This window comes from Oncorhynchus tshawytscha, linkage group LG17 (genome assembly GCF_018296145.1).
Source record: "Oncorhynchus tshawytscha isolate Ot180627B linkage group LG17, Otsh_v2.0, whole genome shotgun sequence".
Lineage (NCBI taxonomy): Eukaryota > Metazoa > Chordata > Actinopteri > Salmoniformes > Salmonidae > Oncorhynchus > Oncorhynchus tshawytscha.
The window spans coordinates 3594041-3709908 of NC_056445.1; the positions used below are offsets into that span (position 1 = coordinate 3594041).

The following is a 115868-nucleotide window of genomic DNA, read 5'->3' on the forward strand; positions in this document are numbered from 1 at the left end:
GAACTGATGGGAAAGCAGTGCTTGGCAGGCTGGGGCAAAGGACAATGTATTCCGGTGTCCCCAAGCTAGCTAGCAGCCTCCTTCTTCGTTGGGGCTTTTTGGTAGTGGACATCCAATGTTGGTGCATTACCTCCACCTTCTGTACTGGTGTGGGCCAGAGACAGCGCTAGCAGCCTCATTGGCAGTGGGCGCGGAATGTAGTAACCGCAGTCTACACAAAGGTTTGGTTTGGTGGCAATGATGCCTTTTGGTTGTTTTTGAGTCTTTTATTTTGGGCATGCCTTTGATATTTTTCCTTTTTGTATATATTTATGTTTCATCCCTATCTGAACAAATTATAATGTGCTTGGGCTGGACGACCAAGAGGTCAATAGAGACAGAGCTGGCCCTAGACCAAGGTAAGGTTTCCTAGGACCAGTAGACAAGCAAGTGCAACAATATCTACAGGCTGGTTATTGGTTTCGTAACAGTAGGATAAGCATACATTAATTGAACATTCCAAATGGTACACACAATAAGCCGGTCACTTGTCTGTTCTTCTAATTCTGATTCGATGAGTTGTACACTTTTGTTCTAAACTTTGCTTTGAATGGAAATGTCACTTAATTCTAATCTTATAATTCTATTTGATGATGCAGGAGAAGGACCAAAGCCAAATCATATGTAACCAAAGCAGATAAGTGAAATAAACAAATGGCTTTGTTGTTTTCCATCTTTTTCTAGCTCCAACAGCTGGTTGTAATACTCTGCAAAGCAATGGTAGCCCATAAACAAGTCATAATCAGACATAATATTGACAAGCTTTGAGAGACACATACGTTACTCTAGTCTACTGAGTCATTCATTCAGCTTTCTTTGTGTACCCCTATCCACCTCTCACCTCCATCCGATATGGCCTCTGTCTCTCTCGCTCTCTCTCTCTCTTTCTAGTCTAGTCTAGTCTGGTGGATATTATAAATCTTTATAATCTCTCTCTCCCTATCCCAGCCCTGTCCAGCGCTCCAAGCGCCACCATGCTTGTTACATAACAGTCAGTGTCTCCATAGACAACAGTTCACATGTCCTCTTTCCTCTTTTGTACTAAAGCCTGTGTTTTAAAAAGAGGGCAGGACAAATAACATTCATTCATTGAAATGTGCTATATAAATCCCAGGTATTATTTATTATTATAATGTAAAACTTAAATCACATATACGATATCTGGCAGACACTAAAGTCCAGAGTTCATTTACATTCTACCAGACACTGGCCAGCTTATCCTATGATAACAAAACATAAAATTAACCAATGTCTAACGGACCTGGGTTCAAACACTATTTGAAATCATTTAAAATACTTCATCTGTGCTTGATTGAGTTTGGCAGGCAAATGGAACAAATAACATAGTCCCAAAACTGTAAACCCTGCCCATCGGCACTCTTAGATAAAAAGGTTGATCGGCTGTTCCCATAGGAGAACCCTTTGAAGAACCCTTTTGGTTCCAGGTAGAACCCTTCAAAGTTCCATTCGTAACCCTGTCCACAGAGGGTTCTACATGAATCCCAAAAGAGTTATACCTGTGATAGGCTGTACATTCTAGCTGCCTATTAAACCAGAGGTTGATCCCTCTGAGGATAGGCGTCACCATATAACAGCACTTAAACAGCATTTAATGCCCTAAAATGACATTCCTGGGGTGGCCGATGGCTGTAATTCAGCTATTGTCACTTTAAAGTGATAGAGATGTCTCCTCAATGATTCACTATGGCCTTGCTAATTGTCAATTTACAATGTTATGGAGATGAATGATTGATGATTGATGTCTTAATGTATTATGGTGTTGTGGTCACAGACTTCCGCAATGTCACTGTGCTGTTTGTTGCATTTTCTCCTCCAAAAAGTTAAGGTTAACAGGCTAGAGTGTATTTCGGACACGAATCCCAGACCTCACCGGACCTCGAGGATGTCTAACACACCGGGTCCTCCATCAGCCACATTTGGTTTTGCGGCTGGCTCCAGGCACAAAAACTAACATTTCTCCTCTGCCATCCCACTAGCCGTTATCATCGGCAGCTCTATGGTGAGAAACATCTTGGTTCCTGAGGCAAAAACCTTGTGCTATCCTGAGGCTCGGGTATAGAACATCAATAGGCTTCTTCCTACCGTTCTACTCCAGAACACAGGGGCTGTTGCTGTCGTAGTCCATGTAGGATCTAATGACATTAGGATTGTTAGCTCGGATCAGCTGAAATGGGATTTTATAGAACTAATTGGAACTCTGAATGACTCCAATAAACATCCAATTATTTCAGCCCCAGTGGCATCACTGAGTCATGGTAGCGGAAAAATCAGTAGGTTGCTGGCACTATAGCTCTGTTGGAGTTACTTTTGTGGATAACTTTGACCTTTTTGAAACAGAAGATATTCTACAGAGAGGATGGGGTCCATCGAATTCATTTTAGAGCCTGGACCCTGACCTTAATTTATCAACACCCCAAGTCCTGCTCAGGTAATCCCAACCAAAAAGTATCAGCATTATCATCATACTGCAGGCCCGCAACAGGTAACCATCATTGACGCTTGTTTTAACCCACATCCTTGCTCGAGGCATAGGCCCAATGGTAAAGTTTGAGAGAATATTGTATATACTAATTCAAGCTAGTCCTAGTATCATAACTTAGAATAAGACCCAGATGCAGACAGCTAGAGTCACAGATGTTTATTGACCCAAACAGGGAGCAGGCAAAAGACAGGTCAAAGGCAGGCAGAGGTCCGTAATCCAGGGCAGAGTCAAAAAAAGTACAGAACAGGCAGGCAGGCTCGGGGTCAGGACAGGCAAAATGGTCAGAACTGGGAAAACTAGGAAACTGAACTTGAGAACGCAGGGAGATGGGAAACACGGTGGTAAGACCTGACAAGACAAACAGACAACTGGCAACAGACAAACAGAGAACACAGATATAAATACACTGGGGATAATTACGAAGATGGGCGACACCTGGAGGGTGCACTAAGACATGTGAAATAGATCAGGGTGTGACACCTATGGTATTTTCAATAAAGGGGTTACCAACTGAGCATAGTATGCCTGTACTAGAGAGTCCATCTGAGGTGAAATCCCGCAGCTGCGACTTTGGGCTGATACATGTAAATGCCAGAAGCTTGACCTTGAAAATGTACTTTATTATAACTCTGGCCTCTCAAACTAACATTTAAAAACAATCTGTGTTCGACACAAATACCTAGACATACTGACCAGCTCCAATAGACAGACGTGCCATATCGCAGACCAATCCAAACTCATCTCTCAACATGTCCAGCCCACTCATTATCTCAGTATTATCTCAGTATTATCTCTTATCACGGCTAGCGCGAAGGTTGCTCACTTTTTCTGTGGCTAAACCAACTAGGCTCGTAATTTGGCAATTGTATTCGCCAAGCTACAAGCTTGGCACACCTGTATTTGGCGAGACTCTCCCATTATTCTCTGCAGATCCTCATCCTCTGTCAGGTTGGATGGGGTGCGTCAACTCCAGAGATGTTTGATCGGGTTCAAGTCCAGGCTCTGGCTGGGCCACTCAAGGACATTCAGAGACTTGTCCCGAAGCCACTCCTGCATTGTCTTGGCTGTGTGCTTAGTGTTGTTGTCCTGTTGGAAGATGAACCTTCGCCCCACGTTGCGGTCCTGAGCTCTCTGGAGGAAGTTTTCATCAAGGATCTCTCTGTACTTTGCCCCGTTCATCGTTCCTTCAATTCTGACTAGTCTACCAGTCCCTGCAGCTGAAAAAGATCCCAACAGCATGATGCTGCCACCATCATTTTAAAATTTTTAATTTTACCTTTATTTAACCAGGTAGCCTAGTTGAGAACAAGTTCTCATTTACAACTGCTACCTGGCCAAGGTAAAGCAAAGCAGTTCGAAACATACAACAACACAGAGATACACATGGAATAAACAAATATACAGTCAATAATACAGTAGAAAAAGTCTATATACAGTGTGTGCAAATGAGGTAAGATAAGGGAGATGAGGCAATAAATAGGCCATGGTAATTACAAGTAATTACAATATAGCAATTAAACACTGCAGTGATAGATGTGCAAAATATGAATGTGCAAGTAGAGATACTGAGGTGCAAAGGAGCAAGATAAATAAATAAATACAGTGTGGGGATGAGGTAGTTGGATGGGCTATTTAAAGATGGGCTATGTACAGGTGCAGTGATCTGCTCTGACAGCTGGTGCTTAAAGTTAGTGAGGGAGATATGAGTCTCCAGCTTCAGTGATTTTTGCAGTTCATTCCAGTCATTGGCAACAGAGAACTGGAAGCAAAGGCGGCCAAAGGAGGAATTGGGTTTGGGGGTGACCAGTGAAATATACCTGCTGGAGCGTGTGCTATGGGTGGGTGCTGCTATGGTGACCAGTGAGCTGAGATAAGGCGGGGATTTACCTAGCAAAGACTTGTAGATGACCTGGAGCCAGTGGATTTGGTGACAAGTATGAAGCGAGGGCTAGCCAAAGAGAGCATACAGGTCGCAGTGGTGGATAGTACATGGTGGGTAGTATGTGGCTTTGGTGACAAAACGGATGGCACTGTGATAGACTGCATCCAGAGTGTTGGAGGCTATTTTGTAAATTACATCGGCGAAATCGAGGATCGGTAGGATGGTTACCTGGGTATGTTTGGCAGCATGAGTGAAGGATGCATTGTTGCGACCGTCCAGAGTAGTGATGCTGGACTGGCGGGCAGGTGCGAGCAGCGATCGGTTGAAGAGCATGCATTTAGTTTTACTTGCATTTAAGAGCAGAGGCCATGGAAGGAGAGTTGTATGCCATTGAAGCTCGTCTGGAGGTTTGTTAACACATGCTTAACCGTAGGGATGGTGCCAGGTTTCCTCCAGGCATGACGCTTGACATTCAGGCCAAAGAGTTCAAACTTGGTTTCATCAGACCAGAGAATCTTGTTTCTCATGGGCTGAGAGTCTTTAGGTGCATTTTGGCAAACTCCAAGCGGGTTGTCATGTGCCTTTTTACAGAGTTTCTGGGGACCTTCAATGCTGAAGACATTTTTTGTCGTCCTTCCCCAGATCTGTGCCTAGACACAATGATGATCAATGGAAACAGGATGTACTTGAGCTCAATTTTGAGTCTCATAGCAAAGGGTTTGAATACCTATGTAAATAAGGTATTTATTTTTATACATTTGCAAATATTTCTAAAAAAAAATTTTGCTTTGTCATTATGGGGTATTGTGTATAGATTGAGGATGAAAAATATTTATTTTATCAATTTTAGTATAAGGCTGTAACGTAACACTATCAGAGAAACATCCATAGAAAAATGTAGCTTGGGCTAAGGCTAGACTGATTCTACGTCTGATTGGCTTGAGAAATGGATTTGCAGTTCATTCCAGTCATTGGCAACAGAGAACTGGAAGCAAAGGCGGCCAAAGGAGGAATTGGGTTTGGGGGTGACCAGTGAAATATACCTGCTCTGAAGAAATTTGACATAGTTCTTGAACTGTGTATCTCAGATTGGTGTGAATCCAGCTGCCTTCATGAAAGTAGTCAAATCCCTGAAACAGAACTCCAAAACTTATCTCAGCAAGTTATGACAGCTTCTGGTCCCATAACAGATTAGAAGGAAATCTTCTTCTTTCTAATAACTGCTTTGCCTCAGTGGGCCACCTATTTGATAGAATAGCATCTGAAAACTCTGATCCCAGTAGAGGGAGTTCTTTACTCACCCCGAGTCTGGTTGCAGAAAACGATACATTCCCAGATACACTTGATTGGAGTCCACCTGTGGTAAATTCTATTGATTGGACATGATTTGGATGGGCACACACCTGTCTAAATAAGGTCCCACAGTTGACAGTGCATGTCAGAGAAAAATCCAATCCATGAGGTTGGGACGAGTGTCTAAATGTCCTTGAGTGGCCCAGCAGGAGTTCGAATTTGAACCTGGTCGAACATCTCTGGAGAGACCTGAAAATAGCTGTGCATTGACGCTCCCCATCCAACCTGACAGAGCTTGAGAGGTTCTACAGAGAAGAATGGGAGAAACTACCTAAATACAGGTGTACCAAGCTTGTAATGCTTGTGCTCCTAGCTCCAACAATTTACATCAATACACACAAATCTAAAAGTAAAACAATGGAATTAAGAAATATATAAATTGTAGTTTGAGCAATGTTGGAGAGGCATTGACTAATATCATCCACAAGAAGACTCAATAAGCATGCCACATTCAAGAAATGTAAAACCAGGAACAGATATAGCCCTTGGTTCTCTCCAGACCTTACTGCCCTTAACCAACACAAAAACATCCTCTGGCGTTCTGCATTAGCATCGAACAGCCCCCGTGATATGCAACTTTTCAGGGTAGCTAGAAACCAATATACACAGGCAGTTAGAAAAGCCAAGGCTAGCTTTTTCAAGCAGAAATTTGCTTCCTGCTACACAAACTCAAAAAAGTTATGGGACACTGTAAAGTCCATGGAGAATAAGAACACCTCCTCCCAGCTGCCCACTGCACTGAAGATAGGAAACACTGTCACCACCGATAAATCCACTATAATTGAGAATTTCAATAAGCATTTCGCTACGGCTAGCCATGTTTTCCACCTGGCTACCCCTAGCCCGGTCAACAGCACTGCACTCCCCATAGCAACTCGCCCAAGTCTTCCCCATTTCTCCTTCTCCCAAATCCAGTCAGCTGATGTTCTGGAAGAGTTGCAAAATCTGGACACCTACAAATCAGCCGGGCTAGACAATCTGGACCCTTTCTTTCTAAAATTATCTGCCGAAATTGTTGCCATCCCTATTACTAGCCTGTTCAACCTCTCTTCCGTGTCGTCTGAGATTCCCAAAGATTGGAAAGCAGCTCCGATCATCCCCCGCTTCAAAGGGGTAACACTCTTGACCCAAACTGCTACAGACCTATATCTATCCTACCCTGCATTTCTAAGGTCTTCGAAAGCAAAGTCAACAAACAGATTACTGAGCATTTCAAATCCCACCATACCTTCTCCGCTATGCAATCTGGCTTCAGAGCTGGTCATGGGTGCACCTCAGCCACTGTCAAGGTCCTAAATGATATCTTAACTGCCATCGATAAGAAACAATACTGTGCAGCCGTATTCATTGACCTGGCCAAGGCTTTCGGCTCTGTCAATCACAACATCTTCATCGGCAGACTCGACAGCCTTGGTTTTCTCAAATGATTGCCTCGCCTGGTTCACCAACTACTTCTCTGATAGAGTTCAGTTTGTCAAATCGGAGGGCCTGTTGTCCCGTCCTCTGGCAGTCTCTATGGGGGTGCCACAGGGTTCAATTCTTGGCCCGACTTTCTTCTCTGTATACATCAATGATGTCGCTCTTGCTGCTGGTGAGTCTCTGATCCACCTCTACGCAGACGACACCATTCTGTATACTTCTGGCCCTTCTTTGGACACTGTATTAACAACCCTCCTGGCGAGCTTCAATGCCATACAACTCTCCTTCCATGGCCTCCAATTGCTCTTAAATACAAGTAAAACCGAATGCATGCTCTTCAACCGATCGCTGCATGCACCTGCCCGCCTGTCCAACATCACTACTCTGGACGGTTCTGACTTATAGAATATGTGGACAACTACAAATACCTAGGTGTCTGGTTAGACTGTAAACTCTCCTTCCAGACTCACAAAAAAACATCTCCAATCCAAAGTTAAATCTAGAAATGACTTCCTATTTCGCAATAAAGCATCCTTCACTCATGCTACCAAACATACCCTTGTAAAACTGACCATCCTACCGATCCTCGACTTCGGCGATGTATTTTACAAAATCGCCTCCAATACCCTACTCAATAAATTGGATGCAGTCTATCACAGTGCCATCCGTTTTATCACCAAAGCCCCATATACTACCCACCACTGCGACCTGTACGCTCTCGTTGGCTGGCCCTCGCTTCATACTCGTCGCCAAACCCACTGGCTCCAGGTCATCTACAAGACCCTGCAAGGTAAAGTCCCCCCTTATCTCAGCTCGCTGGTCACCATAGCAGCACCCACCTGTAGCACGCGCTCCAGCAGGTCTCTGGTCACCCCCAAAACCAATTCTTCCTTTGGCCGACTCTCCTTCCAGTTATCTGCTGCCAATGACTGGAACGAACTACAAAAATCTCTGAAACTGGAAACGCTTATCTCCCTCACTAGCTTTAAGCACCAGCTGTCAGAGCAGCTCACAGATTACTGCACCTGTACATAGCCCATCTATAATTTAGCCCAAACAACTACCTCTTTCCCTACTGTATTTATTTATTTTGCTCCTTTGCACCCCATTATTTCTATCTCTACTTTGCACATTCTTCCACTGCAAATCAACCATTCCAGTGTTTTACTTGCTATATTGTATTTACTTCGCCACCATGGCCTTTTTTTACCTTTACCTCCCTTATCTCACCTCACTTGCTCACATTGTATATAGACTTATTTTTCTACTGTATTATTGACTGTATGTTTGTTTTTCTCTATGTGTAACTCTGTATTGTTTTATGTGTCGAACTGCTTTGCTTTATCTTGGCCAGGTCGCAATTGTGAATGAGAACTTGTTCTCAACTTGCCTACCTGGTTAAATAAAGTTGAAAAAAAGAGTCTGTAATCGCTGCCAAAGTTGCTTCAACAAAGTACTGAATAAAGGTTTCTGAATACTTACGTGTAGGCCTTAAAAGCATCATTGGATATGAGTGGTAAAGTATGGTCATATTTAATTTGCTCTGTTAAAACATACATAGAAGACTCTTACCTCTCACTAGCTTTAAGCAACAGCTGTCAGAGCAGCTCACAGATCACTGCACCTGTACATAGCTCATCTGTAAATAGCCTAGCCAATCCAATCTCCCTCATCCCCATACTGTATTTATTTATTTATCTTGCTCCTTTGCACCCCAGTATCTCAACTTGCACATTCATCTTCTGCACATCCTACAATTCCAGTGTTTAATTGCTATATTGTAATTACTTTGCCACCATGGCCTATTTATTGCCTTACCTGTCTTATCCTACCTCATTTGTACATGCTGTATATAGATTTTTTCTACTGTATTATTGATTGTATGTGTAACTCTGTGTTGTTGTATGTGTCAAACTGCTTTGCTTTATCTTGGCCAGGTTGCAGTTGCAAATGAGAACTTGTTCTCAACTAGCCTATATGGTTAAATAAAAGTGGAAAAAATTATAATAATTAATTCCCTGTATCTATCGAAGTCATTCCAAAGGGTAGATTTAAGTGGGCTCTCAACAATCACTCTCACAATGGGACATTGTCAGTGACAAATATCATAGTTACGCAAGGCTTGGTTAAAAACCTGGTTGGGAGACCAAAGGATAGCTGTAGATAGATCAGTTCTCCAGTAGGAAGTGCTGCCCAACCTGGATAGGAGACCAAAGGACAGCTGTAGATAGATCAGTTCTCCAGTAGGAAGTGCTTCCCGGCCTATTGGACTGACCACCGCAATCTGGAGTACATCCGGGCAGCGAGGAGACTGAACCCTCGCCAGGCAAGGTGGGCCATGTTTTTCACTCGTTTTGTTTTCACCCTTTCTTACAGACCAGGTTCCCAGAACGTGAAGGCAGACGCACTGTCCCGGCTGTATGACACAGAGGAGCTGCCCATGGATCCCACCCCCATACTCCTGGCCTCCTGCCTGGTGGCACCGGTAGTGTGGGAGCTGAACGCGGACATTGAGCAGGCGCTATGTGCAGAACCCGCTCCCCTCCAGTGTCCCGCTTGGGATCTGTACGTTCCGTCTGCTGTCCGTGACCGGCTGATCTATTGGGCCCACACGTCACCTTCCTCTGGTCATCCAGGCATCGGGTGGAAGGTGCGCTGTCTGAGTGGGAAGTACTGGTGGCCTACTATGGCTAAGAACGTGAGGGTTTATGTTTCCTCCTGCTTGGTGTGCGCTCAGTGTAAGGCTCCTAGGCACCTGCCCAGATGTAAGCTACACCCCTTACCCGTTCCACAACGTCCATGGTCGCACCTGTCGATCGATTTCCTGACCGATCTCCCCCATCACAGGGAAACACCACGATCCTGGTTGTTGTGGATCGTTTCTCTAAGTCCTGCCATCTCCTTCCTCTGCCCGGTCTCCCTACGACCCTACAGACTGTTGAGGCCTTGTTTACGCACGTCTTCTGGCACTACGGGTGCTTGAGGATATAGTGTCTGATAGGGGTCCCCAGTTCACTTCGAGGGTCTGGAGGGCGTTCATGGAAAGTCTGTGGATCTCGATCAGCCTTACCTCGGGTTTTCACCCTGAGAGTAACGGGCAGGTGGAGAGAGTTAACCAGGATGTGGGTATGTTTCTGCGTTCTTATTGCCAGGACCGGCCTGGGGAGTGGGTGGCGTTCGTGCCCTGGGCTGAGATGGCCCAGAACTCGCTTCACCACTCCTCCACTAACCTTCCCCCTTCCAGTGCGTACTGGGGTACCAGCTGGTTATGGCTCCTTGGCATCCGAATCAGACCGATGCTCCTGCGGTGGATGACTGGTTCCGGCGTGCGGAGACATGGGTCGCCGCCCATGTTCACCTTCAGCGCGTCGTGCTGAAGGTGCCAGTGCAGACCGTCACCGCAGTGAGACCCCAGTGTTAGCACTAGGGGACCGGGTCTGGCTCTCGACCCGAAACCTGCCCCTCCACCTGCCCTCCTGGAAGCTGGGTCGTTCAAAGTCCTTTGGAGACTGAATGAGGTGTGTTACAGGTTACAGCTCCCCCCGATTACCGTATTAACCCCTCGTTCCATGTGTCTCTCCTCCGGCCAGTGATGGCTGGTCCGCTCCAGGAGTCTGAGGTGCGGGAGATTCCTCCGCCCCCTCTGGACATCGAGGCGGCCCCAGCATACGCCGATCGCTCCCTACTGGATTCGAGGCGGCGGGCGAGGGGCCTTCAGTACCTCATGGAGTGGGAGGGGTACGGTCCGGAGGAGAGATGCTGGCTTCCGGTGGAGGATGTGTTGGACCCTTCAATGCTGCATGAGTTCCACCTTCACCGTCCGGATCGCCCTGCGCCTCACCCTCCGGGTTGTCCCCGAGGCCGGTGTCGGCACGCTGCTGGAGCCGAGCGTCAATGGGGGTTGCTTCCGCCGAAGTTGGTTCCTCTCCTTGTTCGGGCGGCGTTCGGCTGTCGACGTCACCGGTCTTCTAACCATCGCCGATCCACCTTTCATTTTCCATTTGTTTCATCTTGTTTTCCTACACACCTGGTTTCAATCCCCATTATTTGTGTATACAACCCTCTGTTCCCCCCCCCCATCTCTGTGTGTGGAATTGTTTGTTGTTTCGTATGGGCACGTCTGACTGCTTTGCGCTGGGGTATGTCTACCCTTAGCTGTTTAGTGTTGTGTGTTTTGTTCACCGAAATAAACTGCTCCGTTTGCTACCCAATTCTGCTCTCCTGTTCTGACTTCCCTGCAGCCAGTTACGCACATGCTGCAGATTTGAAGATAGATTTCAAGCAAAATAATAAGCTCTTTTAAATTATTTTGATAAGGCTGGGAAGGCAGTAGCCATGTTTATGTGAACATTTTCTGACATAGCACAATGCTCTTGTCTGATTTTAATGTGAAGCTCTGACAAATTGACAAATTGCATAATGAGTGATTGGTTGTGTGAAGCAGTAAGGAGTAGTTTAATCCATCCAGTTCATTTTAATTGAGTGAACATTAGATTATGGCTGATGCATTTTAAAATTTGTGCGCTTTACATGTTAATCTCAAAATAATAGATGTTGAGTGTGAAGCAAATAATGAATACCCCACAGAGATTGGTAATAAATATATACAGTTAAAATGTAGGGTAAGACTTCCAATAAGGTTCACCTGGTAAATTAGTGTTAGAGGGAAAGAGAGAGGTAGAGATTTTAGAGGGGACAAGAAATGTTGTCGTTAATGGGGATTTAGAAGGCTTTTGTGTTGGAAAGGGTGGAAGAGTCTGAGTTGAAGGAAACAATGCAGACGAGTGAAAGTAACATAGAGAAAGTGAGTTCTGAGTAGAAAGAAAGGAAATTGAACAAATTAATGGTACTCATGGTCTATCAGTTGAAGTCAAGTGTAATGAGTTTTGACAGAATGGTGCATAATGATGTGTTATTAGTAGCTTTAAGCAAGCACTCTAATTAAGTGATAATGCACTCGCAACCTGTGTTTGGAGGATATATCGGCATGGGTGTTGTTAGGACCATTAGCACTGAGACAAAGTCTTTGAGGGCATTATCACTTTCATACAATGGGTTACCAACCAATTCAAATAATGATTGACATTTTTTCATGAACTTTATTTGGATTAATTTTTTCATACTATTTCATCCTTCCATGAGATATAGTCCCGACACACAGTACCAGTCAAAAGTTTGGACACACCTACTCATTCAAAGTGTTTTCTTTATTTTTTTAACTTATTTCTAATAAAAGTAAACACATCAAAGCTATGAAATAACACATATGGAATCATGTAGCAACAAAAAAAGTGATTGACACACAGTTTTATATTTGAGATTCTTCGAAGTAGCGATCCTTTGCCTTGATGACAGCTTTGCACACTCTTGGTATTCTCTCTTGGTATTCTCTCAACCAGCTTCATGAGGAATGCTTTTCCAACAGTCTTGAATGAGTTCCCACATATGCTGAGCACTTGTTGGCTGCTTTTCATTCACTCTGTGGTCCAACTCATCCCAAACCATCTCAATTGGGTTGAGGTTGGGTGATTGTGTAGGCCTGGTCATCTAATGCAGCACTCCATCATTCTCCTTTTGGTCAAATATCCTTTGATTTAACACTTCTTGGTTACTACATGATTCCATATGTGTTATTTCATAGTGTTGATATCTTCACTATTATTTATAATGTAGAAAATAGTCAAAATAAAGAAAAACCCTTCAATGAGTAGGTCTGTCCACACTTTTGACTGGTACTGTATATACTGTATACATATTTATTTTTTTGCAAAACAGATGGGGCTCAAAACAGGGGGCTCTGGGGGCTCTGCCCCCCCACCGCCCTGAATGACAGGTCGCCCTGGCTGTAGTGTTAAGATTTCCCTTCACTGGAACTAAGGGGGCTAGCCAGAACCATGAAAAACAGCCCCAGACCATTATTTCTCCTCCACCAAACTTTACAGTTGGCAGTATGCATTGGGGCAGGTAGCGTTCTCTAGGCATCCGCCAAACCCAGATTTGTCCGTTGGACTGCCAGATGGTCAAAACAAATCAAATCAAAGTTTATTTGTCACGTGCACTGAATACAACCTTACAGTGAAATGCTTACTTACAGGCTCTAACCAACAGTGCAAAAAAGGTATTAGGTGAACAATAGGTAAGTAAAGAAATAAAAACAACAGTAAAAAAGACAGTGAAAAATAACAGTAGTGAGGCTATAACAGTAGCGAGGCTATATACAGGCACAGGTTAGTAGGGCTGATTGAGGTAGTATGCACATGTAGAAATGGTTCAAATGACTATGCATATATGATAAACAAAGAGTAGCAGTAGGGTAAAATAGGGGTTGGCGGGTGGCGGGTGGCGGGACACAATTCAGATAGCCCGGGTAGCCAATGTGTGTGGACACTGGTTGGTTGGGCCAATTGAGGTAGTATGTACATGAATATATAGTTAAAGTGACTATGCATATATGATAAGCAGAGAGTATCATCAGCGTAAAAGGGGGGTTGGGGGGCACACAATGGAAATAGTCCGGGTAGCAATTTGATTACCTGTTCAGGAGTCTTATGTCTTGGGGGTAAAAACTGCTGAGAAGCCTTTTTAGTCCTAGACTTGGCACTCCGGTACCGCTTGCCATGCGGTAGTAGAGAGAACAGTCTATGACTGGGGTGGCTGGGGTCTTTGACAATTTTTAGGGCCTTCCTCTGACACCGCCTGGTGTAGAGGTCCTGGAGGGCAGGCAGCTTAGCCCCAGTGATGTACTGGGCCGTACGCACTACCCTCTGTAGTGCCTTGCGGTCGGAGGCCGAGCAATTGCCGTACCAGGCAGGGATGCAACCAGTGTTGTTGCTGTAGAACCTTTAGAGGATCTGAGAACCCATGACAAATCTTTTTAGTTTCCTGAGGGGGAATAGGCTTTGTCGTGCCCTCTTCACGATTGTCTTGGTGTGTTTGGACCATTCTAGTTTGTTGGTGATGTGGACACCAAGGAACTTGAAGCTCTCAACCTACTCCCCTACAGCCCGCAATGAGAATGGGGGCATGCTTGGTCCTCCTTTTCCTGTAGTCCACAATCATCTGCTTAGTCTTGGTTAAGTTGAGGGATAGGTTGTTGTCATGGCACCACATGGCCAGGTCTCTGACCTCCTCCCTATAGGCTGTCTGGTCATTGTCGGTGATCAGGCCTACCACTGTTGTGTCATCTGCAAACTTAATGATGGTGTTGGAGTCATGCATAGCCATGCAGTCATGGGTGAACAGGGAGTACAGGAGGGGACTGAGCACGCACCCCTGAGGGGCTCCAGTGTTGAGGATCAGCATTGCAGATGTGTTGCTACCTCCCCTCACCACCTGGGGGCGGCCCGTCAGGAAGTTCAGGATCCATTTGCAGAGGGAGGTGTTTAGTCCCAGGATCCTTAGTTTAGTGATGAGCTTTAAGGGCACTATGGTGTTGAGCACTGAGCTGTAGTCAATGAATAGTATTCTCACGTAGGTGTTCCTTTTGTCCAGGTTGGAAAGGGCAGTGTGGAGTGCAATAGAGATTGCATCATCTGTGGATCTGTTTGGGTGGTATGCAAATTGTAGTGGGTCTAGGGTTTCTGGGATAATGGTGTTGATGTGAGCCATTACCAGCCTTTCAAAGAACTTCATGGCCAAGGACGTGAGTGCTATGGGTCTGTAGTCATTTAGACAGATTGCCTTGTTATTGGGCACAGAGCTTATGGTGGACTACTTGAAACATGTTGGTATTACAGACTCAACCAGGGGCATGTTGAAAGTTTGCAAGCCCTGCCACATAAGACGAGCGTCGGAACAGTGTATTACGATTCAATCTTAGCCCTGTAATGACGCTTTGTCTGTTTGATGGTTTGTCGAAGGGCATAGCAGGATTTCTTATAAGCTTCTGGGGTACTCCCTGTTCACCCACGACTGCGTGGCCACGCACGCCTCCAACTCAATCATCAAGTTTGCGGACGACCTGGTAGGCTTGATTACCAACAACGACGAGACGGCCTACAGGGAGGAGGTGAGGGCCCTCGGAGTGTGGTGTCAGGAAAATAACCTCATACTCAACGTCAACAAAACTAAGGAGATGATTGTGGACTTCAGGAAACAGCAGAGGGAACACCCCCCTATCCACATCGATGGAACAGTAGTGGAGAGGGTAGCAAGTTTTAAGTTCCTCGGCATACACATCACAGACAAACTGAATTGGTCCACTCACACAGACAGCATCGTGAAGAAGGCGCAGCAGCGCCTCTTCAACCTCAGGAGGCTGAAGAAATTCGGCTTGTCACCAAAAGCACTCAAAAACTTCTACAGATGCACAATCGAGAGCATCCTGGCGGGCTGTATCACCGCCTGGTACGGCAACTGCTCCGCCCACAACCGTAAGGCTCTCCAGAGGGTAGTGAGGTCTGCACAACGCATCACCGGGGGCAAACTACCTGCCCTCCAGGACACCTACACCACCCGATGTTACAGGAAGGCCATAAAGATCATCAAGGACATCAACCACCCGAGCCACTGCCTGTTCACCCCGCTATCATCCAGAAGGCGAGGTCCGTACAGGTGCATCAAAGCTGGGACCGAGAGACTGAAAAACAGCTTCTATCTCAAGGCCATCAGACTGTTAAACAGCCACCACTAACATTGAGTGGCTGCTGCCAACACACTGACACTGACACTGACTCAACTCCAGCCACTTTAATAATGGGAATTGATGGGAAATGATGTAAATATATCACTAGCCACTTTAAACAATGCTACCTTATATAATGTTACTTACCCTACATTATTCATCTCATATGCATACGTATATACTGTACTCTATATCATCGACTGCATCCTTATGTAATACATGTATCACTAGCCACTTTAACTATGCCACTTTGTTTACATACTCATCTCAGATGTATATACTGTACTCGATACCATCTACTGTATCTTGCCTATGCTGCTCTGTACCATCACTCATTCATATATCCTTATGTACATATTCTTTATCCCCTTACACTGTGTATAAGACAGTAGTTTTGGAATTGTTAGTTAGATTACTTGTTGGTTATTACTGCATTGTCGGAACTAGAAGCACAAGCATTTCGCTACACTCGCATTAACATCTGCTAACCATGTGTATGTGACAAATCAAATTTGATTTGATTTGATTTGGTAGAGTCCCGCAACTTGAAAGCAGCAGCACTACCCTTTAGCTCAGTGCGAATGTTGCCTGAAATCCATGGCTTCCGGTTGGGGTATGTACTTACAGTCACTGTGGGGACGACGTCTTCGAGGCACTTATTGATAAAGCCAGTGACTAATGTGGTGTGCTCCTCAATGCCATCGGAAGAATCCCGGAACATGTTCCAGTCTGTGATAGTAAAACAGTCATATAGTTTAGCATATGCATACCTGACCAATTTTTTATAGACTGAGTCACTGGTGCTTCCTGATTTAATTTTTGCTTGTAAGCAGGAATCAGGAGGATAGAATTGTGGTTGGATTTACCAGATGGAGGGCGAGGGAGAGCTTTTTACGTGTCTCTGTGTGTGGAATACAGGTGATCTAGATTTTTTATCCCCTCAGGTTGCACATTTAACCTGTTGATAGAAATTAGCTAGAACTGATTTAAGTTTCCCTGCATTAAAGTCTCCAGCCACTAGGAACGCCGCACCTAGGTGAGCGGTTTTGTGATTGCTTATTTGCTTATATAGCTGACTGAGTGCGGTCTTAGTGCCAGCATCCGTCTGTGGTGGTAAATAAACAGCCATGAAAAGTATAGCTGAAAATTCTCTTGGTAAATAGTGTGGTCTGTATTTTAGCACAAGATACTATAGACTTCCTTAGATTTTGTGCACCAGCTGTTGTTTACAAATATGCACAGACCGCCCAGAGTGTGCTGTTCTATCTTTTATCTTCGCAACTGAGACGTTGTTCCTCATAGATGTTTCCATTTCACAATAACGGCAGAAATTTGACAAACTGACTTGTTGGAAAGGTGGCATCCTATGACGATACCACATTGAAAGTCACTGAGCTCTTCGTAAGGCCATTCTAGTGCCGGTGTTTGTCTATGGAGATTTCATGGCTGTGCGCTTGATTTTATATACCTGTCATCAAAGGTATATAAAATTCGGCTAAAATAGCCAAATCCACTAATTTGAAGGGTTGTCCACATACTTTTGTGTATATATAGTGTAATATTACACGATATGGTATTTAGTGCCAAAGGGGCTAGAATTCTTCCTCATTATGTTTTCACCATTGGTCAAGCGTTCTGTAATTGTGGGAGTGTAAGCATTTATTTGATCTTTTTACAGCTTTGGCGCTGTAGTTTACGACTTAATTAAAGTTGTTGAGAGAAGAAAGGGACACAGTGTTCTTACAGTATGTCAGGATTTATGATCTTAAAGCAGGAACATTAGTATTGATTTCTTAATAAGTGGATTAGCACGTACTGTTCTTACAGTTCTTACGAATTCACAGTGTCTGTGTGTTCTCAGACAAATAGATTTACACTGTTTACACTGTGTTTGCACTGCATCGTCCAAAGTCAAATCGTAAGGTTGTTCTTTTGGTCAAATTCAAATGGTAACATTTTAATTCTTTCCAAACCATAATGGTCAAATAAATGTCATAATATCTAATATGTCTGCCAATTTGTCTGCCTTTGTATTACAAAACAGTTATAACATATTAAAACAACTGATTATGTGAAAGCGACCAGTTTGGGGGACAGTCCACAGAATACTGATAAAATGGTTGGAATACCACTCTGTTGACATCATTGGATCGCATTCACACATACTATATCCTTTGTGTGTCAACAATACACTGATGCTGCTTTCCGACTGTAACATGAGTGTTACAATAGTGTGCTGTATATGTCAAAAGCAGAGTTCTAAGATCCCACAGCAAACACAACTACACAGACAGGAAATGTATAATTGGATCATTGTGTGTATTTGGATCATGACGGTAGGCCGCCATCGTAAATAAGAAAATAAAGGTTAAATAATTATATATATTTTTTATTATTATTATTAATTAACTGTAGCTGATGATAGCTTAAAAATCAATCATTTGTTTGTTCTCTTTTTTTTAAAGTACTACAATCGAAAACACGCGTTCGAGTAGAATAGGGAAAAAGGTATTCACCAAGGGCTTTAAATAAGGGTCAGCAATTGAGAGCTTGATATGTAGAGAAGATTGGGAGAAACTCCACAAATACAGGTGTACCAAGCTTGTAGCGTCACACCCAAGAAGACTCGAGGCTGTAATCGCTGCCAAAGGTGCTTTAACAAAGTACTGAGTAAAATATTTCTGTAAATGTGATATTTCCTTTTTTACTTTTAATAAATCAGCAAAAATGTCTAAAAACCTGTTTTTGCTTTGACATTATAGGTTATTGCGTGTAGATTGACGAAGATAAAAATGATTTAATCAATTTTAGAATAAGGCTGTAACCTAACAAATTGTGCAAAAAGTCAAGGGGTCTGAATACTTTCCAAAGGCACTGTGTGTGTGTGTGTGTGTGTGTGTGTGTGTGTGTGTGTGTGTGTGTGTGTGTGTGTGTGTGTGTGTGTGTGTGCCAGAGTAAACCCACTTGCTTATCACCACGGCAAGAGATGAAAAGGGGTTTCAAGTAACTTCCAATAATAGTGTGTGTGATAAATCATTGGAATTGGACATTTAGATAAAGTTGAAAGAACTTTATTGTCTGGTAAATCAATCCTCTATAGTTTGGTGATCACTCTCTCTTTCTCCCTCCCTCCCTCACTTCTCCTATCCTTTACCCTTCCTTCCCTCCCTCTTTCTCCTTTTCCTATCTCTCTCCCTCACTCTCTATGATCACCCTCCCATGTGGTTGAGTTAATGTTTAATACTTTCTCTGTGATATAAACATTTCCTGCTACGCTGTCAGCCTGGAGCACACCTTTCCCACTACCTTACCAGTAGCTAACCTGAGGCTTACCTGTATTTGACCTGTAGCTCAGCCAGGAGTGCAGATGTACCTTTCTGTTCACTGCTTTCCGGTTTACATTTTGGTACCCTGAAGGTTGAGCTATCTGGTGCCCAGGTGTATACCTGACCAAACAGTTTTTCGTATTACCTCAAGGTTAGTAGTAAGTTAACACTAGGTTACCTGTGGTCCAGGTGTGTTTCTGTCTCTGGGTTACCTGTCTGTTGGAGAGCCATGGTTGGGTGTAGCTGGATGTGGAGCCATAGGAACTACCTCATTATCCTCCTCACCCCACTTCTCCTCCTGCCTCTGCCTCTGCTCATCCCCACACCAGTAAGTGTGTTGTGTGTGTGTGTGTGTGTGTGTGTGTGTGTGTGTGTGTGTGTGTGTGTGTGTGTGTGTGTGTGTGTGTGTGTTGTGTGTGCATTTAGCATTTACATTCTTATTAAAAAGTATTTTCAAATCGAGTGTTATTTGTCACATGCCTCGTAATCAACAGGTGTGGACTAACAGTGAAATACTTACTTACGGGCCCTTCCCAACAATGCAGAGAGAAAAAAGAAAAACAATAGAAAATTCACAATGAGTAACAATAATTTGGCTATATACACAGTCTATCACTACTGAGTTGATGTGCAGGGGTACGAGGTAGATATGTACATATAGGTAGGGGAAAAGTGACTAGGCAACAGGATCGACAATAAGCGGTAGCAGTAGGGTATTTAATGAGTCAAAAGAGTGCAGAAGGGGTCAATGCAGATAGTCCAGGAAGCTATTTGGTTCAGTCTTATGGCTTGGGGGTAGAAGCTGTTCAGGGTCCTGTTGGTTCCAGACTTGGTGCATCAGTACCACTTGCCATGGGGTAGCAGAGAGAGCAGTATGACTTTGTGGCTTGAGACTTTGACAATTTTTAGGCATTCCTCTGACACCGCCTGGTATAGAGTTCCTGGATGGCAGGGGCCCTTCCCTCTGTAGCGGCTTGTGGTCAGAAGCCAAACAGTTGCTGTACCAAGCGGTGATGTGGCCAGTTAACTTCTTACGGATGTAATCCCGTTAACGGGATCGTGAAAGTGCAGGGCGCCAAATTCAAACAACAGAAATCTCATTATTACATTTCTCAAACATACAAGTATTATACACCATTTTAAAGATAAACTTGTTGTTAATCCCACCACAGTGTCTGATTTAAAAAAGGGTTTACGACGAAAGCATACCATGCGATTATGTTAGGTCAGCGCCTAGTCACAGATAAACACAGCCATTTTCCAGCCAAAGAGAGGAGTCACAAAAAGCAGAAATAGAGATAACATTAATCACTAACCTTTGATGATCACTCCTAGGACTTCATGTTACACAATACATGTATGTTTTGTTCGATAAAGTTCATATTTATATCCAAAAATCTCAGTTTACATTGGCGTGTTATGTTCAGTAATGTTTTGCCTCCAAAACATATGGTGATTTTGCAGAGAGCCACATCAATTTACAGAAATACTCATCATAAACATTGATGAAAGATACAAGTGTTATGCAGAGAATTAAATATATACTTCTCCTTAATGCAACTGCTGTCAGATTTCAAAAAAGCTTTATGGCAAAATCACACCATGTGATAATCTGAGTACAGCGCTCAGCCACCAAACAGATACTCGCCATGTTGTGGAGTCAACAAAAGTCAGAAACAGCATTATAAATATTCACTTACCTTTGAAGATCTTCATCGGAATGCACTCCCAGGAATCCCAGTTCCACAATAAATGTTTGTTTTGTTCGATAAACTCCATAATTTATGTCCAAATACCTCCTTTTAGTCCAGTAAATCAAATGCACAAGGCGCGAGCACTAAGTCCAGACGAAAAGTCAAAAAAGTTATATTACAGTTCGTAGAAACATGTCAAACGACGTATAGATTCAATCTTTAGGATGTTTTTATCATAAATCTTCAATAATGTTTCAACCGGACAATTCCTTTGTCTTTAGAAATGAGAAGGAACAGAGCTCGTGCTCAAGGCCGCGCACGTGACTAAACTAATGGCTTTCAGCCAGACCCCTGATACAAACAGCTCTTATTCGCTCCCCCTTCACAGTCGAAGCATGAAACAAAATTCTAAAGACTGTTGACATCTAGTGGAAGCCTTAAGAAGTGCAATCGGACCAAATTTTACACTGTATATTGGATAGGCAATGACTTGAAAAACTACAAGCCACAGATTTCCTACTTCCGGGTTGGATTTTTCTCAGGTTTTCACCTGCCATATGAGTTCTGTTATACTCACAGACATCATTCAAACAATGTTAGAAACTTCAGAGTGTTTTCCATCCAAATCTACTAATGATATGCATATCTTAGCTTCTGGGCCTGAGTAGCAAGCAGTTTACTCTGGGCACGCTTTTCATCCGAACGTGAAATAGCACCCCCAGCCATAAGAAGTTTTAAATGCTCTCAATGGTGCATTTGTGTGTGGACCATGTAAAATCCTTAGTGATGTGAACACAGAGGAGCTTGCCTGGTTAGAGGGATATTGATTGGTATCCATAATTAAGAGAAAGAGGTCCTAAATCAGAATGAGCCAGCAGTTCTGAGGAGGGAACATGTTGATGTCATCAAGTGCAAAACACTGTGAGGAGCGAGGCTCCAAAATACCAAGGTTCATTATTAGATAACAGCAGATACTAGTAGATATACATTAAATATAAAAATATATATCTTCCGTCACGATCGTCGAAATAACAAGAGGAATACCTATGTGAGAATGCTGTTCATCGACTACAGCTCAGCATTTAATCATGATTACCAACAACGACGAGACGGCCGACAGGGAGGAGGTGAGGGCCCTTGGAGTGTGGTGTCAGGAAAATAACCTCACACTCAACGTCAACAAAACTAAGGAGATGATTGTGGACTTCAGGAAACAGCAGAGGGAGCACCCCCCTATCCACATCGATGGGACCGTAGTGGAGAGGGTAGTAAGTTTTAAGTTCCTCGGCGTACACATCACAGACAAACTGAATTGGTCCACCCACACAGACAGCATCGTGAAGAAGGCGCAGCAGCGCCTCCTCAACCTCAGGAGGCTGAAGAAATTTGGCTTGTCACCAAAAGCACTCATAAACTTTTACAGATGCACAGCATCCTGTCGGGCTGTATCACCGCCTGGTACGGCAACTGCTCCGCCCCACAACCGTCCGGTAGCAAACTACCTGCCCTCCAGGACAACCACACCACCCGATGTCACAGGAAGGCCATTTATTAAAGTTATTAATTATTAAAGTGGCTGGAGTTGAGCCAGTATGTTGGCAGCAGCCACTCAATGTTAGTGGTGGCTGTTTAACAGTCTGATGGCCTTGAGATAGAAGCTGTTTTTCAGTCTCTCAGTCCCAGCTTTGATGCACCTGTACTGACCTCGCCTTCTGGATGATAGCGGGGTGAACAGGCAGTGGCTCAGGTGGTTGTTGTCCTTGATGATCTTTATGGCCTTTCTGTGACATCGGGTGGTGTAGGTGTCCTAGAGGGCAGGTAGTTTGCCCCCTTGATGCGTTGTGCAGACCTCACTACCTTCTGGAGAGCCTTACGGTTGTGGGCGGAGCAGGTGCCATACCAGGCTGTGATATAGCCCGACAGGGTGCTCTCGATTGTGCATCTGAAATGTTTGTGTGTGCTTTTGGTGACAAGCTGAATTTCTTCAGCCTCCTGAGGTTGAAGAGGTGCTGCTGCGCCTTCTTCACCACGCTGTCTGTGTGGGTGGGCCATTTCAGTTTGTCCGTGTTGTGTATGCCGAGGAACTTAAAACTTTCCACCTTCTGCGCTACTGCCCCGTCGATGTGGATATATATTGTCCTGCTAATAACAGGGTAAATAATATATCTGTGAGAATATCCAAGGGGCTTTTATATAATTCTAAAAGAATAATAATAATAATAAAACATATTTTGGAGATGATTTTGTTTTCAAATAATGTAAATTGAGCGAGGAAAAAGGCCATTCTTGAATATGGGGTGAGACATTGTTACTAATTCGTAAATAAAGCCTGTTTTTTATTTAGAATTAATTATTTATCTTTTTAGGGGGAGACAAACCAAAAACCTACAGTCATCTCATGGGTCTCCCAGTCGAGGCCAGCACGAGTATGGAACCAGCATCTGTAGCAACACACATCTGTAGCAACACACATCTGTAGCGACACAGCTGTCGCAACACAGTGTCTTAGACCATTGTGCCACTCAGGCGCTGTACAATGTGACTGGTCAAGAGTGGGCTACAGTACTACAGTAAAAGCTAAAATAATCCTAACAAAAGAAAATAATAAAAACCTTAGTGTAACAACAGTTTTAATAAGTAATACAGCAGTTGTGCACAATTATCAATTTCTATTTAGGTTTATGTCAACCATTCATTGTCAGTTAGAGACACAGTAGGACCTGAAAGCATAAACAGTGCTCTAACTCCCCCTTTGCCCTTGTCTGGAGCCAAGAAGTGGTGACACAAGGTAACGTACTAAACCACAATTCACCTCTACGTCCCGCAGCATAATCGCAAACCTTTTAGTGGACCAACCACTGTAGGTAGAGAACCAAGCTAAAAAACCCTCAGAAACACTAATACTCCTTAGCCGGCCCACAAGAATGGAATTGTCTACCGTATCAAAAGCTTTGGCCAAGTCAATAAAAATAGCAGCACAACATTGCACAGAATCAAGGGCAATGGTGACATCATTGAGGACCTTTAAGGTTGCAATGACACATCCATAACCTGAGCGGAAACCAGATTGCATACCAGAGAGAATACAATAGACATCAAGAAAGCCAGTCAGTAAAGAAGGCAAAATAGAAATAGGCCTATAACAGATAGGATCAGCTTGATCTCGCCCTTTAAATAAAGGACGCGCTGTGGCTGCCTTCCAAGCAATGGAGAGGAGAGTAAGGTTAAAAAAGGTCAGAGATAGGCTTGGCAATGATAGGGTCAGCAACCTTAAGGAAGAAAAGGTCTAAACCATCTGACTCAGGTGTTTTTTTGGGGTCAAGTTTAAGGAGCTCCTTTAGCATCTCGGACTCAGTGACCACCTGCAGGGAGAAACTTTGTAGTGGGGCAGGGGGTAAAGAGGGAGGAGCATCGGGGCTAGTCACATTAGAAGGGGCGGGAGATGAGGAAATGTTGGACGTGCAAGGAGCCATGGCTGAGTCAAATAGGAATCCTGGTTTAATGAAGTGGTGAAAAAAGAGCTCAGCCATGTGCTTCTTGTCAATAACAATTACATCATCAACATTAAGGGACATGGGGAGCAATGAGGAGGAGGGTTTCTTCTCCAGGTCTTTGACCATTTTCCAGAACTTCTTGGGGTTAGACCCACAGAGAGAGAACTGCTTCTTAAAGTAACTAACTTTGGCTTTCCGGATAGCCTGAGTGCACTTATTCCTCATCAGCCTGAGTGTGCATGTGCCGAGTCTTTCGCCAAATTAAATTATTGAGGTGGAGTAACTCTGCAAGATCACGGACGAACCAGGGGCTGAACCTGTTTCTATTTCTCATTTTATTTATGGGGGTGTGTTTGTTAACAGTACCACTGAAAATATAAAAAAAGAAGGTCCAAGTGTCTTCAACACAAGGGATCAAGCTGATTCTATACCAATTTACAGAGGCCAGGTCACGAAGGAACGCTTGCCCATTAAAGTTGTTTTGCAAGCATGTATGACAAATCAGGACAGGTCGTTTCACTGAGCAGCCATTACGAACACAGGCTGTAACACAGTGATCACTAAGGTCATTACAGAAAACACCAGACTGATACCTATCAGGTTTATTTGTGAGGATAATATTGAGGAGAGTAGCCTTTTCTGGGTGTTTGGAGTCATACCTTGTGGGATTGGTAGTAATCTGAGAAAGATTTAGGGAGTCCCATTGCTTTAGGACTTGGTCAGGTGTTTTAAGCATGTCCCAGTTTAGGTCACCTAGGAGGACAAATTCAGACTTAGTGTAAGGGGCCAGGAGATAGCTTAGGGCAGGTAGGGTACAGGCTGGTTGCTGATGGAGGACGAGCAACAGTCAACAAAGAGCTATTTGAATGGGTAATGCTTAAAACCAGCACATCAAATTATTTGGGGACAGAGTTGGTGGAGACAACCGAGCACTGAAGGTGATCCTTGATAAAGATTGCCACTCCACCACCTTTGAAAGATCTTGTCTTGCCGAAAAAGGTTACAACCAGAAAGGTTAACATCAGTATTCAAAACATTTCCTCAACCACGTCTCAGTAATGACCAACACATCTGGATTGTAACTGTGAACCCACGCTTTCAATTGATCAATTTTAGGTAATAAGCTTCTCGTGTTAACGTGCAGAAAACCCAGGCTTTTACGAGAGCAAAAATCAGTGAAGCAGATATCAGACCACAATTGGGGTCAGAATTGGGGCTAGCAACAGTAGATGGGCCAGGGTGTACATGTACATTTCTAGATATCATCAGCAGTAATACAATCAAGGACAGGGAGAGCTCTGCAGTGCTGATTTATGACATTTGAATGTGCACTAGATGGCAACAAGATCATATTGTACAGAAATTTCATCAGGTAACATGAATATCAAGCTGGCGAGAGGTGGTTAGAATAGGATGGGAGGCCAAAAGTCTGTGTAACCAATAGAGTCAGAGTCCCGAGTGTGGGAACAAACATAGTCTATCCCACGGTTGGGTAAACAAGCACGTTCATAGTCAACAAAGCATGCAGGAGTCATGAGGCAAATAGCAAAATAGGAAAATGCACAAGAAAAAAAATAACGACTTGGGGCTAGCCATTGTAAGCCATTGTAAGTCCAGAGTCAACAGAGAGAGAACAGATCACCAGGCGGAATCCAAGCAGCAGTGCAGCGGGTAATGGGAGTAGGTGTCACACCCACTTGGGAGAAGCTTTTATATCTGGAGGCAGATTTCTTGAAGAAAATGCCACTGAATGGTCTTTTAACAGTGGGAGGGTGCTTCAAAGGCCTTCGGATTTGGGTGTGGAAGGCTGTGAGAGACTCCTGCCATTTGTTGGGCTCAAAGGCTTCGACACTTCTCTCTTCACACCTCAGTGCTAATAGAAGTTGTATCTCGTCTGTCACAGGTTGGGTGGTGTCCTCAGGTTTCTGCTGTTTGTTAGCTTGGAAGAAAGAATCCTTGATAGTAGTAATCCTTAAAGTGTCACGTGCTGACCTTAGTTCCTTTTTTATGTCTCTATTTTAGTTTGGTCAGGGCGTGAGTTGCGGTGGGTATTCTATGTTTTGTATTTAGTGTTCAGTTTATTAAAGGCATCATGAACACGTACTACACTGCGCTTTGGTCTACTCCTTCTTCCATCAACGAGAATCGTTAGATAAAGGTATTTTTGTCCAAAAATGTGGTTTTAGGTTTGGGGTTTTGAAAGCGGACTAAAGGTTAAGATGTGGAGGGTAGCATCCTGTATATGTCCCTACCCGAAAAATGCAAGTTTACCTAACTCTAAATCTATCTTCTTATAAAAAAATGTGAGAGCTCACATGCAGCTGTGTCTCTCTCTCTCTCTCTCTCTCTCACACACTCTCCCTTCGTTGCCTTTATGACTCTAAAACCTAATTAAAATAAACAAAAAAGTATACATCCTATCTTAATCTATCAGGGAGATGGAGTTGACCATTTATGGTAATTTCAATATTGTTTGTTTAAATCAATCAAAAAAAAGATAACTTTACAGACCATGAGGTTGTGTTGCACTACATGTAATGAGGACATGAATAAGGGGTCCTGCTCATGAATAATGTAGCTCCCTGCTCATTCCTGATTAATTTAGGATTGTAGACAAATTTGACTGAGTTGACCAAATCTCTGGACACATTTTTCAGGAATCACAGTTTTTAAAACAGTAAAAACTTTTTGGGGGAGCGCTTGAAATTGGGATCCTTTACTCCGGACATGGGCATTTCTGGGCATGGAGCCGACATGGATATGAATAATATTGAAAATATGTAGAAAATATCAAAAGCAAATCTTTCACCCTAAAGGTAAGCTCAAATAACAAAATACTTTTTTCACCTATAAAAAATACATTTTCCAGACTGTCAAGAATCCCTGAACTACTTCTATTGGAAGTATTTTTAAGTATTTTAAAATGATTTACTATACTCTTTTGAACCATTTTCAAATACTTATTTCCAAATACAATATTTGAAATACCAAACAGACACAGGTTCAAATGCATGGGAGTATTTAAACATTAATATTTGCAAATACATGCCAATCATTTGCCAATCATTTGCTAGTGTATTTCTAAATACACAAAATTGTGTTTTTACTGTGTGCTTATTCTCAGATGCATAAACCCTTTGTTTTTCCAGTGATGGACTCTGCTGCTGGGGTATTGGGACCCAACATACGTACTAATTGTAACAATGTTCAAAACAGAGAAATCCTCTGCTTTCTTGTAAGGGTGCGAACTGACTCCAAACCTGGCCATCTGTGGAGATATGGGTTGGGAACCATGTGTGGTTAGGCAAAAAGGTGACATGGTATGTCTATGGCGCAGACGGATAAATATGCCAGAACACAGAATCACAAAAAAAGTGTTAGACTGGGACCTTACTCATAACAACAATCCGTGGACTAGAGAATTGTTATCTATTTTTTGTGAAACTGATTTTCAGTATAAATATTCAGGAACAAATTATCATGTGGTGTAACCCAAATCAAGGATAAACTTTTTCTAATCCACAAGGAAAAATGGGAAGCTGATATTAGGTTTAAACTTCAACTTAGAATGTACACTCCCAATGGGCACACAGACCACGGCATTTCAATGTGGGTAAAATTTGTCTGAGACATTGATCAATGAGATTTCGACCTTTATTCACTCACTCAAAAAGACAGCCAGAATTGTTGAATTCCCGATGTGTTATCACTATGCTTTCAACCATTTAAAACCCCAAGCAAATTACAATGGAATAACAATGTCTGATTTTTGGTTTAGTGGTCATCTAAATGTGTTATTACTGCACTTTCAACCGTTTAAAAGCAAAACAAAGTTCAAATGGGAATACAATGTCAGATATTTTTTATTCATACAAAAGCGTGATGTTTTATCACTGTGCTTCATCTAATAGCAAAAACCAAATGACATGGTATCCAGTTGAGATTACATTAAAAGTACATGGTGCAAGTGATCAATGCTGTTCGAGATCCTGCACAAATTATTACAGCAATTGTGAAGATCTCTACCGACCTGCGATCTTTGCATGTTATCTTGAACATGCAAACGCTCCATTATTACATAAGAAGATATTTATATTCATAGTTACTACAGGCTACCCTCAATGTGGCCGTTACTCATTTTAAGGTTGAATAAATACTGTTATATTAGTTTGTAAGATTAACTTTTGGCTATTTACTGTATTACAAAAGTAATATATAAAAATGATGAATTGTGTTTGATAGTCAACTCAACCAAATATCAACATTTGAAGGAGATGTATATTTTGTACAGGTGACTTAGTCTGGCTTCAATTTCAGTTTGTCTACAAATTAAGAATTGATATGTTGGATTTTCGACTCCATCTCAACCAATAATCACATCAAACTTCATGTAAAGTGCATTTAAGGTTTGATTTAATTTAGTCCTATTTACTTAGATTTTTGGTTGAGATGGAGACAAGAGTCCAACATATTAATGATGAACTTGAAGAATATATTTGAAATCAACCAAAACTTGAAACCCTAGGCCTATATGTAATCTAAAAAAAAGGAAACATCCTCTCAATGTCAACTGTGTTTATTTTCAGCAAACGAAACATGTGTAAATATTTGTATGAACATAACAAGATTCAACAACTGAGACAGAAACTGAACAGGTTCCACAGACATGTGACTAGCAGAAATTGAATAATGTGTCCCTGAACAAAGGGAAGTCAAAATCAAAAGTAACAGTCAGTATCTGGTGTGGTCACCAGCTGCACTAAGAACTGCAGTGCATCTCCTCCTCATGGACTGCACCAGATTTTCCAGTTCTTGCTGTGAGATGTTACCCCTCTTCCATCAAGGCACCTGCAAGTTCCCGGACATTTCTGGGGGGAATGGCCCTAGCCCTCACGTTCTGATCCAACAGGTCCCAGAGGTGCTCAATGGAATCCGAGCTCTTCGCTGGCCATGGCAGAACAATGACATACCTGTCTTGCAAGAAATCATGCACAGAATGAGCAGTATGGCTGGTGGCATTGTCATGCTGCAGGGTCATGTCAGGATGAGCCTACAGGAAGGGTACCACATGAGGGAGGAGGATGTCTTCCCTGTAACGCACAGTGTTGAGATTGCCTGCAATGAGAACAGCTCAGTCCGATGATGCTGTGACACACCGCACCAGACCATGACGGACCCTCCACCTCCAAATCGATCCCACTCCAGAGTACACGCCTCGGTGTAACGCTCATTCCTTCGACGATAAACACGAATCCGACCATCACCCCTGGTGAGACAAAACCGTGACTCGTCAGTGAACACTTTGCCAGTCATGTCTGGTCCAGCGACGGTGGGTTTGTGCCCATAGGAAACGTTGTTGCCGGTCATGTCTGGTGAGGATCTGCTTACAACAGGCCTACAAGCCCTCAGTCCAGCCTCTCTCAGCCTATTGCGGACAGTCTGAGCACTGATGGAGGGATTGTTCCTGGTGTAACTCGGGCAGTTATTGTTGCCATCCTGTGTCTGTCCTGCAGGTGTGATGTTCGGATGTAAACGATCCTGTGCAGGTGTTGTTATACATGGTCTGCCACTGCGAGGATGATCAGCTGTCTGTCCTGTCTCCATGTAGCGCTGCCTTAGGCATCTCACAGTACGGACATTGCAATTTATTGCCATGGCCACATCTGCTGTCCTCATGCCTCCTTGCAGCATGCCCAAGGCATGTTCACGCAGATGAGCAGGGATCCTGGGCATCTTTCTTTTGGTGTTTTTCAGAGTCAGTAGAAAGGCCTCGTTAGTGTCCTAAGTTTTCATAACTGTGACCTTAGTTGCCTACCGTCTGTAAGCTGTTAACAACCATTCCACAGGTGCATGTTCATTAATTGTTTATGTTTCATTGAACCAGCATGGGAAACAGTGTTAAAAACCCTTTACAATGAAGGTCTGTGAAGTTATTTGGATTTTTACTAATTATCTATGAAAGACAGTCCTGAAAAAGGTATTTTTCTTTTTCTGCTGAGTTGATTGTGCATTTTTTGTTTAACCCTGGGTTGAATTGAAGCAAAAGCTGTTGGTGACTTTTCAAAGGATATATAGGCTTAAATAATATCATTGATGATATGCAGTGCCTTCGGAAAGTATTCATACATAAGTATTCAGACCCTTTACTCAGACCCTTTAGCAGCGATTAGACCATCGAGTCTTCTTGGGTATGACGCTACAGGCTTGGCACACCTGTATCTGGAGAGATTCTTCAGAGACATTCCTCAGTGCAGATTCTCTCAAGCTCTATCTGGTTGGATGGGGAGCATTGCTGCACAGCTATTTTCAGGTATTTTCAGAGCTGTCCGATCGGATTCAAGTCCGAAGGAAGGTGAACCTTCGCCCCAGTCTCAATCCTGACTAGACTCTCAGTCCCACCGTAGGGATAGTGCCAGGTTTCATCCAGACGTGAAGGTTGGCATTCAGGCTAAAGAGTGCAATCTTGGTTTCATCTGAGAATCTTTAGGTGCCTTTTGGCAAACTCCAAGCGGGTTGCCATGTGCAGTTTTACTGAGGACTGGCTTCCGTCTGTCCACTCTACCATAAAGGCCTGATTGGTGGAGTGCTGCAGAGATGGTTGTCCTTCTGGAAGGTTCATCTCCTCAGAGGAACTCAGGAGCTCTTTCAGAGTGACCATCGGGTTCCTGATCACCTGCCTGACCAAGGCCCTTCTCCCCACGATTGCTCAGTTTGGCCAGGTGGCCAGCATCTAGAAAGAGTCTTGGTGGTTCCAAACGTTTTCCATTTAAGAATGTTGGAGGCCACTGTGTTCTTGGGGACCTTCAATGCTGCAGATATTTTTTGGTACCCTTCCCCAGATCCGTGCCTAGACACAATCCTGTCTCGGAACTCTACAGACAATTCCTTTGACCTCATGCGTTGATTTTTGCTCTGACATGCACTATCAACTGTGGGACATTATATGGACAGGAGTGTGCCTTTGCTAATCCTGTCCAATCAAGTGGACTCAAATCAAGTTGTATAAACATCTCAAGGATGATCAATGGAAACAGGATGCACCTGAGCTCAATTTCGAGTCTCACAGCAAAGGGTCTGAATACTTATGTAAATAAGGTATTTCTGTTTTAAAAAACACGTTTTCGCTTTGTCATTATGGGGTATTGTTTGTAGATTGCTGATGATTTTTTATTTATTTAATTCATTTTAGAATAAGACTGTAGCAAGTTGTGAAAAAGGTCAAGGGGTCTGAATACTTTCCGAAATCACTGTGTGACTAATGAAGTATTGTTACATTTAATTTGTTCTTTTAAACCAAAATGTTGGATTGACTTCGAAAACAACAGTGAATATATTTAGTTATTAAGACATCTCTCAATAATCATTCTCAGGATAGCACATTGGTAGTAGTCAGTGACAAATATCAGAGTTAAGCAGGGCAGGGCTTGATTAAAACCCTGGATTGCAAGACCAAATGAATAGCTGTAGATAGATCAACTCTTCAGTAGGAGGCTTGCATTATGTTTAGTTTGTTCACAATGCCTGGGGAAGGAGGAGGAGGAGGAGAAATGTACTATTTGTGTAATGAGGCTAGATGGTAGCTGTACATAATTATTGTATATATGTGTATAATTTGTCAAATGTTATTTGGCTTTCAGTACAAGGAAAATGGTATTGTGTTTCGTAGTGTCTTGTAAGCCCATGTGGCTGGGCACCGGTAGAGACTTAAATAAATCATATTAATCAATCATATTCAACTACTTGTATTTTCAAGAAAAATTATGTCAAAATGTATTTGAAAGTAATTGAAATACCCTAAATAGTATTTGAACCCAGATCTGCACTGTTCACACTCAACAAATACACAATACATACAGTGGACATTGCCCATGTCATACACATCTTGTACCACCACATACATAATACATACAGTATATTGCATTCTGCCCATACACATTTTGTCGGTGGCACACTGACACAACCTGAAACTGAATAGCACAGTCAATGGAATTGTACAAGAGTACAGCAATAACATGATGAAATTGTAATGGATGTGTTGGGTCATTGGACTCTCTGAGGTGACCATGGTAACGTGTGTGTGTGTGTGTGTGTGTGTGTGTGTGTGTGTGTGTGTGTGTGTGTGTGTGTGTGTGTGTGTGTGTGTGTGTGTGTGTGTGTGTGTGTGTGTGTGTGTGTGTGAGAGAGAGAGAGAGAACCCAAACCCAAGGCTACATGGTAGACCAAGGGATAAAGGAAAGCTCTGTTCAAAGCTGAATTCCTGACCTTAGGTCAACTAGCTAGCTACTACTATGATTACCTTTCACACTGTTTCCTTTCTACTGTAACTCTCTCCTGGTTTGTTGTAAAATATTATCTGTTCTAAACCAATGTGTTGGAATGGAAAGTTTTCAGCCAGGGAGGTTAAATAATGAGTTTGTATTTCTCCCTCCGACCCATAAAGTGTGTCATAAAAGACAATCGCATGGATGAATGTTCGTTTTTATGACCAAAGGTTACAGCTATGTACTATTTCTCTGTGTGTGTGTGTGTGTGTGTGTGTGTGTGTGTGTGTGTGTGTGTGTGTGTGTGTGTGTGTGTGTTTAAGATTATGTGCATGTATGTTTAAGAGAGAGACTTAATACAGAGAAACAGTAGTAGTGCTATACATTTTCTAATTCAGTCAGTTTAGCAATTCCAGAACCCACAAGTGAAAATCCATCCCTTTCTGGTCTAATGGAGAGCTAGGCAGTTGCTATTGTTGTTCAACGTGTAATGAAACTGGCCATATTCTGTTTCAAGTTTGTGTTCTAATACTCTAACCCCCCTATTCCTCTCACTCTCTCTCTCTTTTTCTCCATTTGTGTCTGTGTACAGGAGGCTAAGTGTGGCTATGCTATCATCCTGATGGCACTGTACTGGTGTACAGAGTGTATGCCCCTGGCTGTGACTGCCCTACTGCCTGTTGTCCTCTTCCCTATGATGGGCATCATGGAGTCTGGAGCAGTACGCAAACATTACACAAACAAATCAATACAAATGACTGAAACCTGATGTCTACGCTTTAGTCAGTGGGCTGACTAGGTCCTGACCTGTGTGTGTGTGTGTGTGTGTGTGTGTGTGTGTGTGTGTGTGTGTGTGTGTGTGTGTGTGTGTGTGTGTGTGTGTGTGTGTGTGTGTGTGTGTGTGTGTGTGTGTGTGTGTGTGTGTGTGTGTTTGCGTGCATGTTACCTTTTCCAGGTGTGTGTCCAGTACCTAAAGGACTCTAACATGCTGTTCATCGGTGGTCTGTTGGTGGCCATCGCTGTTGAGAACTGGAATCTTCACAAACGCATCGCCCTCCGAGTACTACTAGTGGTGGGGGTACGACCGGCACTGTAAGTACAATAAGTTAGCTAGTAGCCACTGTAATACAGTAGCCTTTACAGTCAGTATACTGTACAGTCAGAGTTAGCTACCGTTCTACAAAATATAGTCAGAGAAAGCAACATTAGCTACAAAATATAGTCAGAGTTAGCAACATTAGCTACTGTTCTACAAAATACAGTCAGAGTTAGCAATATAAGCTACCGTTCTACAAATCAAATCAAATTTATTTGTCACATACACATGGTTAGCAGATGTTAATGCGAGTGTAGCGAAATGCTTGTGCTTCTAGTTCCGACAATGCAGTAATAACCAACGAGTAATCTAACCTAACAATTCCAAAACTACGACCTTATACACACAAGTGTAAAGGGATAAAGAATATGTACATAAAGATATGAATGAGTGATGGTACAGAACGGCATAGGCAAGATGCAGTAGATGGTATCGAGTACAGTATATACATATGAGATGAGTAATGTAGGGTATGTAAACAAAGTGGCATAGTTTAAAGTGGCTAGTGATACATGTATTACATAAAGATGCAGTAGATGATATAGAGTACAGTATATACATATACATATGAGATGAATAATGTAGGGTATGTAAACATTATATTAAGTAGCATTGTTTAAAGTGGCTAGTGATATATTTTACATCAATTTCCATCAATTCCCATTATTGAAGTGGCTGGAGTTGAGTCAGTGTGTTGGCAGCACCCACTCAATGTTAGCACCCACTCAGTGGCTGTTTAACAGTCTGATGGCCTTGAGATAGAAGCTGTTTTTCAGTCTCTCGGTCCCTGCTTTGATGCACCTGTACTGACCTCGCCTTCTGAACGATAGCGGGGTGAACAGGCAGTGGCTCGGGTGGTTGTTGTCCTTGATGATCTTTATGGCCTTCCTGTGACATCGGGTGGTGTAGGTGTCCTGGAGGGCAGGTAGTTTGCCCCCGTGATGCGTTGTGCAGACCTCACTACCCTCTGGAGAGCCCTACGTTTGTGGGTGGAGCAAATGCCGTACCAGGCGATGATACAGCCCGACAGGATGCTCTCGATTGTGCATCTGTAGAAGTTTGTGAGTGCTTTTGGTGACAAGCCGAATTTCTTCAGCCTCCTGAGGTTGAAGAGGCGCTGCTGCGCCTTCTTCACGATGCTGTCTGTGTGGGTGTACCAATACAGTTTGTCTGTGATGTGTACGCCGAGGAACTGAAAACTTACTACCCTCTCCACTACTGTCCCATCGATGTAGATAGGGTGGTGCTCCCTCTGCTGTTTCCTGAAGTCCACAATCATCTCCTTAGTTTTGTTGACGTTGAGTGTGAGGTTATTTTCCTGACACCACACTCCGAGGGCCCTCACCTCCTCCCTGTAGGCCGTCTCGTCGTTGTTGGTAATCAAGCCTACCACTGTAGTGTCATCCGCAAACTTGATAATTGAGTTGGAGGCGTGCATGGCCACGCAGTCGTGGGTGAACAGGGAGTACAGGAGAGGGCTCAGAACGCACCCTTGTGGGGCCCCAGGGTCTCGAGCTTGATGACAAGTTTGGAGGGTACCATGGTGTTAAATGCTGAGCTGTAGTCGATGAACAGCATTCTCACATAGGTATTCCTCTTGTCCAGATGGGTTAGGGCAGTGTGCAGTGTGGTTGAGATTGCATCGTCTGTGGACCTATTTGGGCGGTAAGCAAATTTGAGTGGGTCTAGGGTGTCAGGTAGGGTGGAGGTGATATGGTCCTTGACTAGTCTCTCAAAGCACTTCATGATGACGGAAGTGAGTGCTACGGGGCGGTAGTTGTCTTGCTCAGTTACCTTAGCTTTCTTGGGAACAGGAACAATGGTGGCCCTCTTGAAGCATGTGGGAACAGCAGACTGGGATAAGGATTGATTGAATATGTCCGTAAACACACCAGCCAGCTGGTCTGCGCATGCTCTGAGGGCGCGGCTGGGGATGCCGTCTGGGCCTGCAGCCTTGCGAGGGTTAACACGTTTAAATGTTTTACTCACGTCGGCTGCAGTGAAGGAGAGTCCGCATGTTTTGGTTGCGGGCCGTGTCAGTGGCAGTGTTTTGTCCTCAAAGCGGGCAAAAAAGTTATTTAGTCTGCCTGGGAGCAAGACATCCTGGTCCGTGACCGGGCTGGTTTTCTTTTTGTAATCTGTGATTGACTGTAGACCCTGCCACATACCTCTTGTGTCTGAGCCGTTGAATTGCGACTCTACTTTGTTTCTATACTGACGCTTAGCTTGTTTGATTGCCTTGCGGAGGGAATAGCTACACTGTTTGTATTCGGTCATGTTTCCGGTCACCTTGCCCTGGTTAAAAGCAGTGGTTCGCGCTTTCAGTTTCACGCGAATGCTGCCATCAATCCACGGTTTCTGGTTTGGGAATGTTTTAATCGTTGCTATGGGAACAACATCTTCAATGCACGTTCTAATGAACTAAAATACAGTCAGATTTAGTAACGATAGCTACCGCTCTACAAAATACAGTCAGAGTTAGCAATATTAGCTACCATTCTACAAAATACAGTCAGAGAGCAATATTAGCTACCATTCTACAAAATACAGTAAGAGTTAGCAACAAAAGCTGCCATAATACAACAATAGTCAGAGTTAGCAACATTAGCTACGTACTACAAAATACAGCCATAGTTAGAAATATTAGCTACCTTCGTGAAAAATACAGTCAGAGTAAGCCACATTAGGTAACGTACAACAAAATATAAATCAGAATTTTTCATATTAGCTACAAAATACAGTCAGAGTTAGCAACATTAGCGACTGTTTTACAAAATACAGTCAAAGTTAACAATATTAGCTACCGTCTGGCAAAATACTGTCAGAGTTAGATACATTAGCTAACTTTCTACTGGTAGTGGGGATATGGCCGGCACTGTAAGTATACTAAGTTAGCTAGTAGCCACTGTAATACAGTAGCATTTACAGTCAGTATACTGTACAGTCAGAGTTAGCAACATTACCTATCGTTCTACAAAATACAGTCAGATTTAGCAATATTAGCTAAATTCTACAAAAAACAGTCGGATTTAGCAACAAGAGCTACCGTAATACAAAATGCAGTCAGAGTAAGCAACATTAGCGACTGTTCTACAAATTACAGTCAGTTAGCAATATTAGCTACAGTTCTACAAAATACAGTCAGATTTGGCAACATTAGCTACAGTAATGCAAAATACAGTCAGAGTTATCAAAATTAACTACCGTCCTACAAAATACAGTCTGATTTTGATATATTAGGTACTGTACTTTAAAATGCAGTGAGAGTTAGCAACATTAGCTATCGTCCTCCAAAATACAGTCAGAGTTAGCAACATTAGCTACTGTATCACATAAAACAATAAGAACAATGTTAGAAGTAGGCCTACCTTAGGTATAAAAAAACAATACAGATAGATATTACATGCAATGCAAAAGTAACGTTTGAATGCAATCACCATCCCCATCTCACTCTCTCCAGGCTGATGTCGGGGTTCATGGGTGTGACAGCCTTCCTTTCCATGTGGATCAGTAACACAGCCACCACAGCCATGATGGTGCCCATCGCCCAGGCTGTGCTAGGACAGCTGTGTGCCACAGAGGCCGGGCAGGATGAGCGGGAGCTGCAGGTTGAAGGGAAAGACAACCAGGCCTTTGAACTGGACACCAAAGCACCCCAAGAAGAAGACACCAAACAGGACCTCGTCAAGATTCAGCAGGATTATATGTGTAAGTGTAAAGATACATTACTTTCTTTCCTGAATGTAATCTTTTTAAGGGGAGTTTTATGGTTCTTTCTTAAAAACCTAAAAGTGATGTTATAAAGAACAACCCATTATTGCCTGATATGGTTCATAGAACCATTTTCAATATGTTTTCAATATGTTTTAATAAATTGAAAAGAGTACCCTGAATACAGTGTTAATGACTCTTCTGAGACAGGTGTATGTGAATGAATGGAGAACAGGGAATGACAGGAACATGTCTCGTTTAATGTGACCCTATTCCTGACTAACTCTCAAACCTAGCCCTTTCCCCCCTAGCCCGCTAACCACATTCCTCATTCTCTCTCCACCCCTCCTCTCCCTCTCTGTCCTTCCTCATCTTCCCTCCCCCCAGACAAGGATGAGGAGAGGGATGCAGACTCACCTCTGGAGAGGAGAAGAAAAGAGAGAGAGTTGAAGTACCAGCTCTTGACTAAAGGGATGAGTCTGAGTGTGTGCTACTCTGCCAGTATCGGAGGCACAGCCACCCTCACTGGCACCACACCCAACCTCATCCTCAAGGGACAGATGGATGAGTAAGTTACACACACACACAGGCACACACATACAGTGCATTCAGAAAGTATTCAGAACCCTTCCCAAATCAAATCAAATTTTATTTGTCACGTACACATGGCTAGAAGATGTTAATGCGAGTGTAGCGAAATGCTTGTGCTTCTAGTTAGACCATGCAGTAATATCTAACAAGTAATCTAACAATTTCACAACAATTACCTTTTACACACAACTGTAAAGAAATTAATAAGAATATATACCTAAAGATATATGAATGAGCGATGGCCAAATGGCATAGGCAAGATGCAGTAGATGGTATAGAGTACAGTATATAAATATGAGATGAGTAACGTAGGGTATGTAAACATTATATACACGTAAAGTGGCATTGTTTAAAGTGGCTAGTGATACATTTGTTACATACATTTTTCATTATTAAAGTGGCTAGAGATGAGTCAGTATGTTGGCAGCGGACACTCAATGTTAGTGATGGCTGTTTAACAGTCTGATGTCCTTGAGATAGTGGCTCGGGTGGCAGTGGCTTGGGTGGTTGTTGTCCTTGATGATTTTTTTGGCCTTCCTGTGACATCGGGTGGTGTAGTTGTCCTGGAGGGTAGGTAGTTTGCCCCCGGTGATGTGATGTGCAGACCTCACTACCCTCTGGAGAGCCTTACGGTTGTGGGCATAGCAATTGCCGTACTAGGCGGTGATACAGCCCGACAGGATGCTCTCGATTGTGCATCTGTAAACGTTTGTGAGTGTTTTTGGTGACAAGCCAAATTTCTTTAGCCTCTTGAGGTTGAAGAGGCGCTGCTGCGCCTTCTTCACGATGCTGTCTGTGTGGGTAGACCAGTGCCTCAGTTTTCCGTGATGTGTACGCCATTGAACTTAAAACTTTCCACCTTCTCCACTACTGTCCTGTCAATGTGGATAGGGGGTGCTCCCTCTGGTGTTTCCTGAAGTCCACGATCATCTCCTTAGTTTTGTTGACATTGAGTGTGAGGTTATGTTCCTAACACCACACTCTGAGGGCCCTCACCTCCTCCCTGTAGGCCGTCTCGTCGTTGTTGGTAATCAAGCCTACCACTGTAGTGTCATCTGCAAACTTGATGATTGAGTTGGAGGTATGCATGGCCACGCAGTCATGGGTGAACAGGGAGTACAGGAGAGGGCTGAGAACGCACCCTTGTGGGGCCCCAGTGTTGAGGATCAGCGGGGTGGAGATGTTGTTACCTACCCTCACCACCTGGGGGCGGCCCGTCAGGAAGTCCAGGACTCAGTTGCACACGGCGGGGTCGAGACCAAGGGTCTCGAGCCTAATGACGAGTTTGTTGGGTAGTATGGTGTTAATTATAATATCCTCTTAAGGATCATGCTCTTGTTTTCAATTTTTGCCAAAAATGACATTCCCAAATCGAACTGCCTGTAGCTCAGGATCTGAAGCAAGGATATGCATATTCTTGATACCATTTGGAAACACTGTAAAGTTTGTGGAAAAGTTAAATTAAATTAATGTAGGAGAATATAACACATTAGATATGGTAAAAGATAATACAAAGAAAAAACATGCATTTATTATTTTTTTTTGTCCCATCATCTTTGAAATGCAAGAGAAAGGCCATAATGTTCCATTCCAGGTTAGACACAGTTTTGATTTTGTCCACTAGATGGCAGCAGTGTATGTGCGAAGTTTTAGACTGTTCAATGAACCATTGCATTTCTGTTCAAAATGTTCTATCAAGAATGCCCAAATGTGCCTAATTGGTTAATCAATACATTTTCAAGTTCATAACTGTGCACTTTCCTCAAACAAAACCATGGTATTATTTCACTGTAATAGCTACTGTATACTGGACAGTGCAGTTAGATTAATGAGAATGCATATCAAGCTGCCAGTTGAGGACTTGTGAGGCATCTGTTTCTCAAACTAGACTCTAATGTACTTGTCCTCTTGCTCAGTTGTGCACCAGGGCCTCCCACACCTCTTTCTATTCTAGTTAGATCCATTTTGCGCTGTTCTGTGAAGGGAGTAGTACACAGAGTTGTACAAGATCTTCACTTTCTTGGCAATTTCTCGCATGGAATATCCTTCATTTCTCAGAACAAGAATAGACTGACAAGTTTCAGAAGAAAGTTCTTGTTTCTGGCCGCTTTGAGCTTGTAATCAAACACGCACATGCTGATGCCTCACATACTCAACTGGTCTAAGGAAGGCCAGTTTTATTGTTTCTTTAATCAGGACAACAGTTTTCAGCTGTGCTAACATCATTGCAAAAGGGTTTTCTAATGATCAATTAGCCTTTTAAAATTATAAACTTGGATTAGTTAACACAACGTGCCATTGGAACACGGGAGTGATGGTTGCTGATAATGGGCCTCTGTACGCCTATGTAGATATTCCATAATATTTCCAGCTACAATAGTGATTTACAACATTAACAATTTCTACACTGTATTTCTGATCAATTTGATGTTATTTTAATGGACAAAAAAAAATTGCTTTTCTTTAAAAAACAAGGACATTTCTAAGTGACCCCAAACTTCTAATGGTAGTGTATATGTAGCAGAATAGCTGTAAAAAACATACAAGGTATGTGTCCTCCGAAGAGGGGTGGGGGTGTAATGGGTACATTTTTTAAAGAAAATAATGGAGGCCAATGTGTTCTTGGGGACCTTCAATGCTACAGATATTTTTTGGTACCCTTCCCGAGATCAGTGCCTCGACACAGTCCTGTCTCAGCTCTACGGACAATTCCTTTGACCTCAAGACTTGGTTTTTGCTCTGAAATGCGCTGTCAGCTGTAGGGACCTTAAATATAGACAGGTTTGTGCCTTTCCAAATCCTGTCGAATCAATGGAATTTACCACAGTTTACCACAGGTCCACAGATGACGTAATCGCAATCACACTGCACACTGCCCTAACCCATCTGGACAAGAGGAATGCCTACGTAAGAATGGTGTTCATCAACTACAGCTCAGCATTTAATGAAATCCTGCTCCAGAGCGCTCAGTACCTCAGAATGGGGCTTCCAACAGGTCTACAACCCTAAGCACACAGCCAAGACAATGCAGGAGTGGCTTCAGGACAAGTCTCTGAATGTCCTTGAGAGGCTCAGTCAGAGCCCAGACTTGAACCCTATCGTACATCTCTCTAAAAATAGCTGTCCAGTGACACTCCCCATCCAACCTGACAGAGCTTGAGAGGATCTGCAGAGAAGAAACTCCCCAAATACAGTTGTATCAAGCTTGTAGTGTCATACCCAAGAAGACTCAAGGCTGTAATCGCTGCCAAATGGACTTCTGTTACGGTTTTCTTCCGTCGAAAGAGAGTCGGACCAAAATGCAGCGTGGTTAATACAATACATGTTTAATGACGAAATAAACACGACAATACAAAAACGAACCGTGAAAACCTATACAGCCTATCTGGTGACAATAACACAGAGACAGGAACAATCACCCACGAAACACTCAAAGAATATGGCTGCCTAAATATGGTTCCCAATCAGAGACAACGAGAATCACCTGCCTCTGATTGAGAACCGCCTCAGGCAACCATAGACTTTGCTAGAACACCCCACTAAGCCACAATCCCAAAACCTACGAAAAAACCCCATACATAAACACAACACAAAATAAACCCATGTCACACACTGGCCTGACCAAATAAATATAGAAAACACAAAATACTAAGACCAGGGCGTGACAACTTCAAAGTACTGAGTAAAGGTTCTGAATACTTTTGCAAATGTGTGATCATTGTGGTTATTGTGTGTAGATTGATGAGAAAAAAAGACTATTGAATCCATTTTAGAATAAGGGTGTAACATAGCAGACACAGATACCCACATGTGTTCATGCATGCATTCATGCTCGCACACTCCATTGATATGACATTGAGTACATGACCATAATTTTCATACAGTCTTGATGAAGATAAAATTGGGCCATATCTAAATCTCCTCCCTATCCTTCTCCCCTCTCTCCTCTCTCTCCTTTCTCCCCCTTCTCCCCTCTCCTCTCTCTCTCCTTTCTCCCCCTTCTCCCCTCTCCTCTCTCCTCTCTCTCTCCTTTCTCGCCCTTCTCCCCTCTCCTCTCTCTCCTTTCTCCCCCTTCTCCCCTCTCCTCTCTCTCCTTTCTCCCCCTTCTCCCTTCTCCCCTCTCTCTCCTTTCTCCCCCTTCTCCCCCTTCTCCCCTCTCCTTTCTCCTCCTTCTCCCCCTCTCCTCCTCCCTATAGGATCTTCCCAGGTAATGGCGATGTGATCAACTTTGCGTCATGGTTTGGTTTTGCCTTTCCCAACATGATCATCATGCTCATCCTGTCCTGGCTCTGGCTGCAGTTCATGTACATGGGCTTCAAGTAAGTAATGCTGCATTCAAAACAACTGGGAACAACTGAGAAATGGGAGGTCAAATCAGTGATCTTCAGCTCAGAACCGTTCAAATAGATTTTTCCCAGTCAGAACTCATTTTTTTTCCCAAGTTCCCAGTAGTTTAAACACGCCGAATTTATTATTTACTGACTTGCCTAGTTAAAAAAAAGGTTTAATAAAAATGTTAAAAAGTCAGAAGTTGGAGATTTCCATTTTCCCAGTTCCGAGTTCCCAGTTGTTTTGAACGCGTGACATTCACAATGCTCACATCATGTGTCCTCACTGGGCGTCATTCACAAGGCTCACTTCACATGTCATCCCTGTACAATATTCAAACCAGATTAATAATAAGTAAAAAATAACATGGTAATATACAGAGAGTACCAGTACCGATCGATGTGCAGGGGGTACGAGGTCATTTAGGTAGCTACATGTATGTACATACAGGTAGGGGGTAAAGTGACTAGGCAACTCGATGGAAATAGACAGTAGCAGCAGTGTATGCGGGGAGTGTAAAGGTGTGTGTGTGTGTGTGTGTGTGTGTGTGTTGGGGTGTCAGTGTAAGTATGTGTTAGTGTATGGGTAGAGTCCAGTGTGTGTGTACAGAGTCAGTGAAAGAGTTATTGCAAGAAATGGTCAATGCAGATAGTCCAGTTAGCCATTTTGATTAGCTATTTATCAGTCTTGTTTAGCAGTCTTATGGCTTGGGGGTAGAAGCTGTTCAGGGTCCTGTTGGTTACAGAGTTTGTGCAGTGGTACTGCTTACCATCTATGGCTGGAGTCTTTGAAAAAAGTCCCCCCCGCCCCAAAAAAAATATGGGCCTTCCTCTGACACCGCATGGTATGGAGGTCCTGGATGGCAGGGAGCTCGGCCCCAGTGATGTACTGGGCCGTACCCACTACCCTCTGTAGTGCCTTACGGTCGGATGCCATGCAGTTGCCGTACCAATCGGTTATGCAGCCAGTCAGGATGCTCTCAATGGTACAGCTGTGTAACTTTTTGAGGATCTGAGGGCCCATGGCAAATATTTAAGCCTCCTGAGGGGGAAGATGTGCTGTTGTGCCCTCTTCACAACTGTGTGGGTGTGTGTGGAAAATGTTAATTCCTTAGTGTTGTGGACTTCAAGAAAATTGAACATCTCGACATACTCTACTACAGCATCATTCACGTGGCCGTGCTCGCTCATACGGTTCCTGTCGTCCATGATCAGCTCCTTTTGTATTTGTATTTGAATGTATTATGGATCCCCATTAGTTGCTGCAAAGGCAGCAGCTACTCTTCCGGGGGTCCAGCAAAATTAAGAAAGTTATACATTTTAAAAACGTTACAATACATTCATAACCGATTTCACAACATATTAAGTGTGTGCCCTCAGTCCTCTACTCTACTACCACGTATCTATAAGACAAAATCCATGTGTAAATGTGTGTATAGTGCGTATGTTATAGTGTGCATGTGTCTATGCTTGTGTTGTTCCATAAGGCGTATCTTTATATTGTTTTTTTATCTAATTTTACTGCTGGCATGAGTTATTTGATGTGGAATGGAGTTCCATGTAGTCATGGCTATGTAGTACTGTGCGCCTCCCATAGTCTGTTCTGGACTAGGGGACTGTAAAGAGACCTCTGGTGGCATGTCTTGTGGGTATGCATGGTTATCTGAGCTGTGTGCCAGTAGGTCAAACAGACAGCTCGGTGCATTCAACATGGCAATACCTCTCACAAATACAAGTAGTGATGAAGTAAATTTTGAGCCAGGAGACATTGACAAGCATATGATTAATGTTAGCTCTCTGTGTACGTCCAAGGGCCAGCCGTGCTGCCCTGTTCTGAGCCAGTTGCAAAGTCCCTCTTTGTGGCACCTGACCACAAGACTGATCAGTAGTCCAGGTGCGACAAAACTAGGGCCTGTAAGGACCTGCCTTGCTGATAGTGCTCTTAAGAATGTAGAGAAGCGCTTTATTATAGACAGATTGTTTTGACCAAGACGGTTTACATTCCAGGGTTACTCCAAGCAGTTTAGTCTCCTCAACTTGCTCAATTTCAACATTATTAATTTCAAGATTTAGTTGAGGTATTTAGGATTAACTTATTCCTTTCCACCCATTCTGAAACTAACTGCAGCTCTTTGTTAAGAGTTGCTGTTATTTCAGTCACTGTGGTAGCTGACGTGTATAGTGTTGAGTCATGCGCATGCATGGACACACTGGCTTTACACAAAGCATGTTGTTAGTAAAGATTGAAAAAATCAAATGGCCTAGACAGCTGCCCTGGGGAATTCCTGATTCTACCTGGATTTTGTTGGAAAGGCTTCCATTAAAGAACACCTTCTGTGTTGTGTCAGACAGGTAACTCTTTATCCACAATATAGCAGGGGGTGTAAAGCCATAACACATACATTTTTATGGCAACGGACTATGATCTATAATGTCAAAAGCCGCACTGAAGTCAAACAAAACAGCCCCCACAATCTTATATCACCAATTTCTCTCAGCCAATCATCAGTCATTTGTGTAAGTGCTGTGCTTGTTGAATGTCCTTCCCTATAAGCTTGCTGAAAGTCTGTTGTCAATTTGATTACTGTAAAATAGTTTTGGATCCTGTTATAACACACATTTTTGTGTGTTATAACAGTTTACTAAAAGTTTACTAAGGGTTGGTAACAGGCTTATTGCGGGGCCAAAGGGGGCCACCTTGGTCCAGGCTGTGCCCAGGCTGTTGATTGACTAGGACAGGAAGAGGTAGCTGGAGGGGCATCAACAGCCATGGAGGGAACACCCAAGCCCCCGGCAGAAGACAGCTGGTACAAGGGCTCAAAGCGATTTGAAAGTTTTAAGTCCGGATACGGGGGAAGAAGGCAGGCATGCCGAGAACGATTATTCTCCTTCTTTCTGGTTTAGACACGCATTTATTTTTCACTCACCTGGAGTCAAATAATGAGCAACCATTTTCTGGTCCAACCTAGTAGAGGGCTGCAGTGGTGGAAATAGATCACAGTCCAGGAAGGTCCCATTATGATCCTCTTGGGTGTTTTGATAGGAATCATTTAAAAATACCGATAGTCTCAAAGCATCCTTATTCAGTTCAAGGCGCCTGGTCAAATTGTATTTTTCTTCATGAAGAGTAATAGTCCTCTCTTTAGCGTCATTAAGTTCTATACATTTTTCACAAATGAAGGTATCCATCGGACCTTTCCTTGTGACAACAACGAACAAGTTGCAGATTATACATTTGATAGAACGCGAGTACCCAGCATATTCAAATGAGTTTTCACTGCTGCACGCCAACAGTCCAAGGGAACAAACATTTCCTGGCTCCGCTGTGGACTTAGATGCTCCCTCTGTGGCCGCAGATGCCCACACCAGCCCCCGCACAACTGTGTTAATGTATGTCTCTCGTTGAATGTGAAGAGGGAGAGAGAAGCGCAGAGGGGTGGGTGATGTCATGCACCAGCCCATCTGAGTGTTAGTTTTTGGTGTAGCCTCTCAGAGCTCTGTTTCCAGTGTCTGATTTCCTGGGACTGCAGCTCCTGTTGTTTGAGGGTTCTTTAGATGGTGGATGGATGACTCTCTATGTAGAAAAACACTGGGTGGAGAACAATTACTCTTTTTCAGATTTTATAATGAACTCACCACAGTTGCCCCAGGACTCCCTGACATGATGACTCCTTGCTGTCCCCAGTCCACCTGGCCGTGCTGCTGCTCCAGTTTCAACTGTTCTGCCTTATTATTATTCGACCATGCTGGTCATTTATGAACATTTGAACATCTTGGCCATGTTCTGTTATAATCTCCACCCGGCACAGCCAGAAGAGGACTGGCCACCCCACATAGCCTGGTTCCTCTCTAGGTTTCTTCCTAGGTTTTGGCCTTTCTAGGGAGTTTTTCCTAGCCACCGCGCTTCTACACCTGAATTGCTTGCTGTTTGGGGTTTTAGGCTGGGTTTCTGTACAGCACTTTGAGATATCAGTTGATGTACGAAGGGCTATATAAATAAATTTGATTTGATTTGATTTGAGTTAGAGCAGCCACACTCTAACTTGCTTACCTTGAGGGAGAGGATGACCTCCTCCCTATAGGCTGCCTCATCATCATCGCTGGTCACTCCTACCACCAACATGTTGTCAGAAACTTGATTATGGGGATGGAGTCATGCGCGGCCATGCAGTTGTGGAGTACAGGAGGGGATTAAGGACACACCCTTGAGTGGCCCACATGTTGATGGTCAGTGTGGCAGATATGTTGTTGCCTATGTTCACCGCCTGGGGGCAGCCGTCAGGAAGTACAGGATCTAGTGGCAGAGAGAGGTTTACAGTCCCAGGGCCCTTTGCTTGGTGAAGGGCTTGGAGGGGACAAGGGTGTTGAATGCTGAGCTTTAGTCAATGAACAGCATTCTTACACAGGTATTCCTTTTGTCCAGTTGGGTGAGGGTAGTGTGAAGTGCGATAGAGATTGAATTATCTGTGGATCTGTTAGGGCGGTATGCGAATTGGAATGGGTCCAGCCTTTCAAAGCATTTCATGGCAATAGATGTGAGTGCTACAGGGCGATAGTAATTTAGGCAGGTTACCTTGGCGTTCTTGGGCATAGGTACTATGGTGGACTGCTTGAAACAAGTTACTATTATAGACCAGGTCAGGGATAGGTTGTAATGTCAGTAAAGACGCTCTGAGTATGAGTCCTGGTATTCCATCTGGCCCTGCGTCCTTGTAAATGTTTACCTGTTTAAATATACTCACATCGGATACAGAGAGCAAGATCACACAGTCGCCTCGAACAGTTATCATGCATGGTTCAGTGCTGCTTGCCTCAAAGTGAGCATAGAAAGCATTTAGCTGGTCTGGTAGGCTCGTGTCGCTGGGCAGCTCATGACTGTGTTTCCCTTTGTATTCCGTGATAGTTTGCAAGCCCTGCCACATCTGTCGAGCATCAGAGCCGTAGTATTCGATCTTTGTCCTGTATTGACGCTTTGCCTGTTTGATGGCTTGTCGGAGGTCGTAGCGAGATTTCTTATAAGCATCTGGATTGGTGTCCTGCTCCTTGAAAGCGGGTGGTAGCTCTAGCCTTTAGCTCAATGTGGATGTTGCCTGTAATTCATGGCTTCTGGTTAGGATAAGTATGGTCACTGTCGTCGATGAACTTAATAATGATACCGATGACTGATGTGGTAAACTCCTGAATGTTATCGGATTAATCCCGGAACATATTACATTCTGTGCTAGCGAAACAATTCTGTAGCTTAGCATCTGCTTCATCAGACCACGTCCATATTGTGCACATCACTAGTACTTCCTGTTTGAGTTTTTGCTTGTAAGCAGGAGGATAGATTTGTGGTCTGATTTGCCAAAGGGAGGGCCTTGCGTGTGTTTGTGTGTGTGTGTGGAGTAAAATGTATCTAGAGTTTTGTCATCTCGAGTTGCACAGGTGACATGCTGGTATAAAACGGATCTCAGTTTCCCTGCATTAAAATCACTGGCCATTACAAAACACTGCCTCTGAATGTACATTTTCTGGTTTGCTTATAGTCCTATACAGCTCGTTGAGTGTTGTCTTAGTGCAAGCATCGGTTTGTGGTGGTAAATATACAGCTACAAAAAAATATAGATGAAAAATCTCTTGGTAAATAGTATGGTCTGCAGCTTATCATGAGGTACTCTAACTCAGTATTCTAACTCAGGCCAGCAAAAACCAGCTGTTGTTAAAATAGAGAAACACCCTGCCTCACTTTGTCTTAACCAAGTCTGCCGTCCGGTCTTGACCATGCATAGAAAAATCAGAAAGATGTACAGTACATTATTGATGTCCTCATTCAACCACGACTCAGAAACATATAATTTTACAGTTTTCAGGACCTGTTGATAGGATAGTCTCGAACGGAGCTCACCCATCATTTGCTGCACATTCGGTAATAGAACAGAGGACAATGGTCTATTTGCTCACCGGCATAGTATCAGCAGGATACTGCCTCGCCTGCCTCTTTCGCCGACGCTTCCTCTTTCGATTCCCGGGAATTATGGCCTGATCCAGTGTAAGCAGAACATCCAGAGCTGTCAACTAGTTGGAGTAGAAATGTTAATCCACATTGAAGTTAGTGACTGCTGTTCTGATGTCATGAAGCTGTTTTCGGTCACAGGATATGATGGTGGTGATATTATGAACAAGAAAACTTCAGATCAGTAAGTAAGAAAAACATGTCTACTATCCACTGCAGTGGCGTCTTTTTCCTTCAAGGCTCACATGCGTAATCACTGTGCGAAACCAATGATGTATACTGGCAGGTCCATTAGTATTTGGACAGTGACACAATTTGCATAATTTCTGCTTTGTACGCCACTACAATGGATTTGAAAGGAAACAATCAAGATGCGCTTGAAGTGTAGACTTTCGTCTTTAATTTTAGTTTTGTCAAACTTATTATATGAACCGTGTAGGAATTAAAACTATTTTTAAAGACAGCCGCCCAATTTTAGGGGCTCAAAAGTAATTGGATAAACATAATCATAAATTAAATTGTGAGTTTGAATACTTGGTTGCAAATCCTTTGCAGTCAATGACTGCCTGAAGTCTGGAATCCATAGACATCACCAGATGCTTGGTTTCTCCCCTGGTGGATGCTATGCCTTCCGTTTTGCCTTCAGCAAGTGAAATGCATGCTCAATTGGATTCAGGTCAGGTGATTGACTTGGCCATTGTAGAACATTACACGTCTTTGTCTTAAAAAAGTATTGGGTTGCTTTTGCAGTATGCTTTGGGTAATTGTCCATCTGCACTCTGAAGCGCTATCCAATAGGTTTTGAAGCATTTGGCTGAATCTGAGCAGATAATATAGCCCTAAACACCTCAGAATAAATCCTGCTGCTTTTGTCAGCAGTCACATCATCAATAAATACAAGGGAACCAGTTCCATTGGCAGCCATACATGTCCACGCCATAACACTACCTCGACCATGCTTCACAGATGAGGTGGTATGCTTTGGATCATGAGCAGTTCCTTCCCTTCTCCATACTCTTCTCTTCCCATCATTCTGGTACAAGTTGATCTTTGGCTCATGATCCTATGGACAGATGATGGACAGATGATCTTTGGCTCATCTGTCCATAGGATGTTCCAGAACTGTACAGGCTTTTTTAGATGTTTTTTGGCAAATGATAATCTGGTCTTCCTTTTTTTGAGGCTTACCAATGGTTTGGTAAACCCTCTGCATCTTCTGGCAAACCCTCTGCATTTACTCTGGTGATGTCTTCTCTTGATTGTTGACTTTGACACAGATATACCTACCTCCTGGAGGGTGTTATTGATCTGGCCAACTGTTGTGAAGGTTTTTCTTCTTCTGGGAAATAATTCTCCTGTCATTCACCACAGCTGTTTTCTGTGGTCTTCCTGGCCTTTTGGTGTTCCTGAGCTCATCAGTGAGTTCTTTCATTTTAAGAATCGAGCAAATAGTTGATTTGGCCAAACCTAATGTTTTTGCTATCTCTCTGTTGGTTTGTTTAGATTTTTCAGCCTAATGATGGCTTGCTTCACTGGCAGTGACAGCTCTTCGGACTTCATGTTGAGGGTTAACAGCAACAGATTCCAAATGCAAATGTCACACTTGAAATCAACTCTAGACCTTTCATCTGCTTACTTGTAAATTACCTAATGAAGGAATAACACAAACCTGGCCATGGAACAGCTGAGCAGCCAATTGTCCAATTACTTTTGGTCTCTTAAATAGGGGGAGAGCACATATAAAAAGTGCTGTTATTCCTACAACGTTCACCCGATTTGGATGTAAATACCCTCAAATTAGGACGCTAGGACACAGGTTCCACTAACAGAACCCCCCCCAACATTCCGCTGAAAAGGCAGCGCGGGAAATTCAAAAATATTTTTTCCGAAATACTTAACTTTCACACATTAACAAGTCCAATACAGCAAATGAAAGACAAACATCTAGTTAATCTACCCATCGTGTCCGAATTTTAAAGTGTTTTACAACGAAAACACAACATATATTTATGTTAGATCACCACCAAATCCCAAAAAACACACAACCATTTTTCCCAGCCAAAGATAGTCACAAAAGCAGAATTAGAGATACAATTAATCACTAACCTTTGATAATCTTCATCAGATGACACTCATATGACATCATGTTACACAATACATTTATGTTTTGTTCGATAATATGCATATTTATATCCACAAATCTCGGTTTACATTGGCGCCATGTTCAGAAATGCCTCCAAAATATCCGGAGTAATTACAGAGAGCTACGTCAAATAACAGAAATACTCATCATAAACTTTGACGAAAGATACATGTTTTACATATAATTAAAGATACACTGGCTCTTAATGCAACCGCTGTGTCAGATCTTTTAAAAACGTTACGAAAAAAGCATACCATGCAATAATCTGAGACGGCGCTCAGACGTAAATATATTTCTCTGCCATGTTGGAGTCAACAGAAATACGAAATTACATCATAAATATTCCCTTACCTTTCTTTCATCAGAATGCAGTGCAAGGAATCCTAGTTCCGCAATAAATCGTTGTTTTGTTCCATAATGTCCATTACTTGTGTCCAATTAGCTACTTTTGCTGGCACGTTTAGTTCACATGTCCAAAAGCTGGACAAAACTCGGACGAAAACTTCAAAAAGTTATATTCCAGGTCGAATAAACTGGTATTACTAAGTAGAGAATCAATCTTCAGGATGTTATTATCATAAATATCCTATAACGTTCCAACCGCAGCATTCGTTTTTGTCTACATAGTAATGGAACGCAAGGCGATATAATAAGTACTGTGCGTAACCAGGAACTGGCATTCTGCCAGACCAGTGACTCAAATAGCTGCCATCCGGTCACACATCACACTAGAGGCTTCATTCCACGTTCTACTGACTGTTGACATCTAGTGAAAGGCGTAGGAAGTGCGAACAGATCCATATCTTATTTGGATGTGAATAGGCGATGAGTTGAAAATCAACCAGCCCCAGAATTTCCACTTCCTGTTTGGAAGTTTGCCTGCCCTATGAGTTCTGTTATACTCACAGACATAATTCAAACAGTTTTAGAAACTTCAGAGTATTTACTATCCAATAGTAATAATAATATGCATATATTAGCATCTGGGACAGAGTAGGAGGCAGTTCACTATGGGCATGCAATTCATCCAAAGTGAAAATGCTGCCCCCTATCCCTAAGCTGAAGTATGCACTTTCAGCTCATATTCATTATTCCAATGTGCTGTGGTAGACAGCTAAAATAATAATAACTTGGTCAATGTCCAAATATTTATAGACCTGACTGTATCAACCTTGGAATGCTGATGTTATGTATTGGCCAATAAGAGGCTTTGAAGCCATCGGTTGGCCATATTGGCACTCCCCAGAAAAACAAATGGAGTTCTACAGTTTTGTACTGTATTTAAGTGTTTTTCTTGTTGTAGTTGGGGCAGTAAACATTATAACTTTTTTTAAATACTTGAAGGAAAATGTTTTATAAATTGTATTCCTTTTTTTGTTATGTTTAGCTCACATAAAGTATGCATTAAGGCAGGGCTGCCCAACCCTCTTCCTGAAGATCTACTTTCCTGTGGGTTTTCAGTTCAACCCTAATTTAACACACCTGATTCTGCTAATTAGCTGCTCAACAAGACCTTAACTAGCTGAATCAGATATGCTAAATTAGGGTTGGACTGAAAACCAACAGGACAGTAGATCTCCAGGAAGAGGGTTGGGCAGCCCTGCATGAAGGTATCTGTAAGAGAATAAACATGTCAATAACAAATGTAGACATTAAAAGGCCAATCAGCAGTTGCTACATCAATGTGTGGACATAAATTAAGTCCACTGATTCTTGAAGAATCTAACGTACACTATACAATGCATTTGGAAAGTATTCAGAACCCTTTTTCCACATTTTGTTATGTTACAGAATTATTTTAAAATGGATGATTTTTTCCTCATCAATCTGCTCACCATACCCTACATCATAATGACAACGCAAACACTGATTTATTTGAACTTTTTGTGAATTTATAAAAAATCAACACTGAAATATGACATGTACATAAGTATTCAGACCCTTTACTCAGTACTTTGTTGAAGCACCGTTGGCAGTGATTACTGTCTCAAATTTAATTGGGTTGGCACATCTGTATAAGGGGAGTTTCACCCATTCTTCTCTGCAAATCCTCTCAAGCTCTGTTAGGTTGGATGGGGGGCGTTGCTGCCCAGCTACTTTCAGGTCACTCCAGAGATGTTCAATCAGGTTCAAGTCCGGGCTCTGGGTGGGCTACTCAAGGACTTGTCCCGAAGCCACTCCTGTGTTGTCTTGGCCGTGTGCTTAGGGCTGTTGTCCTGTTGGAAGGTGAACCTTTGCCCCCAGGCCTGAGGTCCTGAACGCTCTGGAGCTGGTTTTCATCAAGAATATCTCTGTACTTTGCTCTGTTCATCTTTGCCTCGATCTTGACTAGTGTCCCAGTCCATGCAGCGGAAAAACATCCCCACAGCATGATGCTGCCACCACATGCTGCCACTGTGTCTTTGAGGACCTTCAATGCTAAAGAAATGTTTTGGTACCCTCCCCAAGATCTGTGTCTCGACACAATCCTGTCTCGGAGCTCTATGGATAGTTTCTTTGATCTCATGGCTTGGTTTTTGCTCTGACATGCACTGTCAACTGTGGGACCTTATATAGACAGGAGTGTGCCTTTCCAAATCATTTCCAATCAATTTAATTTACCACAGTTGGACTCCAATCAAGTTGCAGAAACATCTCAAGGATGATTTTTTATTTCTCATTTATTTACCCAGGCAAGCCAGTCAAGATCAAATTTTATTTGCAATGACGGCCTACCCCGGCCAAACCCGACCGACGCTGGGCCAATTGTTCGCCGCCCTATGGGACTCCCAATCTGAGATGCAATGCCTTATACCGCTGCGCCACTGTAGACAGGATTCACCTGAGCTCAATTGTGAGTCTCATAGCAAAGGGTCTGAATACTTATGTAAATAAGGTATTTCTGTTTTTCTTTTAATAAATTTGCCAAAAATTCTAAAAGCCTGTTTTTGCTTTGTCGTTATGGAGTATTGTGTGTAGATTGATGAGGATTTTTTAAAATTTAATCCATTTTAGAATAAGTCTGTAGCGTAACAAAATATTGAAAAGGTCAAGGGTTCTGAAAACTTTCCAAAGCCACTGTATATACAAAAGTATGTGGACACCCCTTTAAATTTGTGGATTTGGCTATTTCAAACACACCCGTTGTTGACGAGCAACACAGCCATGCAATCGCCATAGACCAACATTGGCAGTAGAATTGCCTTACTGAAGAGCTCAGTGACTTTCAATGTGGAACCGTCATACTGTAGAATGCCTTCTTTCCAACAAGTTAGTTTGTAAAATGTCTGCCCTGCTAGAGCTGCCCCTGTCAACTGTAAGTACAGTTATTGTGAAGTGGAAATGTCTAGGAGCAACAACGGCTCAGCCGCGAAGTGGTGGGCCACACAAGTTCACGGAATGGGACCGGTGAGTGCTGAAACGTGTAATGTGTAAAAATCTCAACTGCCTCTGGAGTTCCAAACTGCCTCTGGAAGCAACGTCAGCACAAGACCTGTTCGTCGGGAATTCATGAAATGGGTTTCAAAGACCGAGCAGTCGCACAAGCCTAGGATCAAATCAAAATCAAATCAAATGTATTTATGTAGCCCTTCGTAATCAGCTGATATCTCAAAGTGCTGTACAGAAACCCAGCCTAAAACCCCAAACAGCAAGCAATGCAGGTGTAGAAGCACGGTGGCTAAGAAAAACTCCCTAGAAAGGCCAAAACCTAGGAAGAAACCTAGAGCGGAACCAGGCTATGTGGGGTGGCCAGTCCTCTTCTGGCTGTGCCAGGTGGAGATTATAACAGAACATGGCTCAAGATGTTCAAATGTTCATAAATGACCAGCATGGTCCAATAATAATAAGGCAGAACAGTTGAAACTGGAGCAGCAGCACGGCCAGGTGGACTGGGGACAGCAAGGAGTCATCATGTCAGGTAGTCCTGAGGCATGGTCCTAGGGCTCAGGTCCTCCGAGAGAGAGAAAGAATGAGAGAAAGAGAGAATTAGAGAGAACACACTTAAATTCACACAGGACACCAAATAGGACAGGAGAAGTACTCCAGATATAACAAACTGACCCCAGCCCCCCGACACAAACTACTAGAGCATAAATACTGGAGGCTGAGACAGGAGGGGTCAGGAGACACTGTGGCCCCATCCGAGGACACCCCCGGACAGGGCCAAACAGGAAGGATATAACCCAACCCACTTTGCCAAAGCACAGCCCCCACACCACTAGAGGGATATCTTCAACCACCAACTTACCATCCTGAGACAAGGCTGAGCATAGCCCACAAAGATCTCCACCACGGCACAACCCGGGGGGGGGCCAACCCAGACAGGATGATCACATCAGTGACTCAACCCACTCAGGTGACGCACCCCTCCCAGGGACGGTATGAGAGAGCCCCAGTAAGCCAGTGACTCAGCCCCTGTAGGGTTAGAGGCAGAGAATCCCAGTGGAAAGAGGGGAACCGGCCAGGCAGAGACAGCAAGGGCGGTTCGTTGCTCCAGAGCCTTTCCGTTCACCTTCCCACTCCTGGGCCAGACTACACTCAATCATATGACCCACTGAAGAGATGAGTCTTCAGTAAAGACTTAAAGGTTGAGAACGAGTCTGCGTCTCTGACATGGGTAGGCAGACCGTTCCATAAAAATGGAGCTCGAAAGGAGAAAGCCCTGCCTCCAGCTGTTTGCTTAGAAATTCTAGAGACAATTAGGAGGCCTGCGTCTTGTGACCGTAGCGTACATGTAGGTATGTATGGCAGGACCAAATCAGAGAGATAGGTAGGAGCAAGCCCATGTAATGCTTTGTAGGTTAGCAGTAAAACCTTGAAATCAGCCCTTGCTTTGACAGGAAGCCAGTGTAGGGAGGCTAGCACTGGAGTAATATGATCAAATGTTTTGGTTCTAGTCAGGATTCTAGCAGCCGTATTTAGCACTAACTGAAGTTTATTTAGTGCTTTATCCGGGTAGCCGGAAAGTAGAGCATAGCAGTAGTCTAACCTAGAAGTGAAAAAAAGCATGGATTAATTTTTCTGCATCATTTTTGGACAGAAAGTTTCTGATTTTGGCAATGTTACGTAGATGGAAAAAAGATGTCCTTGAAATGGTCTTGATATGTTCTTCAAAAGAGAGATCAGGGTCCAGAGTAACGCCGAGGTCCTTCACAGTTTTATTTCAGACGACTGTACAACCATTAAGATTAATTGTCAGATTCAACAGAAGATCTCTTTGTTTCTTGGGACCTAGAACAAGCATCTCTGTTTTGTCCAAGTTTAAAAGTAGAAAGTTTGCAGCCATCCACTTCCTTATGTCTGGATCACCATGCACAATTCCAAGCGTCAGCTGGAGTGGTGTAAAGGGGCGCTCCTTGACCTGCCGCCATTCCTCCAGTGCTCGCTCTCTCTCTCTCTCTCTCTCTCTCTCTCTCTCTGTGTCTCTGTCTCTGTCTCTGTCTCTGTGTGTGATTGCGTGGGTGGAGACAGGTGTGCTGGAGTCAGAGCAGATCCCCACCAGCTGCAACCTGTTCCATAATCAAGACCTCTACAAATACTCTGACTCTGGTTCCCGTCTCCAGTCCCACATCTCCTCATCCTGCTACTCTGCCCTGGATTCCCCACACTGCTGCCTTGGATTCCCTTACATACCTGCTTACCCTGTCCCAACCCCTCTCACTCTAGCCTCAGCCTGCACACCTGGTTTCCTGCAACCCACCAGAGCTTCCACTGGCCTACACTCCATCTTCCCACTGGGTTTCAATAAATACCTTGGTTACTTCATTCCAGTCTCTTCGTCTGAGTCTGCTCTTGGGTTGCCCTGTTCCACTCCGCTTAACAGAAACTTAATCAGTAGACACTATTTGGGCTGTTTCCAGTCTCCCTACATAATTATGAGTGATGATAGGTGTTTCAGACATAATTATGGACTATAGCTATATTTTAACATTTTCGAGAGTTCAACCAATGACGTATCAGTTGATTGAGCCTAATCTAAAAATTAGTCATGATTTGTAGCAATTATTGTGGCCTTTGTTCGCCGACTGCACAATAACGCTAGCAGCAGGTAGAGATGGTTTTCCTCTTTCAATATAGCCATTGCATCTCAACAATGTTCCAATCTGCCACGACATTGCAGGATATCTAGGTTGACTCATTTTCCCTGGCTTTGTAGAGACTACAGTGTGACGGGAGCCCTACTTCCTTGTCCAATTGTGTTTTACTTCCTTGTCCAATTGTGCTGGGGACGTTCTTCAGAACCTCCAAGATCAATTGGTGGCGGCAGCCTTGACCAGCTGGACCAGGAGGGCAAATTACAAACAAGTTGTTTTGCTGTCGGGAACCAGCTAGCAATATAAGCTATCTTTTTACACAAGGCAGTGTTGTTCAGTACAGTATAATTTTGTGATCAATTCAGCCATAACAGGGCTTGCTGGTACCACTAGCCAAGTTGAGCTGGCTAGCATTGTTTGCTATACCCAAAATGTACTGTAGGTTGACATTAGCTACCTAGCTTAGCTAGCCTCAGAGCATCTCATTAGGAGCAAAAAAGTAATGACTTTGGCTTTATGACTCATATTAGTCTGAGTAACTACATGTGTTTTGTAGCTAACAAACGTGTTTGTGAGATGTCATATTCTGCACTGTGCTGCTACAATAGGAATACAGACAGTACACAAGGATTGCTCGTGAAAAGCTAATAGTGTTTTTGTCAATCTCTTACAGACAATACCGCTTGTTGGCCTATAGGTTATTTTTGGAGTTGTTTCTATGTGAGGAGAATCTAGGCAGAGGAATCGAATCCCTTTCCCTGCGTGTCAATTACTCTCAAGAGGAGATGTGAAAAGTCCCATACCAACAATCTCCCCTTGTAACACCTCACTACACAGGCCAAACACGCCATATCCAGGTATTCCCTTTGTAGAACTGTAGTATTTATTATAGGTGTTAGTAGTATATATTCTCAACAACTGTATATACACTGAGTGTACAAAACATTAGGAATACTTTCCTAATATTTCGTTTCGCCCCCTTTTGCCCTCAGAACAGCCAAGATGTTGACAGCGTTCCTGTCACGCCCTGACCTTAGTATTCTTTATTTTCTTTATTATTTTGGTTAGGTCAGGGTGTGACATGGGTGATACGTGTGTTTTTGTCTCATCTAGGGTGTTTGTACTATTTTAGTTTTTTTTGTAGATTTATGGGGTTGTTTCCATCTAGGTGTTTATGTAGGTCTATGGTTGCCTAGATTGGTTCTCAATTAGAGGCAGGTGTTTATCGTTGTCTCTGATTGGGAACCACATTTAGGCAGCCATATTCTTTGGGTATTTTGTGGGTGATTGTTTCCTGTGTCAGTGTTTGTGCCACACGGGACTGTTTCATTTCCATTTCACTTTGTTATTTTGTATTTGTGTCATGTTCAGTCTTTTCTATTAGAACATGGACACTTACCACGCTGCGTATTGGTCCAATCCTTGCTACACCTCTTCAGACGAAGAGGAGGAAATCCGTTACAGTTCCACAAGGATTCTGGCCCATTGTTGACTCCAATGCTTCCCACAGTTGTGTCAAGTTGGCTGGATGTCCTTTGGGTGGTGGACCATTCTTGATACACACAGGAAACTGTTGAGCGTGAAAAACTCAGCAGCATTGGAGTTGACACAAACCAGTGCGCCAGGCACTTACCACCATACCCCGTTCAAAGTCACTTTAAATCTTTTGTCTTGCCCATTCATCTTCTGAATGGCACACATACACAAAACAGGTCTCAATTGTCTTAAGGCTAACAAATCCTTCTTTAACCTGTCATCTACACTGATTGAAGTGGATTTAACAAGTGACATCAATAAGGGATCATATCGTTTACCTGGATTCACCTGGTCAGTCTGTCATGGAAAGAGCAGGTGGTCCTAACTGTCCCTGCATACTGCTGTGTAAACTCACAAATAAATGTTGTCTTGCATACAAGCCATGTTTAAACTATTTCCTATATTGACCGACCAATCTAGTTTTATTGAAACATGTTTACTTGCAAATGAATAAATGTTGAATGTCCCTTCACCATTTTCTATAGCAGTAAGTGTAAGAATCAACGCTGCTAGATACGAAAAGAAGGTACAGGGAGTGAACATTTAATGGCAACACACATGAAACAGGACAGGACAGCGTCTAGACATGAACACATAACGACAATAATGCAGACACAGGGAACAAACGGGGGGAGCAGACAGTTATAGACGGGGTAATCAACAAAGGGTAGGAGTCCAGGTGAGTCCAATGGGCGCTGCTGTGCGTAATGATGGTGATAGGTATAATGAACACGGGGGGAGACAGAGAGCTGGTTTCAAGAGCAGGGCGCAGCAGGTGTTTATCGCAATGGACCACAGGAGGAGGCAGGTAGCTGGGTCCAGGAGAAGGCAGAAGGTTATACACAGGGGGTCCAAAAGGGCAACAGTACAGGCAGGGAAAAGGCTAGTAATGTAGTCCGGGTGATCAGTTAATAGGTAGATAACAGGAAATTCGACAGGCTAAAGTACAGGCAGGGAAAAGGCTAGTAACGTCGTCCGGGTGATCAGTTAATAGGTAGATAACAGGAAATCCGACAGGCTAAAGTACAGGCAGGGAAAAGGCTAGTAACGTAGTCCGGGAGATCAGGCAATAGGTAGATAACAGGAAATCCGATAGGCTAAAGACTGGGAATATGCCAAAGGCATCGTTAGTGAGGCAGGCAAAAACTATCATACATGGGAGGAATAAATCACAGGGAAAAACAGAGTTCCGAAAGACGTGTGTCACAAAACAAACAATATCTCACAGTGTTGGGGTGCAAATAACTGAACTAAATATTGTGTGATAATGACATACAGGTGTGTGAACCGGTGATTAGAATTCAGGTGATTGGGATCTGGAGAGTGAGCTGCGTTCAAGGGACCTAGGTGTTTAAGAGTGTGAGCTGGAAAGAGGGCTGGAAAGTGAGCTGCGTTTAATTAAGGGATCTACGTGTTTGAGGGTGTGAGTTGGAAGCAGACGTTACAACAGGTGTGCTTAATGAAGGGCACACTGTCGCCCTCGAGCGCCAGGGAGGGAGAATAGACCTGACAGTAAGATTGTAACTAGTTAATTCCAAATACATTTGCTGTCAGGATGGGTAATGTACTATTTAAGTACACACTAGTTACAAGTAAGTACCCCTGAAGATACACTTCATTTTATCTAGCTATATCCTGTGTAACACCTAGTAATTATATTGTCCTTATGAAGATATGTACTTTGTGATGTACAGTGCCTTGCGAAAGTATTCGGCCCCCTTGAACTTTGCGACCTTTTGCCACATTTCAGGCTTCAAACATAACGATATAAAACTGTAATTTTTTGTGAAGAATCAACAACAAGTGGGACACAATCATGAAGTGGAACGACATTTATTGGATATTTCAAACTTTTTTAACATTTCAAAAACTGAAAAATTGGGCGTGCAAAATTATTCAACCCCTTTACTTTCAGTGCAGCAAACTCTCTCCAGAAGTTCAGTGAGGATCTCTGAATGATCCAATGTTGACCTAAATGACTAATGATGATAAATACAATCCACCTGTGTGTAATCAAGTCTCCGTATAAATGCACCTGCACTGTGATAGTCTCAGAGGTCCGTTAAAAGCGCAGAGAGCATCATGAAGAACAAGGAACACACCAGGCAGGTCCGAGATACTGTTGTGAAGAAATTTAAAGCCGGATTTGGATACAAAAAGATTTCCCAATCTTTAAACATCCCAAGAAGCACTGTGCAAGCGATAATATTGAAATGGAAGGAGTATCAGACCACTGCAAATCTACCAAGACCTGGCCGTCCCTCTAAACTTTCAGCTCATACAAGGAGAAGACTGATCAGAGATGCAGCCAAGAGGCCCATGATCACTCTGGATGAACTGCAGAGATCTACACCTGAGGTGGGAGACTCTGTCCATAGGACAACAATCAGTCGTATATTGCACAAATCTGGCCTTTATGGAAGAGTGGCAAGAAGAAAGCCATTTCTTAAAGATATCCATAAAAAGTGTTGTTTAAAGTTTGCCACAAGCCACCTGGGAGACACACCAAACATGTGGAAGAAGGTGCTCTGGTCAGATGAAACCAAAATTGAACTTTTTGGCAACAATGCAAAACGTTATGTTTGGCGTAAAAGCAACACAGCTCATCACCCTGAACACACCATCCCCACTGTCAAACCTGGTGGTGGCAGCATCATGGTTTGGGCCTGCTTTTCTTCAGCAGGGACAGGGAAGATGGTTAAAATTGATGGGAAGATGGATGGAGCCAAATACAGGACCATTCTGGAAGAAAACCTGATGGAGTCTGCAAAAGACCTGAGACTGGGACGGAGATTTGTCTTCCAACAAGACAATGATCCAAAACATAAAGCAAAATCTACAATGGAATGGTTCAAAAATAAACATATCCAGGTGTTAGAATGGCCAAGTCAAAGTCCAGACCTGAATCCAATCGAGAATCTGTGGAAAGAACTGAAAACTGCTGTTCACAAATGCTCTCCATCCAACCTCACTGAGCTCGAGCTGTTTTGCAAGGAGGAATGGGAAAAAATGTCAGTCTCTCGATGTGCAAAACTGATAGAGACATACCCCAAGCGACTTACAGCTGTAATCACAGCAAAAGGTGGCGCTACAAAGTATTAACTTAAGGGGGCTGAATAATTTTGCACGGACAATTTTTCAGTTTTTGATTTGTTGAAAAAGTTTGAAATATCCAATAAATGTCGTTCCACTTCATGATTGTGTCCCACTTGTTGTTGATTCTTCACAAAAAAAAGACAGTTTTATATATCTTTATGTTTGAAGCCTGAAATGTGGCAAAAGGTCGCAAAGTACAAGGGGGCCGAATACTTTCGCAAGGCACTGTACTTGTGGGTTTATCCTCTCACTTGTACAGAAAGGAGGTTCAGGTTGTTGAAATGGGGAACAAACACATTCGTAATTTTGTACCATTTTTCTAAACATTACAAATAATTGATTATTATAATCTGGGATGACACCCGTATCGTTGACACCAGCCAGTGAGGATGATTTATGTCTGATCTGTTTTGGTAAACTCAAGAAAGTTGACCAAGATGGTACACGTTTTGGGGGCAAGAGCTAGCAACATTGAGTGGAGATTTTGAAGAGTGCGCATTCACGGGTAGGTAATCAGAGTCTATAGTGCATTCAACCCTTAGGATTTTTTGCACATCCAACGATCTGTGACACTTATTAATGAACTGGATGTTCCTGTGTGGCTTAGTTGGTTGAGCACGGTGCTTGCAATGCCAGGGTTGTGGGTTTGAGTCCCATGGGGGACCAGTATGAGAAAATGTATGACCTCACTACTATAAGTCACTCTGGATAAGAGAGTCTGCTAAATGACTCAAATGTACAAATGGATGCAGCTGAGAAGAAACTAAACACTAAATTGGTGAACTTAGTGTAAATTTGCCCATTTTAAAATGCTTGCATTTAACAAGCATTCATTGTTATGCCGCTGTAATTACAAACTGCAATTACCACCATGTCGTTATTACAGTGTAACTATGAGTTATTACAATTAACTACAATACTTACACTGTAATAAGGACCCCTTAAAATAAATTGTTACTGAACACTTTGATGAGAAAACAGAAATCACCTCCTTCTCCCACATCCTCATCTGGACCACTCTGGGAGGGAGAGAAGGAGATGATGACCGGTGTGGTGATGGAGTGGCAGCACCTGCAGCAATTCATCCATCACCACATACGACGTTGCTTCCCCTCCCTCCTTGCTGTTTCCGGTGGGAGAGCTTTCAACTCCTGAAAAATATGTAAAAGAATAGTATACTATAATATGGAAAATCATGTATATTGAGAGAAACTTGGACATCTATTCAAACAATTCATCTTTATTTAAGCTCGATTAATTATTGCAATAATGAATCTGGCCGACTGCACACTCTGAAGTGTGTGTTGCCGAGAGCTTAACCTTACAGACATTGCAGAGTTAAAACTTCTTATGGCTGGGGGGCAGTATTGAGTAGCTTGGATGAAATAGGTGCCCAGAGTAAACTGCCTGCTACTCAGGCCCAAAAGCTAGGATATGCATATTATTAGTAGATTTGGAAAGACACTCTGAAGTTTCTAAAACTGTTTGAATGATGTCTGTGAGTATAACAGAACTCATATGGCAGGCAAGAACCTGAGAAAATATCCAACCAGGAAGTGGGAAGTCTGAGGTTTGTAGTTTTGCAAGTCATTGCATATCGAATATACAGTCTCTATGGGGTAATATTGCACTTCCTAAGGCTTCCCCTAGATGTCACTCTTATGTTTCAGGCTTCTGCTGTGAAGGGGGAGAGAAAGAGAGCTCTTTCAATCAGGTGTCTGCCATGAGCTGATCACGCGGGCTCGCCTAAGAGGTTGCTGCGTTCCATTGCATTTCTAAAGACAAAGGAATTCTCCGGTTCGAACATTATTGAAGATTTATGTTAAAAACATCCTAAAGATTGATTCTATACATCGTTTGACATGTTTCTATGGACAGTAACGGAACTTTTTGACTTTTCGTCGGGACCTAGTGACTGCGTCTCATGAATTTGGATTTCTGAACTAAATGCGCCAACAACAAGGAGGTATTTGGACATAAACGATGGACTTTATCGAACGACACAAACATTTATTGTGGAACTGGGATTCCTGGGAGTGCATTCTGATGAAGATCATCAAAGGTAAGTGAATATTTATAATGCTATTTCTGACTTCTGTTGACTCCACAACATGGCGGGTATCTGTATGGCTTGTTTTTATGTCTGAGCGCTGTACTCAGAGCATTGCATGGTGTGCTTTTTCTGTAAAGTGTTTTTGAAATCTGACACAGCGGTTGCATTAAGGAGAAGTGGATCTAAAATGCCATGTATAACTCTTGTATCTTTTCTCAATGTTTATTATGAGTATTTCTGTAAATTGATGTGGCTCTCTGCAAAATCACTGGATGTTTTGGAACTACTGAACATAACGCACCAATATAAACTGAGATTTTTGGATATAAATATGATATAAATATGAACTTTATCAACCAAAAAAAACATGTAGTGTGTAACATGAAGTCCTATGAGTGTCACCTGATGAAGATCATCAAAGGTTAGTGATTCATTTTCTCTCTATTTGTGCTTTTTGTAACTCCTCTATTTGGCTGGAAAATGGCTGTGTTTTTTTGTAACTAGGCACTCACCTAACATAATCGTTTGGTGTGCTTTCGGTGTAAAGCCTTTTTGAAATCGGACACTGTCGTGGGTTTAACAACAAGTTTATCTTTAAAATGGTGTAAAATACTTGTATGTTTGAGGAATTTTAATTATGAGATTTCTGTTGTTTGAATTTGGCGCCCTGCACTTTCGCTGGCTGTTGTCATATCGATCCCGGTAGCGGGATTTCAGCCATAACAAGTTAAAAAATGTTTTAGTCATGGCTGGTTCCACCCCTCTAATGCAGATCGGAGGGCATCATAAGCCACCTCAGGTTCATCGGCTGGTTAACGGCACGTGGTGCTGTATCCCAGATGCCAGGAATAATAAGGGTTTTGTTTCACTCCTCCAGGCTATCTCTATCCTCCACCAAATGTTACAGTAGGTGCGAGACACTGTGGCTTGTAGGCCTCTCCAGGTCTCACACCCACTGTGAAATTTGGTGGTCTGGGGGTGCTTCAGCAAGGCTGGAATTGGGGCAAATTTGTCTTTGTGAAGGACGCATGAATCAAGCCATGCACAAGGATGTCCTGGAAGAAAACTTGCTTCCTTCTTCTCTGACAATGTTCCCCAACTCTGAGGATTGTTTTTTCCGGCAGGACAATGCTCCACACCACACAGCCAGGTCAATCAAGGTGTGGATGGAGGACCACCAGATCAAGACCCTGTCATGGCGAGCCCAATCTCTAGACCTGAACCCTATTGAAAACCTCTGGAATGTGATCAAGGGGAAGATGGATGGTCACAAGCCTTCAAACAAAGCAGAGTTGCTTGAACTTTTTAATTTCTGGACCAGGAGTGGCATAAAGTCACCCAACAACAATGTGAAAGACTGGTGGAGAGCATGCCAAGATGCATGAAAGCTGTGATTGTAAATCAGGGTTATTCCACCAAATATTGATTTCTGAACACTTCCTAAATTAAAATATTAGTATTGTGTTGTTTAAAAATGAATATTAAATGTTTTTCTTTGCATTATTCAAGGTCTGACAACACTGCATTGTTTTTGTTGTTTTGACCAGTTGTCTGCAAGTAAATGCTTTAAAACCTCTTTGGGCTAGGGGGCAGTATTTTGACGTCCAGATGAAAAGCGTGCCCAAAGTAAACTGTTACTCAGGCCCAGAGGCTAGGATATGCATATAATTGGTAGATTTGGATAGAACACACTGTAAAGTTTCTAAAACGGTTAAAAGGATGTCTGTGAGTATAACAGAACTGATATGGCAAGCGAAACCCCGAGGAAAAACCATCCCAAAAAATTACAATTGGCTGTCATCTTTATTATGAGGCAAGTCCTCCTAGATTGCAGTTCCTAGGGCTTCCACTAGCTGTCAGCAGTCTTTAGAAAGAGTTTCAGGCTTGTTTTTGGAAAAATGTGAATTTGTAGTTTTTCTAAGTGGCTCCCATTTTGGCTGTAGTGTTTTCATGCGCATGGATGAGAGTGCGTTCTTTGTTGTTTATCTCCAGTAAAGACAATAACGATTCTCTGTCTTAAATTGTATCGTTTATTTACGTATTATGGTACCTGAGGTTTGATTATTAACGTTGTTTGACTTGTTTGGAGAAGTTTATTGGTAACGTTTGGGATTCATTTTGTATGCATTTTGAAGGAGGGAAACCGGTGGATTATTGACTGAAGCACAAAAGGACCATTTTTGGACCAATATTCTCATTTGGAATTTGAGAGAAATGTTGTCAGTAGTTTATAGAATAAAACAAAAATGTTAATTTTACCCAAACACATACCGATAAATAGTAAAACCAGAGAAACTGATCATTTTGCAGTGGTCTCTTTTAGGTGAGCAAACAATGGTCTCTCTAAGGTGTGTAAACTTCAATCCAAAACCTTAAAGGACTGGTAATTCCCCCATTTTGACACACGACTCACAACGTGATTCATGGGTAAAAAACAACATTGAAAATCAAATTAGAATTACTACTCTTAAAACCTTTTGTGACTAGGGGGCAGTATTTTCATTTACAATTGCGACCTGGCCAAGATAAAGCAAAGCATTGACAGATACAACGACACAGAGTTACACATGGAGTAAAACAAACATACAGTCAATAATACAGTATAAACAAGTCTATATACAATGTGAGCAAATGAGGTGAGAAGGGAGGTAAAGGCAAAAAAGGCCATGGTGGCAAAGTAAATACAATATAGCAAGTAAAACACTGGAATGGTAGTTTTGCAATGGAAGAATGTGCAAAGTAGAAATAAAAATAATGGGGTGCAAAGGAGCAAAATAAATAAATTAAATACAGTTGGGAAAGAGGTAGTTGGGCTATATACAGGTGCAGTAATCTGTGAGCTGCTCTGACAGTTGGTGCTTAAAGCTAGTGAGGGAGATGTGTTTCCAGTTTCAGAGATTTTTGTAGTTCGTTCCAGTCATTGGCAGCAGAGAACTGGAAGGAGAGGCGGCCAAAGAAAGAATTGGTTTTGGGGGTGACTAGAGAGATATACCTGCTGGAGCGTGTGCTACAGGTGGGAGATGCTATGGTGACCAGCGAGCTGAGATAAGGGGGGACTTTACCTAGCAGGGTCTTGTAGATGACAAGGAGCCAGTGGGTTTGGCGACGAGTATGAAGCGAGGGCCACCCAACGAGAGCGTACAGGTCGCAATGGTGGGTAGTATATGGGGCTTTGGTGAAAAACGGATTGCACTGTGATAGACTGCATCCAATTTGTTGAGTAGGGTATTGGAGGCTATTTTGTAAATGACGTCGCCAAAGTCAAGGATTGGTAGGATGGTTAGTTTTACAAGGGTATGTTTGGCAGCATGAATGAAGGATGCTTTGTTGCGAAATAGGAAGCCAATTCTAGATTTAACTTTGGATTGGAGATGTTTGATATGGGTCTGGAAGGAGAGTTTATGCTTTTCTTAACTCCTGTTCTGATCATTTGAGATTTACTATGCAATCTGACACACGTCAAATCAGTTTTCTTGATCTTCTGATGCTGTGTGAAGATAATGTTCTATACACTGATCTTTACAGGAAGGCTACTGATCGTAACAGTTTGTTGAGGGCTGATAGTTGTCACCCACTTCCCTTGAAAAATAGTTTGCCCTACAGCCAATTCTGGTGAATCAAAAGAATTTGCAAAAAACAATCAGATTGACAGAAATATGGCTGAGACACAAAGAAAGTTCAAGGCGAGGGGCTATGAAACGGTTTTCTTCTGGTGAAAGAGAGGCGGACCAAAATGCAGCGTGGTGGTTATTCATGTTTAATTTATAAAGACACTATACATGAATAAACTAACAAAAACAATAAACGTGCGAAAACCTAAACAGCCCTATCTGGTGCAAACACAGAGACAGGAACAATCACCCACAAAACCCAACACAAAACAGGCTACCTAAATATGGTTCCCAATCAGAGACAATGACTAACACCTGCCTCTGATTGAGAACCATATCAGGCCAAACATAGAAATAGGCAAACTTGACCCACAACAGAATGCCCACCCAGCTCACGTCCTGACCAACACTAAAACAAGGAAAACACATACGAACGATGGTCAGAACGTGACAGGCTACAAGAATGATCAGATTAATATTGCCATTAAGAAAATTCTAAACAAAACGAGACATGACCTTTTTCAAGGTCAGTCTCTCAAAAAGACGCATTCTTGTGTTCTAACTACCCGCTATTCAAAGTGTTCTGAACAAATTAAGGGAATTGTTCACAAACATTGGCACATCCTAAAATCCGATGATAGTCTCGGTAATGTGTTTTCGGACCTTCCCTTGGTCGTATTCTCACGGGGCAGAAATCTCAGAGACCAATTGGTACACTCTGATTTACCACCCCAAGATATTCCTGAACAACGTCTACTTGCGCCCCTACTGGATGGAAATTACAAATGTAATGGCTGTGCTCAATGCAATGGCACTTATAAATGTAGATCCTTCAAACACCCACAAACAGGGAAATCGATCCCAATTGAAGGTGTTATTACGTTCTCCACTAAGGCAGTTATTTATCTTAAAACTTGTCCTTGTGGTAAAAATTATGTAGGTAAAACAACGCGTGAATTAAAAGTACGTATTCCAGAGCATTGTAGCACCCTTAGGTGTAAAAACTTTACTTCCCCAGTTGCAGACCACTTTTTGGAGGCAGGCCACTCGATTTCGTCTCTGCGTTATATTGGCATCGAACATGTCACCCTCCCCAGGAGAGAGGGTGACCTTGATAATTTATTGTTAAAACGAGAGGCTGCCTGGATCTTTAACTTAAAGACCCTTGCGCCCTTCGGTCTCAACGTAGACTTTGATTTGAAGCCATTCTTGTGATTATTTTGACTTTGCCATTGTAATTGTTTGTAAGCTTGTGTAGTCAAATTAATTTATGATCGTATGCTATCCATTTGTTGTTTATATGCTGTTCTTTGTATGACATTTTAATATTTGATAATAAACCAATGATATTAAGCCCCTCCTGGCCATGATTACAGACACCTGTGTCTTTTGACACTACATAAACGAGTCATCCCGCAGTGTTTGTGATTATACCCTAATGAAGACAGCTTGGCTGTTGAAACATTGGTAATACATTTTTTGCATCTGAGCTCCTAGAGTGTGCGGCTCTCTTTTATTTTCAAGCTTTCTACTCCGCTAGCCAGCACCTCGCCTAAATAGGTCTGTGTTTCTTTTTTTTCTAGAGGACCTGCCTTACAACAGGCCTACAAGCCCTCAGTCCAGCCTCTCTTAGCCTATTGCGGACAGTCTGAGCACTGATGGAGGGATTGTGCATTCCTGGTGTAACTCGGGTAGTTGTTGTTGCCATCCTGTACCTGTCCCGCAAGTGTGATGTTCGGATGTACCGATCCTCTGCAGGTGTTGTTACACGTGGTCTGCCACTGCGAGGACGATCAGCTGTCCATTCTGTCTCCCTGTAGCGCTGTCTTAGGCGTCTCACAGTACGGACATTGCAATTTATTGCTCTGGCCACATCTGTAGTCCTCATGCTTTCTTGCAGCATGCCTAAAGCATGTTCACGCAGATGAGAAGGGACCCTGGGCATCTTTCTTTAGGTGTTTTTCAGAGTCAGTAAAAAGACCTCTTTAGTGACCTAAGTTTTCAGAACTGTGACCTTAATTGCCTACTGTCTGTAAGCCGTTAGTGTATTAACGACCAATCCACAGGTGCATGTTCATTAATTGTTTATGTTTCATTGAACAAGCATGGGAAACAGTGTTTATACCCTTTACAATGAAGATCTGTGAAGTTATTTGGAATTTTAAAAATTATCTTTGAAAGACAGGGTCCTGAAAAAGGGATGTTTCTTTTTTTGCGGAGTTCATATATATTTTTTTGGGGGGTTGAGGTTTGGCTTTTTCAGGAGATGCTTTATTGCTGACCCTTTTAGTGAGTTTGGTACACATCTGGAGGATAGGGAACCCGCTTATTATGTTCAACATAGGATGACAAGCTCAGGAAGTAGCTCTTTCAGTAGTTTAGTTAGAATAGGTTCCAGTAGACACCTGGAAGGTTTAGAGTTCATTACTATTTTCGTGAATGTGTCGAGATACAGGATTAAAAAACTTGAGGGTCTCCATTGATCCTAGCTCCTGGCAGTTCTGTGCACTCAGGACAAGCGAGTTTTGGAGTAAAACGCAGAGTCCGTAATTTGCTTTCTAATAATCATAATCTTTTAATCTAAGAAATTCATGAATTCATCATTGCTGAAGTGAAGGCCATCCTCACTTGGGGATTGCTGCTTTTTAGTTAGCTTTGCAACAGTATCAACAATATGTTTTGGATTGTTTTTATTCTCCTTACTCAGGTCGGATAAGTAGACTGATCGAGCAGCAGTGAGGGCTCTTCAATCTTGCACTTTACTGTCTTTCCAAGCTAGTCGGAAGACTTCGTTTAGTGGAGCGTCATTTCCGTTCCAATTTTCTGGAAGCTTGCCTCAAGGGTCGGGTATTTTCTGTATTTCAGGGAGCTCATTTCTTTTGAAAAATGTTTTTTGAAGTGTGACTGCATCTAGGGTATTATGCAAGCCTAAATGTAGGTGGTTAACTGATTATTGTACTCCGGTGTCATTGGGTAGGTGGAGGTGGAGTCTTTGGGTTGTCCGATAATTTTTTAAATAACAGTTTGTTGGGGTTTTAGCAGATTTTTTTTAGAGATTTCAATTGTAATAAAATGGTAATAAGGTGGTAATAAGGTCCGATAGTCCAGGATTATCAGGAAAAACATTTAGATCCACAAATTGTATTCCACGAGACAAACCTAGATTCAGGGTATGACTGTGGCAATGCGTAGGTCCTTAGACATGCTGGACAAACCCCACTGAACCCCACTGAACCATGTTTCAGTCAGGCCAATCACACCAAGGTTATGATCAGTTATTAGTTAACTGACTGACTGCCTTGGAAGTGACTAGCTCTATTTTGAGTTGTGAGATATCACAATCTCTTACAATAATGACAGGAACGGAGGAGGTCTTTATTGCAGTGAAATTGCTAAGGCGAAGACCGCCACGTTTAGTTTTTTAAAGTTAAAATCAATTGAATGGATTCCTTCCTCTCCGGCAACTGAGTTAGGAAAGCCGCTTGTATCTTTGTAGTGACCGGGTGTATTGAGACAGCATCCAAAGTATAATTAATAACTGCACCATGCGCAAAGGGATATTCAATGTCTGATTTTTTTTCTTTGACCAATCTACCAATTGGTGCCCTTCTTTGAGAACCATTGGAATGCCTCCCTATTCTTTGTGGTTGAATCTGTGCTTGAAATTCACTGCTCGAATGTGGGACCTTACAGATAATTATATGTGTGGGGTACAGAGCTGGGGTAGTTATGTAAAAATCATGTTAAACACTATTATTAAAACAGAGTCCATGCAACTTATTAAGCACATTTTTAATCCTAAATTCATGCAGTGAATTTAGCTTGGCCATTACAAACCGGTTGGCCATTAAACCGGTTGACTCAAGACAGCTTTTAATTTTTTATTAATTTGTTAAACATTTCTTAAAACACAATCCCACTGACATTATGGGGTATTTTGTGTAAATCAGTGACACACAATCTCCATTTAAACTATTTTAAATTCAGGCCGTAAGACAACAAAATGTGGAAAAAGTAAAGGGGCGGAAAAAAATTCTGAAGGCACTGTACTATAAGCATCCATCTCCCTCCTATCAATAGATCATGCACACTGACCTTCCCTCACAATACCTACCCCCAACAGACACCTGTCAGTCACCCACACTAGATTTTGGTTTAGATAAACAAATGAGGTTTGCTAGCTACAGTGGCAATTTTAGCATGTAAACTTGGTAGGGCAAACAACATTGTTTTTTTTTGGGGGGGGGGGTGTATGCCAGCAAAGTCACAACACTAAGCAATACATTAATTGCACTATAACGGTGACAAACTGTGCTCACAAACTGTTAGGTCCTATACAAAGCTGTCCCAACAGCAGAGCTTTCCTTTCAGCACCATGGAGTGAATCCTTACCACCGCTACACCTGGCTTTCAGCGGAAACCTTTAATGGCAGCGGAACAGTTCTTCTGACTCCTTGTGGATTTGTGTAAGTCGATAAGAACTGCATTGTGCTTCAATAATAACGAACGCCATACACAAACATGAACATTTATGTTCAGTAAATTCCTAATGGCTGTTCTTATATCATTAACATTATACCATTAAATTCAGATAGATATTAGTTCATATAAATTCAGCAAGATGTTCACTTTGCACTTTTAGTCAACACACACATAACTGGGGGGCGGGGGGCTCAGTTAGTCTACCATTTGAAGTATTGTTTTAGCCCTATGTGTTCTAAAAAGGAAGGAAAATACAAATCATGAATATCTATTTTCTAGACAATACACAGACTCACAGACAGCGCATTGCGCAAACAAAACAACCCTCGCAATATCAACTGAATTGCATGGGTCTATTACTGAACTGTTTGTTGAAACAAATAATTGAACGGGAAGAGACTGTTGAGATGTACAAACTATGGTAAAAGTGAATGATTAGCAGATGAGGCAATCCGTAATTTTGATTAATGACCAAGCCAATATGGACTTAGTCAATGTAACTACATGCTCAGCACTTTTGAAATGTACAGAGACAGAATTCAGAACATGGGCCATTTTTACAGTGTTCTCCATGTACACCAAGTCAGAAACATAGGATAAATAAAAGGGGGCATATAAGCAGACAAAGAAAGCTCTTACAATGATTGATGACATTTCTCTAAAACAGGCTATAGGCTACATGTGCACCACCAAGTGCTGAGGGGGAAAAAGGGACAAAATTATTAGGGTGAAGCACATGGGCTACCAACAGCTTACTACACAACATACACTTAGTATTACTTTCTTATATACATACATTTTTGGACTCACCATTGTTGTGCTGTGCTCACTTGAACAGGAAGTTGGCGCAGCGGTCCATTATCATCAAACTTTGTCATAAAAATCTGAGATTCTCTGGATTTATGATGCTTTCAAGACAACTGGGAACTCGAATCATGACAAGGTCGAATCATGACTTCAGTGATCTTCAGGTCAGAGCTCTAGAAAGAGGCTGAGTTCTCGACTTGGAATTCTGAGTTGGATGACCATTCAAGATGTATTTTCACCAGTCAGAGCTCATTTTTTTCAGAGTTCCCAGCTGTCTTGAACTTACTGAAGTATGAGATTTCCCAGTTCTGAGTTTCCAGTTGTTTTGAAATTGGCAGAAGTCATGGTGGAGTCACAGCATGGCCAATGCATTCAAACTTATAGCAGGCAGGGTAAGCAACATAGTGAGTGCTTTGCAACTCTTGCAGTTAGCCACTTATTCCTTCCAAACCACTCATTGTTGAATTTGTACTTTTCTGATGTACTGATGACTGCTTGTTTAGTTAAGATTTTGAAAGTATGATGTTGACACGATCAGTCCAATCAAAACTACAGCACATATAACAGGATTTGAAGTCATTTTATCTGTGGCCTATGACCTTGAGCCTTCTTGGATGAGCACTTATAATGTAAATCTATGGCAGCACCCAAGGGGGCTTCAACTGCCTAGCTCTCCCTGTAGATTACGCGGTGACGTAGTATCCCCATGAATGACAGAACACTGAGACTATCACAGCGCAACTAGAGAAGATTAACAACACCTACGCCCTGTATATTCCACTGGCTGCCCATACACCATAGAAAGCACTGGTCTAGGCTGAAACACCTGCATTTTGGAGCTGCCTTACTCAAGAATGCAAGAAAAAGACCAAGTGGCTTTATTCACTCAATACATTTGTTTTTACATTGTTAGCAAATTGATATGACACAAATTACTGCAAAAAAAAGAACGTTTTACAGGTGGGGCTCAAAACAGGTGAAAATCTGCCTTGAATGACGGGTCGCCGCTGGCTAGCTAGATAACTACATTACTGCTGCTTGACTTATTTTCTGCTGCGGTGATGTTGGTTGATCGGAATGCTTCCTCTTTGAAGGTGCAAATCGAATGAATAGCTTCACATTTCAATGTTCTACGACCTGGCAACCCCATCAGTTAAGACTTCAGGTCTGTTTCGAAATCCTCTTGCTGGCAACCAACATACAGTGCTGGCAACCAACATACACATTTGGATATTTCTCCCCAGGAGGTCTCACATCAGGCAGCGCTCTCTATTGCCGCCAGACAGTGCTTAATTTGTAAATTGGGAGGTGATGGAGCAAAAAGTGAGCGTGAGAGGGGGGGTCCTGGGGACCGGAAAACACGAGAATTATTTTTTACCTTGGGAGTAAAGCATTGCATGCATATCATCACATTTGGGAAGTGGTATAGAGCAGTAGAGTAGAGGCACTTGAAGAAGTTGCACACATGGGATTTTTTTGTTGCCTTTTATAAAAGTATTTTATTCAATTCTATGTCATTTTACATGATTGGAGACATAGGCATAATCTTTTTAATGTCACGTTCAAAACTGGGAACTCAGAGCTGGGAAATCTCCGACTTCCAACTTCAGTGCGTTCAACAACTGGGAAATCGGGGAAAAAACGATCTCCGACAGGGAAAATATGTTTGAATGGTCAGCCAACTCAGAATTCCAAGTGGGGAACCCTGGCCTCTTTCTAAATGCCCAAAGTTCCAACCTGAAGATCACTGACGTCATGATTCGACCTCATTTTTTTCAGAGTTCCCAGTTGTCTTGAAAGCACCATATTACCTCGAAAATGATCAAAAAGTCAGCCTACTTTGACACTGACAAACTGATTATCTGAAATCAATGAAAACGACGTTGTCTTGAATCCATCAATAGCCTAGGTGTGTGGAGACACATTGTATGCTACAATATGAGGAGTAAATCATAGTCCTAATAATGAGGACAATTAACAGAGGCAACTCGAATGAACTTTCACCGCGTTTATTCACATTTTTTAAAATTATTTTTCATGCCATGAGAGGTACCAGCCGGCCAAATGGGTTCCCGGAACGAAACGATCCAAAACGGAGAAGTGCCGGATCCTGTTCCGACAGGCTTTAGCTTAAATTAAGCACTGCCGCCAGCCACTATCGGCTCAAAGGAATATTTCCGGCAGGTAACCAATGAAATGTTACCCCAGCAGCCTGCACTTGCTTGAAGTTTGCACATCCAGCTATTGAGCACTACAACATGACTAAACTTTACAGTTGTTGTTAACACAAAAATAAAAAGTTCTTCACAATCTCAAAATGTCAAATAGGGATTGCTTATATTTGTCCTGTAAGTGTGAGGTGCAAACACAAGTGTGAGGTGTGACATGGGAATGTGGTTTTTTTGCATATCCCGACTCCCCTGAGACACCCTCTGATGTTCTATGAACGAGTGGCTGGTCCGTAATTAACGTTAGCTATCTGTTGACACCAATTCTCAACTGGATCAACTTCGACAGGTGCGGCACTACATCCTGAAATCGCCATGAATTCCACATATTATGGTTTGCTTTACAACCAGGAAATGTAGATGGCCCTTCCCTTCCAGCGAGATGCAGAAACACTGGTATTTCTGTGTAGTGAGGCAATTCTCTACTTTTTAAAAATAACAAATTAATGGACATTTACATCGAAAGCGCAGCGGTGAAACATCACTTTAACAGAAGCCGCTGAACATGCTACATTACTTCTAACTAATAGCTCCTAATTCAATTAAGTTTGATATGAATTGATTCTTTGAGGTCTCACTCCTTGTCCGTGTGTGTGTCGCTGACAGCATGAAGAAGTCATTTGGCTGCGGGAAGAAGAACGAGGGAGACAAGGAGGCGTTCGCAGTGATGAAGGAGGAGTACAGGAAGCTGGGGAGCATGACCTTCGCCGAGGGGGCTGTGCTGACCATCTTTGTCCTGCTGGTGGTGATGTGGTTCACCAGAGAACCAGGCTTCATGCCAGGCTGGGCCACTGTACTGTTTAACAAGGATGGAGCGTGAGTAGCACACACACAGATACATTCATGCACACAGGCTGGCACAGGCAGGCATGCAGTCAGATGCATGCACGCACACACAAACACACACCAATAAAATGTGAATGTCTGCGCTTCTAACTGAATTCTAACCTCTTTCGCTGTGTGTGTCCTTCAGGTTTGTGACAGACGGGACTGTTGCCATCTTCATGTCCACGCTCTTCTTCATTATCCCCTCACGGCCGTTCTGCTGTGGGAGTGCTGAGGAAGAAGAGGGAGAGGCTGGGGAGGAAGGTGAGGGGGGGTTTCAATGAAAGACACAATATAACAAATACAGTTGAATTCTGAATATTACATACACTTAGGTTGGAGTCATTTAAACTCGTTTTTTAACCACACAAATTTCTTGTTAACAAACTATAGTTTTGGCAAGTCGGTGAGGACATCTACTTTGTGCATGACACAAGTAGTTTTTCCAACAATTGTTTACAGACAGATTATTTAAATTATAATTCACTGAAAACAATTCCAGTGGGTCAGAAGTTTACATACACCAAGTTGACTGCCGTTAAACAGCTTGGAAAATTCCAGAAGATGTCATGGCTTTAGAAGCTTCTGATAGACTAAAAATGTGGGCAGAACTGAAAAAGCATGTGCGAGCAAGGAGGCCTACAAACCTGACTCAGTTACACCAGCTCTGTCAGGAGGAATTGGCCAACTTATTGTGGGAGGCTTGTGGAAGGCTACCCGAAACGTTTGATCCAAGTTAAACAATTTAAAGGCAATGCTACCAAATAATTATTGAGTGTTTGTAAACTTCTGACCCACTGGGAATGTGATCAAAGAAATAAATCTACACTATTTTTCACCTTCTTAAAATAAAGTGGTGATCCTAACTGACGTAAGACATGGAATTTTTACTAGGATTAAATGTCAGGAATTGTGAAAAACTGAGCTTAAATGTAAATGTATTTGGCTAAGGTGTATGTAAACGACTTCAACTGTATCTTTGTCTGCAGATTCTGTTCAGTTAAGAAGACTCAATGAGACAAAGTTCAGTTTCACTCTCTAATGAAGAGATAGGCCTTTTATGTGCATTGTTAATGTTAACTTCACTTATTCCTTCTCTTACTCCCCTCCCACTCTCCAGGTAAGAAGAAGCAAAAGGCCCCAGCTGCTCTGTTGAACTGGCATGTGGTCCACGAACGCATGCCCTGGAATATCATCCTATTGCTGGGAGGAGGTTTTGCTTTGGCCAGCGGTAGCGAGGTGTGTGTGCAGGCATCTAGTTCATAATGCCCTGTATCTTGTCTCTCTCGCTCTCACCTCCACTCACCCCCCTCATCTCACCCACCCCATCTGTTTCTCTAGGCATCTGGTCTGTCTCAATGGCTGGGTGAGAGTCTAGCTCCTCTACAGTCCATTCCTCCCTTCGGTATCTCTTTGCTACTCTGTCTGTTGGTGGGGACCTTCACTGAGTGCTCCAGCAACACAGCTACTACCACACTGTTCCTGCCCATACTGGCCTCTATGGTAACCACACACACAAACAGACACATGCGCACTCATGCACGAACGAACACACACACAATAACGCACGTATGCATGCATGCACATTTGCATACACACACGCACTCCCTCTGTCTGTCTCTCTCATACACATATCCAAGTGTGTTGACTGACTTGGTGTGTTCCTTTCTACTTCCCACCAGGCCACAGCTATTAGGCTGCATCCTCTGTACGTGATGCTGCCCTGCACCATCTGTGCCTCGTTGGCATTCATGTTGCCTGTGGCAACACCTCCCAATGCTATCGTCTTCTCCTATGGAAATCTCAAAGTCATGGACATGGTGAGACCCAACATGCACACACACAGGTGCATAAGTGCACACACACGAATGGATAGACACAGACACACAACCACAGTAAGTGGTCTTGTGTTGCTCAGATGGTAACATAGTGTTGCAACACCAAAATAGTAGGTTCAATTCCCACTGGGGTCACATACACTTAAATATATGCACAGACTACTGTAAATCGCTTTGGAGTAAAGTGTCAGCTAAAAGGCATATATTTTGTTATTACACATTCAGATACAACAGTGTTTACTGTATACCCTGAATTTGTGTTGTTGTGTTGTCCAGGTGAAGGCAGGCTTCATGCTGAACATGATCGGGATCCTGACCATCAACATGGGCATCAACACCTGGGGAGACGCAATGTTCCAGCTCAGCACTTTCCCTGACTGGGCCAACATCACACATGGGACCAAGCCCTGAGAGGGGGAGAGAGAGAAAGAGAGAGAGGCGGGAGGAAGGAGGGAGGATTTTGATATGAGCACCAAAGAGAGCAAGAGAGAGAGAGCAGAGAGAGAGAGCGAGAGAGAGAGCAAGAGAGAGAGAGCAAGAGAGAGAGAGCGAGAGGCAGGCATTACCAGTCAAAAGTTTGGACACACCTACTCATTCAAGGGTTTTTCTTCATTTTTACTATTTTCTGCATTGTAGAATAATAGTGAAGACATCAAAAATGTGAATGGAATCATGTAGTAACCAAAAAAAGTGTTCAACAAATAAAAATATATTTTATATGAGATTTTTCAAAGTAGCCACCAGTTGCCTTGGTATTCTCATTTGCTTTGGCATTCTCTCAACCAGCTTCATGAGGTAGTCACTTGGAATGCACTTCAAGGTGTGCCTTGTTAAGTTATTTTGTGGAATTTCTTTCCTGCATAATCTTTTAAGCCATTCAGTTGTGTTGTGACAAGGTAGTGGGAGCTACAGAAGATAGCCCTATTTGGTAAAAGATCAAGTCCATATTGTGTCAAGAACAGCTCAAATAAGCAAAGTAAAATGACAGTCCATCATTACTTTAAGACATGAAGGTCAGTCAATATGGAACACTTCAAGTACTTTGAAAGTTTCTTAAAGCGGAGTTGCAAAAACCATCAAGCACTATGATGAATCTGGCTATCATAAGGACCGCCACAGGAAAGGAAGACCCAGAGTTACCTTTGCTACAGAGAATTAAGTTCATTACAGTTACCAGCCTAAGAAAATGCAGCCCAAATAAATGCTTCAGAGTTCAAGTAACAGATACATCAACATCAACTGTTCAGAGGAGACTTTGTGAATCAGGCCTTCATGGTCAAATTGCTGCAAAGAAACCACTACTAAAGGACACCAATAAGACGAGACTTGCTTGGTTCAAGAAACACGAGCAATGGACATTAGACAGGTGGAAATCTGTCCTTTGGTCTGATGGTCCAAATTTGTCATTTTTGGTTCCAACCGCCATGTCTTTGTGAAACGCAGAGTAGGTGAATGGATGATCTCATGTGTGGTTCAGACCATGAAGCATGGAAGAGGAGGTGTGATGCTGTAGGGGTGCTTTGCTGGTGATACTTAATTCAAGGTACACTTAACCAACATGTCTACCACAGCATTCTGCAGCGAAACGCCATCCCATCTGCTTTGCGCTTAGTGGGACTATCATTGTTTTTTCAACAGGTCAATGACCCAAAACACCTCCAGGCTGTGTAAGGGCTATTTGACCAAGGAGAAAAGTGATGGAGTGCTGTATCAGATGACCTGGCCTCCAAAATCACCCAACCTCAACCCAATTGAGATGGTTTTTGGATGAGTTGGACCGCAGAATGAAGGAAAAGCAGCCATCAAGTGCTCAGCATTTATGGGAACTCCTTCAAGACTGTTGGAAAAGCATTCCAGGTGAAGCTGGTTGAGAGGATGCCAAGAGTGTGCAAAGTTGTCATCAAGGCAAAGGGTGGCTACTTTGAAGAATCTCAAACCTAAAATATATTTTGATTTGTTTAACACTTTTTTGGTTACTACTTGATTCCATAGATGTTATTTCATAGTTTTGATTTCTTCACTATTATTCTACAATGTAGAAAATAGTAAAAAATTAAGAAAAACCCTTGGAGTAGGTGTGTCAACTTTTGACTGGTACTGTAAATGTGGACAGACAGGCAAACAGAAAGTCAGACATAGACAGAGAGAGACAAAGCGAATGGAAAAGGGAGATTAAGCACACACACATATTGTTGAAGTGACAATGAACAAGTACACCAGCTACAGTATCTTCTCCTTAATTTAGGACAGTTTAGAAATAAGATACCATATACAATATGGTTGCAGCTCTACCTTGCCCTCTGATAGGCTAAGTCTGCTGTTAAGTGTCTAGGTGGTCAGGGCAAGGGAACTAGGGTCTTAGTGGTTCCTGGACTGGGTCATACATTTACAATACAGTACCATTGCCCTCTAGTTTTTTTTTTTTTGTTCATTACATGTAATTGTAAATCTGGTGAAGCGGAATAGGGTTGAATGGTGCTTCAACACATAGTGCACTCCTTTGAATCGAGTCTGTCCCAGTTCCAGACAAGGATATCCTTAAAACGAGACTTCTTCTTCAAAGCAAGCATTGTGCAGGAATATATATATATATAGAAATATATATATATATAGAAATAGCATATAAGTAGGAATGGAGACCGAGTGGCGCAGTGGTTCAATCCCGGGCTTTGTCACAACCGGCTGTGATCGGGAGTCCCATATGGAGGCGCACAATTGGCCCAGCTTCGTCTGGGTTAGCGGAGGGTTTGGCCGGGGTAGGCTGTCATTGTAAATAAGAATTTGTTCTTAACTGACTTACATAACTGTAAAAAAATATTTTTTGTTTCAACTTATTATTTCCAGTGGCCTTTTTCAAGCTCAGAGTACTTCACATTTCACGGTATCCTCGCTTTGATTACATTTATTTTGACTAACAATAGACTGTTAATTTGATGTTTGTAAATTGTTAATTTAATTTTTTTATTTGAATCAACTTATACCTTTGTTATGTTAACAATAAATGTGGAATTCTAATAACTAAAGCTACATTATTGTTGCCAACTTCACATTTTGTTAAGTCAACTTTCTATTAAGTTACTGTAACTAGTAATAGTTATCGAAACTACATTTAAAGTTTACATAACAAAATGGTCTATGCAAGGATAACGTGACATGTTAAGTGCTCTGAGCTTGAAAAAGGCCACGCAACTAGATGACTGGAAATAACAAGTTGAAACAACATTAAAGTGGGAGTTATTTAATTTAATGTCACATTTAAAAAAAAAAGAGTCAAGCCTACGTCATATTGAGTTATTGTAACACATAGTTCTCAACCTGTTTGGCTGGTGGTGCTAGACTGTGGCTACGAGCAAGTCAAGCAGGCCACACACAAATAAATAACTATACTATTAATGACATAGACAAGATTGCCATAGGCTGCAGGTTGAGAACCACTGTTTTAACTCAACAAAATGACTGACTAATACAAATTGTAAACTTAATATAACCCCGTATGTACAGTTGAACAAAGTTCAGATTTAGTAAAGCTTATCTCCATTTTAAAATGACTTTATATTTACAATGATTGTTTTACTATCAATGTCCTTATTGATCGATTCAACAACTTACATTGAAATCAATTAATTCTATCTAGCTTGTAATGACAAAATAGTCATTTTGTGCATTTCAGAACATTTATTACACTATGTATTAACAAATACATTTGCAACAACGTATCGTTCCCTAGAATGCATTTTTATTGTCATAAAAAAAAAATCTAACAACGCATATTTTTAGATTAATGTCTTTGGGTGCATTTAAACGGGCAGCCAAATTCTGCTGTCACTAATTGGTATTTTAACCAATATCAGCGAAGATTTTTATTTTAAAATTAAGATAAAATATTTTGTCAAAGTTTTATTTATTCAACTGTCCAATAAACCCATACACATTTGTAAATGGCACCATTAAAAAATGGTTATATGGCACGGTAATTAAAAATTCAAACCCTGAGCAAAGACAACCTTCACAATGGTTTCTAAGACAAGTGGGTGTTGAGTGTGAAAAGAAATTCTATAACATGCTGTAGACATTTTCAGAATGCACTGTAGTTAATGGGAAGAGATGATAGCAAATTCAATGGTCTCTAACAAACGACAGTTGTAGTTTGTAGACTGAGGTTCACACGTAAAAGTAGGGTAACTTAAGTCTTCCCAAAAATTGAGAATTGTAAGATTTAGGCAAATAACAGCATCATTGTCCTCGGGAATAAACTCAACTACTGCGAGCAAAACAAAAACACACCAATTAGTTGAATTAACGAAGACGGTTCTTCAGCCCATGCACTTCTACTGTAGTTTTCTGCACCAAAATCTTCAAGAATATTTTCTGAACTACCGCAAAACATTTTTGGGTAACCCATGTTCAGACAATAAAGAAGTCCAATCAAAGTGGCAAAGGCATTTGGGACGTTGTGAAGCTCATGTATGATCACCTGCTCTTCTTTCACAAGGGCAACGTCCACATTGTCAGCTGGCATTGGGTCATCTGCTGCAGCTCCATCCACAACGACAAGTGTATTTTCACTCCATGGGTGACTTCCTCAGAATCAGTTGTCTTCTGAAAAACAGAACAAAAAGAGGCAAAGAATAAAGGCATTGCCCTACAAAACATCCTACAATAAAAAAAAATTCTGTGAAAATGTCAGCAAATGTACTGTTGCATATTGATGCAGGCAAGTGGGGTGGCAGGTAGCCTAGTGGTCAAGAGCGTTGCGCCAGTAAACAAGCATGGTCCTCAAGCACGTCAGTTAACCATGATTGCTCCCAGGTCTAGAAATAATGTGTTCTTAGTTGAGGTAAAACATGTCTGTTATTTTCCAATTTGCTAAAAATGATTGATTGTCTGCTATAGCGCCGCAAAGGCCTACGTTCATCCAACACTGAATTTAAAAAAAAACATTTTACCTTTATTTAACTAGGTAAGTCAGTTAAGAACAAATTCTTATTTTTAATGACGGCCTAGGAGCAGTGGGTTAACTGCCTGTTCAGGGGCAGAATGACAGGTTTGTACCTTGTCAGCTCAGGGGTTTGAACTTCTGGTTACTAGTCCAACACTCTAACCACTAGGCTACCCTAAGGGGGAAAACCATGTAAAGCATCATCTATCATTCAGTGCTGTTTTGGCAATCTACAACATTCATTATATTAAAGGTGCACTGTGTAGAATTCCACCTCTACTTTCTTTTTAAAAGACCAGCTTACAAAAGCTGCAAAACTATATCTCTAGAAATGTAAAAAATAGGACAATGATTCCCTACAATAAGCAATTAGTTTGTTACACAAAAGTATAGCCTAAAAATGCAAAGTTTATATTGAAGACGGACCGGAGCGAGCCCACTGACAAACAATCTTGAAGCAAAACTGATTGCAATTCCTGTTCAGATGGCAAAATCAGCACTGCATGGTGTAGGGATGAATTGTCCCATCAATAATAAATATTTTTACAGCTTTGGTATAGAATTTGGAATTCCTCACAGTGCCACTTTAATTCTGTTGTCTAAGGGGGAATTTGACATATCACTAAGGGCACAGCAGTATTGTGTGCTGCCATACACCAGGGGTGTGTAATACATTAAAATATCCAAAAACCTGCGCATACTTACATTTCACAGCCGTCGACAACAGCTATCAATAGTAGTTTACATGGTAGTTAGGTATTATTGCCCAAACCTAGTATTGGGTTTAATGTATGGTCCTGATTTTTGCTTTGCAGTCCAAGATGAAGTTGTCCAAGAGAAAGGCTTAGTTTCTTCTGGACAAAAAGCATGCTAAATCACTATTCTCAATTGAATGTCTAGCAAGGGAGTAAAAGTAAAACATCTAAAACATTGCTAAAAGAGATGCCCTTATATACTGTAGTTGGTTCACATTTGATTTGGCCTGTGTGCTACAATGTGTGCTACAAACAGATGGTGACAGACATTCATCTTGACCCTATTGAACGTTACAATGCATCATGATTCATAGGAAATTTCACTCCTGGGAGAAAGCATAAGGTTATGTTGTAGGGTTGTATGCCTCACATCTTTAAAAGAAATTGGTAGGGTCTTCTCGCAGGAAGTATGGCAATCCTCGGGGCACACCCTCTCGCTTCCCTTGATTGGAACTCAAACATCAAAAGCCTAATTGACTGTTTTACAACATTGTTAATGTAGTTGTCAATATTAAGGTCTCACCCCCAATATCAGTGTATTTAAAAAAGTAGCAATTATCAATACAGCAAAACGTAGGTAATAAATGTACAAAATACTTGAATGTGAATATAATGGAACCTCTGTCTTTGTCAAGACTTTCCATAAGGTGTTTTAGCTCCATCCCTCCATCGCTCTTGGCCCGGTAGAATTCAAGGAGCTTGGAAAGATGACTGTCCAGGCCTTCATAAAATATCTTCTTGAGGTCCACAGATACCAGTCTCATGAATTCCAGAGCAACCTGTTTGAAGAGCATAACACACCAGGAAATGAATTTTAGGGACACGGCCACTATGTCTTAAGGGGTGATTAATCTGCCAGTGCACCAAAACAATCAGCCTGGGCACTAAAGGCCATCAAGCAAAATAGCCAATTAGCCAATAGCCAATAAACTCAAACACTTGTTAAAAAACCATATAAATCTTCTTTGGGATCGGTGTCCCTTCCATGGAACGATTGAACTAATGTAGGCTAATGCGATTAGCATGAGGTTGTAAGTAACAAGAACATTTTCCAGGACATAGACATATCTGATACTAGCAGAAAGCTTAAATTCTTGTTAATCTTACTGCACTGTCCAATTTATAGTAGCTATTAGAGTGAAATAATACCATTATTCTGCCCTTGAATTGCTTTCCCATGCAAAACTAGACAGATAGCTAAAAACTAAGTCTTCAATAAAACTCCCAAGGCGTGACTTTTCTTGAATGAATATGTTGAAAAAGTTTGTTGTGAAACTGCAAAATACAGAAAAGAATATACATTAGTATTCAATTCACACCGACATACTATAGCTGTACATTATACATTTGAAGTTGCATAAATACAAAGCACGTGCTAAGGTACCATGCATCTGGCATGATGCCAAACCATATAGCTAATTGTTACTTATATGGTAATTGGCTAACTCCTTTCATTACTCTAATGTACAACCATCTCTGTAGAATAACAAAGCATGTTACACTAGAAAACACTAACAAAACTACAGTATTGCATATTTTACAATTAGTTTGCATGACGCACAAGCAAAGTAATACAGCTAACGACATACATGAAAGGCATTGCAATTTGTGTGAGTAAATGCAACTAACCAAAATTGATATGTAAGCAACTCTATCAATAACAAGATTATCATCACTAGCTAAATGCTTGAATCGAACTTACAAACAAATATTTTCCGAGGCTGAAGAGTGACAAGAAATAACTACACTAAAAGACCTGCACCGTAGCGTTGTTTTTAGCTGCTTCTAAGCGTGCAGAACGAATTCTCTACTTCTTGTTTGCGTACAGTCTTTCTAAGTACCAGAAAGCTCCACTAGGGGGCAAATAACACGATGGAACACAATGAAAATCCACCTTAACCATTGTAAAAAAAATAATCTGTTACCTTCTAACAGGATGGCAGCACAACCATGCTATTGTTTGATGTTTGATAACTGATTTTCGACTAGCTTGACTTTTTGATTTTTGACGAGCAAGTCATCGATTATAACCACAATAGTAAAATAAACTGATAACAGCGCATTACCACCCAATCTAATAGTAATTATAACTATAAGCATAGCTACAGTAGCAACAGTTGGCTTTTGTAGCTAGCTACTGTTATGCAGGTTATCAAACAAATGACAAGTTACTTAGTTAGTTGGCGCCATGTGTGCTGCTAGCTAGAGCGGTGCTATTTAACAGCACAATAACAGCAAGCTTAGCTGCAATTATACTACAGTACACATAGTAGAATTGCACAAGTAATCTGATTTTAACTGATATAGTAAAATACTATTTGCCAAACATTTGATTTTCTTTCTTAATTTAACCAAATTACCATTTTAACATGGTGTGTGTGTGGTGCTAACCAGCTAGCTAGCATGTAACACAGTGGCTAATGTCCTTGCTATTCTTGTGCTGAAAAGTTATCATTATTTTTATAAACACATTTTGCCAAGCTACTCACTCCTGCTTGGAAAGACGTTGAATGCAGTATAGGAGTTGCCGAAGCGTGGTCTTGATCAATCCGCTTCCTGAAATGCGCCGCTGCCTATAAATTACCACTGAAAATTAAGTTTGATCAATATCCCCTATTAATCAACACCCTTATCCAGAGCGACTAACAGTTAGTCTGACAGGAATAAGCAATAGGCCTACTTACTAAGCAAGCAGCTTGGCCTTACACGTGTAGACCTTCATGCAGTAAAAACCTGTAACTCTCAGCTAACACAATATGAACCCATACAATTGGCACAGTTCATGCTATGTGGCTCCATATTCTTTAACATTAGCTGCAGTGGTGTCAGAAATGAGAAAATGAGATATTACATGTGACTTTTGCCCTCAGAGACAAAAAAATAATTTATTGGCTGCAAGGAATATGGGGGAAGTCACTCCAGCAAAGTTGCACCAATCAAATTCAATTTAAAACAAACCATCCACAAAATGACAATTGGAACAATTGTTGGCACCCAATAGGGATTCTTACGTATGAAAAAAGGAACTGTATTGTGGCCTTCCATGGCTCCCTTTAACTGGGATTTAAAAATAAAGCATTTTTTCATCAATCACATAGTGGAAAGGCAAAAACACTCCAAAAAAATAAATGGTTTCCACTAGCAATGGGTACACTATTTGGGCTATAATTAAGAAGTTCAAACCCAGACTCCAACCCACACACCAGTACATGTGCGCCGGAGGAAGTTGCACAGACCACTGATTTTACTTCTTGATTCTGACTTAAAAGTTAAATAAGCACCTATTAATTTTAAGTTAGTTAATGTACAGATTTGTAGTTATCCTGACTTGACAAAAGTTGTCATGTCTTTAAATGTCTTCATTTAGTTAATTTGACCTATTTGATCTAATTTGAAAGTTGAGGGAACACATAGTTCATAACTTATAAAACCAAGTTGAATCAGCAAAGACAATGTAATGACTTGTAGTTAATATAACATGTCATTCTGGGATCTTGTTTTAGTTTATTCAACTTTTTTTTTTGTAAGTTGACTGAACAAATTGTTCTTAGGGGATTCAAATTGATTTTGTAAGTTAAGACAGTGTAATTCATTGTAGTTATCATAACTTGAAATATTTAGTAAACACAACTGTTATGTTGGTGTTCTTGATTTGACTTATTGGTTCTGACTTGAAAGTTAAACACACAGGTCTTAGCTGATTTAACTTAATTTTGTAAGTAAAGTTCATGTCAAGAATTGTAGTTATCCCAACTTGACATTTAAAGTCAAAACAACTGTTGTCTTTATTTAGTTCATTTGACTTATTGGATCTAATTTGAAAGTTGAGTGAACACAGTTAACAGCTGATTCAACTTGATTTTTTAAGTTTTATTTAAGCTTTATTTAACTAGGCAAGTCAGTTATGAACAAATTCTTGTTTTCACAATGATGACCTAGGAACAGTGGGTTAACTGCCTTGTTCAGGGGCAGAACAGATTTGTACTTTGTTAGCTCAGAGATTCAAACTTGCAACCTTTTGGTTACTAGTCCAACGCTTTAAACACTAGGCTACCCTGCCGCCACAAGTTAAGAAAATGTAATGACTTGTAGTTATTATAACTTGCCATTTTTCGTCAGCACAACTAGGATCTTGTTTTAGTTTGACTTATTAGTTCTGATTTGAAAGTTGACTGAGCAAATTGTTCTTTGCTAACTGAACTAATTTATTTTTATTTTTACAGCTTTTGTTGAGTTGAAGTCAACTTAACATGATTTGTCAAATCAACACATTTCACATTTAATTGACTTTAATAGATTAAATAAAATTATTAACTTAAACGCAAAAACATTTTACAGTGTAGTAAAATAAAGGTTAAATAAATGTAAAAAAGTTATTGATCCTCAACATATATTCTTATATCTAAAGCAGGGGGCATGGTATCGGCACTGTGAATACGTTTAAATTAAATTAATACAATTCTACTTGTACTTTGAACTTGTTGTGTTTTTTTTTTAACCAGATACAATATCTAATATGCAGTAGCATCATCACACATTATTTTGTGTTGCATGGATCTATATGGTTGTCATTTTTAACAGTTTCTTATCCAGACAATAAGATCACAACAATTCAATGTCCTTAACAAATCATTTGACTGATGACTGCGCACACATCTCAAATGGCACCCTATTCCCTATATAGTGCCCAATGAGCCCTGGTCAAAAGTAGTGCACTATAAAGGGAATAGGGTGCCATTTGGGACTGTATTTCCAGGTAGAGGGTTCTTGTTTGTTAAGCTCAAAATGTATACCATATAACTATAACTAACATATAACTGACTTGGGTATGTTTGTGAAGGAATAGGGGAGGCTTTGGTGCACCTTTTGTTCATAGTGTGTGCACTCATGGAGGATAGTTTATGTTATGATTCATTATCAAGAGGGAAGAGGATAATGAAGAGAAGAAGCAGCAAGAAGAAGAGGGAAACAGATGGAGGGGAAATGAGAGGACGATAGGCCTATTTGGGTCTGGTAAGGAAAGACGTAAGAGGGAGGAGAAGGACTATTACCTGTTTAGGGCTATTGAGGGCTGGTGCTGCACTTAGGCATGCAGACCCCTGTGACTCATCACTGTGGTGTTGCTCTGGAGACGGACTACCACTGTACCACTGCTGCTGTCCTCCTCGAACGCATACGAGTCCTCCAGCTTAGTAAACTTCCCATGGTTCACTAGAGAGCAAGAGAGAGAGCGAGAGAGAGAGAGAGAGAGAGAAACTTGATGTGGTTCACTCTCAATCAATCAAATTGATTTATGAAAGCCCTTTTTACATCAGCCGATGTAAAAAAAAGTGCTGTACAGAAACCCAGCCTAAAACCCAAGACAGCAAGCAATCCAGATGTAGAAACAGATCCACGCAAATTTATTGAAAATGAAATACAGAAATATCTAATTTACATAAGTCTGAGTCAACACATGTTAGAATCACCTTTGGCAGCAATTGCGGCTGTGAGTCTTCCTGGGTAAGTGAGACCTTTCCACACCTGGATTGTACAATATTTGCCTATCGTTCTATCATTGTAACGATCGGCGTTGGTGGAATTATACCAAGATGTAGCGTGGGGTAGGTTAATCACATTCTTTACTGATAACAAGAAAAAAGAGAACCACCGCCACGTGCAGCCTTGTAAAGCTCAACAGCAACAATACAAGGACAAGATCCCACAACATAGGTGGGGAAAAAGGCTACCTAAGTATGATTCCCAATCAGAGACAACGATAGACAGCTGCCTCTGATTGGGAACCACACTCGGCCAAACACAAAGAAATACAACACATAGAATAGAATGCCCACCCAAATCACACCCTGACCAAACCAACTAGAGACATAAAAAGGCTCTCTAAGGTCAGGGCGTGACAATTATACTGTAACTTGGCCACTCAGGAACATTCACTGACTTCTTGGTAAGCAACTCCGGTGTAGAATTGGCCCTGCTAAAAGGTGAATTAATCTCCCAGTGTCTGGTGGAAAGCAGACTGAACCAGGTTTTCCTCTCGGATTCTCAGTAATGTGTTGTACTGGATTTGCTGTTTTATAGTCACCATTGGCCTCATGGTTAATCCCTGAGCGGTTTCCTATCTTTGTAGCGACTGTGTGTATTGATACACCAACAAAAGTGTAATGAATAACTTCACCATGCTAAAAGGGAAATTCAATGTCTGTTTTTCTCCCTGGTCTATGTGGTTGAATCTGTGTTTGAAAATCACTGCTCGACTGAGGGACCTTACAGATAATTGTATGTGTGGGGTACAGAGATGAGGTAGTCATTCAAAAATCTCTTAAGGATTAGCCCCTTTTTTCAATTTTCACCTAAAATTACATACCTCAACCAAACTGCCTGTAGCTCAGGCCCTGAAGGATGAGGTAGTCACCTGGAATGCATTTCAATTAACAGGTGTGCCTTGTTAAAAGTAAATTTGTGGAATTTCTTCCCTTAACTTCTTGGATATAGGGGGCGCTCTTTTAATTTATGGATAAAAAAACGTGCCCGTTTTAAGCGCAATATTTTGTCACGAAAAGATGCTCGACTATGCATATAATTGGCAGCTTTGGAAAGAAAACACTCTAAGGTTCCAAAACTGCAAAGATATTATCTGTGAGTGCCACAGAACTCATGCTACAGGTGAAACCAAGATTAAACTTCAACCAGGAAATGGGCAGAATTTTTGAAGCTCTGTTTCCCATTGTCTCCTTATATGGCTGTGAATGCGCCGGGAATGAGCCTGCCCTTTCTATCGTTTCTCCAAGTTGTCTGCAGCATTGTGACGTATTTGTAGGCATATCATTGGAAGATTGGCCATAAGAGACTACATTTACCAGGGGTCCGCCCGGTGTCCTTTGTCTAAATTGGTGCGTAATCTACAAGCTGCACGCAGTCATCCAGTGATTGAGAGGAGAGAGGAGGCTTTCAATGAACGATATATAATGAAGAGATATGTGAAAAACACATTGAGGATTGATTCTAAACAAAGTTTACCATGTTTCAGTCAATATTATGGAGTTAATTTGGAAAAAAGTTCGGCGTTTTGAAGACTGAATTTTCGGGTTTTTTTGGTAGCCAAACGTGACGCACCAAACGGAGCAATTTCTCCTAAACAAATAATCTTTCAGGAAAAACTGAGCATTTGCTATCAAACTGAGAGTCTCCTCATTGAAAACATCTGAAGTTCTTCAAAGGTAAATGATTTTATTTGAATGATTTTCTGGTTTTTGTGAAAATGTTGCCTGCTGATGCTAACGATAAATGCTACGCTAAATGCTACGCTAGCTGCGCTAGCTGTTACACAAATGCTTGTTTTGCTATGGTTGAGAAGCATATTTTGAAAATCTGAGATGACAGTGTTGTTAACAAAAGGCTAAGCTTGAGAGCTAGCATATTAATTTCATTTAATTTGCGATTTTCATGAATAGTTAACGTTGCGTCATGGTAATGAACTTGAGGCTGTATTCACGATCCTGGATCCGGGATGGCTCGACGCAAGAAGTTAATGCGTTTGAGCCAATCAGTTGTGTTGTGACAAGGTAGGGGTGTTATACAGAAGATAGCCCTATCTGGTAAAAGACCAAGTCCATATTATGGCAAAAACAGCTCAAATAAGCATAGAGAATTGACAGTCCATCATTACTTTAAGACACAAAGGTCAGTCAATATGGAACATTTCAAGAACTTTGAAAGATTCTTCAAGTGCAGTAGCAAAAACCATCATGCGCTAGGATGAAACTGGATCTCATGAGGACTGCCACAGGAATGTAAGACCCAGAGTTACCTCTGCTGCAGAGGATAAGTTCATTTGACTTACCAGCCTCAGAAATTACAGCCCAAATAAATGCTTCACAGGGTTCAAGTAACAGATACATCTCAACATCAACTGTTCAGAGGAGACTACGTGAATCAGGCCTTCGTGGTTGAATTGCTGCAAAGAAACAACTACTAAAGGACAACCAAAAGAAGAAGAAACTTGCTTGTGCCAAGAAACATGAGCAATGGACATTAGACCGGTGGAAATCTGTCCAAATTGGAGATTTTTTTGGATCCAACTGCCATGTCTTTGTGAGATGCGGTGTGGGTAAACGGATGATCTCCGCGTGTGTATTTCCTACTGTAAAGCATGGAGGAGATGGTGTTATGGTGTGGGGGTACTTTGCTGGTGACACTGTCTGTGATTTATTTAGATTTCAAGGCACACTTAACCAGCATGGCTACCACAGCATTCTGCAGTGATACGCCATCCCATCTAGTTTGGGTTTAGTGGGACTATCATTTGTTTTTCAACAGGACAGTGACCCAACACACCTCCAAACTTTGTAAGGGCTATTTTACCAAGAAGGAGAGTGATGGAGTGCTGTATCAGATGACCTGGCCTCCACAATCCCCTGACCTCAACCAAATTGAGATGGTTTGGGATGAGTCGGACCACAGAGTGAAGGAAAAGCAGCCAACAAGTGCTCAGCATATGTGGGAACTCCTTCAAGACTCCTTCAAGAAAAGCATTCCAGGTGAATCTGGTTGAGAGAATGCCAGGAGTGTGCAACGCTGTCATCAAGTCAAAGGGTAGCTACTTCGAAGAATCTCAAATATAAAATATATTTTGATATGTTTAACACTTTTTTTGGTTACTACATGAATCCATATGTGTTATTTCATAGTTTTGATGTCTTCACTATTATTCTACAATGTAGAAAATAGTAAAAATAAAGAAAAACCCTTGAATGAGTAGGAGACCCACTTATAATTGTATAATTAATCACCATGACGGCCCTAACAAGGCCAACTGACTCTGGGATGCATGGCCTTCTTATCACTGTCAACAGTGTTATCATGGAAACATAATTGTCTGTCTCTGCCCTCGAATTGCTCGCTCACTCTGGTCACCTCACCTCTCTACCCAAATTCCCCACACCTGGAAATATAATGGAGTATGATGATGATACCATTCACTACCACTGTTTTGATGACATCATCACCCTGACCCTCCAAACTGGCCTTTGACCAATGAGGGCTTGGTCTTATTCCACTGAGCCACTCAGGATAAGAACCAGGATGCTGCTGTAAATACACACTGTTTAATGTAATCCTTACTGAGTTGTGAACTGACCGGCAGTACACTGTCAGTAACCACAGGGTGTGGCTTTTAGTTGTGTAAGGATCTAATGAAACAGACATACACTGTCTGAAGACTACACACACTATAAATACTACAAAACTATGTAGTTAACTAACTAATACTATAAAACTATTTTAGCCACACCCGTTGCTGAGAAGAATATAAAATTGAGCACACATCCATGCAATCTCCATAGACAAACATTGGCGTTAGAATGGCCTTATTGAATAGCTCAGTGACTTTCAACGTGGCAACGTCATATGCCACCTTTCTAAAAAGTCAGTTCGTCAAATGTCTGCCCTGCTAGAGCTGAAGTGGAAATGTCTCGGAGCAACAACGGCTCAACCGCGAAGTGGTTGGTCACACAAGCTCACAGAACGGGACCGCCGAGTGCTGTAGTGCGTAGCGTGTAAAAATCATCTGTCCTCGGTTGAAACACTCAGTACCCAAACTGCTTCTGGAAGCAATGTCAGCACAATAACTTTTCTTCGAGAGCTTCATAAAATGGGTTTCCTTGGCCAAGCACCCCACACAAGTGTCAGCTGGAATGGAGTAAAGCTCGGCGCCATTGGACAATGGAGCAGTGGAAATATGTTCACTGGAGTGATGAATCACGCTTCACCATCTAGCAGTCCGACGGACAAATATGGATTTGGTGGATGCCAGGAGAACGCTGCCTGCCCCAATGCATAGTGCCAAGTGGAGAAGTTTAGTTTGGTGGAGAAGGAATAATGGTCAGGGGCTGTTTTTCATGGTTCAGGACCCTTAATTGCAGTGAAGGGAAATCTTAACACTACAGCATACAATAAGATTCTAGACAATTATGTGCTTCCAACTTTGTGGCAACAGTTTGGGGAAGTTCCTTTCCTGTTTTAGCATGACAATGGCCACATGCAGAAATCGAGGTCAATACATACATAAATGGTTTGTTGAGATTAGTGTGGAAGAACTGGACTGGCCTGCACAGAGCCCTGACCTCAACCCCATCGAACACCTTTGTGAAGAATTGGAATGCTGACTGCAAGCCAGGCCATATCGCCCACCGTCAGATCCCGACCTTCCTACTGCTCTTGTGGCCCCACAGATATGTTCCAACATCTAGTGGAAAGCCTTCCCAGAAGAGTGGAGTCTGTTATAGCAGCAAAGAGGGGACCAACTCCAAATTAATGCACATGATTTCGGAATGAGATGTTCGATGATCAAGTGTCCATATACTTTTGGTCATGTAGTTCACATCTAGCAGGTCTCATAAAGGAAACATCGGGGGTTTGAACTGGGGTTGTGTAAGGTTCTGCTTTTCTTTTCTTAGTCAACCTTGTGTTCTTTTTATTTGAACTTAGCCCTGTTTCTTTGTTTTCTGGAACGTAGCCCTGTCAATTTTTGTTCATTGATTTCACCTGTGATCATTTCTCACCTGGTCTCATCAGCTCCCTATTTAGTTCAGTTCTTTCTGTTTGTATGGTTGTGAGGTATTGTTTTTGACTGCCTACCTGTGTTTGACCATTGCCTGCGACCACGATTCCTGCCTTCTGCGAAGGCTTAATAAACATGTGCCACGCTCTGCGTGTGTATCAACACTTTTTTTTCTGCATGAGTATCCATTACACACTCTCACCTAAAAATGGAATGGATTCCGCGGAGCTACAGTGGCACCTAACCCAGCAAGAGGAGTTTATGGAGGAAATGTGCCATCTTCTCTGCCAGCCTATCCCTACTCCTCTGATGCCAGGTATCGTAACCCATAGCCCTCCTTTGTTCATACCCACGCCTGGAAAATATGACTGTTCACCTAGGAAATGTCAGGGATTTCTAATGCAATGCAGCAAATACATTGAGCACAACCCCATTAACTTCTTGGTGACAGGGGGTCAGTATTGAGTAGTTTGGTTGAAATAAGGTGCCCAGAGTAAACTGCCTGCTACTCTGTTCCAGATGCTAATATATGCATATTATTAGTATTGGATAGAAAACACTGAAGTTTCTAAAACTGTTTGAATGATGTCTGAGTATAACAGAACTCATATGGCAGGTTAACCTGAGAAATCCAACCAGGAAGTGGGACATCTGAGGTTTGTAGTTTTTCAAAGCTTGGCCTACCGAATACACATTGAGATATGGATAAAGTTGCACTTCCTACGGCTTCCACTAGATGTCAACCGTCTTTAGAAACTTGAATGAGGATTCTACTATAAAGCAGGGGCTCATGAGATCTGAGTCAGTGGTCTGGCAGAGAGCCTTGGTCTCATGACGCGCGCTCCCGACAGAATTACCTCTCGTTCCAGTGCTTTTCTGAAGACAAAGGAATTCTCCGGTTGGAACATTATTGATGTTTTATGTTAAAAACATCCTATATCAAATCAAATCAAATTTGATTTGTCACATACACATGGTTAGCAGATGTTAATGCGAGTGTAGCGAAATGCTTGTGCTTCTAGTTCCGACAGTGCAGTAATAACCAACAAGTAATCTAACTAACAATTCCAAAACTACTGTCTTATACACAGTGTAAGGGATAAAGAATATGTACATAAGGATATATGAATGAGTGATGGTACAGGGCAGCATAGGCAAGATACAGTAGATGGTATCGAGTACAGTATATACATATGAGATGAGTATGTAAACAAAGTGGCATAGTTAAAGTAGCTAGTGATACATGTATTACATAAGGATGCAGTCAATGATATAGAGTACAGTATAGGCATATGAGATGAATAATGTAGGGTAAGTAACATTATATAAGGTAGCATTGTTTAAAGTGGCTAGTGATATATTTACATTTCCCATCAATTCCCATTATTAAAGTGGCTGGAATTGTGTCAGTGTGTTGGCAGCAGCCACTCAATGTTAGTGGTGGCTGTTTAACAGTCTGATGGCCTTGAGATAGAAGCTGTTTTTCAGTCTCTCGGTCCCAGCTTTGATGCACCTGTACTCACCTCGCCTTCTGGATGATAGCGGGGTGAACAGGCAGTGGCTTGGGTGGTTGATGTCCTTGATGATCTTTATGGCCTTCCTGTAACATCGGGTGGTGTAGGTGTCCTGGAGGGCAGGTAGTTTGTCCCCGGTGATGCGTTGTGCAGACCTCACTACCCTCTGCAGAGCCTTACGGTTGAGGGCGGAGCAGTTGCCGTACCAGGCGGTGATACAGCCCGCCAGGATGCTCTCGATTGTGCATCTATAGAAGTTTGTGTGCTTTTGGTGACAAGCTGAATTTCTTCAGCCTCCTGAGGTTGAAGAGGCGCTGCTGCGCCTTCTTCACGATGCTGTCTGTGTGAGTGGACCAATTCAGTTTGTCTGTGATGTGTATGCCGAGGAACTTAACTTGTTACCCTCTCCACTACTGTTCCATCGATGTGGATAGGAGGGTGTTCCCTCTGCTGTTTCCTGAAGTCCACAATCATCTCCTTAGTTTTGTTGACGTTGAGTGTGAGGTTATTTTCCTGACACCACACTCCGAGGGCCCTCACCTCCTCCCTGTAGGCTGTCTCGTCGTTGTTGGTAATCAAGCCTACCACTGTTGTGTCGTCTGCAAACTTGATGATTGAGTTGGAGGCGTGCGTGGCCACGCAGTCGTGGGTGAACAGGGAGTACAGGAGAGGGCTCAGAACGCACCCTTGTGGGGCCCCAGTGTTGAGGATCAGCGGGGAGGAGATGTTGTTGCCTACCCTCACCACCTGGGGGCGGCCCGTCAGGAAGTCCAGTACCCAGTTGCACAGGGCGGGGTTGAGACCCAGGGTCTCGAGTTTGGTGACGAGTTTTGAGGGTAATATGGTGTTAAATGCTGAGCTGTAGTCGATGAACAGCATTCTCACATAGGTATTCCTCTTGTCCAGATGGGTTAGGGCAGTGTGCAGTGTGGTTGAGATTGCATCGTCTGTGGACCTATTTGGGCGGTAAGCAAATTGGAGTGGGTCTAGGGTGTCAGGTAGGGTGGAGGTGATATGGTCCTTAACTAGTCTCTCAAAGCACTTCATGATGACAGAAGTGAGTGCTACGGGGCGGTAGTCGTTTAGCTCAGTTACCTTAGCTTTCTTGGGAACAGGAACAATCCTAAAGATTGATTCCATACATCGTTTGACGTGTTTCTAACGGACTGTAAAGGAACTTTTCGAGTTTGTCTGAATGAAGTGCCTGCGCCTCATGAAGATGGACTGGGCTGAATGAACATGCTAACAAGTGGCTAGTTGGACATAAATGATGGAACTTTATGGAACAAATCAGTCATTTATTGTCGAACTGGGAATTCCTGGGAGTGCATTCTGATGAAGTTCATAAAAAGGTAAGTGAACATTTAAGGTGTTGTTGATTCCAAAATGGTGGCTATTCCTCTGGCTGTTTTGGGATCTGCGCTCCGTTCTCAGATTATGCTTTTTCCGCAAAGTTTTTTTTTAAATCTGACAACGGTTGCATTAAGGAGAAGTCTATCTTTTAATTCTGTGAATAACACTTGTATCTTTTATCAATGTTTGAGTATTTCTGCAAAATCACCAGATGTGTTGGAATCAAAACATTACTGCACGTAAGGCGCCAATGTAAACTGAGATTTTGGGATATAAATATGCACATTATCGAACAAAACATGTTTTGTGTAACATGATGTCCTATGAAGATCATCAAAGGTTAGTGATTTAATTTGAACTATTTCTGCATTTTGTTACTCTATCTTTGGCTGGAAAAATTGCTTTTTTTTTTTACTTGGCTATGACAACATCATCATATGTTGTGCTTTCGCTGTAAATCATTTTTGAAATTGGACACCATGGACAGATTAACAAGATGTTTATCTTTCATTTGCTGTTAATGTGAAGTTACATATTTCAAAAAAAATATTTTGGAATTTCGCTCGCTGCCTTTTCAGCGGAATGTTGTCGAGGGGTTCCGCTAGCGCAACACCTCAGCTCCTGTCCTTCACCAACCTGATCTGACCATTCCTTTCACCCTGGAGATGGATGCCTCTGAAGTAGGTGACATACTCTCTGTGGGTGGGAACACCTCCCAAATCACATCCCTGTGCCTTCTCCAGGAAGTTATCCCCACTGAGAGGAATTACGAATTACGTGGGGAACAGAACTCCTTCGCGTCAAGCTGGCCCTCAAGGAGTGGCGCCACTGGTTGGAGGGCGCACAACATCCCTTTCTCGTCCTAACGGATCATCGTAATCTGGAATATATCAGAGGGGCCAAGAGGTTAAACTCCAGACAAGTCCGCTGGGCTCTTCTGCACACGCTTCCATTTTCATGTTACTTACATCCCTGGAGAGAATAACATAAATGCTTATGCTCTCTCCTGCCAGTTTGACCTTCCGACCAGCAACTCAGACCCTACACCCATTCTTCCCTCCTCTTGCATTAGGGAACCGGTACAGTGAGAGGTTCACCCTGCCATATAAGAAGCCCTAACCACCGACCCGGCTCCACCTGATACGCCAGCTGGGAAAAGTTGTGTACCAGCAGCTGTTGGACCCCAACTGATGCAATGGTATCACACGTCCTTGGGGTCAGGACATCCGGGCATTACATGAACCACTGAATTTCTGGTGGTCCTCACTGGCATTCGAAGCACGGGATTACGTACTCTCCTGTTCAGTCTGCACCCAAACCAAAAGCCCTCATCTCCCTTCCGGGAAGCTTCAACCTTTGCCAATCCCCCACAGACTCTGGTCCAAATTAGCTGTTGACTTCATCAGACCTTCCTGAATCCTCTGGTAACCTCTTGTAAAATGTGTTGTCTGGTTCCTCATCTACCTAACGCCATGGAAGTGGCGGCGTGTATATTCCAGCAGGTGTTCCGTCTGTATGGGATTCCAGAGGACATCATCTCTGACCTTGGGCCCCAGTTTGTCTCCCGGGTGTGGCGAGCCTTCTGTGACCGACTGGGGGTCGCCCTCACCCTCTCCTGTGTACCACCCCCAGACCCAACGGGCAGACGGAACGCCTGAACCACGAAATAGCGAAGTACCTCCGCCAACAATGTTCTGTCTCTCCAGCTCCCTATTTAGTTCAGTTCTTTCTGTTTGTGTGGTTGTGAGGTATTTGTTTTTTTACTGCCTACCTGTGTTTGACAATTTGTCTGCCTGTGACCACAATTTCTGCCTTCTGCGAAGGCTTAATTAACATCTGCCATGCTCTGCGTGTGAATCTACACCTTTTTCTCCCTGAGTATTCATTACAAGTTGGGGGGAGCAAAACTTTTAGTGTTCTCTTTTCAAATGCTCTTACAATATAAACTAGGCTACAGTTTTGAGCGTGACATATAACAAAGTTGCATTTTTCAAAACTAACATCACTTAAAAGTTCATTTGAATGGAGAATAGCCTTTCTCACTTTAACACTCAATAGATTACCATGAACATCAAATTTGATTTGTCACATGCCGAGTACAACAGTTGTCAACCTTACAGTGAAATGATTACTTACATGCCCTTAACCAACAATGCAGTTTTAAGAAGAAAAAATATATAATAGAATTGGTGTGCAGCCAGTGAGTGACTGAGGTATGTTTGGGGGGAGCTGAACAACCAATCTGGTACGAGCAGTAAGGAACTGCAGTTCAATGCAGCTCAACTGGACTGATCTTTAGTAACTTGCAAGGTTGCAAATCCATTTCATCACTCACTGGAGAGAGGGGGAGACAGGGAGGGGGCAGAGAAGAGGTTTAGGACACATGATTAGTGGAGGGAGCAGGTGAGGAGAGATCTGAGTGGAAAGGTACAGTATGATGTACCAAGCTGTTTATTACTTTTTTAAATTTTTAAATTTTTTTTAAACAGCTGCCAAGTTGTTTTGTCCTGGCCCAAAGGGGATGGGACTGGTGATGGACTTGGTTTTAAGTGAAAGTCAGATGCCTAGTTACAAAATCAGGCCCTACCCCAATGTCTACCCCTGGACACAACATAATGGACCGTCGTAGATCGAAAGCTATCTGATATGAATGGGATAACGGGGAATAAATAGTTTGTCATAAGTGCATAAAGTGTCATTGTTGGGTTCTGAGAATATGAAATATACTTATTCATGTCATAGAGGGTAATGTATAACGTTTACATTGTCAGGATATGTTAGCCGGGAGGGATCCTCGGAGGAGAAGAGATCGTGACTGGTACCAGACTGACAGCCGTGAGTTGGGGAGGAATGAGCACTGTGGTGCAGAGGTCTGAGGAAGAACCGATATCACTAAGGTTCTGTCTAGCAATAGATGCAGTGGCTGTTCTGATGTGTGGGAGGAGACTCGGCATTGGAGAAAGGGTTAAATATCAGTGCTTGTGTGAATATCTCAATGTCACATGCGCCAAATACAACAAGCGTAGACCTTACAGTGAAAAGCTTACTTTACAAGCCCTTAACAAACAGTGCAGTTCAAGAAGAGCTAAGAAAATATTTACCAAATAAATCAGAGCCTTTTCATCCTAGTCTTGGCGCTCCGGTACCGTTTGCTATGTGGTAGCATAGAGAACTGTCTGACTTGGGTGACTGGAGTCTTTGGCAATTTTATGGGCTTTCCTCTGACTGCCTATTATGTAGGTCCTGGATGGCAGAAAGCTTGGCCTCCGTGATGTACTGAGCCATATGCACTACCCTCTGTAGCGCCTTATGGTCAGATGCCAAGCAGTTGCCATACCAGGTGTTGATGCAACCGGTCAGGATTCTCTCGACGGTTCAGCTATAGAACATTTTGAGGATCTGGGGACCCATGCCAAATCTTTTCAGTCTCCTAGGGGGTGTGTTCTGTCATGCCCTCTTCATGACTGTCTTGGTGTGTTTGGAACATGATAGTTCGTTGGTGATGTGGACACCAAGGAACTTTAAGCTCTCGAACTGCTCCACTACATCCCCGTCGACGTTAATGGGGGCCTGTTCCGCTGGCTTTTTCCTGTAGTCCACAATCAGCTCCTTTGTCTTGCTCACATTTTGAGGGAGCGGATGTTGTCCTGGCACCACACTGCCAGGTCTCTGACCTCCTCCCTATAGGCTGTCTCATCGTTGTCTGTGATCAGGCCTACCACTGTCATCGGCGAACTTAATGATGGTGTTGGAGTCGTGCCTGGCCATGCAATAAGTACACAACCCTGAGGGGCCCCAGTGTTGAGGATCAGCATGGGAGACATGTTGTTGCCTACCCTTACAACCTGGGGGTGGCCCGTCAGGAATCCCAGGATCCTGTTGCAGAGGGAGGTGTTTAGTCACAGGGTCCTTATCTTAGTGATGAGCTTCGTGGGCACTATGGTGTTGAACGCTGAGCTGTAGTCCATGAACATAATTCTCACAGGTGTTTCTTTTGTCCAGGTGGGAAAGGGCAGTGTGCGATTGAGATTGCGTCATCTGCGTTTTGTGTCTGTCTGTTCAGCTGTCCAACACTGGAATGAAACCAAGTTTATTAACTTCTTTGGGGTAGGGGGGCAGTATTTTTCACGTCCGGATGAAAAGCGTGCCCAGAGTAAACTGCCTGCTACTCAGGCCCAGATGCTAGGATATGCATATTAGTAGATTTTGGATAGGATATTATATATTATTATCCTGCACATATTATTAGTGTATGATAGAAAACACTCTGAAGTTTCTAAAACTGTTTGAATGATGTCTGAGTATAACAGAACTCATATGGCAGGCAAAAACTTGAGAAAATCCAACCAGGAAGTGGGAAATCTGAGGTTTTCAAGTCTTGGCCTATCCAATATACAGTGTCTGTGGGGTCATATTGCACTTCCTAAGGCTTCCACTAGATGTCACCAGTCTTTAGAACCTTGTTTCAGCCTTCTACTGTGAAGTGGGAGAGAATGAGAGCTGATTGAGTCATGGCCCGTGAGTTAGCTCCGTTCCCTTTAATTTCTAAAGACAGGAATTCTCCGGTTGAAACATTATTGAAGATTTATGATAAACATCCTAAAGATTGATTATATACATCGTTTGACAGGTTTTTATGAAGTATAATAACTTTTTGACTTTGTCTGGACCTTGTGCCTGCGCATTTGGATTACTGTACTAAATGCTGAACAAAAAGGAGGTATTTGGACAAATATGGACTTTATCAAACAACTAACATTTATTGTGGAACTGGGATTCCTGTGAGCGCATTCTGATGAAGAACATCAAAGGTAAGTGAATATTTATAATGCTATTTCTGACTTTTTGTTGACTCCATAACGGGTATCTGTATTGCTTGTTTTGGTCTGAGCGCTGTACTCAGATTATTCCATGTTGTGCTTTTTTGAAATCTGACACAGCGGTTGCATTAATAAGGAGAAGTATATCTTTAATTCCATGCATAAGTTGTATTTTCATCAACATTTGAGTATTTCTGTAAATGGACATGGTTCTCTGCACTTTCACTGGATGCTTTGGAGGCAAAATATAACAACGAGCCAATGTTAACAGATTTTTGCATATGAATATGAACTTTATCGAACAAAACATGCATGTTTTGTGTAACATGAAGTCCTATGAGTGCCATCTGAAGATCATCAAAGGTTAGTGATTAATTTTCTCTGCTTTTTGTGAATCTTCTCTTTTGGCTGGAAAAATGGCTTTTTTTGACCTAGGTACTGACCTAACATAATTGCATTGTATGCTTTTGTCGTAAAGCCTTGTTGAAATCGGACACTGGTGGGATTAATAAGTTTATCTTTAAAGGGGTCTCGATGGCTAAGGTAAGACGAGGAAAGAGTAGCAAACCAGTGCTAAGGCACAAGGGGTTAGCTCCCTGTTTTAGATGTGGGGCTATCGGTCAATGGAAGAATGAGTGTCGACCTGTAATGGAGACCACTGAACCCGCTGCATTGGTTGGAGTAGCCAGGAGGAAGGCATGGCCAGCCGTTGAGAAATGCTTGTTGAAGTTTTCGATAATCATGGATTTATCGGTGGTGACCGTGTTACCTAGCCTCAGTGCAATGGGCAGCTGGGAGGTGCTCTTGTTCTCCATGGACTTCAGTGTCCCAGAACTTTTTGGAGTTAGAGCTACAGGATGCAAATTTCTGCCTGAAGAAGCTGGCCTTTGCTTTCCTGACTGACTGTGTATTGGTTCCTGACTTCCCTGAACAGTTGCATATCGCGGGGACTATTCGACGCTATTGCAGTCCGCAACAGGATGTTTTTGTGCTGGTCAAGGGCAGTCAGGTCTGGAGTGAACCAAGGGCTATATCTGTTCTTAGTTCTGCATTTTTTTTTGAACGGAGCATGCTTATCTAAAATGGTGAGGAAGTTACTTTTAAAGAATGACCAGGCATCCTCAACTGACGGGATGAGGTCAATGTCCTACCAGGATACCTGGGCCAGGTCGATTAGAAAGGCCTGCTCACAGAAGTGTTTTAGGGAACGTTTGACAGTGATTAGGGGTGGTCGTTTTACTGCGGGTCCGTAGCGGATACAGGCAATGAGGCAGTGATCGCTGAGATCCTGGTTGAAGACAGCGGAGGTGTATTTGGAGGGCCAGTTGGTCAGGATGACGTCTATGAGGGTGCCCTTGTTAACAGATTTAGGGTTGTACCTGGTGGGTTCCTTGATTTGTGTGAGATTGAGGGCATCTAGCTTAGCTTGTAGGACTGCTGGGGTGTTAAGCATATCCCAGTTTAGGTCACCTAACAGAACAACCTCTGAAGTTAGATGGGGGGCAATCAATTCACAAATGGTGTCCAGGGCGCAGCTGGTAGCTGAGGGGGGTTGGTAGCAGGCGGCAACACTGTGTATATAGAAGGAAAAATATGTTAAGGGATGACAGTTACTCCAAATGGATTGTGACATGTGTATTACTGACTTAATTTTTGTCTTCATTTCGATACAAATTTCACCAGATTGGGTCTGCTGGATTGTTGGGAACCCCCCTTGGGTTGGGGTACTAACGCCCTGATCTGGTAACTCTTCGGAGAGGTGGCCAGTAAAAAAAAAAAGGGAGTATGATAACATTTTGAAAATGGTTTCAACAGTAACCGCATGTTATACTCTGACATTTGTCTTAGAGATATTGGTATTGAGAATATAATTTATCATAATGGATGGTCTGGATTTCCAGATTCAAAGTGTCTTAAACAGATTGTTTTGCTCTGTTCTCACTCCAGTTATGGCAAATGTGACACGGTATCTTTTATGTTGTATTTGTCAGCCCTTTTTTTTTCTCCCCAATTTCGTGGTATTCAATTGGTAGTAGTTAGTCTTGTCTCATCGCTACAACTCCCATACGGACTCTGGAGAGGCGAAGGTCGAGAGCCATGCGTCCCCCGAAACACAATCCAACCAAGCCGCACTGCTTCTTGACACAATGCCCATCCAACCCGGAAGCCAGCCGCACCAATGTGTCAGAAGAAACACCGTACACCTGGCAACCGTGTCAGCGTGTACTGCGCCCGGCCCGCCCCAGGAGTTGCTAGTACGCGATGAGACAAGGATATCCCTGCTGGCCTAACCCGGACGACGCTGGGCCAATTGTGCGCCGCCTCCCGGTCGCGGCCGGCTGCGATAGAGCCTGGACTCAAACCTAGAATCTCTAGTGGCACAGCTTAGACTGCTGTGTCACTCGGGAGGTCCATCAGATGGTATCTTAATGAATGAAAGAGATAATTGAACCGAACAGTGTGAACCTAAAAACCCCTCCCTAACCGGCTGAAGAAAGAACCAAGGCGTTCAATGCGAAAGTGACTTAACACTCCTATCTGTAACCTGGGTATGGGCAGCAGGAGTGAGTCATGAGTCCTGAGACCACGCTTGTGGAGTGAGTATGGAGGGAGAACATTCAAACTTCTCTCATGCTCCTTCTGTACTGGTGGGAGAAATGGACCAGACAGAATAAAGGTAGGGCTCAGGTGAGAGACTTGTACGTGGGAAAAACGGGTTCCTTTGTGACCTGATTCAGGAAACTAGGCGTCTGTCGCAAATCACGACTTTACAGGAGAGCCTTTTGAATGTACATTTTTATTTTATCAAAATGCATTTTTTTTGGCAGAAATGCCTTCTCGAAAGTGTGACCTTTCATGTGCCTTAATATAAAACTTGTATGTGAGATAATGAGTAGGCTGGACACGCCGAGAGATGAGTTTGGATTGGTCTGCAGTGTTGTCTATATAATGAGCTGCTCTTAATGCCTAGATGGTAGAAAGGACTATCATCGTTCAAAGTATTTTTTTTGTTGTTGAAAGATAGCCATGGAGAACTGCAAATATGTTGCTACTGCTCTCAATAACATTGCTGCCCTGAATTTATCAGGCGCTATCGACAAAGGTCAGTGGGAAAAAGTTGTGGTGATGACCTACGTTCTGGACGACAATCGTGCCATGCAATAATGACTCTCTCTCTCTCTCTCTGGACATTTTGATCAGTGGAACACAACCGGCCAAACAAGCTGTGCAAACTAAACGGAAACAACACAGCATGTCTTATCAAATGGGTTGCAGTCTGCCGTGAAGCTTTCATCCATGTATACAGTTATGAATCTAGCTACAGATTCAGATATTATACGTTTATAATTTTGTCATAAAGTTGTTTTCATTGCAAGCTAAAGCTTGCTGTTATCTAGCCAGCTGGAGTTCGATCGCTGACTTGCTAACTAACCATGAACCTAATGTTATTTGGGTAACTTTAGCTTGCTATGACAATCGGTTTCTATTGCTAGTAACGTTACTCTATGGATTGGGATTATATTTCATATTTTAGCTTGCTAGTTAATGTGACATGTCTAAACAAAAGACCCGAAGTTAAAGCTTGCCGTTCGCTAGCTAATGTCAGCTGAGGTTAGGTGGCTGGCATGCTAGCTAACATTAACTTACAGTGCCTTGCGAAAGTATTCGGCCCCCTTGAACTTTGCGACCTTTTGCCACATTTCAGGCTTCAAACATAAAGATATAAAACTATTTTTTTTGTGAAGAATCAACAAGTGGGACACAATCATGAAGTGGAACGACATTTATTGGATAATTCAAACTTTTTTAACAAATCAAGAACTGAAAAATTGGGCGTGCAAAATTATTCTGCCCCCTTAAGTTAATACTTTGTAGCGCCACCTTTTGCTGCGATTACAGCTGTAAGTCGCTTGGGGTATGTCTCTATCAGTTTTGCACATCGAGAGACTGAAATTTTTTCCCATTCCTCCTTGCAAAACAGCTCGAGCTCATTGAGGTTGGATGGAGAGCATTTGTGAACAGCAGGTTTCAGTTCTTTCCACAGATTCTCGATTGGATTCAGGTCTGGACTTTGACTTGGCCATTCTAACACCTGGATATGTTTATTTTTGAACCATTCCGTTGTAGATTTTGCTTTATGTTTTGGATCATTGTCTTGTTGGAAGACAAATCTCCGTCCCAGTCTCAGGTCTTTTGCAGACTCCATCAGGTTTTCTTCCAGAATGGTCCTGTATTTGGCTCCATCCATCTTCCCATCAATTTTAACCATCTTCCCTGTCCCTGCTGAAGAAAAGCAGGCCCAAACCATGATGCTGCCACCACCATGTTTGACAGTGGGGATGGTGTGGTCAGGGTGATGAGCTGTGTTGCTTTTACGCCAAACATAACGTTTTGCATTGTTGCCAAAAAGTTCAATTTTGGTTTCATCTGACCAGAGCACCTTCTTCCACATGTTTGGTGTGTCTCCCAGGTGGCTTGTGGCAAACTTTAAACAACACTTTTTTGGATATCTTTAAGAAATGGCTTTCTTCTTGCCACTCTTCCATAAAGGCCAGATTTGTGCAATATACGACTGATTGTTGTCCTATGGACAGTCTCCCACCTCAGCTGTAGATCTCTGCAGTTCATCCAGAGTGATCATGGGCCTCTTGGCTGCATCTCTGATCAGTCTTCTCCTTGTATGAGCTGAAAGTTTAGAGGGACGGCCAGGTCTTGGTAGATTTGCAGTGGTCTGATACTCCTTCCATTTCAATATTATCGCTTGCACAGTGCTCCTTGGGATGTTTAAAGCTTGGGAAATCTTTTTGTATCCAAATCCGGCTTTAAACTTCTTCACAACAGTATCTCGGACCTGCCTGGTGTGTTCCTTGTTCTTCATGATGCTCTCTGCGCTTTTAACGGACCTCTGAGACTATCACAGTGCAGGTGCATTTATACGGAGACTTGATTTCACACAGGTGGATTGTATTTATCATTAGTCATTTAGGTCAACATTGGATCATTCAGAGATCCTCACTGAACTTCTGGAGAGAGTTTGCTGCACTGAAAGTAAAGGGGCTGAATAATTTTGCACGCCCAATTTTTCAGTTTTTGATTTGTTAAAAAAGTTTGAAATATCCAATAAATGTCGTTCCACTTCATGATTGTGTCCCACTTGTTGTTGATTCTTCACAAAAAAATACAGTTTTATATCTTTGTTTGAAGCCTGAAATGTGGCAAAAGGTCGCAAAGTTCAAGGGGGCCGAATACTTTCGCAAGGCACTGTATGTGAATTAAGTGTGTGTAACGTTGGTGTAGTTTTCTCAGAATGACATTACAAGTTATAGCCTAATGTTCGCTAGCTAATATTGAACCTATTGGTTAACCTCTCTAGGGTATGTGGGACGGTAGCGTCTCACCTCGTCAACTGCCAGTGAAACTGCATGGCACCAAATTCAAAACAGAAATCCCAAAATTCAAAATCTTCAAACATACATGTATTTTACACCATTTTAAAGACACACTTGTTGTAAATCCAGCCACAGTGTTCGATTTTCAAAATGGCTTTACGACGAAAGCAAACCAAACTATTATGTTATTAAGTCAGAGCCAAGTCACAGAAAAAATAAATAAAAATTCCAGCCAAAGAGAGGAGTCACAAAGCAGAAATGTAGATAAAATGAATCACTAACCTTTGATCTTCATCAGATGACCCTCATAGGACTTCATGTTACACAATACATGTTTTGTTCGGTAAAGATCATATTTATATCGAAAAATCTGAGTTTACATTGACGAGTTATGTTCAGTAGTTCCAAAACATCTGGTGATTTTTGCAGAGAGCCACATCAATTTCCAGAAATAGTCATAATTGTTGCTGAAAATACACGTGTTATACATGGAATTTTAGATCCACTTCTCCTTGATGCAACCGCTGTCAGATTTAAAAAAACTTTGCATGGTTTGCTTTTTCCGTAATCTGACTACGGCGCTCAGACGACAAATCAACCCAAAGAGATATCCGCCATGTTATAGTCAACAGAAGTCAGAAATAGCATTAAATATTCACTTAACATTGATGCTCTTAATCAGAATGCACTCCCAGGAATCCCAGTTCCACAAATGTTTGATTTGTTCGATTATGTCCAAATTCCTCGTTCGCGTGATCAGTACAGAATCTAAGTCCAGCGGAAAGTACGGACAAAGTGACATCTAGTGGAAGCATTAGGAAGTGCAACATGACCCCATTTCCACTATCTTGGATAAGCAAAGAGTTAACCTACAAACCTCAGATTTCCCACTTCCTGGTTGGATTTTTTTTCTCAGGTTGTTGCCTGTCATATGAGTTCTGTTATACTCACATCATTCAAACAGTTTTAGAAACTTCAGAGTTTTCTATCCAAATCTACTAATAATATGCATATCCTAGGATCTGGGCCTGAGGCACAGACAAACTGAACTGGTCCACTCACACAGACAGCATCGTGAGGAAGGCGCAGCAGCGCCTCTTCAACCTCAGGAGGCTGAAGAAATTCGGCTTGTCACCAAAAGCACTCACAAACTTCTACAGATGCACAATCGAGAGCATCCTGGCGGGCTGTATCACCGCCTGGTATGGCAACTGCACCGCCCTCAACCGTAAGGCTCTCCAGAGGGTAGTGAGGTCTGCACAACGCATCACCGGTGGCAAACTACCTGCCCTCCAGGACACCTACACCACCCGATGCTACAGGAAGGCCATAAAGATCATCAAGGACATCAACCACCCGAGCCACTGCCTGTTCACCCCGCTGTCATCCAGAAGGCGAGCAGGTCAGTACAGGTGCATCAAAGCTGGGACCGAGAGACTGAAAAACAGCTTCTATCTCAAGGCCATCAGACTGTTAAACAGCCACCACTAACATTGAGTGGCTACTGCCAACACACTGTCAATGACACTGACTCTACTCCAGCCACTTTAATAATGGGAATTGATGGGAAATGATGTAAATATATCACTAGCCACTTTAAACAATGCTACCTTATATAATGTTACTTACCCTACATTATTCATCTCATATGCATACGTAGATACTGTACTCTATCATCGACTGCATCCTTATGTAATACATGTATCACTAGCCACTTTAACTATGCCACTTGGTTTACATACTCATCTCATATGTATATACTGTACTCGATATCATCTACTGTATCTTGCCTATGCTGCTCTGTACCATCACTCATTCATATATCCTTATGTACATATTCTTTATCCCCTTACACTGTGTATAAGACAGTAGTTTTTTTGTAATTGTTAGTTAGATTACTTGTTCGTTATTACTGCATTGTCGGAACTAGAAGCACAAGCATTTCGCTACACTCGCATTAACATCTGCTAACCATGTGTATGTGACAAATAAAATTTGATTTGATTTGAGTAGCAGGCAGTTTACTCTGGGCACGCTTTTCATCCGGATGTGAAAATACTGCCCACTACCCCAAAGAAGTTAACATTGTCATAGCTAGCAAATCTGTTTGTAATGCTAGTTAAAGCTTGCTGTTAGCTACACATTCCCTGTCTGAACTGTGTGTAGTGATAAAGCAGAATGCCATTTTTTGCATCTATTGTAAAATAATGCTAAAATATGTATCTGGAATTTGTCTGTCAGCATCAATCAGTACAACCCACCTGACTCTAATCCACCAGTCATCAAAAAGAGCTGGCCCAAGCAAAGGCAGCAGCACTGTCATCAACTACAGGCACCATTTCTTCAAATACGGAGTTGGGAAAACACATGTGGACCTGAATTGTGATAACTGCAGTGGCCAAAACAACAAGTTTGTGCAATGGTATTCACAACCTCCACCACAATCTGGACCTTCACTTCCTGATCACAGGCCACACCAAGTTTGCCCATGGCTGGTGCTTCGACCTCATCAAGCAGCGCTTCAGAAAGAACAGAGTGAACACTTTGTCTGAGATTGCTGGTGTTGTGAAGGACAGTTGATGGTCTGCCTGTACAAGCACCACCTGGACTGGACACAGCAAGACAAACTGATCTTTTTGAGAAGATCAGGGAGTTTTGCAATGAAGAGGCTAGGACATTACATGCCCTGCACCAAGGGCAGGACAGAAACGGTCTCACTGAATATTGATTCCTTTGTTCATGCGTGGTTTGGACGGACCAGTCATCAGCACGATCTGCAGTGCCTCTATTCCCATGACTCTCTAACATGCACCCAATACGTTGCTGCTATTTTTTTTTATCCTGCTGCTCAGCCACTTTACCCCTGATTGTATGCATATAACTCCCTCGTCTATCACTGATATTGTTCTTGTACATACTGTACCGTATGTTATTTATATTGACACTACCTATTTATGATATTCCTACTATGCAACGAACCATTTGCCTGTACTGTTTACACCTTCTGTAGAGACCATCCACTTATCAAAATTAATTGTGTGTGTGTGTATATATGTGTATATATGTGTGTATATGTGTGTGTGGTCGTGACATACCACAACAAAATCATGTGACCGTATCAAGTGTCCAACACATGAATATATTGCGCATGCATCTGTTTATGTACATGTGCACCTCACTCAGGTTTCAACTCAGGTTGCATGACCTTTAATTTATGTATGGAATACTATGTGATCTGTGTAACGGTATATACAGTGCAAGTTCTCCCACTTAAAAATATGAGAGGCCTGTAATCTGCATCATAGGTACACTTCAACTATGACAGACAAAATTAGAAAATAAATCCAGAATCACATTGTAGGATTTTTTTTTTTAATGAATTTATTTGCAAATTATGGTGGAAAATAAGTATTTGGTCAATAACAAAAGTTTCTCAATACTTTGTTATATACCCTTTTGGCAATGACGGAGGCCAAACGTTTTCTGTATGTCTTCACAAGGTTTTCACACACTGTTGCTGGTATTTTGGCCCATTCCTCCATGCAGATCTCCTCTAGAGCAGTGATGTTTTGTGGCTGTTGCTGGGCAACACGGACTTTCAACTCCCTCCAAAGATTTTCTATGGGGTTGAGATCTGGAGACTGGCTAGGCCACTCCAGGACCTTGAAATGCTTCTTACAAAGCCACTCCTTCGTTGCCCGGGCGGTGTGTTTGGGATCATTGTCATGCTGAAAGACCCAGTCACGTTTCATCTTCAATGCCCTTGCTGATGGAGGTTTTCACTCAAATACTCATGATACATGGCCCCATTCATTCTTTCCTTTACACGGATCAGTCGTCCTGGACCCTTTGCAGAAAAACAGCCCCAAAGAAGGATGTTTCCACCCCCATGCTTCACAGTAGGTATGGTGTTCTTTGGATGCAACTCAGCATTCTTTGTAATCCAAAAACGGCGAGTTGAGTTTTTACCAAGAAGTTATATTTTGGTTTCATCTGACCATATGACATTCTCCCAATCTTCTTCTGGATCATCCAAATGCTCTCTAGCAAACTTCAGACAGGCCTGGACATGTACTGGCTTAAGCAGGGGGACACGTCTGGCACTGCAGGATTTTGAGTCCCAGGCGTAGTGTGTTACTGATGGTAGGCTTTGTTACTTTGGTCCCATCTGCAGGTCAGGCTAGGTCCCCCGTGTGGTTCTGGGATTTTTGCTCACCGTTCTTGTGATCATTTTCCCACGGGGTGAGAGTGGAGCCCCAGATCAAGGGAGATTTCTTCTGGAAACCTAATAATTGCTCCCACAGTTGATTTCTTCAAACCAAGCTGCTTACCTATTGCAGATTCAGTCTTCCCAGCCTGGTGCAGGTCTACAATTTTGTTTCTGGTGTCCTTTGACAGCTCTTTGGTCTTGGCCATAGTGGAGTTTGGAGTGTGACTGTTTGAGGTTGTGGACAGGTGTCTTTTTATACTGATAAGTTCAAACAGGTGCCATTAATACAGGTAACGAGTGGAGGACAGAGGAGCCTCTTAAAGAAGAAGTTACAGGTCTGTGAGAGCCAGAAATCTTGCATGTTTGTAGGTGACCAAATACTTATTTTCCACCATAATTTGCAAATAAATTCATTAAAAATCCTATGTGATTTTCTGGATTTATTTCTCATTTTGTCTGTCATAGTTGAAGTGTACCTATGATGCAGATTACAGGCCTCATCTTTTTAAGTGGGAGAACTTGCACAATTGGTGGCTGACAATACTTTTTTTGCCCCACTGTAAAGTATGCTAATGTATTGGTATGAAGGAATTTGGGAAGTGGTGTAAAAATACCACAAACTACTTAAGTAATACTTAAAAGTATCTGTACATTACTTTACTATTTTATATTTTTGACTACTTCTATTCACTACATTGTAAATAAAATAATGTACTTTTTACTCAATACATTTCCCTTGACACCCAAATGTACTTTTTTTGACAGGAAAATTGTCCAATTCACACACTTATCACTGGTCATCCGAACATCCCTACTGCCTCTGCTCTGGCCGACTCACTAAACACAAATTCTTTGTTTATTATATTTATTTCACATTTATTTACCAGGTAGGCCAGTTGAGAACAGGTACAGTGTGTGCAAATGTAGGGAGGTAAGGCAATAAATTGGCCATGGAGGCAAAATAATTACAATTTAGCGTTAACACTGGAGTGATAGCTGTGCAGATGATGTGCAAGTAGAGATACTGGGGTGCAAAAGAGCAAGAAGATCAATAACAATATGGGGATGAGGTAGTTGGGTGTGCTATATATAGATTGGCTGTGTATAGGTACAGTGATTGGTAAGCTGCTCTGACAGCTGATGCTTAAAGTTAGAGCGGGAGATCTAAGTCAAGCTTCAGTGATTTTTGCAATTCGTTCCAGTCATTGGCCGCAGAGAACTGGAAGGAAAGGCGGACAAAGTGAGTTGGCTTTGGAGTGCATGCGTGCTACGGGTGAGTGTTGCTATGGTGACCAGTGAGCTGAAATAAGGTGGGGATTTATCTAGCAAAGACTAAAAGATGATCTGGAGCCAGTGGGTTTGGCTATGAATATGTAGTGAGGGCCAGCCATCGAGAGCATACAGGTCGCAGTAGTGGGCAGAATAAGGGGCTTTGGTGACAAAACAGACGGCACTGTGATAGACTACATCCAGTTTGTTGAGTAGAGTGTTGGAGGCTATTTTGTAAATGACATCGTCAAGGATCGGTAGGATAGACAGTTTTACGAGGGTATGTTTGGCAGCATGAGTGAAGGAGGCTTTGTTGCGAAATAGGAAGCCGATAATAGATATCATTTTGGATTGAAGATGCTTAATGTGAGTTTGGAAGGAGAGTTTACAGTCTATCCAGACACCTAGGTATTTATAGTTGTCCAGATATTCCAAGTCAGAACCGTCCAGAGTAGTGATGCTAGTCGTGCGGGCGCAGGCAGCGATCAGTTGAAGAGCGTGCATTTAGTTTTACAAGTATTTAAAAGTAGTTGGAGGCCACGGAAGGAGAGTTGTATGGCATTGCAGCTCGTTTGGAAGTTTATTAACAGTGTCCAAAGAAGGGCCAGATGTATACAGAATGGTGTCGTCTGCGTAGAGGTGGATCAGTGACATCATTGATATCTACAGAGAAAAGTGTCGGTCTGAGAATTGAACCCTGTGGCACCCCCATAGAGACTGCCAGAGGTCCGGACAACAGGCCCTCCGATTTGACACACTGAACTCTATCTGAGAAGTAGTTGGTGAACCAGGCGAGGCAGTCATTTGAGATAAGAATGTGGTTATTGACAGAGTCGAAAGACTTGGCCAGGTCAATGAAGACGGCTTCACAGTACTGTCTTTTATTGATCGCGGTTATGATATCGTTTTGGACCTTGAGTGTGGCTGAGGTGCACCGATGACCAGCTCGGAAACCAGATTGCATAGTGGAGAAGGTACGGTGGGATTTGAAATAGTCGGTGATCTGTTAACTTCTTCTCAGCTAAACTGAGTTTTTATGGATATAAAGAAGGACATTATCGAACAAAAGAACCCTTTTGGAGGGCCAACAGAAGAAGATCAAAGGTAAGGCATTTATTATATTGCTATTTTTGACTTTCGTGGCGCACCTGCCTGGTTGAAATATGTTTTCATGCTTTTGTATGCGGCGTGCGGTCTTCAGATAATCGCATGGTGTGCTTTCGCCGTAAAGCCTTTTTGAAATCTGACACAGCGGCTGGATTAACAAGAAGTTAAGATTTATTTTGATGTATTACGTTACCGTCCCACCTGCCCATAAGAAGTTAATGACTCCAACCTAGGTGTATGTAAACTTCTGACTTCAACTGTAGGTGTATAATAGTTTGGGTCTAAAGTGTCTCCCCCTTTGAAGAGCGGGTTGACCGCAGCAGCTTTCCAATCTTTGGGGATCTCAGACGATACGAAAGAGACGTTGAACAGGCTACTTTTGGGGGTTGCAACAATTTCGGCAGATCATTTTAGAAAGAGAGGATCCAGATTGTCTAACCCAGCTGATTTGTAGGGATCCAGATTTTGCAGCTCTTTCAGAACATCAGCTATTTAGATTTGGCTGAAGGAGAAGCGGGGGGTGCTTGGGCAAGTTACTGCAGGGCGTGCAGAGCTGTTGGCCGGGTGGAAAGCATGGCCAGCCGTAGAAAAATGCTTATTGAAATTATCGATTATCGTAGATTTATTGCTGCTGACAGTGGTTCCTAGCCTCTTGGCAGTGGGCAGCTGGGAGGAGGTGCTCTAATTCTTTAGTGTCCCAAATCTTTTTGTAATTATTGCTACAGGATGAACATTTCTGTTAGGAAAGCTTGGGCTATTTTTTTCAAACTGACTGTATATTGGTTCCTGACTTCCCTGAAAAGTAATGCAGAACGCCACAGGATGTTTTTGTGCTGATCAAGGGCAGTCAAGTCTGGGGTGAACCAATATCCAATTATCTGTTCTTAGTTCTACATTTTTTTAAATGGGGCAAGCTTCTTTAACTTCTTGCGTCGAGCAATCCCGTATCCGGGAGCGTAATCATAGCCTCAAGCTCATTACCATAACGCAACGTTAACTATTCATGAAAATCGCAAATGAAAGAAATATATTCACTCACAAGCTTAGCCTTTTGTTAACAACACTGTCATCTCAGATTTTCAAAATATGCTTTTCAACCATAGCTACACAAGCATTTGTGTAAGAGTATTGATAGCTAGCATAGCATTAAGCCTAGCATTCAGCAGGCAACATTTTCACAAAAACAAGAAAAGCATTCAAATAAAATCATTTACCTTTGAAGAACTTCAGATGTTTTCAATGAAGAGACTCTCAGTTAGATAGCAAATGTTCATTTTTTTTTGCAAAAAGATTATTTGTGTAGGAGAAATCGCTCCGTTTTGTTCATCACGTTTGGCTAAGAAAAAACCCTGAAAATTCAGTCATTACAACGCCAAACTTTTTCCCAAATTAACTCCATAATATCGACAAACATGGCAAACGTTGTTTAGAATCAATCCTCAAGGTGTTTTTCACATCTATTCGATGATAACTCATTCGTGGCAGTTGGGTTTCTCCTCTGAAGCAAATGGAAAAATACACGCAGCTGGAGATTATGTAATAATTGCGACGGAGGACACCAAGCGAGCACCTGGTAGATGTAGTGTAAAATGGTCAATCTTCCAATGATATGCCTACAAATACGTCACAATACTGCAGACACATTGGGGAAACGACAAAGTGTAAGCTCATTCCTGGCGCATTCACAGCCATATAAGGAGACATTGGAACACAGCGCCTTCAAAATCTGGGGTACTTCCTGTTTGAAATGTCATCTTGGTTTCGCCTGTAGCATCAGTTCTGTGGCAATCACAGATAATATCTTTGCCGTTTTGGAAACGTCAGAGTGTTTTCTTTCCAAAGCTGTCAATTATATGCATAGTCGAGCATCTTTTCGTGACAAAATATGTTTAAAACGGGAACTCTTTTTATCCCAAAATTAAAAGAGCGCCCCCTATATCGAAGAAGTTAAGATGGCGAGGAAAGCACTTTTAAAGAGCAACCAGGCATCCTCTACTGACGGGATGGGGTCAATATCCTTCCAGGTTACCCGGGCCAGGTCGAATAGAAAGACCTGCTCGCTGAAGTGTTTTAGGGAGCGTTTGACAGACATGAGGGGTGAGGGGTGACCGCGGACCAATTACGGAAGCAGTCAGGATGATATCTAAGAGGGTGCCCATGGTTACGGATTTAGGGTTGTACCTGGTAGGTCCCCTTTATAATATGTGTGATATTGAGGGCATCTAGCTTAGATTGGAGGATGGCCGGTGTGTTAAGCATGTCCCAGTTTAGGTCACCTAACAGTACGAACTCTGAAGATAGATGGGGGGCAATCAATTCAAATATGGTGTCCAGGGCACAGCTGGGGGCTAAGGGGGGTGAGAGCGACAACGGTGAGAGACTTGTTTCTGGAAAGGTGGATTTTTAAAAGTAGAAGCCCAAATGTTTTGGGCACAGACCTGGAGGGTATGATAGAACTCTGCAGGCTATCTCTGCAGTACATTGCAACTGCGCCCCCTTTGGCAGTTCTATCTTGTCAGAAAATTTTGTAGATGGGGATGGAAATTTCAGGATTTTTGGTGGACAGGATTCAGACACGGCTAGGACATCAGGGTTGGTGGAGTGTGCTAAAGCAGTGAATAAAACAAACTTAGGGAGGAGGCTTCTGATTTTAACATGCATGAAACCAAGGCTTTTACGTTTAGAGAAGTCAACAAATGAGCGCCTGGGGAATGAGAGCGGTGCTAGGGGCTGCAGGGTTAACCTTTACATCACCAGAGGAGGAGTAGGATAATGGTACGGGTAAAGGCGATAACAACTGGTCGTCTATTACGTTCAGAACAGAGAACAAAAGGAGCAGATTTCTGGGCGTGGAAGAATAGATTCAAGGCATAATGTACAGACAAGGGTATGGTAGGATGTGAGTACAGTGGAGATAAGCCTAGGAATTAAATGATGTTTAGAGAGGTTTTGTCTCTAGAGGCACCAGTTAAGGTCATTTGCAAATCCAAAACACAGGATGAGGT

At 42.3% G+C, this 115868-nt stretch overlaps 1 protein-coding gene and 1 long non-coding RNA gene across 4 annotated transcripts; one reads left to right on the top strand and one right to left on the bottom strand.

The window, feature by feature from the left end:
- The first annotated feature begins 19090 nt into the window (after window positions 1–19090).
- On the top strand, window positions 19091–77431 carry LOC112217145 (solute carrier family 13 member 2-like). Its single transcript, XM_042300031.1, has 12 exons — window positions 19091–19473; window positions 33187–33315; window positions 33550–33686; window positions 37151–37398; window positions 37789–37969; window positions 42189–42311; window positions 74892–75101; window positions 75259–75374; window positions 76231–76349; window positions 76452–76613; window positions 76793–76930; window positions 77225–77431. The coding sequence occupies exons 1-12, from the start codon at window positions 19375–19377 to the stop codon at window positions 77357–77359; spliced, it is 1797 nt and encodes a 598-aa protein (XP_042155965.1). The 5' UTR covers window positions 19091–19374; the 3' UTR covers window positions 77360–77431.
- On the bottom strand, window positions 74909–88333 carry LOC112216720. Of its 3 annotated transcripts, none has more exons than XR_006079194.1 (8): window positions 88111–88333; window positions 87694–87853; window positions 83262–83421; window positions 83013–83095; window positions 81423–81547; window positions 77197–77355; window positions 75234–75362; window positions 74909–75081 (listed from the first exon to the last, which is right to left on the bottom strand). It is a non-coding gene; the product is annotated as an uncharacterized LOC112216720 (long non-coding RNA). The 3 variants fall into 3 exon arrangements; XR_002948388.2 differs by having other exon boundaries at window positions 83240–83421; XR_006079193.1 differs by having other exon boundaries at window positions 83013–83119; window positions 83240–83421.
- Window positions 88334–115868: the final 27535 nt, after the last annotated feature.

Coding starts and splice junctions, on each gene's coding strand:
- LOC112217145 (XM_042300031.1), top strand. CDS start 19,375: ATGGTTGGGTGTAGCTGGATGTGGAGCCATAGGAACTACCTCATTATC. Junction 33,316..33,549: donor GCATCATGGAGTCTGGAGCA/GTACGCAAACAT, acceptor TACCTTTTCCAG/GTGTGTGTCCAGTACCTAAA. Junction 33,687..37,150: donor GTGGGGGTACGACCGGCACT/GTAAGTACAATA, acceptor CACTCTCTCCAG/GCTGATGTCGGGGTTCATGG.